Raw genomic sequence first — 127,892 nt, 5'->3', positions numbered from 1 at the left:
AAAACCTGCTTGAGCTGAGGAAAAGAGCATATGGTTTGCTGACAGGATTTAAGCATTACATCTGGTGTTTTAATAAGCCTGCTGTCGTACATGTTACATACCCAGGCAATGATTTCAGATTCGTTCTTGATCTGTCCAGTGACATCCACCGTAATGTCAACAAAGTAGTATACTGCATTACAAAGCAAAGAGAATCATTGGCAAAAGTTGCTAAACTCTATAACGGAGGACAACATACCAGCTGCTTGTAACAAAGAGGCAATCTAAGGGCTGAGAAAGGGAGCCAAAAATAGAAATACCAAAAATGAAGTGACTCACAGTCACCTGATGTGTTGCAACTGAAGCTGGCTGCTCATTTTAAATGTCAAACTATATTTAATTTCCATGGCAAATATTGTGCTCTGTGGTAATTTTAACAGGGGTGGAGTTTTAGATAGTTAGCTTGTTTGTGTTGTTCTTGCCATTTGGAGCACTTTTGTTCTGTTACATTCCAAATTATATGGCTTTCATGGTGGTTAATGTTAACAGGCCATTCAAAAATGTGCCCCAGTTTTGAGAATTTTTTGTATTTTTATTTAGCCTAATTTACTTAAATACTATTACCTGTACAAGTCAACTACAGTGGGGGAAATAATTATTTGATCCCCTGCTGGAAGTGGAAGTGCTCACTTGCAAAAAAATGAACAGCCTCTAATTTTCAAATAAATAAATACATTTAAAAATAACATAAAAGTTATGAATTCATTTGTATGTCATTTAGAGAAATAAACATTATTTCTACCCAACCAGAAATCCGGCTCCTGCAGACTGACTGCGTTCCCATGTGACACACAGATTTCAATACATCGATCAATCAAGAGCAGATTCACCTGCTCTCAATTCATTATGTGTATAAAGCACACAGAATCAGTTTCTTTCATTTAAACCTCTCCGCCATCATGAGCACAACCAAAGAACGGTCAAAGGATGTTAGGGACAAGATTGTAGACCTACATGATCATCCTGGGGGAGGAGAAGCCTTGGGAGAAAGTGCTGTGGTCAGATGACGCCAAAAGGGAAGAGAAATGCTGAGTATGACCCAAAGAAAATCTCCCCACAGTCAAGCACGGAGGTGGAAACATCATGCTTTGGGCTAGGTACAGGGGACTTCGCTGCATTGAGCGGCTATTGACAGGGTCATGTACCATAAAACCTAGGATGAGAACCTTCTTCCCTGAGCCAGAATACTGAAGACGGGTCATGGATGGAACTTCCAACATGACAGTGGCTTAAAATATGCTGCAGAGGAACAAAGGTGTGGCTAAAGAAGCATATTAAGGTCATGGAGTGGCATAGATGGGCTCCACACCCTCGGGCTGCGCCATCTCCTACACACCTGCATCCCATTCGAGACAATCGCCGGGGGACTACTTCACCCGGCGCAGATGGCTGCTCCTCGCCAGTCCGTTAGTCACCCCTCGGTGGTAACTAGGCTCTTCGTAAGTTCTGTATTTACTGGAGAACTTCGGAATTCATCTTCATCTTGTGTCTATGTACTTAGGGAAGGACGTTCGGCGCTGGAATCCTGCCACCTGCCTGTCCCCATGCCTGTTCACCTCCCATCCTCGTTCCTGCCTCCTCAGACTCCCTCCATGGACTCTTCCCCCTCTGAGTTTCATGGTCCGGCTCTAATCATAAGCCCTGACGTTTAACTTTTTCTGGCTGTTACGTGCCATTCCTCAGTACTCTAGTAATTGTGTTTCTCCTCTCTGTTGCAGTTTTCCCTCAGTCCAGATTACGGGCGCTCCAGGGTTTTCTGTTCCCAGTTTTTCCCTGGCTTGAGTTTGTAGTTTTGGTTCCCTTGTTTTCATCAAGTTGCTTTGTTTATTAATAAACCTGTACATAGTTCTGAGTGGCTGCACATTAATCTGCTTCCAGGGTCCTTATCGTAAGTGTACACTGAGGTTCTTGACAGTGTGAGTTTTCCCCTGACCTTTGTCGTCACGTCTGCTTTACCCCCGTGGCTCTTCTGTGTTCTGTTTCCCCAGTTCAGGCATACCTCTGTTTAGTTGCTTTCCCCCCGTTTGGTGTATCTGCCTTAATAAATGGCACACTTTTAGTTAATTCCCATTTTCGTCTCACTGTGGTCTGCATATGGGTCCTCACATAAAAGAATCCACCCAATCTGCCTCCGCATATCGTGCGGAGTCGCCCCAAATCCTTCCTGAGGTGTGTGCAAACCTTGTGACCAGCTATCAGTAAACTTGTTATCTCTGTGCTTGTTTCTCAACCAAATACTAAGTCAACCAAGTATTAAAGTTTTGCTTGAAGATCAAACACTTATATCACTGAGTGACATACAAATCAGTAACACAGATTAAACAAACGTTTTTCCTACAAAGCCAAGGGGTGAGCAGATTTTATCAGGGTTCATTTACCTGATATTTGTGGAGCTGTAGTAGAAACAGTAAAAGGGGAAGGAGTTGTAGTGGTCTGGTTGCAGGAGGCTTGCCCTGATTGGAAAAGAAAAAAGTTCTCAGTTACCACTGTTGGCAACTTCATGGAGAGTTTTGGGACCAAAAGCCAATCGTGTGTATTGAACACTAGACACCACGTTGATGGACATTAACATGATCCAGTTTCAGTGTACAAAGTTCCTAATGTGGTTTTTAAATCCTACACGCTGGAAAATGGGAATTCTGAATTTTTTCAGCACATAAACTCTGTTTTTAAAAAAACAGAACACTTTAAAAATCAATGCACTTTGTGGTAGTTGCACAAAGTCATTGAAATGCATTTCCATTCCCTCACTTCCTGTTCTCTGTGTGGTCTTTTTTAGTCTTCTCCATTTGTGCCTTTCTCAGAATAGCAGTACGACTAATAAACAAAACTAGACTAACTGGTTACAGTATATTATGAAAGAGTTCAAGGTATTTGTGTGCGTACTGTATGTGTGTGCGTGTGCATGCCATGCATTGCAGGTTATAATTAGAGGTTCAAAGCTGTTGGTCCACTAAACAGCCGCCTCCGCTCAATTGTCTTCGTGTTTTTTCATCTCTTTTGTGTCACAGCTGATGTCAGATACCTGCTAAGAGGACAACGATGACCACCAGGTGTGTCTGCAGCAAGTGGAAACATCTGATAAGCGAGCCTGGCTTCTTCACCCTGTTAAGTTGAAGAAGTTTAAGTTTAGTAAATAAACACAGGGGGCTAAAGCTTTATTATATTTATTCTGACATATGACAGAAGAAAGAGTCAGACTGAGTCATACTAATCTAGAAAAGCCCTACCATCACACCCATGCTAACAAATGCTGAAAGGCTGTAATTAAAATGTGTCTTAAAGGTTTTATCTCCAGTTCTGGTTGTTAACAGATGAGTAATGCCAAATGAAACACTTGAACGATTTCAAGATAGTGAGCGCGGTCTAATAGAACAAATTCATTACCTTCAAAGTGCACATGATGTATGGAGTACATACACCATGAATCAATAGTTATTTTTTCATGTTCATTTGAATCTCTTATTATTAGGCAGCAAATAATTTGCATGTACAATTCTCCAAACTTTGCCTCCTATTTTTTTAAATAACAAGCAGAATAACAGTGAGTAAGTGGACTGACTGTATAACTAAATGTCTTCTTTCACATCCATGGAAAGCGTCATTGTTATTGGCACATAGGGTGCATCCTCTCCTATATTCTTATATAACCAGTAACATCAGTCCTTAAAAAATGCGTGACTACTTTGCAAATACAAAATAACAACAAATAAAAAATGTAAATAATTCGATTCTGTGACTTAAAAAATGACTTTAATGTTATTTGATGCCGCATAAGGAAGTGATTTATAGATATGAGCGTATCTGTATGAATGATCTGGATTAATAATCCTGACTGAAAACCGATCCAGCTGCTGTTTCTGAGTTAAGATGTGTTTCCCTCCACATTAAGGAAAAGGAGAGACACCGCCACCAACACCACCTCCACCGCCACCATCTCGCTTTACCTGACTAAAGGAGCAGATATTTGCTGGCAAGGAAGTCTGCCTGAAGAAATCCTTGGATCCTTCATGACTCTGTCTTCATTTTTGTGGAACATAGCTTCCGATGGGCGAAGTAAAACGTTCAACAACAAACATTAACAGTCATAAATCTAGCCAGTGCTCTCGGCTGTGTGCTTTGTCAATTCTCCACCACTTTCTCATGCACAATCAATAGCTGACACATGTGGCACGCCCATGAGACGTCAAGGTGAGCGGGTGGACGTCACATACATTCTCTTCAGCTCTGGCACCTTTGGTTTAACATTTCAACACCACCCAAAGAGGAAGCTGTCTGATTGTAAAACTAGACCCAAAAATAATAACACAGTCCGATCGTCTGCCTTTAAAGTTCCCTGTAGGTTTTTGGAAGGAAGAGATTTTCTTTTTCTTTTTTGTTTGTCAGTACAGGTGTGCCTCAGGGTGTGTCATAAACCTGTGTTTTCAGTAATAGACACAACTGAAAGTGTTTCCAGGACAACACTGCAGGGCTCTAACATTGTGGCCCGACTGCTACGAAAAAAAAAAGAAGTCACGCACCATTACTCTGTAAGTGCCTGTTTTTCAGGACTGTGAGCAGTCTGTCAGAGTCTGTCTGTCACACACCACCACATGAGCACGCTCTCTTATTTCCTTCTCTGTTCTGCCTCTTATGCTTGTGTTTACAGTTTTTCTCAGTCCCTTTGGTGCTTTTCTCAGATCAGAATAATAATTCTCAAAACCATTAGTGCAACCTCCATAACATTTAGTCATTTCTGCACATTATGGTACCAATTTCTCCTTCCCCTGAACAAATTGCAAATGCTCTTGGACATGTATCAGTTGCTTTCATACAATTCTCTGCGGTCGACAACATTATCATTTTCTTATGTCATGTCAGTCAAAATGAACTATACCTTTGGATGCTGAAAGACTATTAGTTCCCAATAAAACTAATAGTCTTCATTTCATTGCTTGAGTCATTACATACAAAATTGGTGAAATGCTGTCAAGCAAATTTTATACCTTTTTTAAATGATTTTTTCCTGGAAATGTCCCCGAAATTGAACAATTTCTCTCAGGTGAACTTCAGCTTTCACTGATGAGGAGGTGTGTGAAGTATTAGTTGTAACCACTGACAAGCCTCTTGTTCACAGTCACTCATGGATCAATCCCATGAACCCTCAATTGGCAAGCAAATATGAACCGAGCAGGACATAGTTTGTACCATCCATTCACGTCCGCTTATCCTTTTCAGGGTCGCGGGGGGTGCTGGAGCCTATCCTAGCTGTCATGGGGCGAGAGGCGGGGTACACCCTGGACAGGTCGCCCGTCTGTCGCAGGGCCAACACACAGGGACAGACAACCATTTGCACTCACATTCGCTCGCACATTCACACCTATGGGAAATTTGGATTAACCAATTAACCTATCGCCACTAAGTGCATGTCTTTGGACGGTGGGAGGAAGCCGGACTACCCGGAGAGAACCCACGCAAACACGGGGAGAACATGCAAACTCCGTTTGTACCATTTTTTACAATTCTGTGACACAGAAATGGGAGGTCAGCATGGTGGAAGAGGGGTAAGGATGTGTGTGTGTGTGTGTGTCTCACAATGGATGAGGGCGGTCGGAAGATGCAACCAAATGTTGGAAGAACCACTGTGAACAACCTCGCAGAGGTGGAAGAAGGCCTGTTTTTACCCAGCAGCAAGAGGAAGCCATTTGTGCAAGGGTGATTGCATACAATGCAATAAAGTTGAAAGAATTCAAAGTGCTGTCATAGAGGATAACGGTGTATTTGGCCACATTGGATCTGTGTCTGACACATGATAGAATGCTGGTTGAATATCTCCCTCCCTACTCCCCATTCCTTAATCCGATAGAGGAGTTTTTCTCTGTCTGGAGGTGGAAGGTTTTTGACCGGCATTCACATGCGCAAATGGCACTGCTAGCAGCCGTGGATGCAGCATGTGACGACATCACAGCAGAGTCATGCAGAGGGTGGATTTGTCACTCCAGGAGATACTTTCCTCATTGCATTGCAAGGGATGATATCCGTTGTGATGTAGATGAGAATATGTGGTCAGACAGACAGGAACGTCTGGATGTGCCAGCAGGATTTACGTATGTTCAGTTACAATATGTACCGTTATATTGTTCACATTTGTGCACAGCTCTACCAAAAGGGTGTTTCTTATGTTTATTCTAAATAGGTGACTGTAGAGTATTTTTCTTTTGCACAGTGTTGTAGAATTACAAACAGCCCACACAGTAAAAATGTGAAACATACATATTCAGTGTCTTGTACTCACTTACTTCCCTAACTACAGGAATGTCTAACTTTTCTGTAGATTTTCCTGTAAATGGCTGTACAAAAAGTGTATAGTGCTGTCTTGAGCATTTTTAGGTAGCGTCACCGAGTTCTGACCTTTTTTGGATTGGAAAACACTGAGAGAATACTGTGAACTGTCATAATGAAAACATGACAAAGCCATTTGACTATCTTGTTCATAAAGATGGTGTCAAGACTTCTCACTTTGATGACACCGGCAGTTTCATTGACATGAATACTTGCTTTTGAGGAATGGATTATCGATTTTGAGCAAGTGACCTGCTTTTGCAGGTTATCCACTAGGTTTTGCAGTTTGCACCAAATGTTTTGAGAAATACACTAACTGCTGTGCAAATGTTAATAGTGATTTGAGAAAAGCACCAAAGCGACTGAGAAAAACTGTAATTAAGGAAATGCACCGCAAAATACAGTTACAACCTCAAAATGTGGGTGAAAGCACTGCACAATATTCATGGTATAGCTTTAAAATGCTGACATTGTCAGAGCTTCTGTTTCTGATCTGAATAACATAAGACATCAAGCAAGAGGGATGAAAAGCTGAGTGATTTTGATATTCATGGAGCTCAGGTGTAGTGTGTTTCAGTAGGTTGTGAGGACTGTAGATAGATAGATAGATAGATAGATAGATAGATAGATAGATAGATAGATAGATAGATAGATAGATAGATAGATAGATAGATAGATAGATAGATAGATAGATAGATAGATGTAAAACTATTGCGGTAAAACTTTGATCAGGAAAGAATTAACTGAGAATGCAACAATGTGTGTATTATTTATTAAAGTAGATGCCCAGTGATACTAGTTGGATAACCTTGTAAGAGAGTAGCTATATGATTAGAGATGTTGCTAGCCCGATTTTTTTGTATCCTTTAGCTACTTCCCGTTTTTAATGGCTTTGCTTAGCTAGGTAATCATTTCCTAGCTGCGGTATCGTGCTAAAGATATAGAAATGAGCAGTATCTATGTTGCTCCTCACCAAAAGAGGAAATTAGTGCATATTTCTCAAGATGTTTAACTGTAAAAAAACAAAGGGCTTTTTTTTTTGTAAAGCTTTAATATCTAATGGTCACATTTAGACCTAATTTGAATTAAGATGCCTCCCGCTGAGCTCTTCCATTGCAGGTATTATCAGTCTGGTGTCCTGCTGGCTTTCTGTTCCACAGCACACTGTTATGCAACTGAGTGAACCTTTTCCATTTCCCCCTCACATTCTACATCCACTAATAAATTTAACATATTTCCATGCGATTGCCTTGGAGGCTCAAAGCCCTTTGGGGTTACATCAGGTAGTCAGGTAAAATGCACCAAAATAAACATGCGACATGGCTTGCTGTTGTGACCCCTTGTGAATAAGGGAGTGGCTGAAAATGTCTTTCTTTTATTTCCATGCAGTTATTGTGCACCGGATATTACCCAAGATATTTCATTTCGTATAGAAAAACCTGTGTTGCTTTCAGGACTGTGTGCAGCCTGCAACTTAGTCCTTATTTGGATGTAAGGTCAGATGTGTCTATTTTATAATTTGTGTCAACCTGTGAAGACCATTAAGTTTCCCATTGTGGTCATGAGAAGGTGTAGGTATGATTGCATGATTTTAATACCGAGTCACTAACACAGGGCACACATTTGACACCTGAAGAGCCAGGAGTTCTGAGGAAAAACAAAAGCTGTGTTCTCCTGAACATGCTTAGTGTTTTTGGTTTGATCTGCAGAGAGTGTTCAAGATATTCACAGAGGTCAGTAAAAGAACACACTACTGTCAAATAGATATGGATCTATAGCAGGATGTCAAATTTATACAGCCCAGTTTGATAAGTGGGGCAGATTGGAAAAACCCAGGTTGGGGTTTAACAACATATTTAATTCTTCAGATATCTTAATATAACAAAAAGAATGCTGCTGTAGTAAATGAAAGAAACCTGTCAGCATGAGTCTTTGGGCTTAAATTTTAGGACGTAATTGTGTAAAATTAAAGAAAACGTTTTTTTAACTCATTGCTAAGACTGTAATTATACAACAGTTAATTCACAGAAAATATCCCTTTTTCCCACTGTGAGTCCACAGAAAAAACAAAGTTCTACAGTAGATACTGCAAAAGGGGAAATTTTCTTTCATTGTACTGTTTATCTATTACTTCATTTCTTTGGTGTGGTATGAATGGCCCTGGGGGAAATGCAATTACAAGTCCAAAATTTATGCCCTTTTTCACATTTTCCCATTGGGTTAGATTGGGGTGTTAGCCAGGCTGATGAAGGCCCCCGAGTCTTATCTTTGAAACCATTTAAATGAAATGTTTTTGAAATTCAACACATTCAGCAAATTTTTTAAGTTTTTGCAAATTTTACACACAATTTTCTGTCTGGTGAGGATGATATTAAACATGAACTTGTTTATAAGTGCTCCACTGGGCCCCTTCAGTTGAAAGTGTGATGCACTAAATATCAATAAAGTTCAAGGCAAAGAGAATGTGAAGCCCGAGTCAGACATTTAAGAGCATACACATATTTATTTTCTATATGTACTGTATTTAATGTACGTATGGATGTATCTGATCCAGCAATAAAACAAAATCCTACAAATGTTTATGCATTTTGGATAAAAACTCTTTCTGTTATAAAATCAAGCATGCCAGAAACACACGTAAACATTCATTAAACTATCAGCCGTTCACTTCCACGGCCGCTCTCAGGTTTTCTTCAAGTTACAGCCGAACACTTTTTCATTAGACATCAAGAAGGACATCTATACTCAGCAGACTTGAATTCATGTCATCAATTAATTATTATTATTATTATCCGTCTGTTTTTGTTCATTTGTGCAGTTGTGACAAGAGTCAAAAAAGGAACAGTTCTTTTGTTTTTTTCAGCTGCTTACTCAATGTGCTATGCATACATGCTCCAGTAAATGATGTTGAAGAGCAGGTAAGCCAGCGGGAATAATACCCTGGAGTATGAGTCGATCATGTAGCTGTTGCTCATGATGAAGCTGAGGTTTCGTTTTAAAGGGTGCTTGCGATGTAGCCTGGTGCCTTCTGTGGGTGCGGAGACAGTCGAGTTTCGAGACTGGATGTTCCTCTCTGTATTTGGGGTGCTGGCAGGGAGGGAGGCCAGGTCAATTTCATTGTCGTGGAAACACCCATCAAAGGCCATAGCCTCAGCAGCATTGTAAGAGGTGGGCATCTGCAGAGAGAGGAGAGCAGATCACTGTTAGTTTCTGGAGATTGCCTTATGGCTGCATACCGTAGCCTAAATAGGACAGGAGATTTGAGAAGATTTTAGAAAGAACTTGACCTTTGCTCTCTTCAGCTTCTTCATCTCCTCCACTGTGGTGAAATAGTTGACCGCAGCGTACTCGATGACTGACAGAAAGACAAACAGGAAGCTCGCCCATAGATAGATGTCTACAGCTTTTACGTAAGACACCTGTGGCATAGAGGCCGACACACCGGTGATGATGGTGGACATTGTCAGTACGGTGGTGATGCCTGAATACAGAAAAACCAGTTGTGACTGTTGCTGCAGAAACATTGCAGAGAATAATGTTATTGTAGCTACAAACAAGTAATAACAAGAAATTATCCTTTGAAGACCTTTTATGTACCAATGTGAATTCAGTGTATGAACAATTGTGCCATAAAAATCACAGCAAATGTGATAATGTAATCGAAATACTTTAGTCGTGGTAAAGGGCAGTGGGCTTGAAAGGGCATATCCTTTATCATCATCCTCAGGGTTTTGACAAGCATATAACCATGCAAGTGTATTTATGTTCATTAATTACAGAAGGCAAAGTCATTATTACATCATTGCTGGATGCAAACTAGCTTAACTCTGATTTAGTGCTCTTTTGCTCGTAAAGCTTTTAGAATTGGAATTTGGAGTCTGTCTGATTCCAAAAATAGCCCAGCCTTAATGATGGCATCTCCTTGCGTAAGCTAACTGTGTAGGAGGGGGAAAACATAGATGGTGAACCAGCAGACACCGTTGGATATGCTTATTTGCTTTCTTGCTGAGCGGCAGATTAGAACAGTGACACTCATCTCTCCTGTCCATAAGCCAGGAAATATCTACTGTTTGGCTGCTGGGAACTTCACTATCATTGTCATTGCAGGTCATTGCACCTAAGTGAGAACCTATTGTAAAACAATGATGTGAGTTAGTGAGTTTCACTAACTTATAACATAAGAATCTTGTGAACAGGATATTTTAATCCAAACCCCACTACTTTCCTGAACTTTAACCAAATAGCAGTTGGAAAGAGAAAGAAAATAACAAGTGAAATCATAACAAAATGCGCAAAGCACGAAGCTATCAAAATACCAAGCAAACTGGGGTCTCCTGGTTGACAAACTTCCTCCACTCCTTCCTCCTTATGGGGAATTTCTCACAGTTTAAATACGGGCAATTAGATCTCAAAAACAAGGTGTAATTATTTGATGAGACGATGTGCTTCCTGACTGATTTACGCCTAATCTCTCCAGTATTTGGCAAACAAGGGAGTGAAATCAATCTTACCATTTCACTCTCAAAAAGTTAATCAATGGAAAGATGAATTTAAAGTAAAAACTAGGCATGGTGATATTTTTTTATCGGTCCAGATGAAAATACAATTTCGGTAATTATTTATGTTGGTCGTATTGGCTCAACGGCTTAGTACCCAGGGAGACACGGGCAGGTACGGCTCTCCTGTCTATCCAGAAAGACACCCAGGACAGCATCACCATCAGCATGGTGGGAAAGTACGTCTGAAGCATGAAGAAGAAGATATGCCGCCTTAGAATGAAGTTTATGTAGAGCCGATTGTACCAACCTGAAACAGATAAATGGACACAGTGGAGTGCAGGCAGGTGCAAAGCAGGGTGATATCAGTAACTGACAGGAGAAAATAAAGTTGTCCTTATTAAAAATAAAAGTCTAACATGAACCTACGGGGAGAACCTAGAACTCAAATGAGAGAGCAAATCTCTTTAATGCCGGAGTTACGTAACATCTTCGTAGATTGGATACTGTAGGTTCCCTCACAAAAAATTTTAAAACTGAGATGAAAATCTCTCTTTCTCCAATTCTAGTGTTTCTTTCTACACAGACAACAATAAAAGGAAACTGGGTTTGAAAAAGTAGACCATACAACTCTAAAACACCTTGCATAATCAATACCTTTCTGCTTTGCAGAGAGGGATTGATTCCCATGTCATCATTTTGGAAAATGTGGTTATTTTCTTTCTCACAGAGAACCTAAACAATCAATAGCACTCAGTCATGTCTGTGTACATATAAAAGCTTTCGCCCATACACAGTTACTGTAGCAAAGCATTATGACTGGAAATGGGAATAATGTGTTCATTGGTAAACTGTACAGATGCTGGTTATTGGATTTTGTAGCCTTTGCCGGTTAAGCTGTTTTCACAAGCTTGGACAAGTTAATCAACTGCTGGCTGCATCTCCATAGAAAACGATTGTAAGAGTGGTGTCAAATCTTTTTGTGTAATGCGTATTTTCCAAAATGTTAAACTGTTCCTATTTAGAAAAACTGTAGGGGTCTGGAGCACTCTGGCTGTTTTCAAAATGAATACATCTCAGAGTGTCCCCAGACTCCTGCCGGACATACCAGTGCTGCTGTAGAAGGCTAGCCCAAAGGAAGGCTGGAAGTCTTCAATAAAAAACTGAGAGAGCACAATCTCGTCAGTCCTTAATGAATCGTTCCCGTTCTTCCAGTAGAGCATTAGGTCGTTCTCATTGTAAGCATCTTCAAGAGAGGAGAGAAAGAGGGTGGGCGTTTGGGGTTGGACACCTTCGCGTATTGCCTCTCTTAGAAGTTTCATGGATGTTTCTCTCAGAGGAGAGGAGAGAGCTGCCAAAAATGGGACTACCAACTCTCCCCTGAGATCAGGATCCATGATTGAGACACACAGAGTGAGAGAGAGCGGTAAAGACCAAAGAATTCACAAACATTGCAGTAAATCCTGCATCATGAGGATAGACAAGCATAATGCACAGAGGCTGACTTGAATGACCCGAGGATTATAAATAATTTGTGCAAAAGGGGGATGGTGATGCTTACTACTGTGAGTATGAAGTAAGGTAATGCACTCTGAGCTGTCTCTGTCCCAACTGTATAACATTCAAGCATATCCAATTGCGTTTTTGTGCAGAAAATAGATAGTGTTTGAAAATTTAACAAGCTCAAAGCTTTCTCTAGCCCAAATTTTTTAAATTACATAATAGTGCATCAAATGTTGTGTAACATGTTTACCAGCAAAACATGTCAGCACAAGAACAAGTACATTTAATGTAGGAATTAACATTATTACTCTGCAAACAACACTGGATATCCTATTAGGTATTTGCAAGCAACCACGATGTCCCGACTGCAGCTTAATACTCACAGCTCTCCAGCTCCAGAGAGCAGTTCTGTGTGTCCAGAGGGAAACTGCTGAAGTCCATTGAGCAAAGAGCCGTCACAGTGATCCTGAAACACAGCTTTCAGTTAAATAAATACCTACATAAATATTGCAGTAATCTCAGTGAAACAGTGTAAAATAAAACTACTGGACTGAATTGATTCATTCAGTAACAGCATCTGTGCCTGACACAGTTTGTGGCTGCTGTTGGCCATTTGGGAATTTGTGCCATATTGTCATCGTCTGTGACTGAAATGGATATGTTGAATGCCGTCTGGGAGCTTACGTTCCACCTTCTCATATTCACTTCATACCCTGCCCACTAAACTGGGCTGTGGTGATGTTCATGCTCATCAAACAGTCTTAGTAAAATTTAAGCCATAACTCATTGTATTAGGACATGTAAGCTTAAAACTTGATGGTTTAACAACCCTTGCTAATTTGTATATACTGTACAAGGGGTTTTGGTGCAAATGCCTTCATTGGTCTGATTTTTGGCAAACCGCACCTCAGGGCTGAAAACTGAAACCAGCTGGAGCAAACACCAATACAGTTTCTCTAATGGCCATTTGAGCCTGGCCCCGAAAGTAAATCGATAACACAGGCTGTGCGTAAAACACAGATGTAGCCACTGTGACGTCACCGATTGGTGGTCTCATTTTGAAACTGTGTTTGTGTCGTGTTTTGAAGCCTGATGCTTCAGTTTGACAGAGAAATCAATACACTGTGCTCACAAGGTAACAATATGCCAATCACAACCCCACCCTAAAACATAAGTTCATCCTCCTTTTTGACTTCAGACCATAATTCACAAAGGCAATATTTAGAGGAAGCAGTAGGCTCCTTTTCCTATAGACTTCACACGAATTCATTAAAGAGTTGCCCCCTGCTGGCCACTAGTAAGAAAGCTGAATTAATGCATGTCTGCATTATCTATATTGGCTCATCTTCATGTGCAGGTAATTGTCCTAACACTTATCCAAAAAAGAATGAAATCCTTTAAAAATGAATGTTAATGTTAATCAGTGTTAATGTTAACATTTTTTATTTTAATGTTGACACTATTTATCAGAGCCTGGAGTCTGTAGATCCACCTTACCATATAGTGTTAGCTAATACTTTAGCATCCCAATCAATTTCATCAAATTTAGGCCCTTCTAATTTCAAAAAGACAAGATAATGACAGCCAGTATTAGCCATTATTTTGGCTACTGGTTAATGACAGAAAATGCAATTATAGTGATCTCTCTATGAATACAATGAGACATATATCATTATTTTTTTTACCTAACACTGTAGAGAATATTTCCATCAGGATAAACCCTCAGCATGATGTTCTCCATGGTTGTATCATGGATAAAAGAACGCTTAGAGTGGACAAAAAACACATCTGGAACCCAGATTTTCTTCACCAGACGTGCATCGAAGGTCCGACTCTTGTTGCTGCTGGAGGGGAAGGCCAGGCGATCATCTTGCCAGTAATGCCGCAGGTAGAGAGTCATGGTGAAGTCCTACAAAAAAAAACAAAAAAAACCAGTCATTTTCAACAGAGAAAACAAGTCAGTTTCTTTTGATTAGATTAACTACTGAAATCTAAAAGGTGCGTACCATGTTTACTTCAGAAATGCTGTCAATGCTCTCCACCTGGACATCGATACCAACAGGCAGGGCTGAACCTGGACAGATGTTGCAATGGATCAGTTGGATAACATCTGCTTGCACATCTGTCAGAGATTACCAATGTGTAAATCCCACTTCTGAGCTATATGCAGAGACAACCCTAGTTTATACAGTCATGATACACAGTACAGTATAAACATCTGTGACTGAAGCAAAAAATCTTATGTTCACATTCTACATTTTTGAATGTCAAAGGAACCATTACCTTACACTGGAAATCTTTGTAAATGCACAACCTCACCTTTTATTTATTTATTTTTTTGGTTCACAGTAAAAATCAACTCCTCAAAATGTCGCTTTACTTGAAATGCATGTTTCAGTGACCTTTCTTTACAGTATTTGATTTAGACAAATGAACGCTGCTGCTCAGTTAAGAAGATAAATGTAAAAAAAAATTGTTTAATTATTTATATATCTTCACTACTTTCTTGGTTAAGCTGTTAATACTGTAACAGAAATATGTAATACTTAGCTCTCTACTGATTCTGAGAAATTACATCAACTACATCAACTCGTGTGACCTCATACGTTACATTTAGTACTGGGAAAATAAGCGAATCCTTTCTAATCTAATCTGGCCTATGGGAGAGGTAGCTCACTACCTACATGCCTATAAATTTCCCTGAGGTTACACAGTCAACATGCATGTGTGGACATTCAACAACACTCACTAATTCATTATGTTATCTTAAAGAATCCATTAATTGAAAATCTGCCACATTGTATTATTACATAAATATCCAGGGTAGTGTATAGTAAGAAGAATGGTTCTTGTCATTATCCAGCGGCACAATACGGTTAATGTTTGATTTGAACTGTAAACACCGACTGATGTTGTTGGAGGTTTTTTCTGTGCCATTGTTTAATGAAGGTAAGCACTCAAAAGCATGTGTTTGCAATCACAATGGAGTAATGAAGGTGGAGGAATTTTACTGGGATGCTGACATCCTGGAATAGGGTCAAACAGAGTTAGCTCACTTAAACTCGTTAATGAGCTTCAAAACTCTCTATTACCAACAAAAAAAAAATAAGGAAAGGAGGAAAAAAATGAAGAAAAAATCTTCGCGGGCCACAGGACACCACACATAGCAGACAAATGTAACAATCCAGCAAATGTGTTTGGAGCTAACAGAGTTAACTCACACTATCAGCTCAGTGATAATGTCAAGTTTAGGAAGAAAAGGTTTGAAGTAAATAAGAAACAAAAAAATGGGTCTCGAACTCAACTCTATTTTAAATAAATATGTTTTATTAGTATCATAGTCACAAAGTGAATTAACGAAACAGAACAAAGAAACAGAAAACAGAAAGATAAAGTGTTTTCCAATTCGTAACCACCACCGATTTGCTTGACCCAGTAGCTGAATAACAATGATTTAATGACAATGTTCCAGTCGTGCAAACTGATCAAGTGACGGGTAATCTTACTTTTAATACTAATTTGTTACATAACAAGATTCTTGCTATTAAAAAAATAACCTGTCACACTACCCAGGGAGAAAAGTAACTCATCAGACAACCAAAATCCCCTCTGCAGTTAGCTTTGTGGTTATACATTCAGAAATTCTACATCCTAATATGTTTACTATAGTCAGTTGATTTTACCTCAGCAGGTTAGCACTGGCAGAATACCCTCAACCATCTCACCAGCAATCGGCTTGTTAGTTTCCTACAGAGTGGCAGCTTTAGTTGTGGCAGACATTCATTATCACCTGACAACAAATGATACAACTACTTAATGCCCTCTTTGCCTGAATGCTTTATGACCTGACTGACTTGGATACAGTCTTTGAAAATATTTTTTATTGAAAAAAAGAACAGTACTTGCAGTTACCAAAATACAATCAACCTTTCTTCATTTTCCTAAGTAAATAAACACACATATATATGAAAAAAAAAAACACAACGCCCCACCCTCCCCCCAGTCCCACACAGATCAACACAACCATCAAACATATTAGAGGAATATAACAGTAACAAAAGTAGATTTAAACAGGCAATACCTCTAGACTAGCAAAATAAGAGATAAAGGGTTGCCACTTGTGAAAAAATTTGGCTGTGCAACCTCTCAACGTATATTTAATTTTTTCAAGTTTTAAAAAAAACATGACATCTTTAAGCCACCGGGAAATAGTAGGACACCTAACAGACTTCCAATGCAACAATATTAGACGTCTCGCTAGTAGGGATGTGAAGGCTATAATGTCCTTTTGTGTGGAATCAAGTGTAAGTGAGCGAACAGGAATCCCAAATACAGCAATCAGAGGACAAGGATGAAGAGTTACCCCAAGAACAGTTGACATAATAGCAAAATACCCTGTCCAGAAACCTTGTAGCTCAGGACACAGAAAAAACATGTGGCCGAGGTGACAAGGAGAACCGTGGCATTTATCACATTTATTTTCCACTTCTGGATACAATTCAGAAAGTCTAGATTTAGAAAAATGCACCCTGTGTATGACCTTAAATTGAATAAGTCCAAGACGAGCACAGGAGGTGGAAGATCGTACTCTCGCTATAGCCTGTTCCCAAGACTCCTCATGTATTCGAATTCCCAATTCTTCTTCCCATGTACACTTAAGCTTAACATTAGAGTGGTTACTAAAAGACAGAATAGCATCATAGAGTTTCGAAATGGTTCCTCTGTGATGAGGAATAAATGATAACGTAGTTTCCCACTGCTGTTCTGGAGGTAAAGAGGGGAAATTTGGGAAACACTTGGCAACAAAATTTCGAATTTGAAAATAGCGAAACAAATGGGTAATAGGGAGATTATAACGAGAAGACAAGTTGGGAAAACTATCGAAAACACCATCCACATATAAATGTTTGAACTGTTTTATACCCTTGTCACACCACACTGAAAATGTCGAGTCCAAAAGTGAAGGGGGAAACAAATGGTTGTCGCTTAGAGGACCCGAGGAAGACGGCATTACAAAATTAAAGTGACGTCTAAACTGAAACCAGATTTTGAGTGTGTTAAGAACCACCTGATTATCAGTGTACAGAGAGGGTCTCACAGGTAAAGAGGAATAGAGCAAAGCCGGTAAAGAAGAGCCCTTACATGATGATAGCTCCAATTTACACCACGAGGAACCAGAAGATTTTAGCCAGTAGCAAAGTTTATGGATGTGAGCGGCCCAGTAGTAGACTAAAAAATTAGGTAATGCAAGTCCTCCACTAAATCTGCATCGCTGCAGCAAAGTTTTAGAGACCCTAGGTGGCTTCCCTCCCCAAATGAAAGAACCAATAATCTTGTCCAGTGAAACAAAAAAGTGTTTCGGCAAAAATAAGGGAATTGACTGAAATAAAAATAAAAGTTTTGGTAAGATGTTCATTTTAACAACATTAATCTTACCGATTAAAGAAAGGGGGAGATTACCCCATCTTTGAATATCAGATGTGATCCTTGATATAAGAGGAGACAAATTTGCTGATTTAAGGCCAGCTAAAGAGCGAGTCACGTTAATCCCTAAGTACTTAAACCCAGATGGACTGAGACGAAAGGGCAGATCAGACTGTTGAAGTTGACGTGCTGCCGTATTAACAGGAAAACACTCACTTTTCCCCAAATTTAATTTATAACCTGAAAACGAACTGAAGTTCTCCAGAATACTTAAAACAGCAGGGATGGAGCATGCCGGGTCAGTCATATATAATAACAAGTCATCCGCATACAATGATACTTTATGTGTAATTCCATTATGGATGATTCCCCTGAATACAGAAGAAGATCTCAATGTAATAGACAGAGGCTCGATGGCAATGGCAAAGAGTAAGGGAAACAAAGGGCAACCTTGACGACAACCACCACCCAGCGCAAAATAATCAGAGTAAACATCATTAGTATGAACACTGGCTTTAGGGGACGAATAAAGAAGCCGAATCCAGGAAATAAATTTATAGCCAAAACCAAATTTCTCTAAAACAGCAAACAAGTACTCCCACTCCACCCTATCGAAAGCCTTTTCAGCATCTAAAGAGATCACAAGTTCAGGAAGTTCAGATAGACGCTTTGAGTAAATAACATTGAAGAGTGTACGGGTATTAAAAAACAATTGCCGTCCCTTTATAAAGCCATTCTGCTCTTCAGATATAATTCGAGGAAGCACATCCTCAAGGCGACTTGGATACAGTCTTGAAATATGCAGCTGATTTCCTGTCAGAGGAACATCAGTAGTGATCTAATCACTCTGACACTCAACAAACCCATGGTGCACGCCTGCAGATGCCTTAGGGAATGGCATTGCTGTTCAGAGGCTCTCTATCACCAGATAAAATCTTCCAAGAACTCTTATTAGGCCGACGTAAACATCTGTGTAATCATCCACTGAAAAGACTGAGACAACTTGTTTTGCCTTCTGACTGGAAAGAAAATGAATTCAGACATTACAAAAGAGGATGACCACTGTGAACATGCAGTAGAGAAAGTGATTACTGTGCAGGGTTTCTTTAAGGTAATGACAAAAAAGATGCAAAAGATAAAAAAATCCAGACCTGTGATTGGAAGCACACACACACACACACACACACACACACACACACACACACACACACACACACACACACACACACAGGGAGAATTAGGAACACAGTTCAGATTATTTTATCTGTGCTACCGCAGTCATTGTCTCTCAAAGCAGACAATCTAGGTCACAAAGGGCTTTTTGGGCAGCATAATACCAAAAACAGCACAGTAACCTAAATCAACCTGCTGTGTTACCATTAAAGCACACTTAAAAAAATACTAGGAAAAATATTTGGAGTGAGAAAAAGTTAAAATAAATGTATAATAAATACAAATTTATTAACCTTTATTTAACCAGGAAGATCCCATTGAGATTAAAAACCTCTTTTTCAAGGGAGATTTGGCCAAGATAGGCAGCAGCAGATGTCTCACAGTTACAAAAATTACTCAAACACAGGCAGCAACAACCCACATGCAACAATAAGTGAAAGAATACAAATAAAATAAAAAATAAAATTCAATAAAATTCAAATAAAATAAAAAAGTCAGTTAAAATGATAATCAATCTAATTGAAACAGTTGCATGTTATGGACTTGACCTCAAGGATTCGTAGTTTAGATTTAAAATCACTTAATGAAATGAATTCAGTCATTTTCCATTCCTTCTGCAGTTTGTTCCAGGCCAAGGGTGCTAAATGGACAAAAGCTCTTTTACCAAGTTCAGTTCGGGCAAATGGAACAGAAAGCAACAAGTAACCATGCGGACGAAGAGAATACCGACCAGCATGTTTCATTACAAGCAGGGAACATATATAAGAAGGGAGCAACCCAAGTATCGCCTTATATATAAAACTGTATAAATGACAGTTCCTCCGACTTACCAAAGCAGGCCATCCTACCTGAGAGTATAACTCACAGTGGTGAGTCTGAAATTTACGGTTAGTGATGAACCTCAGAGAAGCATGATACACAGAATCAACCATTCGAAGACATTGAGCAGAAGCATTCATATATAGAATATCACCATAATCCAGCACAGGCAAGAATGTTGCAGCAACAAGCCGCTTCTTTGTATTAAAAGAGAAACACAACTTATTTTGAAAATAAAATCTCAGTTTTAACTTCAGGTTTTTCACAAGATTCTCTACATGTGGTTTGAAGGTAAGCGAGTCATCAATTAAGATTCCCAGATATTTATAGGTGTGAACCAACTCTATTTTATGACCTTCAAGAGTGGTTACTGATGGGATTGTTTGGGCTCGTCTCCTTGATTTAGAAAACAACATGAGCTTTGTTTTGTCTGCGCTGAGAACAAGTTTAAGCTGACGTAATGAGTGCTGGACAGCAGAAAAGGCTTTCTGCAAGGAGTCGATGGCTTGGACAAGAGTTGAACCACAGCTGTAAATAACTGTATCATCAGCATAGAAGTGCAAGTTTGAATCTGGCACATGTAGACTAAGATTGTTTACGTAAATGATAAATAGAAGGGGACCTAATACAGAACCCTGTGGCACTCCGTTGTGCACTGTAACAAAGTCAGAACATAGACCGTCAGATTTAATGCACTGAGTCCTGTTACTGAGGTAGTTTGAGAACCATGCCACTGCTCTCTCAGAGAGTCCTGACTGGAAGAGTCTAAGTTTTAAAATACAATGATCAACAGTGTCAAATGCTTTTGACAAATCAATAAAAAGGGATGCACAGTGTTGTTTTTTATCAAGTGCAATAGTAATATCATTTACCACTCTAATTGCAGCTGTGATAGTACTGTGATTCTTCCTAAAGCCTGATTGATATTCAGATAAAATGGCATTGGTGTGCAAAAACTCCTTTAACTGCTCACACACAAGAGCTTCAAGAACTTTGGCCAGCACAGATAGATTAGATATTGGTCTGTAATTAGTTAACACTGCTGGGTCGCCCCCTTTTAATAGAGGAACAACAAAAGCTGATTTCCATACTGAGGAAATAAATAAATCCATAATAAATACAATGACCAAGTGTGTGCGTGTGTGTGTGTGTTACCTCCAAAGCCAGGGCGCATTGCAAAGTCATGGTCTTCAATCCGAAGCAGCTGCTCAGACTTAATTAGCAGAGACTTGGTGCTGTCCAACTTCTTCATCTTAAGATCCACCCGTCTGGAACGCAAAGAGAAGACATAACAGCTGAAGTAAAATCGTTCTCTCTGTCTAGATTTCTTTCTAACAAACACTTAAAACAGCTTAAAACAGCTGTTTTAAGTGTTAAAACAGCACTGACAGATGGTGTTAGGCTAAATGGACTCTAGCACTCTGATTAAAAGCAAAGGCCGTAGCCAAAGGGAGATGAGTACTTTTGCTTTCCACTGCATTCTAGCACATGTGTAACTCAGCTTGATATTGTGGAGCCTCTTTCATTTATATCTGACTCCTGAATGACTTTAGTCACTGAGAGGATGTCATAGTTATCCTAAAACCAAACCAAAGTTCACATCGTTTAATGTTTTAGATTCAGCAACAATCAACACTAATTTTCTGAGCAATGCACATAATCTATGACCTTTCTCTGACACTGATCTACCATCAGTGGACGTAAACGCAAAAAGATGTAGTTATTCATATTTACATGTGAAAGCTCTACAAAGTAGGACATGGAAATGATGTCCATAAAATCACCCATGAAGGTTAGTTTCCACATAAGAAGAAGCTCTACAATTATAGTAAATCAAAGATTCATCTAAGAAACGCCACTTTTGCTCACCCTCCGTGCTTTTGTCTAGCGTTCTCTCCGACGTACAGCTCCTTGTTTCTTCTCTTGTTCGGGAAGTGGCTGCTGTTGAGCTGAGTGACAGGCCACAACCAGGCCAAGCACATCAGTCTTAAGGCCAGGAAGGCCACTCTCATGGTTAAGCTGGGGCTTCAAAGACAAGAGGAACCCAGATGTCCCTCCCACTTCGTCAGGGTCTCTCCCAGTCAATGTCACAGTTGTCCCCGTCCTCTACTGACGCCGTCCATGTCCCAGCAGCTCTCATTCTGTCCCGTCACGCGTGCGCCCGGCTGCTTCTGCGTTATCCCGCTCTCTCATCTCCTGTAACATGGTGAACATCAGTTGAGATATCCAGCAGACTGGCATCCCCCTGGCTCTGAGTTTGTTTGTCACTGTGCCATCCCTCTGCTTACGTCTCCTGACACATCATGTTGCTCCAACTCCAGACTGTCCCCACCCCCGTCAAATATCAATTTATTCCTATAATGACAAAGGAATACCATTAATTCCTCTCTAATCTTCTTTTCTGTGGTTGGTGAAATCTTTCAGTAACCTACAAACTGGAGGAAGCAGAGGGCGGGGATGGGGGGATAATACCAACAACAGTTTCATCATCATTTCTGACCAGATAAAAATAAAAAGGCTGCAGCCTACTTTTATACATTGTAGGATTCCCCCCCCCCCACACACACACACACACACAATTCTCAACCCAGTAGCGCTCCTGGGTGGTGGGAGGACGCAAGTGAGCCCATCAAGAGCAGACAGATTCAAACATATGTCAGGAGTGACGTCTGCAAACATGACGTGTGTTACTTATGGCTTCTGAGTGTGTCGCATTCAAGGCACATGATGACTCCTTTAATCCTCTCAAATACTTAATAAATTGAGTACAGTTAATACTACTACTGACATTAGACATTTCAGACAAAGGCTTCTGGCAAAAGCAGAACCCTCCCTGCCAGCAAACATACCTTTGGAATCCAATGCAAGTGAAAAAACATGACAATGCACTAAAAAGGAAAAAAATATAGAGCAAGAATAAAATTAATTGCAGCTTTCAATTTCTTAAACATGACATCTAAACAAAGACAGTGTAGACCAGCACAGTGCTGTGGATGCATTTTTGAACAGGACATGTCCTTTAACATGCACATTAAACAAATATGGAAGATAAAATGACAAAAATCCGTGTCTCAGAGGGATGCTGAAAAACTAGTTCATGCATTGATTATTTCTAGGTTGGATTGTTGTAATTCATTATTATTAGTCTGTGGTAAAAGTTCCCCCCGAAAAGCCCTGATTTAATCCAGAATGCTGCAGCAAGAGTACAAAAGCGACTAAAAAAACAAGAGATTATATTTCACCCATGTTAGCTTCTCTTCTTTTTCTCCCTGTTAAATCTAGAATTTAAAATAGTTCTTATCACATAGAAGGTCTTGAATATTTATCATATCTTAAAGACGTCAGCACTGTTATTACTGGCGCAGCTGGCAGCCAAAGACAACATACCTGCAATGACTCACTCTTCAGTATAAGACCGACCTTTGACCAAAGCCTGCAGTAGTCTTGTAACAATAAGATCACTACAGACTTCAGTCAAAGGCCTTAAATTAATCACACATCAGTTATAAAGGTTAAGGCCTAATAATGCACATTTAACCCTACTGTATGGTGCCCAAGCATGTAAATCTAATTACCTAATTCTTGTAGTCCAAATGAGATATAGCTTGATGTTGTCATCTCGCTTGCTGTCAAGCATTTGAGCTTCTCAGTTGTTTATTGTGACTATGTGCTTATGTTTCATCTTTCTGATGTATTATTAATTCTCTTCTGCAAATGTATTTTCATGTCTTGCTGTGGCCTACTGAAAAAACCTGGCGAGCACACTGTGGTCAGAGATGTGGCTCACCCTGAGCAACAATCACTACCGAGTGCTTAATTAAATGGAAGCGTCATTACAATGTGAAAAAAATCATTTATATTTAGTCATTTTTATACAGTATTTGTACTTTCACATGCAAGTCACCTATGATCCACCAGGAGGTGCTGTAGCACTCAAATCAACCCAACCCGTGCCTATTTATTCCAGGAAGACCGAAAGGTGTATCATAGTTCAAGTAAGCATGACACACCCTTTTGTGTAAACTATGTCCCAAACTGAGAAATACATTATACTCCCTGAAGTCACCTGAGAGTAGTGATTACGGACATGGAAGTGGTCCAAGTTTCACTGTAGAAGCCCCAGATTTATCATCTTAATGAGCCACAGGTCAACGTTGATTCTCAAAAGAGGGTTAGTATTAGCAATATCTCAATCACAAAAGTCAGCCAGTCCATGAATATAGTTTTGTGGTCGACGAGGGATTTTCACACTAGTGATGGGATTTCCGGCTCTTTTTAGAGAACCGGCTCTTTCGGCTTGGCTCACTAAAAAGAGCTCTTTCGGCTCCGAACCGGCCCTTCAGGTTGTTTTGTTGCTTTAATTAATTTATTATTAACAATAATATAAAATTAAGCACAAAATGAATTACTAATGTAAAAACAGTGGTTTTATTTATATATGTTTATATATAAATATATGCAGTGGCCCCTAGAGACAAAACACATACAAACTCCAAAACACATTTCTAGCGTTAACTGAACTTCCTTAACAGAGCTACCTAGATCACTTAAATTACACAATTGAAAGCATATGTGTATTGTTTGTGTATTTATACACAAGCACTCATATATATTCAAATAATTTAAAAAAAAAAGTTCATTTACCTGTTACTACCACACACCAAATCCGGTCGTTGGTACTTGCTAGCTTGCGTAGCCACCAGAGACGGGCAGTAACGCGTTACTTGTGATTGTGATTGTTGCTTAGAGTGAGCCACATCTCTGACCACAGTGTGCTCGCCAGGTTTTTTCAGTAGGCCACAGCAAGACATGAAAATACATTTGCAGAAGAGAATTAATAATACATCAGAAAGATGAAACATAAGCACATAGTCACAATAAACAACTGAGAAGCTCAAATGCTTGACAGCAAGCGAGATGACAACATCAAGCTATATCTCATTTGGACTACAAGAATTAGGTAATTAGATTTACATGCTTGGGCACCATACAGTAGCGTTAAATGTGCATTATTAGGCCTTAACCTTTATAACTGATGTGTGATTAATTTAAGGCCTTTGACTGAAGTCTGTAGTGATCTTATTGTTACAAGACTACTGCAGGCTTTGGTCAAAGGTCGGTCTTATACTGAAGAATGAGTCATTGCAGGTATGTTGTCTTTGGCTGCCAGCTGCGCCAGTAATAACAGTGCTGACGTCTTTAAGATATGATAAATATTCAAGACCTTCTATGTGATAAGAACTATTTTAAATTCTAGATTTAACAGGGAGAAAAAGAAGAGAAGCTAACATGGGTGAAATATAATCTCTTGTTTTTTTAGTCGCTTTTGTACTCTTGCTGCAGCATTCTGGATTAAATCAGGGCTTTTCGGGGGGAACTTTTACCACAGACTAATAATAATGAATTACAACAATCCAACCTAGAAATAATCAATGCATGAACTAGTTTTTCAGCATCCCTCTGAGACACGGATTTTTGTCATTTTATCTTCCATATTTGTTTAATGTGCATGTTAAAGGACATGTCCTGTTCAAAAATGCATCCACAGCACTGTGCTGGTCTACACTGTCTTTGTTTAGATGTCATGTTTAAGAAATTGAAAGCTGCAATTAATTTTATTCTTGCTCTATATTTTTTTCCTTTTTAGTGCATTGTCATGTTTTTTCACTTGCATTGGATTCCAAAGGTATGTTTGCTGGCAGGGAGGGTTCTGCTTTTGCCAGAAGCCTTTGTCTGAAATGTCTAATGTCAGTAGTAGTATTAACTGTACTCAATTTATTAAGTATTTGAGAGGATTAAAGGAGTCATCATGTGCCTTGAATGCGACACACTCAGAAGCCATAAGTAACACACGTCATGTTTGCAGACGTCACTCCTGACATATGTTTGAATCTGTCTGCTCTTGATGGGCTCACTTGCGTCCTCCCACCACCCAGGAGCGCTACTGGGTTGAGAATTGTGTGTGTGTGTGTGTGTGTGTGTGTGGGGGGGGGGGGGGGGGGAGAATCCTACAATGTATAAAAGTAGGCTGCAGCCTTTTTATTTTTATCTGGTCAGAAATGATGATGAAACTGTTGTTGGTATTATCCCCCCATCCCCGCCCTCTGCTTCCTCCAGTTTGTAGGTTACTGAAAGATTTCACCAACCACAGAAAAGAAGATTAGAGAGGAATTAATGGTATTCCTTTGTCATTATAGGAATAAATTGATATTTGGCGGGGGTGGGGACAGTCTGGAGTTGGAGCAACATGATGTGTCAGGAGACGTAAGCAGAGGGATGGCACAGTGACAAACAAACTCAGAGCCAGGGGGATGCCAGTCTGCTGGATATCTCAACTGATGTTCACCATGTTACAGGAGATGAGAGAGCGGGATAACGCAGAAGCAGCCGGGCGAGATGACAACATCAAGCTATATCTCATTTGGACTACAAGAATTAGGTAATTAGATTTACATGCTTGGGCACCATACAGTAGCGTTACTTGTAACGCGTTACTGTAATCTGATTACTTTTTAGGGTAACGAGTAAAGTAAGGGATTACTATCGCAAAAACGGTAATTAGATTACCGTTACTTTCCTGTAGGAACACTGCCTTACTGCCTTACTAAAACCGTGATTTTTTTGCAAGAATGTCTCATGACAGTGAGGTAAGCAAGCGCAACTTTCCTGACAACAGCTGTGTGCAGATCAACAATGGATAATATATCAAGTATGGGAGAGAGTATGAGCGTGCAGCGTTTAAAGCGTGGAAGTACTGACCTTACTTTGAGTTTGATTCCATAAAAAGTGACAAAAACATTAGTGTCCGTTGTGCGTGGGAAGAAAACTTCTTTTTACAGCGAAAAAAAACAACAACCCCTAAACAAGCTCTGAGTGCGCAACAATGTAATGGGAAATTCACAGAGAAACTTGCGGATTCTTCCACTGACCGCTGCAGCACACCTGCACCAGGGTAAACCTCCGCCTATGCTTTACAGGTGAAAATAGAGCAAAAGGACTGCTAGTCTTTGACTTCTTTATTTTCTGCTGTGTTTTACTTGCATCTATTTGAAAGACTGAGTGTAAACACAAAGAATATTTTATTTTATGTGCTGGAATGTGTAGAAAATAGGTTTAAATGTTAAACTAATTTCTTCAAGTCAGAGAATGTTGCATATAATTAAATCTTTACTTGATGCATAAAGTTAAAAGATTAAAACTGATAAAACAAGTTAAAAAAAGAGACTTTTCCATTTGATTACATTTTGTATGATAGATTATGCAGAAAAAGTAGAATTGGGCTGAAAGATCTATCGCTTTATCACCTATTCAGGTTGTAAATCGTGTTTTTAAAAAGTAACTAAGTAATCAATTACTTTTGAAAATAAGTAATCAGTAAAGTAACGGGATTACTTTTTGGGGGAAGTAATCAGTAATTAGTTACTGATTACTTTTTTCAAGTAACTTGACCAACACTGGTAGCCACTAGGTAACAAAAGCTCAACACTGTGCCTAGCATCCTGGAGCACTTCTGTTGTCTTTTGTACGTGATTTGTCTCTATGGGCCACCGTAAATATACTTTTATTTATTCACGCCACATAAAATGTAATAAATAAATCATATAATACTAAAACCAACTATTCACATTTCAACTTTTAACTATTTCATTTTTTTTTTTAAATTTTAAATTGAAGCGGAAAAAAAGTGCGAGAGAGAGGGCGAGAGAAAGGTAAAGAAAACCCAATGGCTCCCGTCGTTCACGTCAAAGTCCCGGCTCTAAGAGCCATTTCATTCGCGACCGACACATCACTACTGCACACATATGAAAATTAGACCACTGAGAAGCCACACAATGACTTTCTGTTGTATGGGTGTTTCTTTCTCAGTCTGTTTTGCAGTGGTGATTATGTGGAACACACACGAAACACTGAAGTGAGGAGGGTTTTTTTTCTCTCATTTTCATTGGTCAGAATACTTTTTATAAAATAAAAGTAATAGCTTTGATTTAAGTCAGTTTTTCATTAGAAGGCTAAAGCCATGTGGTAGCTAGCTTAAAATGCTTGTCAAGTGGTTAGTTGGATGCTTGTCTCACTGGTCCCGGATAAGAAAAGGAGAAAATGGGTCGCTGATGCTAAAAAGACAATTCAGGATACCACAGATTTTTCCCAAGGAAGGAACAAGGAAGGAAGACTAAGAAGACGAGAGAGAACAGTCCTCTGATGATGAGGAGTGTTTTTGCCTGGTTTGTGTTGGGCTATACACCAAGAGCTGGCCCAAGGAGGCATTGCTTCCATGTGTTGTCTGCCAAAACTGGGCTTGTGAAGATTCATGTTTTTGTCACTGGTTATATTAACTATGACAGTTTTATCACTTTATGATGATGACAAGCTTGAACTTATTCCTGTACACCTAGGTTTTTAAGTTGGGACTTTCTTTATTAAAGATTTTTTGGTTTGCTTCTTTTTTATTTTTGTGTTTTGTGTCTTCACTTTACTGGGACAGCTTCTGTTTCTACTTGTGACTCTAATTATACATCAGGGTTTTGATTTCTTTTTAATGTTCCTGTCCCTTCTATCCCTTTCCCCCTGATTTGCCTTAGTGTTAAATAGCCCAGTCTCTCTTTATCCTTTGTTGTGGTGTCTGCGTTTGTGCCTTGCTCCTGGTTATGTTCCTTTTATCACCCTGGTGCGCTCCATGCCACTTTGTTGTTTACTTGTTGTATTTTTGGATACCTCTTCATCCTGCAATAAAGCTTTGCTATATTTTATTTCTGCACATTGGAGTCTGTGGAGTCTGTGTTTAGGTCCTCAACCTGCAAAATATGACGACTTTTCCTCAGCCTGTGATTTTGAGACTCAGCTACATCACTAGCATTTCAGTCCTTACCACTCTCAAGACTGTACATTGAAACTTTGTATTTTGAACAACCAGACTGAACATTGAATATTTATCATGTCCGTTCATTGGTCCAGCCCACCTAAGGTCAAAGTGGGCAGTATTTGGCCCACACACAGTAAAATGAGTTTGACATCCCTGTTTTATAAATTGAAAACAATTGGCAACATTTTTGCTGTTTCAAATATGTATTTGTGTCTCCACATGAGATTAAATTTGCTGAAGGTGCTTTTAATCAAGAAATTAAGGCCTGGGATTGAGAAGTAGAAACTAAGACAAAATTAATAATATAATCAAAACATGGACAGCATGGCCCTAGTAGCATGCTTCCTTTAATCTGGGATTAAAGTTGATTTAGGGCAGACATGAGCAATGACATCTTAAAGAATCATGCACGTGCAGCTCGGTTCACTCACATGTGATCCCACAGCTGTTAGACAGCTGGGCAGAAACATCTCGCCTGTGCCCTCTAGAGGTCATCATCTTCCAAAATATGAGAAAAGCCAGCAAGTGAGCTATCTGCAGCTGTTTATGTTGGATATTTTGCATTTATGGAAAAGCAACAAAATAACATTAATATACTTTGAACCTTAGACTTATCCTGTTTGGGATAAGGTGCATAAAAACCTTCTGCATGCGACACGGCTGAGTTGCTTGACAAAAGTATGTGGAAAAACATGCTGACAGTATAATTATTATGTGTGATTTCATGATTCTCATTATGTTTGAAGAAAAAGACAGCCATGCTTTAAGGTTAAAAAAGTGTTGTCTCAATTTATTCACACTCCATCACACACAAAACATGTTTCCCCTTCCTTTTTACCTTTATACCTACACATCCTTACATAAAATCATGTTGATATATGTATTTGTGTGTGTGTGTGTGTTTAGACTACATGGAGTTATTTGTTAGGATGGAAAGAGAGAGAGCTGTTTGATGTGAGGTGTTCAGATTAAGGTGTTGTGTTGTGGAGCATTCACGGGGAGGCTGGTTAAACTTTTACCTGCACGGTTAACTAATCAGAGTTTCATTTGTGTCAGGTCAGGAAGGATGTAAAGTGGAGTCACACAGAAACAGCTCACCGCACACCAATGTGCTTTCATGCGCACGCAAGTCAAATAGTGTTACAGGTTCACCATCCTGACGCAGGTCATCTGACATGGCGGACACGAGTGGACTTGTGTTTATGCTGATCATGTTTTTGGATAAGCTGCCATCGACAAACTCAAAAGGTACTGTGATATTTGACGTCTCTTTATACAACATATGCTTATGTGTAATTTATTCTAATAATTGAAAAATAAGAAAGTCAAAGCCACAGGAAGAGCAGTGTGTGAATTTAACGTGAGGTTAATGTAATTTAAAGGTGACTCTGCAGTGTGTTGGCAATCAGTGTGAAGGAAATAAGCAATGCACTGTAGCGGCCGACTTGTTAAAATTATACCACTACGTCATGTGTCACTGGTGTTGTGTTTGTGCAGCAACAGTGCTTTGAACAATGGGCAGCTTTTGCAGATAGCATCATTTTTGCCTTTAAGTTTCCACAGCAGCTGTAAACACAGCTGTGTGCGTCCCTGATACCCTGAAAGTGTTACTGTGACAGCTGCACACATCTCAGGGTTACTCATTAGGCAGAGGGGATGTGAAAATGTTAGCAAAAAAATCTTGATTCCAGTCAAACACACAGCTTACATGTTATCAGTAATAAAAGAGATAAGGTTAGAAATCGTTTCAGTTGTTCTGATAGAAAATTGGATTTTATTAACCCAGATTCATGTTGTGAAAAATAGAATCGCATCAGTCAATGGGTGTAAAAGTGAAGGATTTCTAATTGTGACATACAATCATTTTTTAACGTCCATCATCAAATGATTCATCCAAACAAAGCAATACAAATGTGGTGGGGAGATCAGTGAGAATCAAGAACAGAAAACTAAGTTTAATCCAGTGGGCCATTATTTATAAATAAAGTTTAGTGTTAATTGCTGATTCATTCGTGACAATAACTTTGCTTTTTTACAGTCTTACTACCAGATGCCAATGTCACTTGCATCTTCCACGATGACTGCATCCTGCCCTGTAGCTTCAGACCCACAGGCACAGTGGTCATCCACTGGTACAAGCAGCAAATCCCTGTCCACAGTTACTACTACAACAAGGACCAGTTTGGACTCCAGAACAAGCACTTCAGTGGAAGGACAGCCTTGTTCAACTCCCACATCCCTCACGGCAATGCCTCTCTGCTCCTCAGAAGGGTCAAAGTTCAAGACAAAGGCAGATACAAATGCTACACGAGCACACGAAAGGGCAACCAGGAGTTGTTTGTCAACCTGGAGGTGAAAGGTCAGTCCAGTATGATGCATTTGTAACATTTATAATACAGAATATCAGACATTTAACCCAACTGTTTATGATTTTTTTGTGTGTGTGGCTTTTTTTTTTTTTTTTTTTACTAATAAAGCTTTGAGCAGTAAAGTGGCAATGAGTGCATCCATTCATGAATTGCCCTCAGGCTCCTGACAACAAGGTGGAACATTTGTTCTACTTTTTTCCACTACAGTCCAGCAGACTGGCTTTTACATGTCCTAATGGAAAAGCATTCAGAAAGCAAACACCTAAACTGTTAGAAGCTGATATCTTGCGCTTCAGCTGTTGTCATAGTGATCATTTCACTAATCATTTCAGAAAATAGTTAGAAAAGGTGTTTTTACACAATACACATATTGTATGAATGTTTTTACGTTTTAATTTTAACCTGTATAAAAATACATAAGAATTAGTTACCAAATTTCAAGCATATGCAGCACATGCGATCTTATTTAACTCATTATGTGTTGTTATTTTTTAACACATCTATTCTCAGTGTTGCACCTTTCTAGTAAGCTGAGCACTCAAGACTAATTCAGCCAATCACACACACACACGCACACACACAGCACTTTTATCTATGCCTAAGTGCTTTTTCTAACATTCACACACATTTTGATGGATGCATCCAGGGTAGCTGGGGTTCAGTATCTTGCACAAGGATATTTCTGCATGCAAACTGGAGGATTCAGAGATCGAGATACTGGCTTACCGTCTGGTAGACCCTGTGCTCAAAAACCTGTGCTCTGAAGTGACATATTGTCTTTTTTTGTCACTGAAATATTGAATTTTTCTGGCATGAGGATAAGAAAAACAGTCTCCACCCAATGAGTAGATTTGTAAGATTGTTGCATTTTAACAGCATTTCTAGCAAATCCTCACAGCACCCTGATGCCAAAAATATAATGTAAAATTTGTGTGCTATTATATCTCTTGAGTACCAACATGTTCATTAAATACAGCATATTCTAGCTGCTCCATAGGCTGTACATAAAATTGACTTTATACAAAGTATACCAAGTATAGACTGCCCACAGGAGAAATAGTGAACCACAGAATTGAAATGCAGCAGAAAAGCACCACTTTCAAGATTTGCTTGAAAGAGAATCTCTCCTAAATGCCAGCACTGGTGCGGAGAAAGTGCACATTACTAAGTGTGAACATGAAAAACACTAATTTTACTGTTGACAATACTGAACTGTAAAATGGAACTTTCTAGTTGCACAAACTGAATCAGGCTGCCATTAAAGCCACACTTTTATCTTTTCTGCTTTCCTTCCAGCACTGATCCAGTCTGTGATCGTGGAGATAACCGACGAGATGGTCACTTGCTCCTCTCAGAATATCTACCCCATTCCTCAGGTAGCGTGGGCCACAGATCCCCCTTCTGCACAAGAAGCTCTCGAAAATTCCACAACCAAAACCACAGACCACAAGGGTCTGTTCACTGTGGAAAGCATGCTAAGGATTCTGGGTAATGTCTCCAATTACACTTACTTTTGCTCAGTCATATCAGCTGACAAAACCCAGATTTGGACTGCCTCTCGGAAAAACCAAGGTGCAGTTTGGTTCCATACTAATACAGATTTCATGAACAGGATTATTTATGACTTAAATGTGCTAAAAAAAAATGTGTGCAAACTATTTTTCAGAGGATATAACACAGGAAGAGGGTTACGCTCTGTCCATCCCATGCATCGCTCCTCACAGTCTCCAGAATTTTTCCCTCACCTGGACCTTTGACTCATCCAACGACCCCATAGTTATCTTGAGATATGACCACAGAACCAGACACAGCTTTAACCTGTGGGAAGGCGAAGCAGAGCTGGACCAGGACCTACTTCTTCTTGGGGATGGATCTCTTGTGCTTTTCAAACCACAAAGTGAAGAACACTCTGGGACTTACACCTGCAGCTTCTCAGGCCTGCAGAGCAGACACATCATTCAGACCAGAGTAAACATCACTGTAGCATCAATAAGTGAGTTTTCTTTTATATTATTTCTCAATTAAAGAAAAAAAATTGTTCTCTAAAAGAAATGTGCATTGCAGGTTTGGATGAACACAGTGTGCAGAGGTCCTGGTGGTGCACAGTGGCTTCTGCAGCTTTTGTCCTGATCACTGTTATTGTAGCTCTCCCTCAGTGTGTAAGGCAAAAAGGTACGTGAGTTATGCAATTATTAAAATTTGTATGTGCAACACTGCCATAATTCTGTTAAGCCTGTTAATTATTTTTATTTCTCATGGTTGTTTGTTTACATTAGGGAAAAAAAGCTAAATGCTTTTTATCGGTAAAAGCTGTTTACAAGTAAAACTTCACTGGATTTTCATCTCAGTTTTTATGTGAATGATTCCACTGACAGTATGAGAGTGATACAAAACGAACAAATGAAGATAAAGAGAAAAGATGGTGGTAGAATTACGACTTCCAGGGAGAAAAGAAAAGTATTCAAAAACTGCTCTTTGATCGCTGATCTCTGATCTTTATGTCTGTTGGTTAAATTCTACACAATATTACACAAAACAACACAAAAAAGGTTTGATATAGCTTATCAACTAACATTAGAAATTGGTAGCGGTCAAGCGTGTCTGATGCATTATTTCCCGTTCCTGATACAGCAATGGAGAGCAGAACAGACTCACATAGGTGTAATGGAACAGACCCTGTTGAAGCTGCACATCACAAAGGTCTGAACACTGCTGCTTCATGCATAATCCGACACGATGGCGCTGATCGTAACAGAGAACCAGCGCAATCGGATGCGCAGGATGAACTTTTAAGGAGTGTGCCAAATGTAGATGAAGACTCTAGTGTGACTTCACTGCCAGACACTAAAGAAGAAGAAGATGAAGAAGAAACACCTTTGGACGGGAGTGATGGGCTACAACCCAGTAACCTGCAGAGGGATGGATTTGAAAATACTAAGCCTGTACTTTCTATACCATAAAAATCAAGTGCATTTACCAACTGTGATCCATGTTAGTGTTTGGAAATCAATGAGCATCAAGTGGTGGAGCAACACACACACACACGCACACGCACACACACACACACACACACACAGAAAGGTGATCCAGATCAAACTGGTAAAATTCAGCATGTGTCTGGTCATATTATCATCTTCATATAGTACCTGACTCATGCTGTCTAAACTATGATTGAACTTTGAGTTTGTGCTTTTTTCCCCTTTGGCTTTAAAATAAAACAAAGTGCCTATACTGGGCTCACCTTTGTCTGGCTTTTGATTTATTCTACATATCATCACCAAAACATACAAGCTCCATGTCCAAAAAAGTTGGGATGCTGTGTAAACACAGTTTACCATGCCATCCACAAATGCAGGAAAAAGCTCTAGCATGCAAATATGTGAACTCGGTCAAAGCTCAACTAAAATAGACTAAGGTGGAGAGCTGGTCGGTGGTCAGCTGAAAACGAAAATTTAAATTCACTTGCAAACATGGACGCAGTGTTCTCTGGGCTAAGACGAGAGACAATCTGTCTTGCGATCAGTATTCAGTTCCTGCATCTGTGACCTATGGAGGCAGATTAATGCCTGTGAAACTGGCAGCTGCTGGAAAGCCATCATCAATGCCGAAAGGTATGTACAGGTTTTAGAAAATATGCTCCCGTCCAGATGATTTCTGGTGCTGAACTGGCATACAAGCAGTCATAATCTTTCACCAGCTGGAAACATTTAGCATTGACTAAAATACAACATAGAAGACCCAAGGCTGTTGATAAAAGAAGAGTGGATGCTTTTCAAAATAACATTGTTTCTTAAAATGGTGCATTTCCTAAGTTTAAACATTTAATGTTTTCTATGTTTGATTGGGACTCAAATACAGTTTTGTGAGTTTTGAAAATCATCCTGAAGTTGGGACTCAGGGTTGTATACAAGTATTAAATATACTGGTTATTTACGAGACCAACAGAATTCTGTGTCTGTGCAGACAGTGGACTTGAGCTTGATTTGTGTTATGGTCGTATTGCAATATAAACATGGACATGATTTAATTGTTTGCATTGTACAAATGTCACACTGCCTAAAGACGTCTGGACAACCCGCCTTCATTACACCACAGCCACTTAATTATAAGCTTGGTGGCACAACAAAGACGAGCGTCTTGTTTTGCGGTTTCAATCGGACCTTAAACCAATTTTCGAATTAAATGGACGTTTTCCATCTAGATAAGCAACCCAAACAGCTGTGATGTGGGTCACTTTAGGGCCCACATCCTGCTGCTCAGATTAACTTTACTCGGGTCACTCCACAGAGTGGTTGTGGGAGGGTTTCATTTTTTCATTAGCGGTTACACAAACTCCTCTGAGTAAATCTACATTGTGCAGTTTTAGCATGTCAAAGTGTGTGATGGTTGAGATGGCAGGCTGGGGGTTTGCCAGCAGGCCAAATGACAGATTTATTTATTTACTACAGCATTAGATATCCAAGATATGGGGTTTGTAGAGAATAGGCAACTAGAATGAACTTTTCTATAAACATTTGTTGTTGGTTTCTTTATATATTTGTGAAATTGGAACAAAATAAAAGATCAATAGGGCTGATTGATATTTCCTAAGAAACCAAGCTTAAGTGAATCAAATCGCTGCTTCTTATTCGCCGAAACATGTGAGACTTTTTCACGTTATGACTCAGACCTCCCAAAAATTACCAGAGATGATCATACACCCACTCCCACAATCTGACACCAACTTCTTCCCTACTTTTTCCACAGCTTAGACTCCACAGAATGCCTTCATGCATGAGTTCAGTCTATAGTAAAAAAGAAAAAATGCTTACGCACACACACGTATACACACAGAGCCTGATGGAAATCTTTGTATGGTTACTTTAAATCATACCTTTCTTTTGGACAGGAAGTGCCTTGTCATTCCACTGCTCTATGACAATAACATTTCTTTGCTAGTAATAAACTTGAAAGTTGTTTTTTTTTTTTTTTTTTTAATGAGGCCCCTTTAAAGATTTACATGTGTCATTGCACTTTCCTGAAACGTTAAAGAATGCACGAGAGAGGGAGAGAGAAAGAGGCAGACAGACTTGCGAGTGTGCGTGTGCACTTTTAAGACAAAGACCCCGCCACAGTATCTGGAAGTAATCATCTCGTCCCGGCTGCGCTACACTCACAACCCCCTCCCTATGATGTAACCGGAGTTTTTATGCATGATGGTTCGGGATGGTTTTCAGTGAGTTTTAGGGGATTTCTTTTGGAAAAAAAACAACGACCATTTCATTCATTCGGGTCCCTGAAACTGCTGCTTCACTCTGTAGCCCACATTTTCTCATTGAATACCAAGATAAAATGTATGGAAGTGTTTCCCACCACCAGGAATGAGATTATACAAACAGCAATTAAATCAGTAGGTATGCTCTGTGTTGCAGAATGGGTTTTTCACCCTTTGCCTGCACAGTTAGTTGGGGAGGGGGAGTGAGGTTGGCCCCGTTTCAAGCATAGCAATGGGGCCTCCTCCCGCCTCCACATACTGCTGAAACAACAATCTAGGAGTCAACATTTTTTTTCTTTGTAACTCTTTTCTTTTTTGGAAAACGCACACTATGAAAAACCTCCTCTGTCTGAAAACCTAATGTCTAATTTTCTGTAAGCAGAAGGCCAGAGACCACTGGCAGGACATTTAATTAGTTTTACTTTGAAAGTGGAGAATCAGCACCACCACGTGACAAACGCAGCCTTGCAGTAATTCACTCAGAGTCCACGATGGAATAATGAAAACATGATATTAATAATCACTGTGAGGTCAGAGGTCAGAAACAGCTAGAGTCACTTCTGTCATCCCTCCTTGCTCATCAGCAATTCTCTATCTAACCAGAGAGGGGCAGCAACCGCGTCTGATGCTCGAAAGTAAACACACACTCCCCCCCCCCCCCCCCCCCCCCCCCCCCCCCACCTCTCCCTCTCTCCTGTGGAGGAGGATCTCAGCGGAGAGTTGAGGGTGGGAGGGGAGAGGGTCTCCAGCCTGGTCCTTTGTCATGGAAAGACTTTAGTGTGCTGTTTTAGAGAGAGAGAGAGGGATTGAGTGGACTTCAGCTTCATCACTAAAAGATCCTATAAGTATGTAACGGGGACAGAAAGCAAAGGTCAGTCGCTTTTCTTTTCTTTTCCTTCAAATTTCGCTTCAGCAGATGCCAAACTGGCTGGTCGGTACAAAGAGTGATGCTCCTGGAAAGTCAGGCGGCTGTGTCAGACTTAAGGTTGCGCGTTGTTTCTGTTTGTTGTACATCTGTCTGCGTCTGTGCTTTTACATGCTTGGAATAAATAAACGTGTAAAGAAAAATAACTCTTGTAGGCTAAAAAAAAGTTTATCTTTATTAACTTAACGTTGCCAGAAAATGCTGCCGCTATTCAAAGAAAGTAGATGACAAAAACAGCAGTGGTTATCAGCAAGTTTCCAGACTACTCACCACAATCCCTGTAGGTACAGTGCGCTGTGAAATCAGGACATTTTAATGATTTTTTTTTTATCATAGCAAAAAATAAAAAATACAATCAAATCTTCTTTTTATATTACCTTAACCTCAAAGTTAATGTTTTGGTTTGCTGGTCAGAAAACTTTGAAGATTTCCTATATGTTAAAACACGTATTCTACGTTATATTCTGGCTCTTTGTAGACCCTCTAATTAGATGAAAATTAAACTAATTGTTAACTGCATGGGATTTCCCTTCACTTTTTTCCCTTGCATGGGAATAAAAATGACTGAGGCATAAGGCGACGGCAATTTCAGCACGTTAGGGCCTTAAAAAGCAGTGTGAAAGTATTCCTTTCCTTGTTGCCACACATTAGATGAAAGCCAGCTTATCAGTGGTCATTCCTCAAACTGTTTACATCTCCTTGTGTGTTTATGATCTGCACCTCCCTGCTGGCCTGCAGCCCGAGTAATGCAGTAAAAACTCATGCTCTTGACACGAGACAGTTTTTCTTTTAGGTCTGGAGAATGAACTCATACTGATTGATTGTGTCACTGTGTAAAAGGATACCCTGTTTCCTGTAGGCTCCCTCTCCCTCTTCCTCCAGACAGCAGGAGCAGAAAATCTTGGATCAGCCATCTCTGTCTCACTCTGTGTCTGTGCGTGTGGATACAGGAAACGTCTGACTCTTTAAAATCCCTCGATAGTATCACCAGAACCAATAACATCCTTACTTTTCTGTGATCTTTGTGAGTTATGACCTGGAGCGAGGGGATTTGAAGATGGATTTCTTTCTTTTATTTAACATATTTTATTTTTGCCTTCCTTTTTCTTTTCCTCAGAGGAGAGCGCACATCTTTATCCCCCACTCCACCCCACTGGAAAAGCATGAGATTGAGGGCTGTGTGATTATGTTTATATAATTATCCAATCTACTCATTAATTAGCCAATTAAATGTTTTTTCAAAGACATGTCAAAACCTATAATCCATCAAATTTTTTACTTCTTCTTTTTTTTTTTTTTTTTGATTTTGTGCATTCAGCATGAAGTGAGTCTGGACTTCAAACTGTGTGTGAATGACTGGTCATGAGTCTGTGGCTGAAACACTGATTAAGACGCAGGGCACTGCTTTTCAGATTTGGTTTTTATTGGTGACAGAGGGCCAGACATAAAAACTTTCCTCTAGACCTGTTTTAATACTCAAGTCTTTAGGAAAGTTTTTATACGTCCTTATTTTCTGGCATTTTGAAGGATAAGTTAGCAGAGTGGTGACTTATTCTGTGGAATTTGTATTTTTTACGTGAAATATTAAAGATACAGTCCCTCCAACCTTAAAAAATGTAAATAATTTCAACCTGTGGAGCTCAGTTATTGCTTTAGCTGGTTAATTTTGGAGTTATCAGTTGCTATCAGGCCAAGGGGGGGAAAAAATTAAATAAATAAAAAATTCACACACATTTTGCAAGCAGGAACTATTTTCTCTTTTACCAAAATACAGCCACCGTCCATATTACTCAGCAGAAGAAAGCACGTTGAGAGTGATAAGGTGTCGTGTTGCACATTAGCCATTCAGCCAAGCTTTCCTTTTAATGGATAGATGTGGGTGGCAGAAAGAAAAAAAAAAGAAAGTCTCCATGATTTAGTAGCTCATCCGGTTCATGCTCGGTGGAAAGTCACAGGTTAAGTAATTTAAGAAGTCCATAAAGAAAGTGGTAAGTTTTGTTGTCACTGGTTACCCAAACCCTCATATCAGGACAAATAAATCATCATTAAAGTTTGACCAATTTTCTAGGAGGACTGACCGATGGATGATGGACACCTCGCTCTCATTTAAGCCTGATAGTAACAATCTGATATTGTTTACATGATATTGTTTACAGTAAAGTTTCTTGAGCTTTTTGAGTAGCTGGGTCCTGATTTCTTATGTGAACACCAAAAGACATTTCTATAGCCAACATCTCCAAAACTGGAAACTTACTCAAAAACAATTTAGATAAATAAACAGCAGTAAAAGCCATAGAAAAATATGCAAAGTATCTAACACAAGGAAGAATCTGGTTTATAGTAAATTCCTGTTTTTTATTTTTTTAGGTTTTTCATTGATGTATATTGATTGCCTCTCCTTTCATGCACAGGACAAAGCTAAATCAATGTGATGAAGAGCATGCTTCCCCAAAGGAGTGCTGTCGCCACACTGGGCTACAGCTCAGGTAAAACAACAACTGTATCATATTACTGATTACTACAATTACATTATTCAGAAGCGACACTAACAGGAAATGACATCATACAATTACATTTAATATTTATTACATGCCATTTGAATGGAATATGTTTCCACCTTTACGGAGAGAACAGAGTCGGCTGAATCACAATAAAGTGGACTATGAGTATTTGGTTAGCTTTCCTGGAGCAGCTCCGTGTCTTTCCAGTCCATCCTCAAAGCTTCTGGGTTTCACTTAAAATGATATCTGAGTAAATGTGCATTGTGGAGCAGACGTCTGGACTATAATTTAGACACTGATCTACTGGAAAAAATGCTGAGAATTTTATTTGAGTGTAAAGAGCGCAGTCATACTGCAGCTATTCATGCAGGGAGAGCTCACACGAGAAGCAGTGCACTTCACTATTTATTTCATTTTGCAGGAGTTATGAACATTCTTTCATCTCAAACAAACTCCCTAATATTTTGTATATTCAACGTCCGGTCACCCATGACTCAAGAACCACCCCCCTGGCACAGATATTTTGGGTGTCCTCTTGCTGCCGAGACTATGATGTATTCTGGCTGGTCTTGGTCCACCAGCATTCTTCCATTTTTAGAAGAAACTTAACCACTGATTGAGCCAGTGTTTGTATTGGGCTCAGAACTGTATGAGAGTACATTCTTTGCTGGTTTCTCTACCCCCCACTTACTCAGCACATATGTGATAGCCCTTCTTTTAAGCTGAGCTGCTGTTTATTGTATTGAAGTACTTAAACTAACTTGACTGCCTTATGTAGGCCAAAAATAGACTGGCTTTCATGGTCTCTCAATTTTCACTTTTTTGCAGACTGTGTGAAGATTGAGCACAGCAGTGGCGGCTCAGTGGCTGGCACGATGCTGAGGGGCTCCCGCTCGAAAGCCGAGCTACAGGAACTCATGGAGACGCTGCAGCGCAGGAAGAGCGCTCTGGAGGCTAGTCTGAGGGCAGCAGAGTGCAGCCGCAAGTACTTGAGTACATCTGTAGGAACCCAGCCCACCAGGCCGCTGTCGATCCTCAGTAACACAGATCGTCCCCCTTCTGCCGCTAGAAACATCTCTTACATGACCAGCAACAGCGTGCCGCCGTCACCTCGCCAAGGTGATCGCCAGCTAAGCTCTAATGGCTTGCTCCGTCACTCCCAGGCTCGCCACCAATCCCAAGACAGCTTGCTTCTCTCAAATGGAAGCTCTATGGTCTCCCCTTATGGGGAGTCCATACCACGTTCTCCCAGGGTCAAAAGCGGAGCAGCCAGTATGCCATCCAGCCCCAGAATGACCCGCAGGCTCTACTCACAGGGCAAAGCTTCAGGAGACTCCCGTCAGAGGAAGTACTCCACGGGCTCCCTCAACAGCCTGGGTATGCACAGCCGTTCTCTGCCACGGCTTCACAATGCAGCAGATCCACCTGCGCTGTCACTGCCGTTACGCCACTCAGTAGGTTCCCACCGAGTGGTCTCTGCAGGAAACCGGCGCAGTCTCTCCTCTCTGGAGCAGCCTCCAGATGTGACAGTACCAGCCAGCATGCCCAGCACACCCAGGAGGGCTAGCCTGGCCTCTCTGAGCTCTATGGGAGTAGAGATTGATGGGACGGGGTTAGATCTGGGCATCGGAGAGAGGAGGTTGTCCTTTGGGAAGAGTGGTTTGAGTCCGGGACAACGGGTGGGCAGCATCACCTCTCTGAATGGCAAAGAGGAGCTCAAAGACTACCACCAGCATCAGAGAGATGAGCGACTCAGGGAGCAGAAAGTGCAGAGATTAGTGAGTTCTTTTTACCCAAATTTGTGCACTTTTATTTCACTTTAACAATTTATTCATACACCTGTCTGAAAATGTAATCAGTTCAATATTTTCCTAGAATAATTTTAACCAAATATCAATCAATTATCTGCAGGAATGCCAGCGTCTAGAGACCATCTTAAACCTGTGCACTGAGTTGGGACAGGTAGCGAGAGAGCCAGCGGGATCAGCTGTTTCTGACCTGCAGAAGATCAATAAGGAGCTGGAGAAGCTGCAGGTGTCGGACGATGACTCAGTGTTCTCCGATTCTCCGAGCAGCACAGCTCAAGAGAGCTGCTTTGGAGCCAAAGCCAGAGACTTCCAACTCTCTGAGGAGCAGCAGGCCAGCCAGCGTCAGCAGAGCGGCTATAGAGAGGCCAGATCCCACTCACCTGCTATCAGTCTCAACAGCAGTGCACCCTCGCCTTCTATGCATCACAGAGCCAAAGTAAGTCCAAAGAACCCGTTCTCTTTTATAAGCACAAGTTTAGGAAAAAGAAATAATATAATCTAGAAAATGATGGTATCAACTGAAGTATTCAGAAAGAATAAATCTACTTGTTGTTGTGCAGTTTTCATTATTATTCTTGAAGTATCTTGTAGTTTGTAACATGTATGATGGAGTTCAGTGGTACAGTTTTGTCCTTCTAGTAGTCAGGAGGTCGGAAGAGTCTGAGAGAAAAACTACTGGAATTTTCTAAGGAGAAATTTACATAAATAAGAAAAGACTTCCTTTGTTTTTTGGTTGTATGGAGTCATACAAACTGTGGGGGTTACCCCACAATGATATAAAGTTAATGTCACATTGCCTACAGTGGATGAACATCCAAAGTCTAATTTGCAGTCAGCATCATATCCACACTTTAATGAGACGCTGCATGAATATTCTGAAAAACTATATTGATTCAAGTGTAGTTATAGCTTTTGTCTACTTCTGCTACACTTACACACTAAGTGTAAGCAGATTTCACTGTTTCCCAGTGGTAAATATTAATGAGGTTGTGAAGCAGGGCTGGGAACTTGTATTTTCCCATCGGGCCTCATGAGAAACTGAGAGTCTTGTGGCTGCCGCACCAATAAGCTGGACTCAGTTCTGCTAAGTATTAATTTGATCTCTTTATAAGTTTATTGATGTAGCCCCCCACAGCAATCCCAGTTTGGGAAAATTAATTTCCCACCTTGGCAGTAAGGTAATTTATTTTTCTCATAAATCTAGGACTTGAATGTCAGGGAGATGTTTCTTGCAAATTTACTGCTGTAATTTGGTAAATTTGGTAAGTTTTTTTCTTTGAATCTCCATTACTTTTAAGCGTGCTTCCTGGTGTTACTCCACAACTAGCCTTTGGAGTTAAGGCTTTTAGCTAACAAGTTAGCAAACAGTTATCTATCAAGCATAGAGGGAGCTAAATTTAGGGTATTTTTCTGGTCTCTTGAATTTTTAAGTTTAAAAGTGCATCTTTTTTGGCATCTCATCTCCTAAATATGTGAATATTTATATTGAACTACATGTTTATCTGTTACTTGCTAACGCTACTTCTTTGCTAACTTTGTTGCTAAGCCTATAGCTTACTGAAGGTTTATTAGAAATAGCTTCAGAACCTAAAGTAGCACTGTTGGTTGGCAAAAGGCCTTTTTAACCAGTTGGAAGACTCGTTCATGCCCCTGGTACATTTGAACTTAAAAGCTCATCTTCTCAGTAACTGTAACCACACAATGAAAGGTGAGAGAGCTCTCCCTCCCTCATCTCCCTTCGGCTTAATTTTAAAGCACACTGGGTGGCTGTAGCTCAGGCGGTAGAGCAGGTCATCTACTGACCGGAAGGTTGGTAGTTCGATTCCTGGCTTACCCCTAGTCTGCATGCCAAATATCCTTGGGCAAGATATTAACCCCAAATTGCTCTCCGATGCATCCATCGGAGTGTGAATGTTACTTAGAACAATGTGCTTGGATGAATGCACAAGTTGTGTAAAGTGCTTTGAGTGCTGAAGAGTAGAAAAGCGCTATATAAGAACCAGTCCATTTACCATTCACTATATTTACCTGTTATCAAAATTGATCACTTGCTTTAAAAATTTGTCACTTGGTGAAAAGAGAAAAATTGTATTACTTTATACTAACAGAATAAACTAACAAGTTCTTGCAGGTTGTTGATGTAATAATGAGTGATACATTTGGACAAGGATCCTAAAGCTATTTATCTTTACCCTGGTTACTTCCTAGATGACTTTCACAGTGACTGAGGAGCGAACACACACTTCTGTGGAATGCAGTTAATCTGACTCCTGATTGCTTGTTTATCTTTGTCCGTTTATATATCAGAGTGCTTTTTTTTTCAATCCAAGTTTTCCCATCCCACATTTCCTCCAAACTTCAGTTAAAACCTTGTTTTAAAGTTTTCTAGAGAGACCAAATATTTGTATTTGAACTCTGTTGAAAGAGTACGTAAAGAAATGAGGGGTGGGTCAAAGTTTTGAGCTGCCACCCATTTCTTTATGTTTTGCTTCCACAGAGCCAGACTCGCTTGTAATATTTAAAGTTGTCTCGAGCTGTTTTGAATAGTTCTCCAGGGTTTCTCAACTTTGAACACTGAACTCTGAGCTTTGAATGTCCTTCAAGAAGCGTGGAGAACTTTTCCTCTGTTTTTGCCTTATGTCTGTACTATATTTCTATATGCCATATGTTTGCAGACATTTCTGCACCTATTTCCCATTTTACTAGCAACGTATATAGAAATAGGTAAGTGGATCAAGACCAACATGCACAGTACTGCATGACAAAATTGTGTCAGAGCTTTAAAAAATGATGTGTGCAGTCCCCCAAACTTTAAGGAAGGATAATTATAACAACTATTAGGCATTCTATTATAACTACTGTAAGTGTGTGCTGATAGTTTCAGTTTATGTTTATGTGGGTTGTTCAGACATAAACAGAGAAATCACAGTTACGCACAATCTTCTCACAGCTTTGATGTTTTCTCTCACTACTATTTTATAAATGTGTTGCAAACTAATAACCAGATGAACATGTTTAAGGTACAAATATAAAAGAAATCAAATATATCAAATACTGGAGTTTAGGCTCCCAGCCAGACCACTAGGCCAGTTTCTTTTCCACTCTCGAGCAGCAACAACCTAGGGTTGTGTCTGGTTTTAATGAAGAAGTTCTAGTTTTGTTTCAGTCATTCAAATTGTTGGGGGGGAGAGACAGGAAATGACTTTATCCCACAGAGCATTAGCATGCGCATATGTGTGTGTGTGAGTGTGTGTGCGCAGCTCTGTGCAGTTGTGTGATTGGAAGAATGCTAGTGTATATGTGTGGCAGAGCCATGCGTTTTTCCAGATGTTTTGAACTTTCTGCTGAGGATAAATGGATGGAAGATGTTCCAAAAAAATTTAATTATAATTAACCCAGGTAATGTAGCAGATCCAGCTGTCATGTAAACACACGGTTATAAAATTAGGTTTCCAAGTTGATGCTATTATTTTCTGCTATGTGTCAGTCGTGACAGAGGTTTACAGACTCCAAATACCCTCTCTGCCATCTCCTGCATTCCTCAGAGCTTTGTGTGCAGTGAAAAGAGAGCACTCACAACCCATCTGGAAAACTAGAGCTGTTGTTCACATGAGCATCTGTCCAGAGAAAAAAATCAACATAGGTCCTTAAGGGAAGAATACCTGATATTACTGATATTACAGGATGTCTCGAATACACCTACATATGACTGTGAATGAGTGTTTGCAGGGTGGTGGTCGATGGTGCAGTATGTGGGAGTGCTTTAGCATGAGTGGTGGTGAAGTGCACTGATAGAGATTTCCATTACGGCCAGCGGAAAAGAATCCCTGCTGTCACTGATCCAGCTTGGATGAGTTAAAACAGCAGCTGCTGTCGTCTAATTCAATAAAACCTGATTCTGCACGGAGGCAAAGTATATCAGCATAATTTACACAGCAAAAAGAGAGCTGTTGTTTTTTGTGTAATTGCATAAAGTCTCTTTTTCCATTTGATCGGGGACCTTTGTTTGTATATTTGTACTTACACAATGCGCAGCCTCCTGGAGAGCCGAGCATTTATCTGCGTTCCTGATGTCGTTACAGGCTTTGGAGAGCGTGCAGCTGAAACAGGAAGTAACGCACATAGAGGAAGAAAGAATCCAAGTTTTGAATAACATAGAAGAGCTCGAGCAGAAGATCAAAGACCTGGACAACCAGATGGAGGAGTCTCTTCGAGAGGTAGACGGCACAGTGCAGCACAAACACGAATAGTTTGTTCTTCATTTTAAAATATTTAGCTAATCCGCTTTTCTGGAGATGAAAGAACCTTTCAGACGAAGACATGTGCACATATAATACTCCTTTTGATTGCTCTATACACATATAATACTCTATTTAATTGCTGGAGTGTTGATGGAGCAGCATGACAATACGGGATATATCCATGGAGGTCGACTGCAGGGTACTTTTAGTTGGGAGGACACATGTTTTAATTCTATACAAGCAGGTAAATGAATCTTAAATAAAAGTGTTAGGTGTTTGTGAGACTCAGTGAGAATTAAAAACTGGTGACTTTATAACTGCTGGATGGTCAGGGTCACAGATAGAGATGGAAAACACCCTGCTGTGGGCTTTTCTACATTTAAAACTAGGTGTTATTAAGAAAAGCTCATTGGAAAGTATCAATGGAAGAGTAATCATTGCTGATTAGAAATAATAAAGTTGTAAGTTAACTCAGGCTCCACAGATTAAAAACTGATGAAGCGAGCATCATGCTGAAATCCTGCGAATGTCCTATTCGGTGCACTAGTCCAAAAATGAGTCCAAAGGGATATTGTCACCCTTGCGTTGCTACTTCTTGCAGATGGAGGTGGAGTGTGCTCTGCTGGAAGGAGAACAAGAGTCGGAGATGGCCCAGCTGCAGAGGGATAAGGAGCTTCTGGAGCAGCTCAAGGGAAAAATTCACAATGTTGAGAAAATGAACCACACTGAGAAGTCACAGGTAAAAATGACAAGAAATGCAGTGAATTATTTCCTAGGGTTAGGTTTGTTATGAAATCTGAGAAGTATTTTTCTAGTATTCCACTAATTAGGATTTCAGTATACTGAGCTAAAAAACAACAACTATACTTTGTATATTCATAGATTTCTGTTAAGGCAGTTTACCCAAAGTTTTACTCTTTCACATGGTTTGAATTTTTATGTTTCCTGGTTGCTCCTCAGGAGACTGAGGAGCAGTCAAAAAGTTTGGAGGACTTGGAGTTTCAGAAGCTGGAGAGAGAAATTAAGCAGGACGAGGAAAAAGAGAATCAGGGCCAAGAGCTGCTGCGAGAGATCGCAGACTGTCAGCGCCTTACTGTCACCCGCAAGGTACAACATGTGAAGTTATAGAAGTGTGCATGCTGCATGTGGTGCATGTATAACTCACCCGACATCGTAACACCCTAACCTGTATTTTTCTTCAGTAACTTTAATAACTGGAGCACTGTGGCAGAATTAATCCTAACAAGATGTTAAACTTAACTCAGATCTTTAGGGTGTGCAATTTTTAAGTCTGGCCTACACAGGAATATGGACACTATCAAATAGCACGGCTTCTTTAAAAAAAACATTTTATATAATTTTTCTAGAGGGACTCTGTTACAGATATTATATACACATAATGAATAGTGACTTTAAAAAGTGCATTTTTACACAATGGAAGGTAAAAAGCAAACATGTTTTTTAGTGATGATTGTAAATTTGCTTTTTTTTCTGTATTTTTGTTGAATTTACTACACTGTGGTCTGTTGTCATTAATCTTACTGCAGGTTTTGCATGAAAATAAAGCTTCAAAATTATGAGATTTGCAGCACAAAGCATGAACTAATTGCAGGAAACCATCAATGGTAAGCATGCAATGCTTAAGGCCAACTGAACACTTTTTTTTATTGAGTATCAAAACCCAGAAAGGGCACAGGAACTGGGTAAAGATATTTGCTTATAAAGAGGGTGTAGTATATCCCAGAAACTGAACTGCCTTTATTAGAATTTTCTGCCTTACTTTCTCAATATCTCTGCATTGCTTTTTATTTTTACCGCGTTGTTCTGCCTCGCGCTTTGTGAACGCTGACATATGTAATGTGTACTAATGCTGCGCTCCTTATTTCTCACAGGAAAGACTCATGACGCTCAAGAAACAGTCATCTCAGATTACTTTACAGGCTCAGCAGGAACGGGAGAATTTCCAGAGAGAGAAGAACAATTTGCTCGTCATGCTTCAGAAGGTTTGAAAATTCTCTGAATGTTACAATTGTAAACACAGCCTTCGGTTTTATTTACTTAAAGAGTGCCTCATGTCTGCAGGAGAGAGAGAAATTGGTGTCTTTGGAAGGAAAGTATGCAGAGCTGTCTGAGGGGCAGACCTTCGCTAACAATCCTGTGGCCTTCAAAGAGGTAGGAGTCAGTGGCACAAACAGTGCAGCTTTAGGTTTTTAATATTAAAAATCCTATTTTTCCTTTTCATTGCTCTGATTTCTGTGCAGCACTTGCACACTCTGAAGGAAAGACGGAGAAGCAGCAAGGAAAATTCATCACATCCAAATGACAGTCAACCTCATAAAAGGAGCCAGCAGCTGCTCACCACTTATGGCAGATCCCTCGGACGCACGCTTCCTCCAAAGGTCTTTAGGTTTTTTCAGAAAATCTGAGCAGACGGAAAAGGTTGGCTCAAACTGGAAGTTAATGCTTGCTCCCTCAGTCTGCTATGTTAAAGAGCACTTAGCGTGTCGACTTTTTAAAACATTTGCAGTGGTACTTTCAAAATGATTGTGCTCATGGAGATTCTGGCCTGCAGATGCTTTGCCCTAGTTATTTGTTTATCCCTTGAGAATGATCCACCCAAACAGGAATTCTCAGTTTCAGTCTGGGTTGCAACATCCATCCAGCTCATGAAGTTTGCATTTCTGTAAATGTTGAAGAATGAATAGAATAGAATTCAACTTTATTGTCATTGCACATGCACAGGTACAGGGCAACGAAATGCAGTTTGCATCCATCCAGAAGTGCTTTAGTGATATAGATATATTACAATATATATTAGCAATAATATAGATATGTAAGTATATTACAGAAATGGGTCTATTATGGTATGTTATAATGTACACGGTATGAAGTATGTTGTAAATATTCTATAACTATAGGTATGTACAGGCTGTAGTGAGTACAAGCTATGTACAGGATATGAACAGGAAATAAAAATATGAAAAACTATACAGAATATGAAATAAATAACTTTACAGAAATCTGAGATATACAGCTATACAATGCAGTCCTAAACAGCACGTGTGCTCTTGTTTCCCCTCTCAGCCTCACCTTCCTTTGTCCCAAAGCTCAAGCTGTGGCAGTGTCATCCCACAAGGCTTCTGCTTCTCCCCTCGGGAGGTGAACCTTCGCCGCTTGCCCAAGAGTGAGTCACACTGTCCCGTCTCATCTGTGTCAACCTCTTGGTAGTAGTTGTAGTAGTAGATCGGCTCTGCTCCTGGGGCTGTATGACTGTGAGGTCAGGAAATGCTGTGGTCCTTTGAAAATCTGTGTCACTGCACAAAGCAAGATACATTTAGTCTAAAACTGATGTTAAAAAAAAACACAGAACAGAAACGCTACATTATACAAGAAAGAAAATTGGGATTTTTAGCTTTGCTTGTTTCAAATCAAGAAACAAATGCAAATCTCTTTAATGAAAAAACCGAAATTACAGCATTTTTGCAATTTTTTGCATCAAGACAGTGATAAAATAATCATAAGATGCAGTCTGTCTGCTCTCAGTTTGCCTTTGAATGGGGTCGAGTTGGCAGTTATGGCACATCAAAAATTGTAAATATGTTACACTTACTACCTACATTCTGCCAGAACCTCATAGATTTGAAAAAGAAATTCATCTACAAGTAGTGATGGGGACAGGTTAACTATAAAAGGACTCAGGAGCTCAGCAAGCTTGCTTTTATATAGGAATATAACCAGAATACAACGAGTTGAGCCAAGTGCAATACTGCAACGATACGTCACAGACAAGCTGCACTCATCAGCACAGACTGACTTAGATTGATTGCAACGTGCTGGCAATCTGTCTGCATTTACAAATTAGACAGCAATTATTTGCAAGCCTTTGCCAAACTGTCTGAGAATGATTACAGGCAGTCTGAGTCAGACCACATTTGTTAGGTTACCACCAGGTAACCTGTGCAATTGCCTATTTTTACTCTGATTACTCTGTTTTTATAAGACCTAATCCTGTTTGGCCATGTAGTTAATGCATTGCAGCTCTTTGGATGTGATTTTGTCTGTTAACAAACATGTGTCCTGATGGTATTTTCAGTTTGTTATTTTAATATTTTCTTCTGTCAGCAGGCAACAGCCACGCACATGTAAATGAAGACAGGCAAAGACAGAGTGATTTTTGCAACAGGTTGGTCTCTGAGCCCAACGTCTTCCTGGACTCTTTCTCTTACCCGGACAACAGCCAGACGTCAGACACCATCAGCGTGGACAGCTCTGACAGCCTGGAAACCAGCTTCTCTGCCTGCTCCCCAGACAACATCTCAAGGTTAGAGACAGGAAACACGATGAGCTACACATCAAAGGAAGTTTCTTCTTTCTTTGATAGTCTATTTGTTACTGACAGCTTGTATTTTCCATTTATTATCAGTGCCAGTACCTCCAATATGGCAAAGATTGAAGAGATGGAGCGTTTGCTCCGCGAGGCCCAGGCCGAGAAGCTGAGACTCCTCGAGCATCGAGTACTGAGCCAAATCTAACCTAAATTGTAACCTTGCATGTCGGATGTGTGCATTTTATTATAAATGTAATTTACTTACATGTGCAGGAGCGGGAGATGGAGATACGCAGGCAGGCTCTGGAGGAGGAAAGGAGAAGAAGAGAGGAACTGGAGAAACGGCTGCAAGAGGAAACAAGCAGGAGACAGAAGCTTGTGGAGAGAGAGGTGAAGCTCAGAGAGAAGCAGAGATCACAGGTATTCATAAAAACTCACGAGAAGATGTTGAAATCCAATCTGTAGTTCACATTAGCTTTGTGTAACTACATTTCAGATAAAGACGAGTAAAATGTCTACTTTCATCTAATTTTATCGCAGTCCCGACTGTTGACAAGATACCACCCAGTAAGAAAAGACGACTTTGATCTTCACGGCCACATTGAAGCAGCCGGACACAACCCAGACGCCTGCTTCCATCTGGCCATCACTGACAAAACCTGTCGCGGGTTCCTCGTCAAAATGGGAGGAAAGATCAAGACGTGGAAGAAGCGCTGGTTTGTCTTTGACCACAATCGCAGGACACTCACTTACTATGCAGGTGAGTATCTTTCTTTTACGTCTCTACTTTGATGTGCAGCTTTTTTGGTGCGACAAAGTTGCTGCAGCAATGGCTGCTAACTTTGAGCTACGCTAGGATACTTTGACACAGCAGTTCTGTTTATACTCCCGGCTGCAGACAAACACGAGACCAAGATGAAAGGCGTCATTTACTTCCAAGCCATAGAGGAGGTGTACTATGACCATTTAAAGAATGCACACAAAGTGAGTCCGTTTACATGCGTGTGTTTGTGTATCCGTGGCATTTTACCACGTGGCATTGTATAGTATTGACACCTGTTTGTCCTTTTTTTCTCCTCCCCCTCTCCTTTACTCTGTATTATTTGACTTTTTTCTCAAAAATGACATTCACTTACACACACAAGAGCCCCAACCCCTCGCTGACCTTCAGTGTGAAGACCCACGATCGGGTGTACTACATGGTGGCTCCGTCCCCTGAAGCCATGCGTATCTGGATGGATGTTATTGTAACCGGTGCTGAAGGACACATGCACTTCATGGTCTAACAGAGCTACAATTATTGTTTGCTAGGTTACCTAAAAAAATATAAGCTTCAGTTTACACTTGAAGTTGTCTACAAATGAGCTTGAGCATAACTTCTGCTCAAATACAAACTTTGTAATGTAATCTTGTATAAGTAGATCAAAAGAAGTGGCATGATAGTTTCATAATCAAGCTGTTTACTTCTTTCAGCACTTAAAACTGTAGCTGTTGCATTTTCCAGTTTTTCTTTCCGCAGTACGCTCTTCCTGTTTAATCAGCTACCCTTCTAAACTGCGGTACACCCTAATGCTGCTTCACTACAGATGTATGGCTGTCCAACAGCTTCCTGTAAACTGTGGCCACCTCTTGCTTTCTTCCACCTGCAGTCTGGTTGCACTCGCCTTTAGTCAGACTGAAATTTTTTTCCTCTGAATGTCGACTCTGATGTATTACTTCGATATCGTCACTAATATTCAATTATTAGCATACTGCATTTTAAAGCCAGTCACTTTGAATGCTGCTGCCAGCGTAAGTTCACTTATGCTTACGTGTGGGTCACTTCCATTTAAACGAACAAACCATTTTTCTTCACACATGCAAATTAAATTTGTGAAGGATTATCGTACGCACTTTGTGACTTTATTGTTTTAAGTTATTAGCAGTTTTAGGCAAATATTTGACTCCTAGAGGCAGAAAATGACCACAGTGCAGTTAGATTCCTCTGTCTGTAGCTGTGGCTGCAGGCCTGACGTGAATGAAGCCATGTCGTGCAGCAGTGATGCTGTATGTGCTGCATCACCCACGTTCCTCACACCTTTCATATCTGCATTTTCACCAGCAGAGGTCCTCAGCGAGCCCTCAGACTGGAATGACGTAATCTGCTCTGGCCAAAGTCACTTAGTATATATGAGTAATTATTGAAAGCTTTAATAATCTACATGTTCAATCTAATCTGTTTACTTGTAAAGCCTAGTTTATCGTGCTAAAACAAATGACAGAGGTTGTCATCTAGAAAGCAAAACGATTTTTTTAATGTGTTTAATATTTGACGTATTCTCTGGCTGTGTTTGATAATCAAAGATCACTGTCACACCAGGTGACGAGCTGTCGGGTTACAGACTGCAGGGCTCACTGTAGAGTGCAGATCAGGCTGCAGAGCTGACAGTGTTGCAGGTGAAGTTGTTGCTTTTTTGGTTGATGTCTCTCTGTGACCAGAGGCGTTTGCCAGGTAAACATCTCATCCTTGTGCTGTTGTGCACTGTGTGAAACATAAGCCTTGAAACCCCCGAAATTACTGCATTTATATATACATATATACATATATATTTTTGAATACACTTCATATTTTATATTTTGTTTATTAACAGTAACTCTATGCTACAGATTTTTATACTCAACGTGTGTGATAAATAAATAATTCTGATCATCAGTCGTATTGTTAAAGGTATATCATTTCTTGTGTCGCTACAGTACATGCAGCTTACACAGTAATGAGCATGTGAACCAAACTGATAAGAAACCAAAAAAGTGAATGGTTTTCAAATACAAAGGAGATTTAGAAAAGGCAAACAAATGAAACGTGTGTATTGCAATTAGCACCTGTAAATAAATACATAAAGGAACAAATATGAGAAGATAATATTGGAACACAACACAGCTGTTGCAGATATACTGCTAATGCCTCCAGAATGTCACTTAAAGTTCAGAAATTGTGCCATAAATTTTTTTTGGTGCTAAAAAAAATAATTATATAGGATATAAAATATTATATTCCACTAAATAACTTAGTGTAATTCAATTTTAAACCTTATAGCATCTAATAACTGGTCTTATGTGCTGTTCATGTGCTCATTAACGCACTCATGTTTGAAACCCCGCCTTCCAATACCACAGCCTTTTATTGGTTGACCTAGTGGGGTTGGCATGGAAACAAAGAATGAAGCATGCTAAATTAGGTTCTAAAGAGGCACGTAGCCTCTCCAGAGGCAGAAACAGACACACAAACACAGACACGCCACAGAAAGCCAGGTTGGCCTCGGTGCATTATGGCTGCTGTAGTTTGTGTTAAATAATTGGGGCGGGGGGGCCTGTCTTCAGAGATAGCGAGACTGTGTGCACGGAAACAGACAAAACAATCTGTATAAACACTGCGGAGACAGATCATACAACATAGCATAAAAGTATTTTCCACTAACACACACGCACACCGTTGTTGCGCGGTGCTCTCGGCTGTTATCTTTCTCACTTACAGTATGAAATCCAGACTGCTGGATAATCATGTGAATGGATGCTGACACAAAGCAGCATTCACGTACACAGGATCTCACCAGTGTTTTCCAGTGATGGAGAGCATAATGTCGTTATTACCTTGTGGCACAGTGCGAGCCTGCAACTCAATACCTCCTCAGACAGACGTGATTATAAATCTACAGACATTTATTTGAGTGTTTACATCTCAGTGTGCAGGTGTTATGCCAGGAAGCAAACATGTGTTGGCTCAGGGCCTTAGGGAGCAACTGTTCCTTTCTCAGGGAGACGTGTTGCCCTGGATAGCCTGCATCGACACCTGATGTGGTGCAATCCTCGTGTTTTTCTCTTCTCGGCCTGCGCCCTCTGGCTTTCAAAATCAAACAGAGGTCTTTTTGTGTCACCTCTGCAATCCTCATTTTGTAAATCAAAAGAACATTCAGGCTTTGCTCCCTCTTCGTAACGCAACAGTCCTCTTAACATCATCCCATGACTCAGATCAGTTTCCCATCCTTAACCTGGGGTTTTAACTTCATCTGCTATTAACCAGTCAAATTTTTCTTGCATTTTCTGTCTCCGTGCAACATTAATAAATGATCTTTGTTGCTCATTCCTCCTTTTTGTTTGGTAATAAAATTATCAGCAGTGATATTAAACTCCAAAGCAAATCATCGACTCAGTCAGAGTGGAATCATTCAGCATGTCCATTAGGTATGTTTTTACACTAAGAATAGCAATGACACACATTCCCAGACCCTTTTCCCTTTGATAATAAGGTAGGCTATGCATGTTAAGCGTTTTCCCTCGCAGCTGATTGGCCTGGCTCAGCTGGCATTCATGTGCTCACTATTCAGGTCAGTGAGCTTGGAGTGTGGATGACGCTGGAATGATGTGTCTGTGAGGACAAGCTGAGACTTGGCTGCATGTAAGATGGTGAAGATCAGTCAGGGAAAATATATAATATTACTCCTTCTCTTTGCTCTGATTCTTAGCCTTTACTTATATTTCAGATTTACATGTTCCTTCCATATAATCCGAGTTATTTGCAGGCATGTGTTCGTATCTCCCCATGTTAAAACTACAACAGTATGAAAAACGGTGTGCAGTTCACAACTTAGACAGATCCCACATGTTAGGTACTCATATTGTTTTATTGATTAAATAGGAAACAGGACAACATAGATGAGTCTCTACACAGAGATGCTGTTCTCATCCGAGTATAACTGGGACATGAATAAAGATGTGCCAGTTCATGAGCTGGAGATCTCATCCCACCATCCTTTCTGTCCACAATGCCATTTTTAATGGCTGCTCTCCACTGTCAATTTCATTGCGAGGAGTAATTTCCACTCTTTCAAACCACAGCCCCTCCCATAGTTCACAGTGAGATCTGAGTATGTTACATATGAGCAGGTGGACACACGGGCGCTGTACAGTTCAACATATTGTGCAAAAACTTCATGGCATGTTTTTTTTCTGCTACATACATCCAGAGAAAGGTGTGGAATGTAAAATTTGGTTGTTGCATTTATCTATAGAGCTCCTGCGGTTCATCTCCTGGCATAAATAAAAGGTAAAGGGATTGGTTATTATCAAAGAGACTTGCTGAAAAGAAAGACAAAAAAGACTTGAAGGTTCCTACAAAAAGTGGGAGTAACAAAAGTTAAAAGTACTGTAGAAAAGACTGAAAAAATTCTGACAGTCTGTAGGAAAAGCACCCTCAAAAAGGCACTCGCCCATGTTGTGTGAAAGGGTGTGTGTGTGTGTGAGAGAGAGAGAGACAGACTGTGTTCCTATGACCTTTTATCTCGCTCATCCTTTGTTACCGATGCTGCTTTGTGTTCAGGTGTGACCCCGAACCTTTCCTGAGTGCATGTCTAGGGTGGCTCAGCACCAAAGAGCCGGGCTTGTTGCTTCAGCTGCCCACGGGGATGTTTTGTGCTTGAGTGCTGTCAGTTTCCTTGACTCTGTTCTTGTTGCTTATGAAGTAGTGAAGCCAAGAGATGACAGAAAGACCAGCCAGGATTTACAGTATAGAATGCAAAGTTTAAAAAATCGTGATGTTGGAAAAAAGTTGCAGTCAGAGCAGTAATCTGCAGTCGACTGATTCAATCCACTGTCTTATTTCCTTATCTGGGCGCTGCCACCTGTGGCTGCAGGTTTAGTACCAGCTCTGCGGACAGGAACCTTGGACACGGGTATCTTAGTGCGAGGGGGTTCTTTAGTCTGAGGGACTTGGGAGGCAGAGTGAGTCTGTGCACCGTGCTTCACGGGGATCTTTGAATCACGCGCTGAACTGGTGAGAACTTTCTGGTGTTGGGGGTGCTGACTGTCCTCCTGGGTGTGTTTTGAGGTGGCTTCTGCAGCACTGATTTTATCTTTGTTTCCTGCATCATGTGAGTTAAAATGGGGTCTTTCTTCTTCTAGCACGGGTGTGGGCGGATTTCTGTTTGATTCCTCATCAGCATGTTGCTGGCTGTCCCGGACAGGTAGCCTGCCCACTCTGCTTCCTCCCACGACAGGGATTTTGCTCAGCCCTGATGCTTTGGCTTGTGTTCTCTTTTCTCTGGGGGGCTCTTGGAGGCTTGTTCGCGACTCCTTATGTGGTTCTTCGGTTTTACACGGTGCAGTCTTCACACCCTCCCCATTTGTGCCATTTGGACTAGCCAATTGGCTATCCACTGTTGCTAGTCCACTTCCACTAGACTTAGCAGAGGCTGGAGCTTCACTTGGCTGAGGTTTAGGGGTAGGAGGAAGAGAAGTGACAGGGCAAGGAGCACCAGGAGGTACAGGGTGGGCTTTTGGCTGAGAAACTGGAATCTGACCAGAAGTAGAAAGTGGTTTGGCTACAGAAATTGGGGCAGGAGAGTCAGAGGATACAGAAACTGGGATTTTAGCCAGGGCAGGTGGGGGTTTTGATTGAAAAACCTCCTGTTGGGCTGGAGCAGATGGATCTTTACATGCAGATGCTGGGATTTGAACAGGGGTGGGAGGGGGTTTGGATTGAGGGACTTCTTTTTGAGCTGGAGCGGCCAGATCTTTATATACAGTAACTGGGGGCTGAGCTGGGGCAGGAGGGGTTTTAGATTGAGGACCCTCCATCTGAGCTGGAGCAGGCTGATCTTTACAGACAGAAAGTGGGACTTGAACAGGGGCAGGAGGGGTTTTAGATTGGGAAATTTGCGGTTGAGCAGGAGCAGGTTGATCTTTAGATAAAGAAACTGGAATATGACCCAGAGCAGTAGATGCTGTAGAAACTGCTGCATGAGTAGCAAGTGCTGGAATTGGTGCGAGAGTAGGGGGCGTTTTATCTAACAAGACCGAGGCAGAGGTGGGTTTAGTCGCAGGAGGAAGCTTAGCTGAAGAAACTGAAGCTGGAGTTGTTATAGATGCAGGGCTGGGTTGGGTTTTAGCTGTGGGAGGACAGATATCAGGAGCAGTTACATGTGAGGGAGGGCTTTTATTTTGTTCTGTGAGGGTGGAGGTGAGTGTAGGCTTGAAAAGGGCCCCAGATGCAGAGGCTGAAGTTGCAGCTGATGTGGGAGCTGCTGTTTTAGAGAGAGTACCCGGGTCAGGAGAAGATGGTTTTGTTGTAACTGTGCAGGCTGGTGATGCTGTCACTGGGGTTTTAGAGTCTACTGTAACTGAGATTAGAGAAGGTTTGCAGGAAGTGCTAATTGAATTTGACTTAGCAGGGGGAGGCTGGGAGATAGCAACAGGGATGGGTGGGCTGTGGGTTATTGATGAGGGTTTGGTGGAGACGGGGGGTGAAGTAGCTACAAGACTGGGTTTACTTACAGAAGTAGTAGTTTGAGGAGGCAGTACAGTCTGTGAAGCCAGTTTGCTAGCTGTAGAGGTAAGAACTGGACTAAATGAGGGAGCCTTTACTACAGAGGCTGGGGTGTTTGGAGGAGCTGTGGTTGCTGTAGAGATGGACATCACTGTAGATTTACTTGTAATCACAAAGGAAGACGTTGGAGCTGAAAGGTTTGTTGAAGTTACAGGAAACGCTAAGGGTTTTGTTGTAGTTGGCGCCAGAGCTGTGATGGTTTTAGCGCTGACAGAAGGCTCAGAGGCTGGAGTAGAGTCTGAGCTCAGTTTGACTGAGGGAGTTGTCAGAGTGGAAGATTTGGTGAAAGTTGTGGGGGTGGTGCTTGGCTTGGAAATGGGAGAAGAGGTTGTAGTTGCCTTCGACAGTGCAGTAAAGGGTTGGGGTGAAGTGGCAGTGGGGACGGCTACATGAGAAGGTTTTGCTGTGGAAGCAGTGCTGACTTTTGTGGGACTCAGCGGAGAGGAGATAGTGGGTTTGGAGAAGGGAGATGTGGATGTTGGCGTGACCTCAGTCACCACAGCGCTGATAGCACTGCTCGCTTTCCCCCACTCTGCTTCCACATCAGCCATGATGTCCCCACCCCCTGTGATGGAGTCAAAAGTCAGGAGAGACGAGATGTCCGCAAGCAACGAGCTCAGGCTGGTGTCCCCGGGCACCAGTGGTGGCTCATGGGTGGGCGACGGCGCTACATTTTCATGAGTTTTACTCACATTGCTTGTTGTTACCTGGGAAGTTGCAGTCTCTGGTGGGGATGGGGTTGCACTGTCCAGAGTTGTTGCACTCTTGACGTGCTCACGCCTCTCTGTTTCAGGGCTGTCCAGAGAGCGAGGCTGGGATTTGGGTGTGAGGGTGAGGTCCTCTTTGATGATTTCAACACTGTTGGCACGGGATGACATGAGGAGCGGACTAGGAGGGAGTTCCTCCTTCTCCTCTTTATCTTTCGATTTGAACTTAACATTTCCAAAGAGACCCTTCAGCCCACGACGCTGGCGACCCACTGGCTGGGACACGGTGTGGACTCGGCGGTCCCCCACTCCCCTCCTGCCACCCCTCAGCAGTGACAGGAAGCTGAGAGACTTGGCTGAGCTGGCTGAAGAAACTGAGTTGCGAGCAGGGGCGGCAGCCAGAACACCATCTTCGCCGAGTTGCTCCTCCTCTGCCTGCTCCTTCTCTGCCTCGCTCACCTCCTGTCCCTTTTCCTTGTCCGGCTCCTGCTCAGAATCTGGCGCAGGACTCTCTGATAATCCATCTAGTGTTTTGCTCCTGTGAACAGGTGACTTGTTGTTTCCATCTCCTTTGCTTCGAATAGAAAAGATGTTACCTGGCTTGCGTTTGCCAAACAGCTTGAATCCTTTTCTGATTTTTCCACTTGGCTGCGATTCACAAGGTGGGGGGTCCATGTTCTCCGTTTGTACGTCCATCTTCTCTCTGCGTCCCCCTTTTTGTTTTTGAATCCTCCTGTCAGCTGCTGCAGATTTTATTCCCCAGCCAGTGATGGAGCATTTATATCCAGACCTTTTTCTCCGTGTGTAGCCTTGCGCTACCTCCTCTGCTCTCAGTGTTTCTTTATCACTTGTCCGTATCCCTCCCTCCGTCTTTCTTTCCCATCCAGCCCTTTCTCCTCTATTTCTCCCTCAAAAGCCCCTCCCCTTTGGCTCATTTTTGTCTGGCTGCCCTCCCTGGTTGCCATAGCAACTGAGGGGCTAAGCAGCTTTCGTCAGCAATGCAGAGCCAGGGGCTGTCATCAACCCACCCTGAACATAGCTTTCTCTTCCTCTCTTCCTGTCTGATGACTCTGTTTATATAAACAGCAAAGACAAATGCTCCATTAATAGGGCCACATTTTCAATTCTCAATGATCTGGCTTTATATAAAACGTCTCATCCAGATTAGGGCAGCGCTACCTCTACATGCAGCCTAATAATTGGTTTGTGCTGTGGATTTGCCTTAATTCTAAATAAACTGGCCTCATTTCAATCATCTGCATCACCGCAACTCTCACCAGTCTGTTAAATGTGTCATGAAGCTGTGATTTATGAATAGAAATTGACGTCTATTAATAATAATAAAGAGCAATAATCTTAGAATATAATTAGCATATTATTTGCCTTTCTTTTTCTTTTCATCTAATGTGTTGGATATGTGTTCAAAAAGCATATTTGTAACACCTTTTAGAAAACATTGAACCAACTGTAATCCTTTTTTATTTTATTCATATTTTTTAGTGGTGGCTAATTTTTTAAGTTTTTTAAAATCCCACTGAAAACTCGGGCTTGTTGGTATGACCTTTTGAGCGTCTTGACAGAGTCACCACCAGATTTTTGAGATAGCGAGAAAAAGGGGGGCATTAAACTCTGTGAAGCAACTGCTAATTCAACATTTAAATCTGTGTGATGGCCCTGAGTTATATAGACCTGCATGCCTTTTCTAATTTGCAAATGATGTATATTTATGAGGGGGAACTTGTTATGTTTTAATTATCACCGGGTTAATGAATTTAGTTTGGGCGGGCAGAACTAGGGCGGCTCCTTGTGGCTGCTCGAGAAACAGCAGTAGAACATACAGCAGCAAGTCTGAAAATAAAGCTGCTGTCTCATCCACATGCATTCTCTGGCCCGGATAAGTCTGTGTAAGTGGGTCAGCCTTCTTTGAAAAAATCTGGCTATTCTGAGCTGTGTTAAGATTCAGTGGGACGCTTAAAGATATATTCACTCAGGCTCACTCACTCAAAGGGAAGTATCTTAAATGCAGTGTTTGAAAAATTGTCATCGTCGTGAAAATGTCACTTAAATAGAGATGGTGTGACATCTGTTTTGCTCACAAGTACCTCTTTTCAAAGACAGTTTCATTAAAGTCTCTATTTTCTGCCTTAAGTCCTCAGTTTAGGTCTACGCAGACAGAAATGCAGAAATGAACTGAGTAATGCTTCAGCATTTATCTCCTTTGTTAAGCTAAAGGGGGAAAATAAACAAAAACATATGTCACTGTACACATCAAACACACGCAAACATTAGTTAACAAAATGAAAAAGTTGTTTTTATTCACTTCTCTCGAGGCCAATGTAAAACTCCCACCCTGTGCATTTGCCCCAGTGTGACAAAAAGCTCCAGTATTGTCTAAAAAAATGGTAAAACTTCTTTAAAAAAGAAACTGCATACAAAGATACACTGCATACATGTTTGCAGAGACTGATGACAAGAGAAGATTGATACTACTGACATTTCTTTATCATAAATGCGATATGAGGTGCATCTAATGGCCAAGAAAATGTCCTGCACAGCACTGTTTACATCTAATCATCTGCAAGAAACAACAATTCTACTATAAGTAATGTAAGTCAGTCAAATTAAGAGATTTTCCTTGTTGGTATTTCTGTCAGCATAACTTAAAACTTTCAGTACCCAGAATCTATCTATCTATTATCATGCATAAACATCAGAACTCAGAAAGAGATTGTACTTTTTCCATGGATATATGTCAAAGACAGGGCTGAAAGCAATGCAAAGGGTGCTTATGAATCCAGTAAAACGGAGGCATTTCTCTCTCCTTTCCTTAAATGAGGTAAAATGTTAGACTACTTTATGATCTCTTAACTTACATAACCATTTACATAGTTAAAGAGCAGTGATACACAGTGATTCACTGTCCTTTTTTAGACATCATGCTCCATGAGAGTAGCCTCTGGCAGCGCTGTGGTGTTCTCTTCACTGTCATGTGTCTCAACTGCCTCATATGTGCGGCGGTACAAAAACCGATTGACCAGGGTGATGATGAACATCTCCATGATCAGTATCTGCTGATTAAGCACTGCGGGACACACACACACACACACACAAAAACAACAATAAATCAGTGTTGGGTAGTTTCATTTCACATCAGTTGTGCATATCTGAAAGGCGTTTAGAAATGTTTCTTACTGGTTCCACGGGCTTGAGAACTTAATGGAGGAGCACAGGCGATGTTTCCGTACAAGGCCACGATGTTAACGATCGATGTCTGCAGCTGGCTCAACACAAGTGTTAACTAAGGATAAAAACAATGTAACATTTACACAGTGGTCATGCTGATTGTGTAGCATGTCTACTAGGCTGATTTTCACTGAAAGTTGGTGGACAGGCTGGTGAAGCACAGGCAAAGGATAACTCCATTAAATCTTGGTGCATGTTCCAGTCATTTTCTTTAAATATACGATTTAGGTCATGGCTGTTGGTATTGCATTATTGGCTTTGGCATTTGCAAAATACTAAGTTCAGTTCAGTTTTACAGGGAGAAACGTCTGAACCAAAGTCAGGGAGAGGCAGCCGTCTGCCACGACTGTAAGGGAAAGAGTGGAAAGCAGAGGGCGATAGATCCAATGACACACATGGGAGAGAGCCAGATTTGAGAAATTATTACTAGTTAATTAACTGCAGTAGTGGTGTATGATCTACCCAAAAAACACCAGAGCCCCGTACTATGAAGCAAGTTCAGCATCCCCAGTGTAACTGTTCACCGAACCCTACATCAGCATTCAGGATAATTAGTCACGCAACGCTGGTTATGAGTTCAAGGGACGTTTAGGGAGCTGTTACACCATTTTCTGGAGAATGGATTGGTCATCAGGCAGTGATTTCATACCTGTTGATAGCTAATCTAGGACCTAAGCTGCTCTGAAGCCTTTTAGGTTCACGAGGTTGAGGTGATATACACAGGTAAGAAGTGAACCACCTTTGGAGTACGGAAAATCGAGGATTAACTCTGAAGTTATCCGAATAAGACAAACTCCCGCTTTGTAGTGCTGGTCTCTGGAGTTCAGTCAAATTTGTTGGTCACTTATGGGTTTTCTATGTTTTCACATTTTCAGCCTATCTGAGTTTTCACAATGTCAAAAGCATCCATGCTGGCATGGTATCCCTGTTCTCTGATAGAGGAAATTACCTTTTGATTTCTCTTCACAAATTGAGCGGATTAACTCATCACAAGAAAATTAGCTGTGTTAAGTCAGCTTCAGGAGTTACCCCCAACACATGTGAAGCACCTTAGCATCTGGTATTACAGCTGTTGACTCACTTGGTACATTGCATACTTTGGTATAATCCTGAGTGGGCGTAGATAGCGGTTCATGTTCATGAAGACAATGGCAACAGGCCAAAGGGAGATGATGGTTAGAACACCAACAAATAGGCTAATCCAAAGGGTTATACCATAGATTCCTAGCTGAAAAAAAAGAAACACACACACATTTATATGAATCTTATAGAAATATGTTTTAATTTAACGCACATCTATTTTAGTCCACTCAGATATGTAGAGAACCATTTCAAATACTTACATTAGTAGGATCATAGTTGCCATTGGTCCACAGTACTATAGACAGGACAGTGAACACCGTTTTCAGGATTGCATACTGAAGAGAGCCTAACTTCAGCAGGAATAACATTCGCCTGAACAAACCCAGTCCAGAGACAGACTAACATTACACATGTGTACCATGATAAGGTAATGTGCAGTCAATGCAGAATGACAGAATATATGATATGGAAATCTGACACAGGCTTGAGCTAGAGCCAGCGCAGTGATATGCAGACTCTCTTTACCTTGACATGGGGACGTCGGGTAAACATGGACAACAGCAGCAGCAGGGTCCTGTGCTGATCCAAAAGGGTTTACCAGAGAACTTCTCCAAAAAGGCATTGCTGCCACCCAACTCCTCAATCAACAGAAGCAAGATCTTGTAAATCACAACTGCAAAATAACTGTAAGGAAAGAGGTAACTCAACACACGTCTAAGATGTGCTGTTATGTATTGTTAATTATGCAAATCTCATAAAATATCAAATGAACGTAACCATCACAGGTAGAAAAATTCAAAAATGTATTTATAGTAGTGTGAAATGTGTGCCTGATCTAACCTGCTATGTTTGTGCAGGCAGCTAAAAATTCACAGTGGACAACTTGACTGAGACAAAGACCAGCTGTTAGAGCCACCAGCTTATAAGCTGCAAGTTGGTGGTTTGAGTCCCTGTTCAGATGTTGGCATCTGCTGACTGTTTTTGTACAGAATGCCTCACCAAAGTAAGCATTAGAAACAACTTGCATGATGGTAAATATAGTATCCAAAAGTTCCATGCATCCAAATCCAGAAATTGAAGAAATCTGACCTGCATGGGAGGCCAAGCTTTTAATGTCCCAAACAAACATTAGCTACGTTTTTTCAATTAGCATAAATGCAACCACCAAGCCCTTTTGAAATAAGTAATAACTCAGCCACAGTAAAACAAACAAACAAAAAAGGATTAGGCTAATGGCTGTTTCTCAAGAGCAGGCTCACATCAGAAATGTGACGTATGGTGCTGCATGTTCATCTGGTCTGGATTTGTCCTGTTGCCTCAGGGACAGGACAGCTGGCTGTTTTTAATGCATTTATAAATTCTGCATTATATCAAAGATTCTTTCAAGCTAATGTGAGGCAATCTGAAATTTAAACTAAAAGCTGGTCTTTCAACAGGATAAAAATCTTTGCACACTAATACATCGACTAGGGAACAGATTAAAAACCCCAAAAGAAAGCAAGTGGGGAAGCCAAGTCGCAGCTCAGATTTCAATCTAACTTCCATGGAAGAAAAAGTCTGATGGAGACTAATTATGCCAAACACTATCAACAAGTTTCCAGTAAAGAGTTTACTTACTTTTCCCAAGGATCACATTAGATCAGCAGATACTTTTGTTGAACTAATGCTTGAAAAAAGTGTTTTAAAATGTTCCATTTTTCATATTTATCTGTTGGTGCCATTTCAGAGTGGATCAAATGGCTCAATGGCGTTTTCTTTTTCTCTGTTATTTTGTGCAAAGTGTGAGTTTTGACCCGTCATGTGTAATAATTCATTAAACTGTTAAACTGTAACAAAAAAAAAACAAAAACAAAAAAAAAACACTGACTACTCTGGGAAATGTTTTGCAAGTGTAGTTAAAGGAAAACTCACCTGTTAGATGTCAGGTCTGTAATCATAAATGCCCTCGGGATCCACATAGCTAAGCATGACATGGTGGAAATGACCTGAAACGGTAAAATTGTTGTGTTTAAAAACATGCAGCTGCAACGCTTATAACGTTTGAAGACGTCTGTTAATGTACTGTGGCTTACTTTCTCCATTAACAAGTTGTTGAAACTTGTTAATGGTTGCAATCATATTTGTTTTACAATCAGTGGCATGTTATAAAACTTAAGCAGGCCTGAATACTCACTGGTGCTGCACCGTTTACCCAAATGACCAAGGTCTTCTTGGGGTAGGGTAGTTTTTTGTAAATATAGGCACACTGTTCCAGGTACACAAGCAGGGAGACACAGGACATCAAGGTGAGCATGAAGTACAGGCAATAGCCAAATGTATCTAGCTCTGATTAAAAAAGAACAATAGGAGACACATAGAAACAGCATGAATCAGACTTTCTTCAGGTTAAAATCTAAATGAATATAGTAGTGTGTATAACTTACGGTTGAGCATGTCAATAGCCAGCGGTCGACCCTTCAGACAAGCTGGATCAATGGTTCCATTTAGAGCTTCCATGGTAGGCAGACGCTTGTCTTAAAAAATAGACTAAAAATAGACTAACAAATATTAACAAGAGTAAAATTAAAAAAATATAAATAGTGTTGCAGTCATAAAAGTAAAACCTGCTTCCCCTTTACATTCCAGAGTCTTCAACACAGAGCTGAGTACCTAGCACTTAAGGGATTCTGAAGAAGTGAAGGTGGGATAAGAAGTGGCAGGCAACTTTATGAGAACGCATGAGCAACTGGTGATGCATTTATTCACAGGTTTAAGTGACTGTAATTAAAAAACACAAAGGTCAGAGTTTTAGTGAAAGGCTAAGATTCATTGTGCGTCAGGAAAAGTGAACTTTGGCAGGGTGTGTTATTTCCTTCTCAGTGCATAACATGAGCTGTGAGCTATAGTTTTTGATTCTCGGCTAATTTACAGTATTTCGACGTTAAACTATTGCTTTAAAGGTTAGCTTTCATTACTTCAGTCTCAGTTTGGCTTTCTGGTGTGAAAGTTTAGGCTCAGCTATGGTCAGGTATGTTACGCAGAAATCTATGAAGCCATAGGAACATTTTATCTGAGCTTCTATCCAGTGCTCCAAAATGCAAAGTGATTCTTTTTTAACCTTTTCCACAGTACTATATATAATACTACTAAAGAAAGCCAGTACGGCATGAATGGGAGCAGAGAAAAACTAATGAGAAACGTTTAAAGTTGAAAATCCTACATAGGCTTTTCAAATCTATTACCTAGAAAAATTCCAGAGGGTTCAAATGTTGAGTGGTGAGACTATTAAACTTTATCTGTTATTCTGTTACAGAGAGGTGAATGGCACTGTGGTCGCTCAACTGTCTCTGGCTAATAATTGTCTAGTTTTTTTTCACCATGTCATCATATTTCTTTTGCAAGAAGGAAAAAAATGATGCTCACAATCTTGATTCATCTCGAATACACACATGCACACTTAAAGAGTAAAATTGGGCTGGGTACGCATGAGCCAAGTGAGGAAACACTATAACAGGGAGCCGTCTGCACCGGGAGCCGGTCACAGACCTCCAGGCTGGGCACACAGCAGGAGGGAGGCAAAGAAGCCCCCCAGCCAGGCTGAGAGGACCCCCAGAGCCCCAGCAGCCATGGTCAATCACAGCCCCGGTGCAGAGAGCGCCCTCTGAGGAAACACTGAAGATATGACACAATAGGATATATACAGGGTAAAATAAATAAGAACGGGATACAATATAAATATAAATAGAGTAAGAAGATTAAAAAATGAATAAGAATAAAATCAATAAATATTAGGTAAAGCCTAAATTAATAATAGAATAACAGGATAGAATAAATAAGCATAAAATAAATAAACGTTAAGTAAAAGCTAAATTAAAAAGGTGGGTCTTACAGTAATCAATGCGACTGGTAATAAAAGCATGCATCAGCATCTCCGTGTTTGCCCGAGAGAGAATAGGGCGGACTCTGGCTATATTTTTTAGATGATAAAATCCAATTTTGGTTACATGTTTAATATGTGGGATAAAACCAAGCTCAGAGTCAAAAATAACACCCAGGTTTTTCACTTGTAGCGAAGGACATAGTGAAAATGCCTCTAATTTAGACAAGAGTTTCTCTCTCTGAGCCTCAGGACCGACGATTAAAACTTCAGTTTTGTCCTGGTTAAGCTGTAAAAAGTTTTCTGACATCCAAGATCTTATATCTAAAATACAGTTAAAAAGGGCATCCATTGGTCTGGTGTCATCAGCAGACACGGAGATGTACAGCTGCGTGTCATCAGCGTAACTGTGGAAGTTCACTCCATGCCTCTTGATGACACTGCCGAGAGGGAGCATATACAAATTAAAAAGTACAGGGCCTAGAACCGACCCTTGAGGCACACCACATGTCATTTCATGGATCTTAGAGGAGCATGTATCCATACTCACCATAAAAGTTCTGTCTGAGAGATAGGAAGTGAACCAGTTGTGTACAGCACCAGAGAGGCCCACCATGTGTTTCAGTCTGTTTAAAAGAATAGCGTGGTCTACTGTATCAAAGGCTGCGCTTAGATCCAGTAGCACCAGGACTGAGAGCTTTTGGGAGTCCCAGTTACATCTAAGATCATTTAAAACCTTTAGGAGAGCCGTCTCTGTGCTGTGGTTCACCCTAAATCCAGACTGGAATATCTCCAGGATCTGTCTATCATTCAAAAAATCATTAATCTGAGTAAAAACAAGTTTTTCTAAGATTTTACTTAAAAATGGTAAGTTGGATACAGGTCTGTGGTTATTAAAATCATTACAATCCAAATTGCTCTTCTTCAGAAGGGGCCTCACCACCGCCGTTTTAAAGGCAACAGGGAAGACGCTCGACTGAAGAGAGCAATTCATCATGTATAAAAGCTCAGCTTCAAAAAATCCATAAAGTGTTTTAAGGAGTGAAGAAGGGATTGGATCTACAAGACATGTGGTGGGTCTCACTGTGGAGAAAACTTTCTTAAGGTTCTCAGCATTAACCAAGACAAAGCTGTCCAGTGTCTCCTCAGGTACAATCGAGCCCTCAGATGTGTTTAAAATCATATCGCGATTAGATAAAATATCAGATCTAATGGCGCTGATTTTTCCCCTGAAGGGGTCTGCAAACTGCTCACAGAGTGAGTCTGTGGGGGTTCTTTGCTGTTAAAATCAGGGTTAAATAAATGATCTATGGTGGAAAAGAGGACCTTGGGATTATTTTTGTTATTGTTGGTTATTTTGGCGAAGTATGAATTTCTTGAATTCCTTAATGTATTATTGTACATTTTAAGTTGCTCGCAAAATATTTGATGGTTGATAGTATTTTTATTTTTCCTCCATCTCCTTTCTGCTGCCCTGCAATTTCTTTTGAGTTTTTTGACTTCTTCGTTTCTCCAGGGTGATACGTGTTTTACGTTAATCTTTTTGGTGGTGAGTGGAGCAACGGAGTCAAGGCTTTTCTTCAGTTTGCTGTTAAAATGATTAAAAATCAAATTGCAGGGTGCAGGTAAAATCACAGGGGGGCATTCGTCTAAAACCCTGGTAAAATTTGCAGCCACTTCAGAGGTTAGATAGCGCCTCCTCACAGTTTGCACCGAGGTCTCCCGCTGAATAAAACCGGTGATGTTAAAAAACACACAGTAGTGGTCAGAGACAGCCAAGTCAACAACAGAGGACACGCTGGTGGACAGCCCATGGGTGATGACCAGGTCCAGAGTGTGTCCTCTGTTGTGAGTCGGCTGCGTGACGTGCTGGGTAAAATCCAAACAGTGAAGAATGTTTAAGAATTCTTTTGATGCAGGGTCAGAAGGATTATCTATGTGCAGGTTAAAATCACCGGTTAAAATGATCATATTATATTTTGAATGTATGTTTGTTAAAAATTCTGAGAATTCCTTGATAAAAGCAGCGCTGTCTTTAGGTGGTCTATAAATTGTGACAGATAAAACTGGAGGGTTGCTGAAAACAATAGCGTGGAATTCAAAAGTGGTAAAATGATCAAATAAAATTTGTTTGGTGGTGAGTGTGTTGTTGGCTAAAGATGCAGTCCCACCACCTCTCTTACCACTTCTAATAGAAAAAGAGAAATTTAAATTTGGTGGGAACAACTGGTGCATCCAAACCCAGCCATGTTTCAGTTAAAAATAAACAGTCAAGTTTATTATTTAAAATTAAATCATTAATAATAAAAGACTTGTTCAACAGAGAGCGGACATTTAAAAGTGCCATACTGATTGAGACTGGTGGATTTTTGACAAGCTTATGCTGTGTTTGTTGGTCTGTGATTGGTATTGTAATTGTGAATCTACATACATTTGTTTTGGACTCTTTATTGAGTTTAGTTGATATTTTGGAGCATTAAGTGATAGTTGTTTTTTTTTGCCTGTCCCATTTGGTTCTTTAGCCGTCAGAATTGTTGTCTGAAGACCAACAAGGATACCCAATGGATTTACTTTGCCAAATGGATCATCACGACCTTGCCGTATTGGTCCATTTGATCAACCTTTGTTGTTATTATTTATTTTATTTTATTTTCAGTTGTTACAGACGGGACAGACATGACTGAGGGATAGGAAAGGGAGAAAGAAAGATGAAGGAAAAGAAAAACAGAAGGGAAGAGGGACAGTGAGAAAGGGCACTTAAAAAGAGAAAGACCAGAAAGAAAAACCTCCTGGATCACCTGTTGAGAGAAAAAGAAGAGAAAACAAGCAAAAAAAACAGAGCAACATACTAAACACAACAGCATCACGTTAATCTAGCTAAGTGTAAACAGCAGTAAATACTAAATATTGAATGTTGTTGTGTAGCAAGCAGGACCTACAGCGCACAATGTGCTTGGAAATAGCAGCCAATAAAGGTGTAGTTTATGTCTATGAACACTGAACACCCGTGTGCACACCTGTGTGGATCAGCGCGCTTGTATTCAAAAGGTTTCCCCATGTAATGGTCTGCTAGAGGGTGTAGAGAGCCATAGCCCTGTCCCCCAGGGCATGAAGCAGGCATGGAGGAGATCCAGGCTCCAGACATCCAGAGGCCCCAGAGTCCGAGAGCCCAAGGAGGACCACCGGAGGGGCATTAAGTGATAGTTTGTGGAAGGTGAGAAAGCAGAAGGGAACTGGCCACACTACCTGTGTAGAAAACCTTAGAACTGTTCACAGCTTACAGTGGGGTAAATGATTACTTCATTCCCTGCTGAAGTTGTAAGGTTGTTCAGTTATAAAAAAAACCCCGAACAGTCTGTAATTTTTATGGTGAGAAACAGAATATCAAATATAAAATGTTCAGAAAAAACACATTACATGAAAGTTTTAAATTGGTTTGCTTGCCACTGAGCTGTGCAAGCGTAACTTGTCTTAGTACATGGTGGAGAAACCCTTTTTGGCAAGCACAGAGGCAAGTTGATGTCAGAGCGTAACTATTTAAAGCGCATTTGTTATTAAATTATTTATAGGGCTTTGTAGAGATTTAGATACGTATTATGTGTCACACTTTTCATTTAGTCTTTTCTTATATGGTCCTGTAAATGCATAAAGGTTAACCTCAGGTCATCGTGAATGTCATGATGTCTGATTTTGATGAAACCTTCAGAGGCCTAAGATGTGTCTGTTTGCCAAATTTGGTTTCTCAACTCTTCGTGGTCTACGAGCTGTTTTCCAGCAAAGAAAAAAAAAAACAGGTAGAAAGGTATTTTTTACATTATACTCGTAGTAAGGGGTACTATCAAGCATTGAATTGCTGGTTTCTGTGCTTGTAGATTGCTAGCATTAATTGATAACTTTCATCCAAGTATGCTCACTTCTGGCTTTAAAAAACACGGCCTTGGCCAACATGCTAATGCAGAGTCTTAAAAAACTGGTGGCAGTGGGCAGTACCACTCAGCCTCCTAGTAGATGTACCTATGGCAGGGGTGTCCAACTCCAGGCCTCAAGGGCTGGTGCCCTGCAAATATCACCCTGGGTCAACACACCTGAATCAAATGATTAGTTAATTACCAGGCCTCTGGAGAAATTCAGGACATGTTGAGGAGGTCATTTAGCCATTTAAGTCAGCTGTGTTGGATCAATAACACATCTAAAATCTGCTGGACACCGGCCCTTGAGGCCTGGAGTTGGACGCCCCTGACCTATGGCTTGAGTTTCGAAATCTTACGTTACCTTGTTCACAAGTTATCGCATTCACAAGATTTTTAGAAAACTTGACCTCTGACCTTAATGGTCAAGGTCACTGAGATTAGAATTCATCCGAGAATTTAAGTAAAATAAATAAAAAATAAAATTGTTATTTATATAGCACCTTTCAAGACAGAATCAGAAAGTGCTGCACATAAGATTACAAGTCATAAGAAGATTTAAAAAAGACAAAATAAAACAGGCAAAAAATTAACCAAAAGCAGTTTTAAAAAGGTGAGTTTTGAGTTGTTTTTTAAAAACAGCTACCGAGTCCACAGTTCCTAATGTTTGGGCGAGAGAGTTCCACAGTCTCAGGGCCACAGTGGCAAAAGCTCTGTCACCCTTATTTCTCCTCTTAGTCTGTTTTATAGCAAGTAAGCCCTGATCAGATGACCTCAGGGACCTGCTGGGGACATAGGGCTGTAGCAGATCAAAGATGTAGGCTGGTGCCAGTCCATGCACAGCTCTGTAAGTCAAGACCAGGATCTTAAAATTGACTGTAAATTCAACAGGAAGCCAGTGTAACTGAGATAACAACGGTGTCACATGTGAGTACTTGGAGGATTTTGTCAAGATACATATATTTATCGACAGATAAGCTAACAGCAAAATGATCACTAAGTCTTTTTTTTTTTTTTTTGTTCATATTTCTGGTACAAATATGACAGCCCCCCCATATAAAGGCACTGCTCTGGTATAGATTTCAATGCAAAGCTATTAAATTCTAAGTTTCATCACATAGACTTCACTGGAATCCAGTTAAAGCTTAACTGGTCATGACTAACATCTTGTAAGCACTTAAGGTCCACAAGTTCAATCATCTGCAGAGTTGTTCCTCAGTCAAGGGAACATTTTAAAATCACATTTTTGACAAAAACAAATCACACATTTGTTAAATAGGGATGTATAGTTGTATTACATTTATTGTTACATAGCAATCATTAAGCAGCATGAACAATTTCGTAATAAAATAAAAAGCATCTTTTTTTCAAACAGGCAGCAACTCCAGGTGCCTGTTGTTAAGTTAACTGACATCGGTCATTGAACTTCTGTGAGTCACTAATCATGTAGGCTAAAAGTAAAATCAGTCAATCATGTTTTATTGTGCTACACATCACATACTCCAAAAGGAAGGTAATATAAGGAAACAATGGCGGGCAGTAAAGAGTGAAGAAAGGTTGTGACACCTTTGGATCACTGGTATAAACTCCACTTCTATCGAGCTTTAGGCTCAAGGACATAATTGCCTGTTCTTTATGACTTTTTTTTTTTATTGTGGTGTTTTTTTTATGTTCTGTGCTTTTGAAACTTAAATTTCTTTGAAAGTGGTGGACACAAACAGAAGACACTTCAAATAGATTCGTGTTAATATAGAAATACAAAGGATGTTAGTTCTGTAGATGAAGAAGGAAATCACTTGTATTAATGTCTTTTTGAAAATAAATAAAATGTGATTTACAAATAAATACATAGAAAGACAAAGCAATTAATTTATAAAACAGGACAAATTACAGATAATTATAGTGCAATGAAAAATCGACCTGATCATCTTGGAATTATGGGAGACCTGTTGGCTTTCAAGTATCCGGATTGAGATTAAACCATTTCAACAAGCATTAAACTGGATTTGGTCATTTAAGTTTTAGCATTTATCATCTTTATGTTTTTCCTATCAAATATATTATGAAATGAAAAATAAATATTTTAAAGTGTAAACAGAAAGACCTTCAAATATTTACAAATATGTAAACTAAATTTGAGACCATCTGATAACAGACTGCTGCTAATTGCATTGTGCTTGAAGTTCACCTTATAAGACACACACACACACACACACACACACACACACACACACATTATTTCGGATGAAAATCAACGTACAAACCTTTTGCTCTGCAATTAGTGATTAAGAGGTTGATTAATACTGATAAAGGATGACTCTCTAGATGAAATCTTAAACATAAAACAGACAAAGACAAACATTGGCTCCCGCATTTTGGGGATTATTTGAATGTCTTTGGTTTATCTTAAAGACATCTCCTTCCCTGAATCTCTTCTGCTTCAGACTGGTGCAGTCTATGAGGTCGCTGTAGAGGCTCTTTCTACATGATAGCAATATTGTTGCTGTGCTCTTTCAAAGCACGCTGGATGAGGAATGGTCCATGTAATAAAAACAAATACAAAACATGTGGTTTGAGGCTGCATCAAAGCTTAAAATGAAGGTCTAGGATGACTCCCGTTGAGGTGATGATACTCCTGGTTTAAGGCATCGTAGTTGAGATATGTTGTCTACTGCTCCTTCTCTATTGTCACAGAGACAGTCTGTCCGCCATCTAAAAGGAAACAGTATACACAAAAGATGTCTCAGGATGGGTTGTTTATTGAGCACAAACAAAAGCAATTAGGACACAAAAGCATGAAATTGTGAGAAAGGGCATTAGTAACATACTCATTTTCTCTTTGCTGCCATCTTCTGTGTGCTGAACATTATTGCTAAGGACATGCGGGTTAGCTTTTCCATCAGCAGGACTACAATTAAAGTCAAACAGAAATTAATTCAAAGTAAATAAAATTGAAGCCTCTGATATTAAAGATTTGAAAGAAATAGAAAACTTACCCTTTGCCATTCTGCTGGAGGACACTGTTTGCTTGCTCAGGATCTATCTGTACCAATCTGGTGACAAAGGAATGCCCATCTCCCTGACTGAAAATACAGAGAAAAAAAATAAATAAAAATCTTCATTGTTTTTAAATATATTTCTGACACTCCATGAAAGTAACTTTAATTAAAAAAGCTGGATAGGTCTGTTAGTACAAAACCAATTAACCTCCCATACTGAGTAGGCATGCACTAACACCATCTGAATGCGTACATCATTTATTCTGACTGATATGAAGTGGGTGAAAGTTTGGGCGTGCATCAGCTTTTGCCCCCTCACTTTGACTCTGTGATCCATTTTGTTAGTGACCATTTATGGAACTTATCGGACGATCCATTTTTAGTGACAAAGCATATCACATGAGAGTAGACTCACCTTGAGAAAACAGGGAAAAACCAGTACTTTGCCTGGTCTCCAAACACCTCAGCTACATTTCTGCTAAATCCCAGAGAAAACCCATTTTTATCCGGCCCATTTGTGAAAAAAGGAGCCCTAAAAGCCTCTAAAAATGGAGGGAAAACAAACAAAAAACGACAAGAGTTAGCCAGTGGTGTTTTTTGTAGAAGTGGAATTAAACAAAGTATGTATTTATAGTATTAATTTACCTATAGTGGTCCTGTTCTTTCCCACGAGCCACAGATGGTATCCGAGAAGTGACACGATGCTGATGAAGAACAAGGCCGCCACAAAGAACAGAAACAAGATATGGAATTTGGCGTGGGTGTCAGGCAGCTGTTTCTTTAGAATGAAGGGAAAAAACAAAACACACTTTTAGCTGACTAATCGTGACAGTCCTGAGTCCAATTATGTGGAAAATGAAACAAATTGATACTACTTTGTTTCCTCAGTACAACAAAGTCTTGCATGGAAATAAAATACTGTTTCACTGCTGGACTATGTGACAGGACCCACTGTCTTGTGTAAAGTGTGCTGCAGAGAATCCCCTAAAAATAGCAACAGGTTGATACTGATACACGTGGTGTTCACACCACTAAATGTCATGCAAACACCACGAGGAGGTTCATGTACTTACGGTCCAGAATTTGATGAAATACTGGATGACTGTTGCACAAATCACTACACAGTAGAGTGACGCATAGGACAAAAACAGGACAAAGTACTTGTAGTTTGAGAATCCAACACAGTTATTCACCCTGAAAGAAGATGACACCACAACAACAGGAAGGAGAAAAAAAAAAGGAAAGAAAAAAAAGAAAGGGGGTGCTGAATAACATTATGACAATAGCCATGGAAAATATAGCTGAGATTATGTATGTATGTATGTATGTATGTCCATCTTTTTTCCCCTCCCCCAATTTCTCCTAGTGGACCCAACCTTTGCATAAACATTGTGATGTACCAACATCTATATGAGTTATACAAATACTTTATACAAACCCAGTAATCATATATATTTGCAAATTTGACTGTTTTATTGAGCACCAAATCTCAAATTAGACTGTTTGTATCACAATACAACATATCATAGTGTCATACCATAATGATCATAGAGTATGTATATTCAGTGTTGGGGAGTAACGGAATACATGTACCACTGTTACGCATTTAAAATACAAAATATGAGTAACTGTATTCCATTACAGTTACCGTTTAATAGGTGATATTCAGAATACAGTTACTTTGTTGAAATGAATGGATTACGCGGCGGTATTTTCCTGTTTCATAAGGCTATGCCCTCTCCACTTTTGGTTTCCACGCTGGTGGAAACCCAAAATAAAACACACATTAAGAGGCTCTAATGTCTGTGTCTCAATCTCGCGGCCCATGTCACCCCTACTTGCAGCCCGCATAATGACGTGAAGAATTTTTTTTTTTTTTTAATTATTCACAAAATTTATTTAATATGAAGGCAATAGGCAGAGTGTTACAGGCATAGCCCTAAAGAATGTAGCCTCATGGACAGTGTAGTCTGTGCTGCAGGAAGAATGGCCTGCCATACCAGTTATGTGTCTGGGAGCGCGAGGAGAGAGAAAAAGAGTTGAAAAGTACGAGCTGTCACCGACCAGAAACGAGAGATGGAAGCGTGTAAATATAATAATAACCACTGCAGCCAAAAAGAGTGGGTGACAAGCCCAGTTGTAAGTAAGCCATTAAGACTCGACTGTACACTGTGTTCGTGTTTTCCTCTCAAACAATAAGTTGGAGCAGCCTTTCAACGCCTCTCTGTCTCTTGCTAGCAAAGGTGACCCAGACAACAAAGTAAAGCTAGTTTTCGGCTACGAGCCCGACATATTAGCCAGAGGTCCCTTTACGGTTTTACACCTTTACGGTTCGGAGCCGCGGACCCGTTTTATATACGCGCGGAATAGTTTCTATACGAGATCGCTGCAAAAAGTGCAGCCTTACATGTCCACCCTACTGTTACTCATTTTTTTATATTAAGATTTAAAAATCTAGTTGGTATTGGAATTGGTATGGCGAATAACCTTCAGTAAAAGTAATAAATCACACAGCAATAGCACATTCATGTAGTTGTAAAAAGCACGATAATATATTAAGTAATCCAAAGTGTTCAGAATACGTTACACTCACTGAGTAACGGAATACGTTACAAAATACATTTTGGGGCATGTATTCTGTAGTGGAATACATTTTAAAAGTAACCTTCCCAACACTGTGTATATTCCCAATCTCCCACTATGCACTGCAAAGTGGGGTTTGATAGTAATATTAACAACAGTAATAAGACTAATGTTCAATTAATGTTCAAGAATTTAAACAAAGAAGTTTAATCGCAAAGTAAAAACAGAATATCATACCAGGGGCAGTGATGGTCCATTTTCAGCACACACCTTGAAAAAAAGCAAGAAGAACAATGTGCATCCTATCAGTACCATCCAGTATATACCAACATATTGATCTTTTCACTGACCCAGTAAACAAAAACAACACATTTGATAAACCCTTATTAAGATATTAGTTTTCCATATTATCACTTTCCTAAAAAAAAAAAAACAAAAAAAAAAAAAAAAAAAACACATTTAAAAGTATTCTGTAACGTTTCCTGAATTTCTATTGCCAGAAGAAACTACTTTAGGGTGGATGTTTTAAAAAGATCTTATTCAGGATTGTGTTGATAAAGTGTGGACACTTAGAGAGGACTCACATTTCACAGGTTGAACAGTGATGGCAGCGATCAGGCTTGATTACCTGACAGAAGTCGCAGTATCTGATGGCTAGAGAGAGAGAGAGAAAAAAAAAAATTAACTGTATACGTGCTGGATATTCTTAAAGCATATTCGTTAAATCCCCCTGTGAATCCAAGCGGGTCACATCCTGACTTTTAATTAGCAGGGGAGCCAGAAGAGAAAGCAAGGTGCACCTGAGTCTAATTAACCCTCCTGACACAGGCTTTTCCGTAAACACAGCACAGACAAGCCTAGTATGTATTAAACTGAGAAACAACCAGAGAAGACATGTGATTGTCATTTGTAATGCTTTTGCAATGTTGATGGCTGATGATGAAAACTTTTGTGCACTTCCTCTTTTGTCAGAGCAACATTTTGCTAACAGAGTTTTCCCTGATGGTGTGTAAAACAAAACAAAGCACAGTCACTTACTACACTGTATCTAAAGCCATACCTCCTCCAGTTGTGCGTGTGTACACGGGTAAATTCCTCGCCACTTTCTTCAGAATCTCTTGTTGGGCCTCAGCTCGCTCTTCTCTCTCATACAGCTCCTTCTCTGCCCTGGGTAGACTGAACTGACAACAGAAAAAGAAAAGTGTTCAGTGTTTTGTTTATTTCCTCTCTTCCGCTAAGCGAGGAGTGTGACAGAAGCAAACTTACTGCTTTTGAGGGATTGGCTGGTTTGGACCAGATAGTTTTCCAGTAAGCCCATATGAACATGGCGAGGAAAATGTGAAAGATAACCAAGTAGCTGACTGTTGTAGAAAAAAAGAAAAGAAGGATCCTTAGCGGGAGAGAAATAACAGCATCAAATATGAGTGAGTGTGTGTGTGTGTGTGTGAGGGCAATACTTACTTCGTTCAGCATTATTTGGGATTGTATCTATAGGAAGAAGGTAAAGTATATGTGTATATATTAGTTAGGAGTAATACATGACTACACATCCCCCACTTCTCTTTCTCTTCCTCACACCATGTTGCAGCAGCCTGGCACGGCCAGCAGTGACCCACCCACAACAGAGAGCTTTGTTTAAGCATCAGCAGGGATGTCCCTGTCCTGACCACAGCCGCAACACAGAGACATGCTGATACTGGTCTCATCAGCTCCCGCCTGAATCAAACTATTTAACTTAGCGTCTGTGTGTGGGAGCAGCACAAATCACACGACACACAACTTATTAAAAACTGCTGAAAAAAAATAGCATAAACACTTAGGACTTACTCAGGAACGCGCCAAATAAATTATGTTTACTAGAATTCAAGTTACAATTACAGAATCCACTCCTGGAAGTTAAATATGTAAAACGGGTACAAACAAATACAAATCAAATTCCCTTTTTTTTTCTCCTGAAACGACAAGTTGTTAAAATTTAATATTGAAAAATCATTTTTAAACTGCTCAAAATATGTTTAATTACAGATAAATACACACTAATAGCATCAAAAAGTCACGGACTAGATTTTAAAGCTGGCTCGGAAGCACCTCATTTATTGACACCCCAAAACTATATAAAATAACAACAACAACAACAACAACAACAGCAGCTAGTAAATATATCTAGTAAACTCAGAAAGTTTTAACATGATTAAGCAACACACAAACGACAAACCCTTTCACAGTCAATCCACTTTTCTATTTTTATGATATCCGTTATTTGACCCATTACGTCTGCCCTAATGGAGTGATTAATTATTAACGGAGAAAAGTAGTTCCTCTCACTGGAGGGGAAGAAAAAAGTAGACAAACGAAGCTGTCATGAAGAAAAATAACAATTTATGTAAAATATTTCCATGAAAAGGAGAGACAGAAATATGTGTTAATATTCGCCAAACGTTTCATCGCATTACGGAGTGTGAAGCCAGATTTTAAATCTTCAACTAGCTTATCAAAGTTTCAAACCCTGTCACTGTCAACGCACGCGGCCGCTAAAGGTTTATAAAGGTGAGAGCACTTACAGACACACAGCTCGACAACGTAGGCGTAATAGGACCAGCCGACGACCAGGTTAATAAACAGGACAGGTACCCAATTCAGAGCCCGTTTACAGCACCTGAGTGCGTGAGAGGGCGCCATCTTTAATCCGTGTTTGACATTAGCTGACGGTGACGTCACAACCACGGCTTTTAAATGGTCCAGCCAAAGATGCATTAGGCTCAAGATACTTCACCGCAGTGCAGGCGACGAGGAACGGAACGTGGATGTTTTAGTTGTTCAAAAAGTGAAATTTAAGTATATTTTTAACGCACCGTTCGTAATCATTCCTCTCAGCAGAGAAACAGTCATAATAAAACACAGTGGCAGCTAAAGTTGAGGTCTTCTTAGGGCGTATTGAAGCATGTCAGCCTGTTAACCCACAACATTGAAATCATGACTCTCACAATCTTTGGCTAGTTAGTTTCCTCGTGATATGCTCAGACTTTTGTATTTATGAGTAAGAATATGTTGAAAATAAACAAAAAACAAGCAATTTTAGGCCACTCATTAGGTTTAGTAAACCAGAAAAAAAGTCAAACAGAATAGGTCAAAGGTTTCATTTGTTTGTTCATTTATTATTTTGTCCAGCTGGGGGCAGAGAAACACAATGCTGTGTGAAGTTGTGGAGCACAGTTAACCATTGTTTTGGAGCTCGGTGTCTGTCCACCTGTTTGCAATTAAGTAATTTTAGTCTCCACTCCTAATTTGCTAGATGCCTTAATTGTCTTTCTCTTTTTTATTGATTCTTTTTTTCGCTTGGTGCTAGCTGGGCAAGACGGGTGTGTGAATAAGAGGGAGGCGGGAGTTTAAATACCTGGGGTTAGCCATTTAAAGCAATGGACAGTGCACAAAAGAACTGAAGAAGCGAATGTTGGTGAATGCAATTATCCTGTCTTATTCCCCCCCAGGGTGCCCCTCCCTGATCGTTTTTCTACCGGAGGTTTCTTCCTGTTAAGAGGGTTTTTCCTTCGTAATGTTGCCAAATGCTCGCTCATAGAGGCTTATTTGATTATTAAGGTTTTTTACTTCTTATTTACTTCTTTTTACTTTGGGAGAGTGATAAGAAGGAAATTGTTAAATAAATACATTCTGTGACTGACCTCTTTTATTTCTATAAAACTGCTTAAACCTTTATTTATTAAGTCTTCCTTACACCATCATGAAATTGCCTTAGTTTGCCAATACAAAGCAAAAGTTTCAGTGTAGTACATTACAGTTTTAGGTGGAGAACCTCACCGACACTCAAGATTTTTATTGTTTTGAAGATGAGCATGTGCTCCATTACATTTAGTGTTGTATGAAAGAAACACAAATGATAATACAAGATGACATCCAAACAAAATTTTAATGTTGTTTTTCTTTTCTTTTCTGTACACACACATTATGTACATGACGTTGGACTTAAATACACCCCTAATAAATTAAATATTTTCATTTTTAGTTGCTAGTTATAATTAATAGCCTCCTTTCAGAACATTTTCTTCCAAATGAATGGCAAATAGACTGCAAGAGGACAAATGAGGAGCTCATTGTGCATGCTTGCTGTTTATAGAGGCAACTTTCGGTGACGAGCGTGAACGTCTCCCCTTTTTAGTTGAAGAGTGGGAAGATGGAGAGGAAGGTGGGGAGGCAGTTGCAGAAGAGGGGGTGGAGTCAGAAGAAACTGAGCGTCTTCTGGTGGGACTGCTGCTTGGTGAGCCATGGGGCGAAGAGTAGGGTGATAGGGCCTGGAGCATACGGCCACTTCTCTCCTGAATTGCATGCTAAACAAGGGCAGACACAGATCAGATTTTCACTGTGTGTAATGCTATGTTCTGTTGCAGTGATTTAAAGAATGCCTCTTGTGATTCAGTTTATGAAGACGTGCTTGTTTTTGCTCACACACAGACTTTTTTCTAGTTAAGAAGACTGAAATTAAATCTTGTGCTACAGTTAGTGTGTGACGTTTTTATGGTGAAAGTGAACATACCCATGCTCCATCTGGTCCGAAAAGCTCCAGAAAGTTGCCAATGAATTCCCGTGACTTCTCTTCCCATTTGTGGATGAGGTCCTGGCTCTTCTCTTCCACCCTGTAGACAAAATGTTTCGACTTTTCCTCCACCGTACGGACTGTCTCTTTCATCTTGTCCACCTGGTTCTGGAGCCGGTACTTTTTCTCCTGAAATAAAGTAAGGTGCATTTGTGTCTGATTTTGTATTTACAGCCTTTTTTTCCTTTTAAGTTTGATTAAAAATGAAATATTTTCTTACATTGATGAAGCCAACATTTAGCTCACGGGCTGTGTACCCTCTTTGCAGGTTGCGTCTGACATACATGTCGTAATTACGAACGATACGAGTGATCAGATCGGATGTGGAGATGCCCTCCGTCCTCTGAGTGGCCACAAACATTCCTGACATGAACACACAAATACTTTAAATATGTGTAATTAATTATGAGAAAGAAGACAACTAGAATTTATTTTAACGTTGCATGAATCTTCACCTGCTTCCTTGATGTGTTTGTAGACGTCCTCTGATCCAGCGGAGGTGTAAGGTATATCATCATGGGCCACAAAGTCAATCTATGAATGCAACAGAACGGTCTACAGACAGTTTGGACACCGTATAGCTTTAACACTTTATGACATTATAGGAAGCTGTGTTTAAAGTTACTGTGTGACCTTTGACCTTATGTTTCTTGAGGAATTCTGGTGTAAGACTCCAGGGTGCATCCCGCACTACCTCGTCAACGTAACGGCAGTGCCTGAGGGCTTCGTAGCGTTCGTCCTCTGTCATCACCGTATAGCCCTTAAACTTGTGAGTGAGTTCATCGCTGCACACTAGGAACACAGAGATTTTCAGTGCTTGCCTCCTTCCTGATTTCTTTTTTTTTTTTTTTTCCATATTTGCCACACTGACATGTTTCAGATCATCAAACTAATTTTAATACTGGACAAGTTATCCTGAGTAAATACATAATGCAGTTTTTAAATGATGTTTTCGTTTATTAATGGTAAAAAGCTATCCGACCTTATCTGGCCCTGTGTGAAGAAGTAATTTTTCCATAAACAATGAAGCATTAAGATCAGTCTTTCGCTATGGAGGAATTTGGGTCCACTCTTCTTTGCAGAATTGTTTGAATTTGGCCACACTGGAGGATTTTCTACCATGAATGGCCCGTTAAACGTTACGCCACGGCAGATTGTTTCGGATCACTGTCCTACTGCATAACCTAAGTGAGCTTTGGGAAACAAACTACAGGGAGTGCAGAATTATTAGGCAAGTTGTATTTTTGAGGAATAATTTTATTATTGAACAACAACCATGTTCTCAATGAACCCAAAAAACTCATTAATATCAAAGCTGAATGTTTTTGGAAGTAGTTTTTAGTTTGTTTTTAGTTTTAGCTATTTTAGGAGGATATCTGTGTGTGCAGGTGACTATTACTGTGCATAAATATTAGGCAACTTAACAAAAAACAAATATATACCCATTTCAATTATTTATTTTTACCAGTGACACCAATATAACATCTCCACATTCACAAATATACATTTCTGACATTCAAAAACAAAACAAAAACAAATCAGCAACCAATATAGCCACCTTTCTTTGCAAGGACACTCAAAAGCCTGCCATCCATGGATTCTGTCAGTGTTTTGATCTGTTCACCATCAACATTGCGTGCAGCAGCAACCACAGCCTCCCAGACACTGTTCAGAGAGGTGTACTGTTTTCCCTCCTTGTAAATCTCACATTTGATGATGGACCACAGGTTCTCAATGGGGTTCAGATCAGGTGAACAAGGTGGCCATGTCATTAGTTTTTCTTCTTTTATACCCTTTCTTGCCAGCCACGCTGTGGAGTACTTGGACGCGTGTGATGGAGCATTGTCCTGCATGGAAATCATGTTTTTCTTGAAGGATGCAGACTTCTTCCTGTACCACTGCTTGAAGAAGGTGTCTTCCAGAAACTGGCAGTAGGACTGGGAGTTGAGCTTGACTCCATCCTCAACCCGAAAAGGCCCCACAAGCTCATCTTTGATGATACCAGCCAAAACCAGTACTCCACCTCCACCTTGCTGGCGTCTGAGTCGGACTGGAGCTCTCTGCCCTTTACCAATCCAGCCACGGGCCCATCCATCTGGCCCATCAAGACTCACTCTCATTTCATCAGTCCATAAAACCTTAGAAAAACCAGTCTTGAGATATTTCTTGGCCCAGTCTTGACGTTTCAGCTTGTGTGTCTTGTTCAGTGGTGGTCGTCTTTCAGCCTTTCTTACCTTGGCCATGTCTCTGAGTATTGCACACCTTGTGCTTTTGGGCACTCCAGTGATGTTGCAGCTCTGAAATATGGCCAAACTGGTGGCAAGTGGCATCTTGGCAGCTGCACGCTTGACTTTTCTCAGTTCATGGGCAGTTATTTTGCGCCTTGGTTTTTCCACACGCTTCTTGCGACCCTGTTGACTATTTTGAATGAAACGCTTGATTGTTCGATGATCACGCTTCAGAAGCTTTGCAATTTTGAGACTGCTGCATCCCTCTGCAAGATATCTCACTATTTTTGACTTTTCTGAGCCTGTCAAGTCCTTCTTTTGACCCATTTTGCCAAAGGAAACGACGTTGCCTAATAATTATGCACACCTGATATAGGGTGTTGATGTCATTAGACCACACCCCTTCTCATTACAGAGATGCACATCACCTAATATGCTTGATTGGTAGTAGGCTTTCGAGCCTATACAGCTTGGAGTAGGACAACATGCATGAAGAGGATGATGTGGACAAAATACTCATTTGCCTAATAATTCTGCACTCCCTGTAATAGATGGACATTCTCCTTCAGATAGCTGAAGAAGAAACTGATAGCAGAGAGCAGAATTCAGGGTTCCTTCAAGTCTTCCAGGTAGGTCTTGAAGCAGCAAAGCAGCCCTAGACCATCACACTACCACTACCATGTGTTGATGTTCTTTTTATGAAATTGTTAGTTTCATGTCCGATGTAACAAGACTCAAACCTTCCAAAAAGTTCAAGATTTCCTTTGTCAGTGCACAGAATATTTCTCCAAAGGTTTTGGGGGGTCATCACAATGTGAGATGAAACTTTGTTTGATTAAAACCTTGACCCTGCACTTCCCCAGATGTTGTTCTGGAGTAATTTTGGTATGCTGGACACTCCTAAGAAGGGCAACTGCTTTTCCGAGTTTTCTGTATTTGTGTATAATGGCTCTCACAGTGGTTCACTGAAGTCCCAAAGCTTTAGAAATGGCTTTGTAAATCTTTCCATACTGATACTTCAGTTTTTCACTAGTTAGTCACACTTACTTTAAGATTTAACAATGGAAGTATTTTCACACACAATCAGGAAGGTTTGGAGAATGTTCTTCACTTACTGAATGAAATCATCATTTAATAACTGCATTTATATTTATTCGAGTTGTCTTTGTTTAATATTAAAATTACTTTGATGACCTGAAACATGTGAGTGTGACAAATATGCAAAAAAAAAAAAAAAAAAAAGATATCGGGAAGGAGGCAAATGCTTTTTCACTGCTGTGTACACGTGACTCTTTGGAGGCCTTCTCTGTCTATTTTCATGACCCTGAAGGTTAAAGAGTGTTACTTTGTGCATGCGTTACTGTGGCGAGTGAATGAAAGGCATACTTTACCTCCTACTATAAGATGAGTGTTTGGGAACACATTCTTTGCCTGCATCAGAGCTCGAGCATGTCCCGAATGGAAAAGATCAAAGATTCCATCAGCGTAGACTCTCACGGGGCGGTTAGCTAAACATGAAGGATGGTCTTTAAATGCAGTCATGTCATGACATAAAACTGGAGCAGTTTATATTTTTGCTGTTACAAATATGGAATTCTAATGACACAGTGATGCTTTTAATTGTTAGTTAATCATTATTTTGCTGATTTGTCACTCAGTCAGATTCACAGCTGTGATCAAACCCTGAATCATCAAAATAACTGGCAGTTATGTAACAATGCTGATAATGAAATCACTTTTTTATAACTGATATCAGACAATTACAGCACAGCAAAACATCTTGGGTTAACTTTTCTTTTCCGAATTATCTTCCCTGTGTATTCAGAGTTTTTTTTAAAAAGGTGGTGATAAGTGCAACCTGGTGTCCCCCTCCGTGCTTGAGCAATGGTGAGCTTGTCATGTGGGATATCAGATTCAAAACCTGTAGACTTGGCAAAATCTGCTGGCTCCCGTGGAGTCTGAACACAAAGACCAGATGGAGACATTCAGATACAGTTGGTGCAAAAAGTCATCTGTTCTCAAAATCATTTCAATTTTACAGGTCGCCAGAATACATTATATGACACAAAACTATGTGTAATTACTGACGAAACATGTTCCCTCTTGCTTCATTCCTAACTGCTCGTGTTTCAAGTTTATCCAATCTCTTGCACGTGTTCAGACTTCTGCCCAGAAGTGGATGTTATTGGTATAGTCATGTTGCATTTGATAAACACCGGGGTTCATAAAAACAGAAACTGTAAGACAGTATACAGGAACACTTTAGAAAATTAAAGCATTTAAGTGAATTACTTATAATAGAAATATATGAGATGTGGTAAGTTTGCAGGTTGTGCCTCCTCTCTGTATGATAATAACTTAAAGGTAGTTTTTTTTTAACCAATTTTAGCACATGGATGTTCAAAGATGCTATAGACTTTGTGTTGCATGCATGTCCACCTTTATCCTTTGGTGTGCTGAAAGATATACTTTAAACTCTTGATCTCTTTTTAAGTGTCTTTTGCTCCCTGAGTTGTGTTCAAATATATGATTGGTTAGTATACCAGTGCAAAATATTAATTTGACCTTGTAAACATTAGCAACATGCTCCTATGCTTCTTAATTTTTGTCTTGTATTCTGATCTCAGCCTTCATGGCTTATACACATACTGACGCACACTGTAAAACCTAATAAGTTCACAGAACTCAAAAATTGTTGTGTAACAGATTACACAACAATTTTTTAGTGATGTTTTTAAAAGTTTTAAGTTTAACTAAAATAAAAATTATAGTTGCAGTTGCCTTAAATTACCTCAATGTTAACTCATAAATGTTGATATTCCTCAACTTATAATTAGGGAGTAATAAACTCAAAATGTTCAATATTTTTCAACTTAATTAAGGTGGGAAATACACTCAAAATATTTTACATATTGCAACTCATACGATGTGGGAAATAAACTCAAACTTTTTCATATTTTCTCACTTATAATATGGGAAATAACACTTAAAATCTTCAATATTTTTAAAATACTGTGGGAAATACACTTACAAATAATTCTAAACTGTTTGCCCAGTAAATTATAATCAGCTAAAAGTGTTAGAAAACATGAAAGTAACAACACTAACAATTTAACAACTTTTTATTAAACACAATGTGCTTTTAAAAAGGCACAAACAACAGAGCTCACTCATAAAAAAGTGCTTAATAAATAAAACAAGAGAAAAAGACTCCAAGGGTCTCCATCTCAATTCTAAAATTCAATAACATTTTCAGTATTAACAGCAATTGCAGCTATTAGAACATTGAGGCATTTAACACTTACTGTACCTTGACAGCTGCAGCTCACTTTCTTTTTTTAAAAATACATAAAAAAAACAGTACTGTTTCCACTGCTGTACTTATAGGGAACAAACATCAAGGCAGTGCATTTACGTATTAGGCAACAGAACATTAAACATGAATAGTGCATGAACTGAACAGTCATTCATCTTAAATGTGAGGTAGGAGAGGCAAATGATTAGGAAAAAAACAAACAAAAAAAAGCTTCCTCAATACTCAGCTCAACAAGTAGTCCATTCTGAGTGATTCACTCATTGAACAAATCATTCTTCAGCATCAGTAGACGCCCTTTCAGTGGTTTGTTGTCCTCAAGGCACATCACAACCTTCTGGATAAATGTGAATGTAAGCTCAAGTTTCTTTGGGTATTGTAGGTCTAGTGCATAGATGTACCCAAAGAGCAGGAGAAATGACTCAGCCAGATTTGTGGGACCATTCACAAGTATTTCATCCTCAACGACAATGCAGATGCTTTCGGGACTGAAGAGGGCCGAATCAGTAGTGTCATCCGTGACAACTGTCAGCAGAGCCACAGGAGTGTCAGTGAGGTCTGGACCATCTGCTGACTGCAAAACAAAAATTATACAAGAATGAGTTCAGCCCCACAAGGACACAAATCATGCTACTGATTAGAGGTGTGAATCTTCATAAGTCACACGTTTCTTTTAGGATTATAATGTCAACGATTTAATTTGATATTGCGATACATCATGATGCATTACAATAATCTTAATTTGGGTTTGGTTTCAAAACATATGTTTAAATAAATGTTTTCAATAATAAATATATGCCAAGATATTTGTTTTTGTTATTTACCAAACATTTCTCTGACCACAACATGGCACCTCCAAAAAAATAGAACACTTGAATTTTAAAAGGGAGAGTTTTTATCTGTGGATTTGTTTTTGTTTAATAATCTTTCAACTATTTTCATGTTTTCTGGTTTATGCGTAACAATCTTCTTGCAATCTTATTCAACAATAGTTGATATATGGGAGAAAACAAGTCAGATGAGGACTGTGTTGAACCTCCTTCCTGATATACACCCTGGTTCTCCTTGAGTTCTGAGTGATGTCATATGTTTGACTGAACAGCTAGGCAAAGGGGTTGATGCTGAGGCCAGTACACTTACATCACAAGTCCTGAATAACGTGGAGGCATCTTCACGCAGGTGTACACAGGAAGTGCACGAAGGACGAGGGCCCGTCTTGTATTTACATCATGCTGTTCCTAGATGAACATACAATATCTATTAGAATAGTATTTACACAAATGCAGAGTAAAAACAAAGTGTTGGATAGCCATGTTCTGATTGTCATTGTTACAGATCAGGGGTGTCCAAACTTTTTGTGTAACGGGCTAAACTTATCAATCTAGAAGGGTAACCCAAAAAAATCTAAAAATTTTGAATAATTCAGGGCAAAATTCTCTAGTTTCTTTGTATTTATTTTTTATTTAAATTAGGACAAATTATAAAACTCACCCACTGACAACTGGTGAAATGTTGACTCTCTGTAGTACTCTTTGCAGTCTGATATCTGTAAACAATATGTGCACAAAGACGACTTATTAATATTCAAAAACATTTTTTGCACAGCACACACACACGTAGTCAGCTGATCTCATCTGATGCAGATCTGCTCCTTGATCAAGTGACATTTGTGTGACGTCAAATCAGCACCGCAGCTGGATGGCCCGATTTACATACCCAGCGCAGCTGATACTCACCACAATAATTTACTAAGATTATATGCACTCCTGTTATTAAGTCCAGTTCAGTCTGTTAATGTTAACCGTTTCAAACTAATGTTGATAGGTGTGTTGCTAAGCTTAATAACTTAAATATCAAACTTGAAATTTACCCGTCCTATTTTCCCCTTTATTGTTTTTTCTCTGTGCTGTAAATCTTCTGTCTAAGAAGAAATCTGAGGCTGCTGTTCTGAAAATAAGCTACCAAAGCTTTTTCTGACTGAATCAATAAAGATCCATTTATGGAAAGCTGTGATGAAGGCAGTTTTGTCTTTAATTATATTCAACAATATAACATATTCGACCACTTTTAAGTGATTTTGTGATCTTTAATACACTAAAGTTAAGGTTATTTACCTAATTTCTAGTAAGTGGCCCTCAGTGAAAAAAGTTTGGACACCCCAGCCTTACAGGTTAGGGAGTATTTGTGATCCGCACAGTCTGCATCAATGATTCTTTCTTAGCCTGGGAGCAGAACGTGGCTCTTTATTTTCATTTCATTTCAATTTATCTATCAAAGATCGATAGGGTCTGGCTTAAAGGTGTCAAGGAGGCGCCTCAGTCTGGCTGGTTGAGCCTTGTCGAATTAGCGTGAACAATTTAGCTGAACTTCGTTCGTAGCACAGAGTTCGACCAGTGTATAATGTTAGGCTGAATCAGGCGATGCATTTTTCCGCAAGCCTTGACTTGTAGAGCTCGCTTAGTGGAATACCCCTCTAAACTGTTAAAAGGATTTCGAGATTATCTCACAACCACACATTTGAGACTACGAAAAAATACAAACATGTGTCTAATTACCATAATGATAACACACTCATGTTGTTTATTATTGTTCGCTTCATGCTAGCACACACACACACACACACACAGCTCAACAGCGTAAACTACTGACTGTGTAACACGGACAATTATTGAAATAAGTAGGCTATACTCACAATACGCACGTGCATTACCGGCGAATACGACAACCGGTAAAAACGGACAGTAGAACGTTTTAGTAGAAAGTTCAAACGCATGGAGCTAGAACTGCCACCGTCAACCTCCCGGGCAAGAATACAATGCATTATGGGAAATGTTGTCCCCCACGGAAAACCGCCAAAACGTTACACCATTCTAATTTGAAATAACATTACGTATTTGTCACATTCGAAAACTTCAAAAATTACAATTACTTGGATTCGAATTCATTTATAACAAACATTCACTGTGCACAAAGTACGAATATATTTCCAGTAAAAAATAAAAAAAGAATGTTTATCGAAATTAAATTTAAACAAAACAAAAACACGTTAGACTTACCAAATTTAGGGCAGTTGATGAAAAAAAATAAGGTGGTGGTCGTGGTGGGTTGAAGTTGGGGACTCTTAATCCACAGGGCTGGCCAAATCTTCCCTGCATCAAGGTAAATTCAAGATGGCTGACTCAGCTTTCCTGAGGGAGCGACAAGACTCCACCCACCAGAACGTCACTAATATATGCTTCTTAAACTTTCTGAGCGTTCCAAAAAAATTAGCTAAAAAATATTGAGCCCTATTCAATTAAAGCTGCATAAAAGCCAACAGAGCTCAATACTTTATAGTTTGCTCAACTACAAAACGACATTTGAGTGTTATGAGCTTATTAGTTATGAGCTAGGACAACTGTTAGGGATTACAGTGCACAAGCCAGCATATTTCCACATCGGACATAAATGTAAGAATTAAAATTCAAATAAATAATTATTGTTTTCGTGTTAAGTCTTTAATTCCTTTTGACATTAATGATTGCTACTGCAGACATGAGTCATGCTGTTCCACGGAGTTAATCGGTTAACTTATCCCAGTCATATAACCACAGTGGAAAAGATTACCTCAGTAATATTCAAAGCATGTTAAATAATAATGCAGTATAAGGCAGAGATATACCTCACTTCATTATAGTGTCCTCTAAATATATTCACAAAAACAAAATAAGAGGGGATCTCGTGGGGCTCCCTGTTGTTTATTATTTGAAAAACAGTGTGCAGTTGGTTCTCTTTGCTAATGACAGAAGCAGGCTTACCCTGCGAGGGCCTCCTCTTTGATTGTGTGCGGCAGCCTGTTGATGGTGCTGTCCATTGCCGCCACGGCCTCGTCTCCTGCGAGCCATCTGGGATGTTCTTTTTTCAGCCAACAATAACACTGCACAAGCCTGGTGCTCCTCTCTGTCAGCCCTACTACTGCAAGGGAAGGATCTCTAAAGCTGTGTGTCTGTTGAAGTATACATCCTATCACCCTGCCTGACCCTGATGACAGGATAACATAGCGGGCAAAGTTCAGGCCACAGTGGTAAAGGCTTTCAGAAATGTAGATTGCATTTGCAATCAATGCTGAGCTTGGAAAGACTTTCCCTTTATTTGTGCGGTGGCAGCAGCAGCATGATCCAGCGAGTGTTGATCCACTGAAAGTCCAGCTCTTTAACATTTTAGTACACATCTGTAAAAATATGCTTGCTTTTTTTTTTTTTTTACCATTTTTCAAAATTTTATTCCTTACGTTTTAACATAAAGAATAGCGGCTGCATACGTAACACTGTAATTTTTTCTGAGAAAGCCATTCAAGATAAACTATGAAGCTGTAATGGGAGGTCAGACACTACCAGCCTTTGGAACCAAACACAGGGGACAGTGAGTCCCGGCATTTCTCAGAGTTGTTAAAAGTTAGCCACAGTGGCAGAAATCTGTGTATATCTTAAAATCAATAATATCCTGTCTTTCTTGTGCATTATAGCACACAATGCACATCCTGGTTTTGACATCAACTCATGCAGCTTTTTGGTGCTGAAGTGTTTCCCTATGTAACACACACAAACACGACCGTGGCTCAGGGGGTTGGGAAGCGTATCTGTAACCGGAAGGTTGCCGGTTTGATCCCCGGGCTCTCTGTCCTGGTCGTTGTGTCCTTGGGCAAGACACTTTACCCTACTGGTGTTGGCCAGAGGGGCCGATGGCGCGATGTGGCAGCCTTGCTTCTGTCAGTCTGCCCCAGGGCAGCTGTGGCTACAACCGTAGCTTGCCTCCACCAGTGTGTGAATGCGAGAGTGAATGAATAGTGGCATTGTAAAGCGCTTTGGGTGCCTTGAAAAGCGCTACATAAATCCAATCCATTATTATTATTAAAGCTGCACACGAAACATTATTTTCTACACAAAAATAAATAAAACTAAGACTTTTCAGGGAGGCTAGCTGCTAAAAAATGTTTTAGCCAGTCAGTGACTCTGTCTACTCTGTTTCAGTTCAAGTATATGAAAAACACTGACTAGTGTGATTACATAACTTTTCATTTAGTGCTAACATCTGGTCAAAGTTTCAGTTTGTCTAGCAGGCTACTTTTATGACTAATATTCCCATCAGACATCTGCCTTTTTTCTTTAACTCTGCTCTCTTTAGTTTCACTTTAACTTTGAGCTGAGCTGTTTTTGAGTAAATCCAATGATTTTGTACAAAACACATTTTAAAAGTAATGCACCTAGCGCTAAGCACTGGTGACAAGGCTGAGATAACAAGGCTGAAAGTCTCTTTGGGTGTGTGGCATGTTCAGGAGATACCAAAGATATGCAGTGATCTATATCTTTGTAATATTTGTAAGGTATTTAAGACTTTATCAAAAGGTCCAAATTATTTATTGTAGAACTATTTTTCTAAAGAGGAAACTTTGAGTCAGATAGTCGGTCACACAGTGGAAATTTAAGAAATGTTTCACCAAACCACAGATTGGATGATCAGCTCATACATATGTCTGCTTTTACGAATTACTGTACTGTAATCCGCAATAAAGTGTTGGGAAATCTTTAACTGCTTTATGGAGGTGAGCTCATAATGAACAACTGGCCTTGGTTTTCCAGAAGTGACTTATGGAAAATCCCTTGAACATGTTTCACTTTCATTGTTATTCCTCCCTGATAAATCGCAGCACTTTGAAAAACAAATGCTAGATTTTTGGTTCCAGATCAGAATAATCTCAGTCAGCAACAAGCATAACCGGTGTGATCACACAGGAAGGGGGAGCGATTTCATGGGAATTTCTCACCTGTGAACACAATGACCATGGGGTAAGGGGGTGTGGTTATCTATGCGAAAGCATGCTGGGCGGGAGCATTGCTGTGCTGTTCCTCTCACTTCCTGAACTGAAGGCCTCCAAATATGTGGAGGTACAAACGCAGGATAACCTAACATTCAGGAGCTTTGACACACCACGTTACCCTGCATTGAAGGTAAGACTCTGATTACAATAAAAACATTTCATATTCTTACATTCTTTGGAGAAAGGCAGAACCTGTACTATACAAAAGGCGTGCTCTATAAATCACCAGTCTCAGGGTGTTCAAGGAGCAAACACATATTTTTCTGCTCTTTTCTGACTCCTGTTTGGTAGATGAGTAACCAATTAAGGATACAGTGTAAAGTATTCGAGAAAGAGAACCGTCTGTTTTGTTTGTGTGGTTATATTATGAACAGGATAATGTTTGAAATGTCTTTTTATGTAATAGTCTGATCTAGACTGATTAATCTATTTCAGTTTAAAGTGCCCGTGTAAAGCATGCTCCTGTGGCAGTATCTGATAACCTTTCTGCTGGTTACTGTTCAAATATGCAAAGGTAGGAAACAAATCATGAAAATGTAAATGGCTTTCTTTACATATCAGCGGTGTGTGTGTGTGTGTGTGTGTGTGTGTGTGTACACAGTGTTTGCACACACGTACAGCTGTGGTCACAAAACATATGACAAAAATGTATCACAAGTTTTCAGTCAAGCAGCATTTGAGGAAATGCTGTTTCTTGGAATTAGTTAAGGGTCCTCTTCTAATTTGACTGTAAGTGGAGTCACTGCTGATGTGCAACTGTTACTGAAAAACACATTTCTGTACTTTTCTTTTCATCTTAGTAAATAACCATCTTGTCAGTGATAAAATCTTTAAACAATCGAATAATCTAGATATCATTTCAAGTTCTTACAAAGTCCGTGTCTAAAATATGCATTTGCTTAGCAGTAGATAGTTATATGTACAGAGGTGTGTCCTGAGCTTGGGTGCAGTAAGTTTCAGTGAGTCAGTGCGACATGAAAACTTGTAATGAGGAACAATGAACTACACACTGAAACCAGTAGTACTGATGTCACAAGATGACATCAGCACAATGTTGGTTTGAGATATTATACAAACACGCTTTCGGCACTAAGTGATCACAAAAAAATGGTTTGCATGCTTTAGTCACACTGATGTTAAATCTCTTATGAGAAACATGTGGCCAAGGTAGCAGCGATACAAATTCAAAACCCGTTAAAAATGCAGTATTAAAAGACAAGATCTACAACAGCAACAATATCTATGCTGGTCAGATCCATAAAGGTCCCACAAATTACATGAGACACACACTGGATATGAGGAATGGAAGTAGTCACTGTGATGTCAGGTTTGAGGCCTTGATTTTGGGGTTCTGCCCTGTTTTAAATCATTTGTAGAATTCACAATGAAGCAAGCAGCAGTATTTAACAAGTAACTCCTCCAAAAGGCTCCAACACTGAGTCAATGAATTGGAGATGTCCAATTCATTGACTAAGTGTATATATATATATATATATATATATATATATATATATATATATATATATATATATATATATATATATATATATATATATATATATATATATATATATATATATATATATATGACACATGCCTCTCAAGATGGCGCAAAGTTTAGACGTATAGTATTTAGATGTTGTGCAATCTTTCCCATGCAATGTCTGCAGAGATCAATTACATAATATCTTATTTACCTGAATACATCTGTCTTGTTTTGTTTTTTATCTCTCACCAGCTGAGAAATGCGATGAATTTACCGATCTGAATCTTGGTCACTCAATCATTGGTACCAGCCTCAAAGTTCGGTTGTTGCTATACACTAGATTAAATGGGACATGTGGTACCCTTATGTCCCACACCGACCTGTCTGCCTACCCCCAATTTAATGCGTCAAAACCGACCACCTTCATCATTCATGGGTATCGGCCCACTGGATCTCCACCGGAATGGCTCGATAAGCTCACTGAGCGTCTGCTGGTCAGGAAAGACATAAACGTTATAGTGGTAGACTGGAACTACGGTGCTGCGACTCTGAAATATTGGGAAGCAGTGAAGAACACACGCAAAGTAGCATCCAACATCACAGCTTTGATTAATATGTTGCAGGTATGGCAAGTTGTCTGATTTCAAATGTCAGAGTGTGTAGTGTCTAGCGATTCTAAAACTGATATTTTTTCAGGAGCACGGAGCCGATCTGAGCTCCATCCACATGATTGGTGTCAGTCTAGGAGCTCACATATCAGGCTTTACGGGCGCTAACTTGAAGGGAGAAATTGGAAGAATAACAGGTAAGAGTGGCACTTACATTGACGTCACTTCCACTTCCTGATATAGAATTAAAACCTGAAGTGGTATTTTTACTTGTTTTAAATCCCTCTAAAACAGGCCAATAGTAAAGCGAGCCTAATTTATGTTTCAGGTCTTAAGAACAATCTTATTTGACTCAATCTAAAGGAGAAGAAAACTTCTTAAGAACTTGTCCCATTGAGAAGTTTGCATGACGTTTGGAAGCTGACGTGCTTAAGGGTGACATTTTGTAGTGGCTCTTGACTGAGCTTTTAATTCCTAGATTTCCAACTTTAGAAGTCACTAATAGCAAAAGGAGATAAAGCCACTGGTGCTGAAGGGTTTAATAAAAGTTGCAGAGTGTATGAACAATGTGTTATTTGTCATGGTTGAGTTGTGGACTCAAAGGAACATACCGTGCTTCGGGTTTTGCCTGGGTTGGAGTCGCCATGAAAAAAGCGGCACAGTTTTGGTAAAATTCCCTGAGGAGAGGTGACGTTCAAAGATCACGCTAATTCTCTGGAGGCTCACTGAGAATATCTGGTTTAAAACAGCAGGGAAAAACTGTCACATGAAAAAAAAGATACGTAGAAAAAAATGAGAAAAGGAGACAGCTATGAAGGTCAGCTGGGATAAGCGCTCGTCCTAGGTGTTGTCGGAATATTTAAGTGAGGTCAACATTCTGTTTTCGACTGATGTTTTCTACTGTGATGTTTGCAGCACTGGATCCTGCTGGGCCAGGGTTCAAAGGCAAAAACCCAGAGGACCGACTGGACTCTTCAGATGCACAGTTTGTGGATGCCTTGCACACAGACATGGATTGTCAGTCAATCACCTTATTTATTATTATGAAGAATTTCTTTTCTTTACACAAAACAGGCATACACGTTGTGTATATGTGTCAATTTGTTATTGTTATATTACAGTGCTGGGTTTCAGGGAACCTTTAGGTCACATTGATTTCTACGCCAATGGAGGAGCAGACCAACCCGGCTGCCCAAAGACTATTTTCTCAGGTAAGATCAGTAAGTTTAAGAAACTTTTGGTATAAAGAACTGAACTTTATGTTAACAATTTACTTTCTCATCCCTGAAAAGGACAGTATCTTAAATGTGACCACCGGAGATCGGTGTTCCTCTTCATTGACTCTATAAATGCCACATGTACCAGCAGGACCTACCCCTGCTCGTCCTATAAAGACTTTCTGGATGGCAAATGCTTAACCTGCAGTCAGTTTGGTAATGCTGGATGTCCTATTTTAGGTTGGTGATGAAAAACACACAGATTAAATTTTCTGTCAACTAACAGGCAGTTACGAAAATCCAAATATGCACATTTTGCCAGTTTGTATTTTATTTCTTTAGATTTTACAGTGTATTATTCAGCACTGACACAGGTGTTTTAACCTAACCCAGGTTATGACGTCATAAAATGGAAAGACATCCTGCTGGAACAGAACCAAACAAAGGCCTACTTCAGAACAAACGAAAAATCTCCATACTGCAGTGAGTAACAGTTTACTAATGATCAGTAAGCTATAAAAAAAATCCTTAATTTCAATACAGCATACAATCTGATTGTCAGCCTGCACTGCCACCTAGTGGTAGAACTATACTTTTCTCAATGGTTTAACACATTTTAATGTGCCACTTTATTAGGTACACCTGTTCAACTTGTTATTAAAGCAAATATTTAATTAGTCAATCACATGACAGCATCTCGGTGCATTTATTACATTTGCCAGAGGTCAGAGTAGAATGACCAGGCTGATTTGAGCTGTTAGGAAAGCAACAGTAACCACTCTTTACGAATAAAGGTATGCAGAAAAGCATCTCTGAATTCGCAACATGTCAGACCAAATGGGCCACAGCAACAGAATCAGGAAGTCTTGCTCCTATCAGCTAAGAAAAGGGAACTCTGTTTAAAGTGTGCACAGGTCCACCAAAATTAGACAAATGAAGATTGGAAACACATTACCAGGTCTCAGGAGTGTCGTTGTCTGCTGTGAGATTTGGCATAAACAACATGATAATATTGATCTTTCCTGCCTTATTTTTGAGATATCCCAGATTGTGCTGGTGTAATGGTGTGTGGGATATCTTCTTGGCACACTTTGGAGCCCATATTATGAACTAAGCATCGTTTGAGTGTCACAGTCTACCTGATTATTGTTGCTGACCATGTCCATCCCTTTATGACCACTGCTTCCAGCAAGATAACACGCTGTGTCAAAAAGCTCAAATCATCACAAACTGGTTTCTTGAGCATGACATTTAGTCCACTCTTCTCAAAGGGCCTCCACAGTCACCAGATCTCAATCCAACAAAGCACCTTTGGGATGTGGTGGAACGAAAGTTTTATATCCTTAATGTGCAGTTGACAAATCTGCTGTAACTGTGTTTTGCTGTGATGTTAATGCGGACCAAAATCTCAGAGGAATGTTTCCAGCACCTTGTTGATTCTATTCCATGAGGAATTTATTTGTTTATTTATTTTTTTATAAAAAATCTAAATGAACAGTTATGTTTATAACCCTTGAAATGGGGAATGAGCCAGAGAAGCAAGACAGGTTAAGTGTGTTTTATAGTTCAAAACAAAAGACTTGAATTAAAAAATGTCATGTCTTTGCTCAGTGACAAACTACAGGATAGATGTGGTGATATGGAACAAGGATGTGCAGTGGGGATACTTGACTGTTAAACTTCATGGCAATGGTAAACAAGCACAGGCAACCATTGACCAGTAAGTCTCCTCTGCATATATAGCCAAGATTTGTCTTTATCTCCATGTTACTACCTTCTCTAACTAATGTATTTTTCCCCCTCATATTAGTAAATCCTTAAATTTCAAGAAGTTCACAGACACCGAGCTGTTGGCTGCGTTTGACAAAGACATTCAGTGGGTGGAAAAGGTGTCTGTTAAATTCTCCACTGGGAATGTATTGCAGCCCAAACGTAAGCTCAGAATTCTCCGAATCCGTCTCAAAAACCTGGAACCTAAAGGGAATAAAGCACAGGGGTATGCTAAAATTTTACCTTTAAGAAATGACACGCAGCATCAGCTGGTTTCTTTGTTGAAGCACTTCTTATATCTCCCAGCTGTAGATTTACCGACGTGTCTGGTTTTTCCCCTCACAGGCCTCTGTGTCGATATGACGTCCTTCTCGAGGAGAACAAAGAGGTCACCTTCAGGCCAATTCCCTGTGAAGAATCCAACTTCTAAAGGGGAGAAAATTGCATAACATTTCACTGCATGTATGGAGAGAGATTCGGCTGATTCTACAGTTCTTCCAGAATTGTTCATGAAAAGACCAGCACTGCTAAAACAAAACAAAATAACACAATGTTGCCTCACAGTAAGAAGGTCTATGTTTGAGCCAACTGGCTCGCTGGGACTTTTATGTGCAGTTTGCACTGTCCCACAGTTATTTGGGGGTTGGGTTAACTGGTGATTGAGTCTAAGTTGGCTGTCGGTGTAACTTTGAGTGTGGACTGTTGTCCGTCCCTGTTGTTAATGCGATAGACTGGTTGGCCCCCTGCACCTCTGAACTGGATAAGTGGAAGATGGATGACTAGACCAGTAATGTGAATTAGACAGATTATCTGTCACAAATGAGTGAAAAAATACTAACATATTTACCTTTTTTGATAGAAAAGTAGGGCTGTCAACGTTAACGTGGCGTCACGATTAACGCGATTAACGCTCCAGATGGGTGAATTGCGTTAAAATGGGTGTAGCTCAGGTGGCAGAGCAGGTCAGCCACTAATCAGGAGGCCGGTGGTTCGATCCCAGGCTGCCTCCTGGCTGGGCAAGATACTAACCCCATGTTTGCCTACTGGTGGTGGTCAGAGGGCCCGGTGGCGCCAGTGTCCGGCAGCCTCGCCTCTGTCAGTGCGCCCCAGGGCAGCTGTGGCTACAATGTAGCTTGCCATTGCCAGTGTGTGAATGGGTGAATGACTGAATGTAGTGTAAAGCGCTTTGGGGTCCTTAGGGACTGCGTAAAGCGCTATACAAATGCAGGCCATTTACCAAATTTTTTTAATTGTGTTAATTGTGTTAACCCGTTAACGTTGACAGCCCCTGTCGAACACATAATGTACGACTGATAGATTTTATTCCCTTTAGGCCTTTTGTTTTTGTTTTTTGTTGCTTGTCTTTGCTTTTATTTCTGTTTACTTTTTTATGCCAATATAAATTTTCAACATACATATATCAGTAGTAACTATATTTATTTTTAATAAACACACAATGCACATCAGCACCCAGTAAATTTACATTCTTTGTGCAATCAGAAAGAAAACAAGTGCTATTTTTTTTTCTTTTTACAAGCCTAAAATCTGTGTGCTCATCCATATTACATTATTATAAACAAACTCTTGAGTCTCTGTAAATGAACTGCTGCTTGTCATTTCTCATCCTTCTCTCTCTCTGAGTCACTGTCACAATGGATAAAAATGCAGTTCAATTATGCCGTAGTACATATTGCCACCAATCATTGTCTTAATGGACGGTGATGAGTGAAATCTCCTGGAAAACTCAAAATGTGAGATTACAGTTCCCCGGTAAGAATGTTTATGAATGCCTTTGGTGACGTGACGAGAAAAAAAACAAGATGTTTGATGTGTAACTGCGCCGGTCATCTCCAGAAGGAAAGGACAGTTTGCTGCAGCCTCCGTCTTTATGTCTGCTTCCATCTTTGCACTTTCACCAGTGACTCAGTAAAAATATTAAGCCCTCTGGGTCAGCCCACTCAGCAGTCCAAAAAGAAACGGTAAATCAGAAATCTGATGAAAGAATAGTCGTCTTTGCTCATTTAGACATGTGCTTCTTCATTCGCTGAATTTCCATCTAAAACGGAAAAAAATTGGATTTTGAAAAAAATCAAATCATGATAAATCTTCCCACCTTGAAGTGTTTACGCCCATTGAAATACGATGTTACTAAATTTTATTATCCTCGGCCACTTTACCTGTAACGTTAAGCGAATCCTTTTCTCCTCATCCAGCTCATTCATCAGCAGTTTGATTTCTTTGCTGGAATAACACAATGTTGTTAAATTAGCACAGCAAAAACCTGACTGAAACTACAGTTGGTTGGTACTGATGCTGGGCTGGGAGTGTCAAATGCCCTCCAGAGTGAGGATGAGCAGGTAAACAGAAAACTGTGCAGATGTCTACAACTTATAGCTAATGTGCAATTAGGGAAAGACAGCCATACTTGTGCTGAGTCTTCATCTGTTCAAACTGGCCCTTCAGGTCTCTCAGCTCTGTCTGCAGTTGTTCCAGGTTTGGCGAGGCGTGCCCTTCTGGATTTCTGCTGGGCTGTGAGTTGATGCCTGCAGGCGGAGCTGGGTGCAGCACAGCAGAGATAGCCTTTGGCAGGAGAGAGGAGAAAGACTCTGTGGGCATAGTTTTGGTTTCTAATGCCTGTGGAAAACACAAAAGAAATATAAGAAGTTGTCATTTACTGCAGTTTAACAGCTGTGGATTGTACGACCTTTAGCATTTTATTTTATACACTGCTCGAAAAAATAAATAAAAATGAAAGGAACACTTTGAAAACACATCAGATCTCAATGGGAGGGAAAAAACTGTGCTGATATTTCTACTGATAAAGACTGCATGATGAATGATGATGCCACATTGTGAAATAGAAATAAAAATGATCAACCTACAAAGGGCCGAATTCAAAGACACTCATCACCCATCAAAGTGTGGTGTGCTGTGGGATCTTCCCTGGAGGAGGAACTGTCTGCATTTTCTCAACACATTGTGAAACACCACGAGGAACCCACAGGAACACTGCACCAACATAGGGTCTGACAATCCAAGGACTTGATAACTAACGGCTGTCAGGGTACTGCCTTTTAGCCTGAAGAGGTCTGTGTGCCCCTCCATGGATATGCCTCCCCAGGCCTCCTTGACCCACCACCAAACCAGTCATGTTGAACTACAGGCAGAATAGCATTCTCCACAGCTTCTCCAGGGCCTTTCACGTCTTTCTCACACTCAGGGTGAGCCTGCTCTCATCTGTGAAAAGCACAAGGGGTCAGCGATGGACCTGCCAATTGTGGTATTCTAAGGCAAATACCAGTTGGCTCCATGGAGGACGTTGGGCCCTCAGGCCAGCCTCATGAATCAGTTTAATTGTTTGCTCAGAGACATTCACACCAGTGGCCTGCTGGAGGTCATGTTGTAGCGCTGGCAGTGCTCATCCTGTTCCTCTTTGCACAGATGATCAGAAGGTTAAGGACCTTCTATGCTCCTTTCCAGGAGTAACTGCCTGTTTGATGTGCTTTCCTGGAGCAGTTAGACTACCTGTGCAACCTATGTAGTGTCCAGGTGTCGTCTCATGCTACTGGTAGTGACAGTGACCCTAGGCAAATGCAAAACTAGTGAAAAAACACTCAGGAAAAATGTCAGTGTCCTCCACCATGTAAAACCATTCCTGGTGTCTCATTGTTGGCCCTCAGTGCACCTGTTGTTAATTTTATTAACAGCAAAACAGCTGAAACTGATTAACAACCTCCCTCTGGTCAATATTCTAGAAGTTTAATTATCTTGATGCTATGCTCTGATTAAAAAGTGTTAATTTCATTCAGTTTTTGAGCAGTGCACTTACAGGCGGGATGGATCCATTCTGAGTTGTTTGTTGAGTTCCTTCTGGCAGCGAATTCTTTACTTCACTCTGGGTTTTCTTTCGTTCCTCCTCCATCATGAGTGTTACCTGTAAAATAAAGTCTAGTTTGAGACGTCTGATGAGTAAAATACATTAAATGGTGACATGTCGTTCTAGCTTTTGGTGTTTCTTAGTCCCAGAAGATGATTTTCAAAAAGGGGACCGATTCACTACAGGGCAAGTACCTTTTAACTTTGTTTTAAGTAAGGAGTCAAAGTAGATATCTTCTGCGTCTCTACTTGTCTCTCTGTGTGTGTATGGGGCAGCTCAGAAAAGTTAAATTTATCCCAAGGACAGAGTGACACAAGCAGACCACACCACACACTCTTTTCAAACACAGCACCAAGCTATAAACAAACTGGACGATTAAGAAATGGAATGGCTTGGCTTGTAGATGGCTTTCATTAAAAATGTATACTTCCCAGAGTCCGAAGCTCTGACTGTAACCTCTCATCTACAGCATGAGCTGCGTGCGCATTCAGCTTCTCCGTGATAGACACAACTGACACAAACTCCTCAGTGTCTTTGAGAGAAATGGAGATTACATGTTAAAACACACCTCACAGAGCTTGGAAGTCACTGAATGGTCATTCTTAGACATCTCGCTCCTTCTTTTGCACATTTTCAAAGTCTAGATTAACATTCTGCCTCAGACATGCAGCATCCGAGCACAGTAGCATTTCAATATATGTAACAAACAATAGTTGCAAGGCTTACCGGGAATGAGGGCTGAACTATAGCTGCCCATCGTGACAGAGAAGAATACAGTGAAAGACAGAAAAACCCTGCAGTGCCCTTAAGTCTACATCTACAAATGACAAATGGGAGCAAGTCAGTGGGACACAAATCAACAGAAACCTGTCAGCTCAGTGCAGTCTCACACCGTGCTGCTTCTTTAAAAGATCTGTGCTCTTTGTCATGAATCAGCCCAGCAGCAGAAGTATTTCTTTATCAGTGAGTGTGAGAGAGAGACTAAATGTGTAAGAGCAGAGGCAGCTGTTTCTCTCATGCCACAGCAGTGAACTAATGGGCAACACATGCTGGAGCCAGTGCAGAGTAGGGAGCACAGTGACAGATTAGTAAACGTACTAAACCAATTACCAGATTATTGTCAGTTAAAGCCACGATCCGGAGCGCACGCTCACCTTGTTTTTCCAGCTTCGCCGCTGAGATAAAGCAGCATCTGCGGTAACTCGACACCACCCATTGTAATCCACAGTGGTCTGCAGAGTATGCTGCGATGAAGAGTGGTGCTGTCCGGTCTAAGTTTAGAGCAGAGCCCCCCCATTCTGCTCCCAAATATCAGCGGCGTCACAGACTGACGGCTGACAGTTGTTTAAACGCACAAACGATGCAAAAAAACAAAAAATCTAGAAGGTTGACGACTTCAGTTTAATTCTCACAAGCTGTTTCAAAACAGTCGTTTCAAAACGCTAGAGAGGCATATCCACGTAAGGTTTGCAATAATGTCTTCATAAAAGGACATTCTTGTGAATGAGTTAGTAAAACGGTGAGTAAAAAAAAAGAAAGAGGAAACAGAAGAGTTTCCAAACTCCCTCTACACACATTCACACAACTCGCATAACACAACAACAGACTGTCCTCCTGTCACAGCTCCAGAGATCAGCTGTTGTCGAATGCTTGAAGAAAAAGATATTTCTTCAGCTTAGGTTTAAAAAGTGACCTCAGGCAAGCATCGAGCTGTCTGGGGTCACTTTGGAGGTCATTCCAAAGTGTCAGTGCCACAAGGTGAAAGCCAGGACCCCCTTTTTGTATACCTTTCAGCTGTAGGATGGGTCAGGAATGATTAGGTTAGAATCTTGAGGGAGTATATGTACATATGCATTTCTACCAAGACCATTTAAAGCTTGAAACACAAGTACTATCACTTTACTTTGTAAGGGACGGAGCCGGTGCAGGACTGCTAACACTGGAGTAATGTGATCTCGGGTTTTTTTGTTGCAGTTAGTAGTCTGGCTGCAGCATTTTTAGAATAGTTGTAAGAGATGATTCACTAGTTGTTTACAATGCTGTAGTCTAAGGTTAACAAAGGCACACATGGCTTTCTCTAGATCTGATGGACCTCTGGAAAAATTAGTATGAAAATTGTTCTGAGGTGGAAAAAACTGCTTCAGGACATGGCATTTGTCATAATGCCTAATGACTGTAATTTCACAGTGCCCCAACTTTAAAAGATGTACAATATTTAGCAGCTAATATCAGTAATATTTAACCATTTACATTAACATTTTAAGTGAAAATAAAGCCTATCAAATGTACAGCTTTAGGAAATGTGAAGATTTTGAACTTTTTACTGTATTTTCATTAGCTTTTCCTATCAATAAAGACCCCCAACCCCCATTGCCACTCAAACTTCACCAAGGTACAAGAACACTTTCTGTGAATTACTAAAATAAACCTCAGAGAAAATAACTTTTACTCAGTGTGATTGTTTTTAATGTTGCTCTTAATTTGTTCTGTTATTGTGTATTCTTTACGTTTGTACGGGATATTGTATGTTTTAAATGTTATATACTTATGTGGTACGTGTATTTTGGCTTTTGTTGCCAGGTCTCTCTTGGAAATCAGTTTTTTAATATCAGATTTTTTACCTAGATAAATAAAGGACTAATACAAGAAAAAACCCCACTTATTTTCTAAATGTATAATTACAGGATAGTCTGTATTTTTGTAGGAAACTGGAGGAAAAAAAACAAAAACAAACAAAAACAGGAAATCTACAGCATCTGATTTAAACATTTGTGGCATCAATTCCCAAAACCTGTATCCACCGAGGTCTTTGCACTCATTAAAGGGTTACACAGTATGAAAATCATTGTATTATTTTTAAATGTTGTACACTGTTAATGTTGTTTGGGAAAAAGGCTGAGACTGAGTGCTTAATCTCATTTTATTGAAAGTGTTTAAACACATTTTACAAGTAGTACCCAAGTGTCCACTGAGACTGTTTTCTAATCAAAGACATCTTATCGTGGGTCTTTATGGACAGTAAAAGTCAGATACTAAAGAGATTTTTTTTTTTGTACTTCAATCTGAAATGTGACGCTGTTGGTATTAAAAAACAAACAAAAAACCCCAAACAAGGACTCCCATAATCACAAGCAGCAATTACCAAATCATCTGAAGAGAGGAAAAAGCAGGGCTGTATAATACAATGGCCTATGTTACAGACAATGTCAACCAAAATACTGCAGTACTTTTACAAAGAATAAAGTAAAACACCAAAATAAATTGAATAAAAAGCTTTCACGATGCAGGATGGGATTGTAGTGAAGCTTTCTGCAGTCCCCCTGACAGCAAAGAGCTTGATGAGAATTTTTCTCCATCCATGTTAGCTGAACGTAGGACCTATACAAGAAAAAGAAAAAAAAAATCTTTAGAATCTTCTTACGTGTTGCATCTGAAGCACGTATCAAACTTGAAGCCGCTGATGCTTCCCAACTCACTAGTGGTCATCACCACCGTTGCTGGTTGGGTCCTCGGTTGTACGGTGCGCGCTGACGCATCACTCTCATGTTACGGTATTTGGACACGATACTGTAACTCTTTCTGAACACTGGTCTCTGATTCGGGAAAGGACGCGGCACCAAGCTCTCCTTTTTCAAAAACAAACAAACATGTAATGAAGAATTCGTTTTAAAGAACGAATGCTTCTTTTCCAACAAGAGAGATGATCTCTCTACTTACCATGAGTGGTCTTCTAAAATTCCCAGACAGTTCAGGGCCCATCCTCCGTGGACCACCAGTGAACTTTGTTCTCTGTAAAAGCACAATGGTAAAAGCTGAGTATATACAACATTTGTGTGATTGTACTGTAATCACAATACAAATTAGTTTTACATTTTCCAAAACATTACTGCTGTTTTTTTAAACTAGTTTCAATGTCAGGATGCTATAAAGTGTTAATAATAGTTTATCTTCATACCTCTGCAAGCTCAATATAGTCAGAGTTGGTTGATATGGACAAAACTTTTATCACAAAAGAGAAATCGGTCTGCATTACTAGCTGCAATAACCAGTCTATTCACCAACTCTTAAACTTATCAAAAATAAATGTTAAAATAAAATGTCCTTGAAAATTGGGAAACTTATGATTTTTGTTTTAAATTTGAGAACAAATTAAATATCTAGCATTATTAATCATGTCTTGAAAATCTGAGAACAGCAGCTAACATAATTTAGGCTTTCTATAAGTCACCGCACACATTTACTTTTTCTACAATACAAGTATTTGGATAAGAATACTAAGCTTCAGGTTTAGCACGTCCTTTTGCAGATAACAGAAACATGTCCATTATGATTGGCTGTTGTGATGGCGTAACGACACCCTTAAGTAATGTCTGACATGTCTGAATTTAAAAGCCTACAATTTTCAACACTGACATTCTTTCCCTTTAATAAAGTACTCTGTTTTATAGCCCAGCATTAAATTTTATGATTTCACTGAAAACATCTACATTAACATGCAGACTATATAGTTTCTTTCATATTTGATCTTGCAAATATATTTAATTATAATTACTTTAAGTTATTAATGCAGACTGACATTGTTTTACACAAGTTTCTGATTATTACTGTACATTTAGAGCAGTCTGTCTTTATGGATGATCTTTTCTTCAGCACTGTTTCTTTCACTCACTTGCATGGGTCCGGGTCCGGGTCCTTTCCTTAAGGGTCTCCCAGGTCTGTAGCTGTCATGCATCATATTAACAGGCCTACAAAAAACAAATAGCCATCAGAAACCTGAAGAATACCTTATTTTTATGCTTCTGTGAAATCATACATTTTTCCCATACAACTAAAAGAGCATGAGGCTGTTACAGCAGTCTTTGAAAAAGACTGAACCTCCCAGTAAAGCAAGAACACCGCCTCGAACACTGGCATAGTTCTTTCCAATGTACCTAAAGACCCTCTTGTCCAAATATTCCTGTTTTCTGTCTTCAGGAGAAGATCTGGTATCACTTGACTTAGAGAGGCGTCTGTTTGGTGTGGTATCGGCATCTGAACTGTGATCTAAAACAAACAAAAAACATTTGAAGACACTACTTAAAACAGTTGACACCTTCAACAGATTATCAGATGAAAATTAAAATAAAAAATTAGAAATAAGACAAGTACACAAAAACCTGACTTACCACTCTTTGACTTTGGGCTACGGCCCTTTGGAGGCGAGCAGTCCTTGGAGGAGCTCGGTCCTGGTGGCCAGTGCGACAAAACGACAAGATCACGTTTCTCTATGGGAGAAGATCTGAGGAGAAAGTCACAGAGGTGGTGTTGAGAACACCAGTTCTGAACATAAATAACTTGAAATCTCTGAATAAAAACAGACCTCTAGTACAAACTAAAAGAAAGCCTGGCGGCTCTTAAGTAATGCAATTTAAACCAGTAATGAACAAAACTGTTTTGTATGCTGACAATTCAAAAAGCCACGCATCGCTTGGGTACTTACAAAAAACCCATGGAATGTCCATGCTCCTTTACTCCTATTTTTGTACCCTGAATCAATCAGTGCTCTCTTCATTTACTCAGTGATTGACAGAGGAGCCAAATGTTGGACGACGTTAAGAGATCAGATCAAGTCTTCTATCATCCCTCTTTCACAAGTGCAGGAAGGCAATGCATTTTTCCCCCCCCCCAATGTCAGAATGAATTTCTGAAGGCTTTATAATCAGACCACACCATGTTGTTCCTTTAGTCATCTTCAGTTTTCATCATCCAAAGGGCTTCTCCATGCTTTAAAGGTGAGATTGGAGTCACCAAGTGATCTATAGTTCTGAAGGTAGAGGCACAGCTTGTTTTTTTCTTAGTTTCAAGAGATGATCTAAAGGTTGTCTGTTCACAAACAAGTCCAGGTTTAGAGAGGACTTGAGGCTTTTTAGTGCCAACAAAGGAGGCTTCCATCCAATCATACTCTTCTTAAATGTAGGGATGTTAGGTATATTGGAAGAAAAGGCTGGGATCAGTTTGCCAGTTCTGCCATCGATGGGCTACAATGGCACTCAGTTTTCCTCTTCCATTGTAGTTTAAACTTACATTTGGGTAGATCAGGGATATTCGACGGAGAATGTTGGTTTGGGGGGGGGTTGGTTCCTGAAACTGACAAGGTAGTGTCTTTACAGGTTGGCATTCACAAGTTTGGGTTAGAGACTTTCGTTGCAGTTGCCTCGTAAAATGGCTCAAATGTTTTACTGTCCATGAGGCTTGTGATCCACACATTTATTATTTGATTTGGGTCAGACATCAGACGGGACAGGTAACCTGATAGTCCAGCTCACGTTCACGCTGATTTAAATAAAAATAAATAACAAGATGTGACGCAGATGCAAAGAGAAAGCTGATCTTGTATCTGTTCTCTTTTAGTATCCCATTAGGATTGAGGAGTCTTGTAATATCTTTCCATTCTTTTGCATCCATTGGTGTCATATCTATGGGCCTCACTGATATTGCGTACCTTTGTGATCTCAGTGCTTTTTCCAAAAAATTTAAGGTGTCATATCAAGACATTTCATATAAGGAAGGGTGATCTGATGTGATTTGTCCATGGCGTAGCTCTACAGTTGCCGATTTAACTTGTTGATGTGATTATCCCTCATGCATTTCATTAGAAAATTTTCAAATAATTCTCCAGAACTGACATGATAGTTATGTGGGGTATGTCAGAAAAGATGGGGTGCTATGAGACCGTTTCTTATGAAGTTGTGGTGACTGCAGAGCAACAGTTCCAGCGCTTAGATCCACTGCATGAAGTGCAAGTAGCAGTTTGGCTCCTCTTCATTGTGCTGATTGGCAATGATGTAGCACCACTGAGCTTCATGGTTACGTTTGTCCAAACCATTTGATTCTGATAAGCTGATCCAGTCCTTCTGCTGAAAATGAATTTGCTTCACTTCTGTCTGACACAGAGTGGCTAAAATGCCTGGAAGTTCCACAGTGTCTGCATACTGGACGCACACATCTGATGAAAGCTCAAGGAGAAAAAGTCCCGACTGTGGTAAGTGCTAGATTTTCGGAGGCTTTTTTGGTTGTTTTTAAAATTTTTGCTCAATTCCTTGTCTCTGGTTTTAAATATTTTATGTTTTCCAGACTCAAGCATTAGTTTGTTTACTGGATTATTTGAAGGGAACAAATTAAGGGTTATGGCTTAGCTAATTAATCACTGCAAATAAATGCTACTATGAACAGCAGCCATGTTAACCAGTGTCCCAGTTTATTTGAGATTTACTGGCTTTTTGGTCTCTGCAATCATCCTCCGTCTTGAAATTATGACTGTATGTGCAGCTTTCTTCTTGCCTCGTCTTACGATTTTTCTGTCTCATATCCTAACACCCTGAACAGCAATTAGTCATAAAACAATGTAAAGCTTTCAGATTTCTTTTTCTGCAAGGAAATACGCATTTTAAGGCAACAATCGCCGTACTTAGTGACAATCGCACCATTTTCAGGAGGCTGTGATAAAATTTCAGCCCAATGGAGCCTTCAGCAGCACAGTGACCTCGTCTTCTGATTTGCGCCATTTGTTTTGAGGTTATGGTGGGCTGCTTAACTGCTTCTTGATAGAGCATAGACATAATGTGTTTCCTTATCTGGAGAGCCGAGTTAGGAGCAGGGAGGTTGGATAGGAAGCTCTGTGCAAGATCAGAACTTGACAACGCGATGACCACGACTGCTGTGGTATGTATATTCGCCTGTTCTCCTTCATATATATATATTAGTATTATATATTGTTCACCGGGATCTCTCGTGAACACACTTCTGAACACCATGTTTCCACTAAAGTGAAGCATGTAATTACAGTTTAGGCGATGCCAAATGCGGTCCTCTTCACGCCCATCATTTATCTTGTTTTGCATACAGCGACATATTGTTTTACATGAGAGCTGTTAACATCAATTTGCGGATGAAAAGGGCTTCAGAATATGCTGACGAGCACTTCTTTTGAGATCAAGTCAGCAAGTGCTGACAGAAGAATCCTTTGACAGCAAAGCTCAAACTCTTCATCAAGGGGGTTATTAAATCTTTTGGTGAAGATTTAAATTAGATCCTGTGTAACAGACGCATAAAACTTCTCTCCATCCCACTTGACAGGTAGATACTCTGATACATATGTGGTGGTATGTGAAAACATTTGTGGATTTTCATCAACCGAACCACTGCTGCACATTTAGCTCATCATGACATCTCCTTTTTCCACAGTTGGGACCCCCTTTCACATAGAGACATTCTTGACCTCCTAATCATCATCAAGCCCCTGCGAACAGTGCAACAAGGAAAATACCGTACCTGTGCGCGTTCATGGACCGACGAGACTCCACCTGCTCTTTTCCTGTATCAGAGTCTCTGGAAGACTTGTTGGCACTGCTTTCTTCTCTGGGGAGTGACTGTGGGGGTTTTCCCCTTCTTGTCTCCACTTTTCTCAGGGGTACTGCATTTAATTGGAAACGTTTCTTCCTGAGAGCAAGAACAGAGCTGGCATTTCCTTGTAAAGCAGAATCACCCAGGCGAAACCTCGGTCGCACATATGGGGGTATTCTGAGCCTCATGAGTGACTCTGCTTTGACTTGTCGGCTCTTAACCAGGAAACTTCTATCCCTAAGAGACAAGGGTTTTCCACCAAATGGCCTGGGAATGCTGAGCAGTTGGGGTCTCACTCTCCGGATCTGTTTTGCATTGCCATGCTCCAGTGCTGCGTCCGAGGAGGACATGCTGATGTCTGATATCCTCCTCTTGCGGGGTCCTGCCATTTGCCTCTCCTGAGGGCCCCTGTGGTAGGAGGATGAAGGTGATGGGCCTCCTTTCCATGAAGGGGATCTGTAAGGAGGTGGGTGAGGCACATCTTGTGCCCTCTCTCTACTGTGGGATCGGCTACCCTGCCTCTCCATGGGACCACGCTGGCGCCTGGAGTCTTGCTCAGATGACCACCTGCATATCCATCAAACAATAGAGAAATCATTATAATGACAGATCCATTGCCATTTTAAGTTGGAGACGGAACTTAACTCTTAAATGACAGAAGTAAACAGGTAGGAGTACGTTTTCAAAGAGTATTTACAGGTGTGATACTCCTCAATGGCAGGTATAACCACATTTACACAGGTCCCCCCATTAACCCCCTCTAATAACTATGAGCTGGGACATAGTAGAAGTAATCATTACAGCCCCTTTGACTGGGAGGACTGGCCACCTTCAGGCCTCTGCTTTAATAATTTTACCCAGCTGGGCTTGCTGCTTCACGGCTGTACCTCTCTGTACACGAGCCTCTCGCATGCATCTCTCTGGGGTTCCTCTGTGACCCCGAGGGCCCATGTTGCCCATTATGTGAGAATGATCCAGCCTCGTGCCAGCGCTTCACGTTGTGACCCGAGTGTTCCTGAGTGGGCCTTTCTCTTGGACTGTAATTCCCTCGAGGGTCTCGACTCCGCTGCTCCTGATGAGGAAAGCCTGACTGCCTTTTGGGGCCTTTGAAAGATCCCTGGTAGCCTGGTGCAGAGCCTGGCCTCCTATCAGCTGGGTGGCCACGAAAATGCCTTGGGGAAGATGATCTGTGACCAGAGGGGTGACCATGAAAAGATGGACCTCTCTGACTATGATGTCCTTGCGCAGGACCATGAGATGATGACTGATGCTGGACTTGAGGGGAGCGGGTTGGCCTAGATGGAGGCAGCCGTCTCTGGCTATGGTGTGGTTCCATTTTAGGATGGTACGGTTGAAAGGAATCCTGATTTTGGGACCTCCAGTTATTAAAACGTGGCTCCCTTTGCTCTCCCATCAGAGGAACTCTTCTGACAGGTGGGGGTCGTCCTCTACCTCTGGATTCCCTCCAGTTAAGTGGAGGCTTTGCTGGGTAGGCCTGGGCATCTCTTCGACTTCTAGAACTGGGGTTGTAATTGCCTTCATTGTGTCCAGTAGCATGACTATCTCCATAAGGTCTAACAGGACACAAGAAACAAAAACTGGTAAGTTCCACCAAACACTTTAAATCATTTTTAAAAATGAAGTCCAGAGTTCACGTTAAGTCATTAACTTATAAACTTTATGATGAACATAACACCAGGTGATGCTAATGCAACTAGATACAACTGAAAGACATTACCTGGGCTTTAAGCGTGGTGGTCCAAAATGCGTTCGGACCATCTTTGGCAGACAGTGAATAATCTATGGACAAAAAGAAATTGAAATCATTGATCCTAATGAGATGTAATGCTAGACTCTCAAAGAGGCCTATCCTGACTTCTCGGCCATCCACATCTTGGTTATGCACTTGATGGGATTTAATAGGTAACTTTACTACTACTACTACTACTAACCCCCCCAATACAAAGACAAGCAGACATGTGCAACATCTAAGATTGACAGATATATAGTTCCATTTACTTCCAGTTAAAAATGTAGTTTAATTATAATGGGACAAGTTGCCTTTTTAGGCTTGAAGTCCGGTTTTCATTGAAATCAATTGCAATTTACATATTCCTTCAAAACAACTACCCAAGATGGCTGCGCAGTGTCCATACTTGCTTCTAAAGAGGTTTTCACAAAAACTTAGAATCACACTTTCTAAAGGAATAAACACTAAATAGGATGTTACGAAGATATATAAAATAAAATAAAAACCCTGCAAAATAAAAAAGAGCGAGACAGGAAACGGAGAGGGTTTTCTTTTAGCGCCGACTGCTTGTCGTTTCTAACGAACATGTTTATATTCGCCTCAATTCCTCATGTTTAGAGCATCCCAGTCGTGAGAATGAGCAAGAAATTGCGATAACACCGCTATGAAAGGACCACATTTCCCACACCTCCTTTTACCAGAGCCTCTTGGCTCATTGTGGCGACCCTAATTAAACTCGACGGCTAAACAGTTTGCTACGAAAAGACAAAAACCAGGTGACCTCCATTGATACAGGCTTGATTGTATCACCGTAAATTCTAACTTAAAAACAGTACGCGTAGATAGGCTGGGTGGGTGGGTTTACCATGGTGGGCGCCGTTTTAGTTTCGTCTAAAGCTGACCGTGCTTCCATTTTTGGCATCAGCTCGCTTCAGCTGTTGGTGAAAATAACACCAGACAAGCACGAGTGAAAACCACCCCACGCCAGGCCCGAGTACATCGCCTCAATGTTTTGACTAGGTCAACATTTGGTTTTTTTGTTTGTTTTTTGAAAAAAAGAATAAACTAAAAGCGCATCTAATTGCAAAGTTAGCTGAGCATAGCTAGCTACTTGGGATATTTCGTTAGTTGGTAACGTCCCTACGCTAACCTTCCAAAATGACATTCACCCGAATCCTTTCATAGGAGTAACAACACGTTACACAAAATAAAACAAAAGGTTCACCAATGCGTGCAATTCGGCCATTTCGAGAGGTACTTACCTAAACGCAACGGAAGAGTGAAAGACGAACGTTGAGCACGACACAGCACTCGTCGTCTCACGGCCTTCTTCTTCTTCTTCTACTGCTTCTCCTTGTATTTTACTCGGCAGTTAGCGAAAAGCGTAAAGGCGCATTAGCGCCACCTTCTGTGTCATGACTCTATCGTAGCAATCATTTTAGTTTAAATAATATAGCATAAACTGAAGGATATCCTACCCACCGCAAGAAGTCAGTAAATAAATAACGCGAAACAGGCAAAAAAAAAAAAAACTGTTATCAACATGGTGCAAGTAAATAATCACAGTCATTGTTCATTTCAGGGTTTTGCAGACTGCTGAGTGCTTATGATCCTCAGCACCCGTGCTTCATATAATAGGCACACATGACCACAGAGCCAAAAAAGTCGAAATTCTCAGTTTTGCGCTTTATTGTTTCAGATATCCATGCTAATCATGCACAATGTCTACAGTAATTACATACGCTAGGTGACTGACACTGGTTTCATGTATGGCAATGAGCAAGCGTGAATACTTCTTTGATGTGGCATTGTGTATTATTAATTCATAACCATTTCCAGTCCTCCAGCTGTTTGAATATGCAAAATATATATAGATGTGTATATCAAACCATAACTCAGATATATGATTTATATTTCAATGTGGCTACTTTGCATAAGACTGTTATATGGCCATTGATTTGGGTTGTTTGACAACAAAAACTAAATGTCACTTCTTAACTGCACTGAATGTCGACATTACTGTCTACACCATGGCAGACATGATGCATTTCAAACCAAGTTTCAAGTATTACAGGTCACAGACACACAACTATCCCAGTGATCAAGTTAAGATAAACACAAAATAAGCACTGAAGTAAAGCAGCTGCTCAGTCCCAGATAAGGCATCTCTACTGAAAATACATTTTAACGCAATACAGAAAGTGAATGTCACTGAATTGTTGAAGAAGTGTTCATGATCTCAGATGTAAGGGGGTGGGGGTGGGGGGGGGGGGGGTCAGCAGTAAACAGTATCTTTGAAGCTACAGGCCAGTCGCTCAGCAAAGATTCCTGTCCCTGCGCCCTTCAGTCCTTCAGTCCAGTTCAGTATCCAGACATAGAGGGAAATTTCTGTTTCACAGATAAGTTAGCACTGGGTCCAACACAGCAAGGCACTCCTACCGATATCTTTTTAAATAACAAGAAGTTTAAGGCTGCCTTGCTTTCTTGATTTCTGTATATTTGTAGAAGACTGGTTCTGCTCTGCAACATACTGGTACTTTCTTTGCATTGGTGACATGACTTGTTTTTAGTTTGCTGCAACATTCAAGTTTACTTGGAATTTTTTAAGGTCATTTCCCTCCTCATTTGCATGCAGTTAGAAAGATTTGAAAAGGGAATAAAGGGAAAATATCAAGATTATAGTTTGCTGGGACAGAAAGTAAATAATACATAGTTGGAGTAGTCTGCCTGGATTTTAGTTTGTTACATAAATCCAATATCAATACACATACCAGTAACATTGCTAGCATTAAAAATAAACCTGTCATGAACATTAAATAGTCTTGCCTTCCCAGCAACACTTTGAATATCGTTTAAAGGCTTAGGAGGGTGTTTGGAAAGGCTACAGTCATCAGTGCTCTGAGCAGGCTTTAATACAACATGAAAATTAACTGGGAGCCAGTAAGGAATCTGTGCAGGGCAAGCTCTTCTCTAGCTAATGTATTTAAGTAATAGTATGTTTTTGAAATTTTTCTAGTATTCAAATCCCTGATATTTTTTTCCTCCATCGGGTCACACATCTACTGACTGTCTGTCATATGTGGATACTTGTCCTCAGAACAAGTACTGCAGATTCACAACAGCTGTAATACAGTCATTTGCTATGTTATTACTAAATAGGAGATGTTTTGTTTATATTGAAGGTCATATTGTACATTTTTAGGTCAATCTCTATGGCTCTATTCCCATTATTTTAATGACACAAGAGCACATATCCAAAATGTGACATCCTTGTGAGCGTATGTGTGCTTGTGTGTGAGAGACAGAGATGGAGAGGACAGAGACAAGGCAAGCAAGAGAGGAAGAGAAAGGAATTAATCGGCTACTTGATGCTTAGTTTATTCGAGGACGGAGGTGCCATCCCAATGAGCTTTGAGTCTGAGACGGGACTGACGACACCCTCAATGAGGTTCTTGTTGCAGTCACCGATGCTGCTTTCAGAGGACAGTTTAGCATAGGTGATGCTCCCTGTCAGGTCCATCAGCTCTTCGAGGGCCCGGGTGTTACTCATGCCGCTGCTCTGGATTTCATTGACAGGTGAGAACTCTGGGATCGAAATGAGTTCTTCCTTTGAGGCCGGGCTGAAATATGACAATGTGAGAAATCATATATATTACATATTTACACAGCCCCCCCCCCCCCCCCCCCCCACGCTCACATTTTAGTAATAAAGTGTTACCTAATGACTCACCTGACCTCCATTGACTGCACCTCATTGCAAGACCCTGTGTGCTTCACATCGAGTGGCTCCAGCTTGATGACTGGTGGTGATAGGTTTCCCATTGGAAGGGGTTTTACGGGAGGTCTACCAACCCCAAGCTGGGACCCTCCTTTATCCTTTCCCCCAGCTTTGTCAGCTGATGGCACATCCACGCTCTGCTCTTTGCTTGCTTCAGCTGTTGGAGCACTCCTCTTCACGGCACTTCCTCCAACCTTTCCTCCACTATTCATCATAACACCCTCTCCCCTCAGCTTTGTGGGGTCTTTCATGATTTGGTCTGTGACATTAACACTTGCTCTGTGCTGCTGGTTTACATTCATTTCCATCTCTCCCCTCTCTTGCTGGAGTACACAGGCTTTGGCTACTTTAAGGTGGCTGCTAATCTCTTCCCTGGTTTGTCTTGTCTCAGATTTCTTGTCAGGAACACTGTGCGTCACGAGATGAGTGTTGTTTTTTACTTGCTTATGATTGTCCATCTGTGCTGCTGCTGTGACTGTGTCTGTCTTACTGAGAGCAGTGTCCTTTATTTTGACCTGAACTATGACCTGCTCTTTAACCTGAAAGTCAACCTTTTTGGTTGCTGGCTCTTTAACGTGAGCATTGCTTTGAATAGTCTTTATATTACCTGTGAAGAATTAAAAGATTTATCTTTTACAGTGGGCTTTCCTTTGTGTCGACTGTCCAGTTCAACATTAACATTTAATTTAAGTTTTAACAGAAGATATCACAGATGTCATTACCCACAGCATCGGCTTAGCAGGTAAAAAAAACAAAAGGACAGCTCAAATAAAGCATAAGCTCAGATTGTGCAGAGCAGCCCGCTAGAGACAGAGCTGAATAAATCTTCCAAGGGCATTTTCAAGAGCGGCTAATTTTACAGTCAGCTCCCTTGGCACTTCACTGAAAGGTGCCCTTTCAGCACCAGGAAGGAAGTCCGTGTCTCCTCATACGCCACCAAACGTTGCAGAAACACCATGAAAGATTTTAAATGCTTAGAAATGTGGCTTCATCAGCTGAGGGTCACACTCATTCTTCTGAATAATCAAAGCCAAAGCACCAGAACAAGCCAAATCATAAAAATGTAGATGCTGTGGCACATGCTCAAAATTAGCTACTGCAAATTCATTCAAGCTAAATCAGTGGTTCTCAAAGTGGGGTCCGGGGGAATATCCATAGCCATCGGGGTGACATTCAGGGTGCAACAAACCCTTCTCACTGCTGCATAGCTTGGTTGAGTTGGCTGACATGCTGAGTTTGGTTTTCTTGAGAGCTGAAACGGGATGGCCAGTATGCACTACGTCTCGTCAGATGTAAATGAAGTCAGACAGGAAGACAATTTTGTATTTGGATCCTAGTCACATTAAGGGTATGCTGAAAATATACAACTGTTTTGCACCTAAACCAACTGAAATGCGTTGGTGTTTAATACCAGGACACAGGCGTGGAAACACACAGTTGCAATGACACTCTGAATGGGACTGTTAGAAGCTTGTGGCTTATTGGTGCTGGGACTACGAGGGGACCCTTAGAAAATGTGCTCCCTTGTAAGGAGCAGCTGCCCTGGCACCCAAAAGTTTGAGAACCCTTGAATTAAATCATAAACCTTGCATGCCCTGATTGCTTCTTTACAGCAGAGCACAGTAAGCAGGACCAGCAAGCAAAACTTAGCAGATCAGCAGGGGGGGACTGAATAACACACTAACCTGGTGGCGAGACGCGCTTTGTCTCCACCTGTTCCTCCATCTGATTCAGCGCAGAACAGAGACGATCAAGTAAACATTTAAGGCAATCAGGACACTCAACCAAAGTATCACCAATGATAGAATTTAATAAAGATAACAACATGAGAAAGTTGTAATAAATTAAAGTCAAAAGAAAAAAATATCAAACAGTCAGCGGGTGCTTAAAGGCAGCAGGTCTACTGTATGAGGACAGAAGCTGTCTCTTACAGTACCTTCGACTCAGCTTCACCCTTCCTAGTTCTCTTCATAATCTCCTCAATTCTCTGGAAAAGAATATCAATATTCAATCACTCTGGGAACTTTCCAGATATTCAAACAGATATTTCAAGAGAAGAAATGCAATCTGAATACAGCAGTTGACTTGTCTGTGTCTACAGTAACCTTTTTTCTTTGTTGCCGCTCCTCTTCCTCTTGCTGTGTCTGCAGTTCTCTGTCTTGCCGTTGACGCTCCACATCCTCTTGAGCCAGGACTTTGGCTTTTTCTCTCTGTTGAGAGCAAGAAGATCCATACATAGCCAAAGACTGCAATGATTTATACAGTAATCCAAAATTTTTAAAGACAAGAAAGCTACAAAAATCTAAATGCAGAATAATTAGCAATAATAACAGACCAGCACTTTATAAAGACCACTGACCTCTCTGTCCATCTGGGCCTGTAGCTCCTTCTCCTGCTGTTCCTTCTTCCGTTTTTCTTCTTCTTGTTTCAAATGAGCGTCTGCCTCACGCCTTCCTCTCTCTTTCACTTGCTGATTCACTGGCTCCTGCCGTTGCTGCTCCTGTGCAAGTTGCTTCCGTTCCTCTGGTAACCTGATCCACATGCATATGAATTTGTCATCAACATGTTTTACGTGTATTCCAGACCTTATTTAAGGTCATTCCAGATCAATCAACTCACCTTCCTTCTTCTTCTTGCTGCTCCCGTTTTTTCTCCTCCAGTTCTTTCTGAGCCCGAGCCTGGCGCCTACGCTCAGCCAGCAACCTGCTAGCCTCCTCTGCATTTGATGTGCCAGCAGCCACCTTGCCTGTGCATGGTGCTGCTTCTATCACATAAACAAACATGGAGTAAGACTCTTCCATATGTAGTAAAACTGAATGTAAAGGGGGGAAAAAAAGGAACTTATAGAATCCACCTTTTTTCTTGTCTCCATCCAGAAAATTGCTCTGTGTCATCATCTCTAAGGGATCTCCTTTGGAAGTCAGCTGGTTTCCTCTTTCAGGCGACTGACATTTTTCAATAGTGTCTCCTTTGAGGTACTTATCGGAGGATTTGGTTTTAGCGATTTCACTACTGGCCATATTCTTCTGAGCTGGTGGAGATGAAATTAAGCTGTTGATGTCAGCGCTCTTTTTCACTGCAGTGTCAGCTTTGGTGCGCTCGCCCTTTTTTCCCACCTTGTCATTTTCTGCTTTTCTATTATTACTCGGGTTGGGGCGCTGTCTTGTCGGTGAGTAATGGTACTGATGTGCATTGCTAGGAGACTGGGCGCGAATCCTAGGCACACAGAAGGAGATGTCCAGCTTAAGAATATAGTTTTATAACAAACTGAACAAAGTACTGCTCATGCTCAGAGATACATTTGCCCACCTTTTACCAACAGTTTAGCTTACTTGGAAGGGGTGGGAGGGGAAGCCAAATGTTTGGTGAAACTGGCAGGAGATTCAGATCTTCTCACAGGGGACCCACAACCTGGGGATGCAGTTCTTCTCTCTCTGCGCAGCCGCTCTTTCTGTAAGAAGTGTTAGCTTCATTTAAATCATAGCCTGTATCCACTAATGTCTCGTTCTTAAAGATGTTGTCCAAGGTCTAACCTTTGGGGTGTTGGGAGTGGACTGAGAGCCTCCCTGAAGTCCAGCTCTGTTGTGATCTACACGGTTCACCGAGGTGTGGAAAGGTGATCTGTGAGGGCTGCAGGGTGCTGCATGATGACAGAAATAAATTTTGGTGAATGATACTCACTGATAGAGAGATAAAGACACAGCAGTAGCAGTAAAAGTACTGGACAGCACGTGCTGCATACAACTAAAGCTTACACCCTTATTTTTACAGCAGAAAATAAGCTACAGGAGGCCTTCATTTTTTTTTTTAAAACACTGCATTTCCTCTCTCTGATTAAAAGGAAGGCATCGAGCTTTCAGCTTAGGATAAGCAAAGTCTAATGTAGAAAACATTTCACTGCATCTGCATTTTTGTGATTCAGCCATCAGTCAGACATAATAAGGTATTAACACTTTCATTTTAGCAATTAACCCATGCACTACAGTGCACTACAGTGCAGCATGATGCAACCACACATGTGGCAATACAGTGGCTGTGAAAAACAGTGCAGAAACCCACTCCCAACATTTGGTTTGTGACTGCAAATGAAAACAGACAGATTTTGTGCAAACTCAAATTACAAAAGCAAAGGCCCTAAACACTGACCACCTTGCAACACCCACGTCATATTTTTTTTTGCCATCTTTGCACCTTGTCATCAAGCTGAACAGTCTCTAAGGAGTGCAGTCATCTCAGTGTGGCTGTATCTGTGTCTATTTTTGTGCACATATTTTTATTCTAGGTCACTTACGATTAATCTCTGAAACCGCCTGCTCCAGGGACCCAAAGGCAGCACCACTTAGCTGCTCTTACTCTGAAAACCTAATTTCAGGTTATCACAATAAAACACCCCGACCCATCTACAAACTCTGAAACACCCTCCAGCATTTCAGACCCAGAATCCAGAGTTTAACTACAGAATTTAAATACTAATCCAGAAGTTGTTTTCTGGATTACAGGAATGTCCCTGCCACAGTGAAACACAGCAAAAAAAAATCATATACAAAGGCTTGATGATGATGAATTTATGGAGGAAACAAGTTTAAACTAACAAGATTCAGTCTGTGAAAAAGCTGACACTGTGCACTTTTATTTTCCTCTTTCTCCTGCATGGTGGTCTACTCGCAGATGTGCTGCAGAGTTGGCAAAGAAAAGCAAACTGAAATACTTCTGCGTGCTTTTATGTGAAAATTACGTTACATCAGATTAAGACAAGTATTTTAGGATAAAAGTTTAGAAACATGACAGCAAAACCTCTTTTTCTGATAACATCTTTGTCTTGATTTCAATCCCTGAAGGCATAGTACTGTGTTCACAGTGCTGTGCCTCTATGCTGTCTTTGCAAATAACTCAAATGTAAAAGCCACTGCAAAAACATACACAACGAGGCCTGCAAAACATACAAAAGCAAAGAAGCTATAAAACTGAGCAAAAGAGTAACTTAACAGGCGTGCGTTACAGAAAGAAAAAGTTGCCGGACACAAAGCACACGGTAACTCTTGGATGAATAGGTGGGGTAATGGATTTGGGAGGCAAGGGGGGCTAAACTTTACCAGATTCGCTGACAGCAGGAATGGGGGAGGCAATGCCATGGGAAAAGGCGGAGGCAGCAGAGAGAGGGAGTGGGGCATTCTCACAGTCACCTATAGGCAGCGGGCGGAGCAGAGCAAACAGAGCATTTGTGAACAGTTTATCTGAGCAATTCCTCATCCAGTTGTAGAGACCAGCAGGGATGCTGTGAAGCCATGTAACAGAAACATTTTTTTCTTTAATTTAAAGCTTCAATTTGTAGTTTTTGCATATTTTTGAGTGTATAAACATGGAGTTAGTGTATCAACTACTTTGCTTCATTCATTTGCAGACGTTTGAACAGACAGTTCTCTCCAAAATCAAACTGACATGTTTTTATTCTGGCCCATATTATCCATTGTCTTCCCTTGTGTAGTGCCAAAAGACACACACATAAAAGTGAGGTGTGTCTTTCCAGAAATCATGTTCCTGATACTCAGTAGAAATCCACAAACTTTGTTGCATGCAATTTATTTTCTGTCTATCAACCCACACCTGCCTACTGTATAGAAGGGTGTGTGTATCTACCTATGACGACAGACTTGCGTCAGTGTGACAGGATGCAAACATTAGCCCCCTCAGCTGAGCTCTAATATCAGCTATACTGTATGCATGCTTCTTTTGGTTGGCAGGTGTAGTTTAGTAGAAAGAAAATAGTTCCTACATGAAACAAGGTTTGGATTTTTTCCTGGAAAGAGACAAAGTTGCATACGAATGAGGATGGGGGGACATTTGTCACTACCGAGCAGAGGAACTGTCCTTCAAAAAGATGCTGATTAGCGATACACCCGTGCTGTGTAATTCCACCATGTCTTTGCAGAAAAACAGGAAAACATCTCTGTTCACGCGCATTTCAGAAGCCAGGCTGTCAGCCATGATCAACCCTCTTTAACACACACATAGTGTTTGTCTGTGTTATGTTATCTAACAGAAATACAGCAAAATGTAGCTGCAGTGTCTTTTCAGTATTCTGCTATTTCAGACCATCCCACAATATGCTTCCATGCTTCTTTGTTCTCAGGAAAAAAAAACCCAGACTATTCTTACCTGCTCCTTGATGGTAGCCTCTGCTGCAGCGTTTTGTCCTCTGCTCCAGCTGGAGGCTGCGCTCCAGAGAGCGTTTCATCAGGGCCTCGAGACGCTCCTGAATGCAGCACAGCAGAGGTGACTTTTACACAAACATTACAACTTCACCATACTCACCGATCACAAACACACAACAACAAAATGCTGACCCGCTCCTCCTCGAGCTGCTGCCTCCTCTTTTCCTCCACTGCAGCTCTGCGGAGATCCTCTTTCTGCCTCTGCTCCTCCAGCCGCCTCCAGCGTTCCTCCACTGTGCGTTCATACTGCAGCCGAGCTCTGCGCTCCTTCTCCCTGATTAGCTGTTCCCGGGCCGCTGAGAGAGACAGAGTGTCTTTTTGCTCTTTGCTTGTTCATGCATCACACATACCATGACTTTTCTTCTCTTTAGTAAATTGGTTTGGTTCAATTTAATTTGGTTAAGTTGAGTTTGTGTCTCTATCCACGCCTAAGATGAAATCATGAAGTGAGAAAACCCGGTCATCATGAGGTCACCGCTGGCGCTGCGGGATTATCTGCGAGTAGGAGACCTACTTTTGCGGACTTTTCTACCTTAAACTCTCTAAAGTGACACAGCACATCGTATCAAAAACCCAGTGAACTCAAAGTGCATCCTCTAGCCCTTCTATAACCAATTAGACTGCAGAAGAAGGGGGGAAAAAACGAGTGACTGAAACTGGAAAGGAACAAAAAGCCAGAGGCCAATAGAAAACAAAACAAAAACCAGGACATCACCTACCCAGGCTTCTCTCCCTCTCCTCTCGCCGCTCCTTGGCTAAACGCATCCTGTCGTCTGTCCTCAAGTAACCCTCCAGAACTGAAAGAGGAAAGACATTAGAGAGCAAAAACAGGGCAGTGGCAATAAAAGAGAAAAATAAAACAAAAACAAAAGTTGAAACTTACTTGGTTTACCTCCATGGTTGCTGCTGACATTAGCAGGTAGGTGGGAAGGGGAAGCGTGCCCATTCATGTGTAGCTTCTTCTCTGTGTTAGATGGGGCTGGTTGGAGGGATGGAGGGAAAGGACACTCAGCTTTGCATAAAGTGGGGTGACATCAGTGCACTGCTACTTTCTCATCAGCAGAGGGAAACATTCATTCAGCTTGATTAGGGGCTTCTGTGTGGCAAAATGCTCAGTCAAGAAGTGCCAATACAAGCAAGACGGGAGGAAACTATCCTCCATGTGGGAGTCAGTCCACATATGCTGACTGTCGCTTTTTGTTATTGTTGTTGAGCGTTCACAAGCCGCTCCTCCATTCACCGATAACAGCAAGGCCCTCAAGCACGCTGCCCTAATATTCGCAGGCTTGCAGTCTATAAGCAATTGTGCAAAAGTCCAAATGATTGGAGAGTAAGTGAATTTAATCCAGATTAAACAGATTAATGGAAGGAAAAGTGTGATTTATGTGACAGAAGCCAGAAAGGATTACTCACTGTTTTTTCCAGTCCGGGCTGGAGAGCTGTGACTGTTTGTTGGAGATTTCTTGTCAGGAAGTAGAGTGATGGATGGCGGTGCCATCTTTTCACCTAAAGCACAAAACAAAGCAACACTTGGTGTGTTCATCTAAACGATACGGTCATTTTACTACATCAATGTCACAAAATCACTGTGTGAACGGAAAAGCTTGCCTGTGTACTTATATTGGTAAATACACTGGAGTGAACAGGATTTATGAAGAGGTTTTCTATCTATCTATCTATCTATCTATCTATCTATCTATCTATCTATATCGATCGATAGATAGATAGATGATAGATAGATCCATTTGGTCCATGAAAGTATGTTTATGGAACTGTGATGTCATATTTGTGACATATTTCTGCTGCTCTCTTGGCCAGATTTATCTTGAAAAACATATTTTTTTATTCTCACTAACACTTTCCACCCAAATAAACAAAGGAAATGTAACAGTCACTTTACCAAAAACTGATTGGAGCTTCTAACATGTGACAGTGATATTCCTTTTTCGTTCAAAGTAACTTCATGAGACATATGTTTGGGATATTTTTCACACATAGGCCAAAAACTCATTTATAACACTTTAAATTCCCACATTCTATTTTTGCACAACACTTGTGCACAGCAAAATAAACCACAGTCACATGATGTGTTCTCATTTTAAGTCTTTTCCCTTAATAAATAGATTGACACCCATAAATTACAGTAATAAGTCAGAATATAAACCCTTTTGGATTTTAAGATTTAGAACAAACACATTTTCTAAATGCTCAAGAGTCAAAACAAACACATTAAGAAAGAGTACTTTATTGATCCCCTTGGGGAAATTCCTCTCTGCATTTAAACCATTCACTCAGTGAAGCAGTGGGCAGCCATTGGGCGCCCGGGGAGCAGTGTGTGGGGATGGTACCTTGCTCAGGGGTACCTCAGGGTAGCTGTTCAGGGGAATCGAACCCCCGACCTTCCGATCATGGGGCCACCACTCTACCTAGCTATCCCTGCCCCTTGATTAATGATCAAATATTATACTGTGAGATGACTATTGTCCTGAAATGAATCCTGAAATAAGTCAGTAGCACATCATCAGTGTAAAGCCCAGCCATGAAAATTTTTAATTCCACAGATTCACTCAATCGATCTGTGCGTCGCTGGCTGAACTGTCCTCACACAGCCAGTCACTTCACTTCATCAAGTGAATTACTTCCTTTCCAGTCAGGGCTTTTATTGCCTGCTGAAATCTGGCAGACAACACAGACTCCTTTTTCTGCATGATCTGACTGACATCAGACACGAGAGCTAAACGTTAATGCTCAGCTGACTTCATTAAACATATTCCTGTGCTCACTCATCGATTTGTAACATTTCCATGATGACATGAGCTCTTTTATAGGTCACAGGTAAGTCTACCTCTGAGTAAGGTGGTTGCAATTATTGACTGTAGCTTTTATGGCTTTGAGGGTAATAAAGACCAGGTTGTCTCTGTTTTATAGAGGAGCCTGTCAGATTACTCTTAAACATTAAAAATAAATTTGTGTGTATCTATCTATCTATATGTGTGTGTGTGTGTGTGTGTGGGTGGAAGCTGAAGAGCTCATGGAGATGAAGTTGCTTTAAAAGCATTTAGAGGTGTAAATATTCAGTCCTTTTCTCTTTCTCCTGTATGAAGCAGTGACACGGGCAAATCTTTCGTCATGATAGTTAATTTGATTATTGTGCATCAGGGATATTTCTCCTCTTTCACGGTGTACAGGGTGGAAGCTAAACAAAGTGAAAGCTTATTATTCAGCTTATTGCTATTTTTATTGCACAAAGTCTGAACAGAAATGACTTCTTGTAAAATCACCCACGGGCCTCTCTTGTACCTCCACCCATTTGGACCTTTTTTGAGCGTCATCACAGCAAACAAAACAAAAATAATGGTAATAATAATAAAGAGCAACATGGGCTCAGCATGGGAGCCCCTATCAAAGCCCTAGCATTGATATCTACCCCCACACAGCTCACACAACGACAGAAACACACAAAGAAACAACGCATTTCTCTTGCTCGCGTTTACTCTGGATTAGTGATTTAGCTTTTTTTTTCAATGAAAGTGAGGTCGGGCATGCACTTTACAGACATTACCGCCATCCCCACAGTGGCTATTAAGTGAGAGAGAGAAAAAAAGACGCTGGAGCTGGATCATCACCGCACAGCGTCAGGCAGATAAAGCAGCAGCGCTAATATGAGTTGCGTCATGGATGAGTCTGCTTTAAATCCACGACGAGGAGTGTAAACAAACCCCACATACACCAGGCTTACCTGTGACTGCGCCGGATAAGGCGACTGTTTTCGCCATGGTAGCTATTACAGTCAGAACAGCCTACACCCAAATGTCATCCAAAGCGGGCTACAGTGATGCAGCACGGCGATCCGTTTCCCTCCAGCAGCAGTGATAATCGCAGCCACGGCGGACCAACACGAACACACAGCATTCAGCGAGGTGCCCTGAAGGTCGCTATGCGGCTGTGGTGAAACGTGGATGGAGGAGAGAGAAATGCTGCTGGGCATGAAGCGGCAATGATAAAGCGTATACAACCCCGTGTGCTCGCCAAACCACAGAGTGCGTCTGCACGGCGTGAGCGCGCACTCATACACGGGCCGTCACACATTACCGGCAGATGGAGATTTCCACTCAGTGCAAACAGCAGGCGGGCCCAGAGTGAGCACACTTTGACGCAGCGACAGATTGCGGGGAGACTATGTGTAAGCAATGTGTTGTTGTTGTTGTTAATTGTAATAGCCTCGTTTCAGCAAAGATCATTTATATTAAGCTAAAACTGCGTGTCACACAACTCAAGAAAAGGCTCGTTATTGTGACAGTGATGTTTATACAGAAGTTTGTTTTGTACGAAAGACATGCAGGACACAATATCATCAATCTGATAAATACAGTGGCCGAAAACAGGTGGGTATGCAGTAGAGGTGGGAATGACCAGACACACAATACGTCACTCATGCTACAACTTTAATTTATATTATTTTTCAGCATTATGCAATATGATGAGCATTGCAATTTATCAACTTTCTTTTTTAGTTAAATTCTATCAACATCTGTTTAATCCCATAACAAAACTATCTCACTTGTATTGTTTTTGTTGCAAAATTACATTGTCAAGTGCACCATCGCTAAAACCTGCCATAAATGTTGTCATAAGACAGAGCCAGTCTGCTACCAGTCTGAGACTGAATGTGGTGAAGTTGGCAATTCCATGCAATCTGTTTCTGATAATACAGCAATAAACTGTGTCAAACTGTTAAAAATCACACATCTGTCTCTGTCTGGATACAGAAATTCACATTTATCTATTACAGTTCTTCTCAGCACCCTTCCTGCTCTATTGGAATAGAACAGCCAGTTGAGTCGGATCTCCTCACTTGGTGCTCACTGACAGGTTCATTCAGACTGATGGCAACATGTTGGCAACCTGTCTGCATTTATAAATCTGATAGATAGTATTTGCAAACCTTTGACAATTCTCTGGAGTGAGTGCAGAGAGGTCCCCCATATCAGGAAGATTGTTGTCGTGTCAAAAGTGGCCATGAGGGCATAACATCTCCAAGTTTTGGGAAACCATTTAGTCACCACAAGTTGCAACCAGTCAAAAAATGTGAAAAAAATCAATACAATCGCCATGCATTCACCAGTTCTTTTATAGATGTTGTCCTAGTGATTAAACTGTTAACTTCCTCTGAATCAAGAGATAGCTTTTTCACATTAAGTGTTGAATGGCTTATCTCTGGAAAGTGGAGCATCAGATGAGTTCTTTTGTTCAATAAAGGGCTATTCCTTTCTTTTCTATTCAGTCTGCTATTTTCTTTCAGTTATTGGTTCCTATGCATAGGAATCAAGAGGAAGACAACAAGGGTTGACTTCACAAGCCTTTCCTGTCCTGTGCGAAGCTGATCCAGCTCATAGATCAGGCCCCAATTGGTAAATACACTGGAGTGAACAGGATTTATGAAGAGGTTTTCTATCTATCTATCTATCTATCTATCTATCTATCTATCTATCTATATCGATCGATCGATCGATAGATAGATAGATGATAGATAGATCCATTTGGTCCATGAAAGTATGTTTATGGAACTGTGATGTCACATTTGTGACATATTTCTGCTGCTCTCTTGGCCAGATTTATCTTGAAAAACATATTTTTTTATTCTCACTAACACTTTCCACCCAAATAAACAAAGGAAATGTAACAGTCACTTTACCAAAAACTGATTGGAGCTTCTAACATGTGACAGTGATATTCCTTTTTCGTTCAAAGTAACTTCATGAGACATATGTTTGGGATATTTTTCACACATTATAGGCCAAAAACTCATTTATAACACTTTAAATTCCCACATGTCCATCAATGCCTCATCAGAAAAGTTCTAATATATTTTTTCTTTCTTTCTTATTCTTAAGTATCTGTAAAAGATACTTAAACTGAGATTTTTTTACTCAAGGACCCCATCACTGCAACGAGAGCAATAAACATGGTGTCATTGTGTAGATAGATATATTTAAGCCCATGTAGCAATTTTCGTAATAATTTAACACACTGTACTCAATAAAACACACCCCAGCTATCAGGGCACACAGATCAACTGAGGATATCAGGGTATCAGATTTACTTCGATGGAACCTGAGTTTCTCCTTCTTCGTCTTCTTCTTCTTCTTCTTTGGTTCTTGATGGCAGCTGGGTGGGTGCATTACTGCCTCCTGTAGGATTCTGTAGTCATTTAATGTCACTAACCATTCAACGAGCCCTCGGATGCTCTTATTTAGCCCTGCCTCTTTAAAATAGCTTGATACTGTTGCTCTCCCTGCATCACTGTCTGCCCACTTCAGTATGCTTTCTAAATGAGGTGTAACGCGGTAAAGGACCAGGGTGCCTGACAGCAGCTTGATGGTTAATGAGCTAATCAGAAGTAGCTTCGACTACAGAGCCTGAGTGTGTGAGTAAAACACAGACAACAGAAATAGAAGAAGTCTCCATCATTTCAAGTGAAATTTCCTTCCTTTTGGTCAAAATTCACTCCTATGAAATGCAAACTTTCAACACTCTCCAGTTCATTCATGATTTCAGTCTGCACTCCCTTATTTTGTTTCTTGTCAAGATGGTCTTTGTCTTTTCTACTGACAATTTGAATCCCCATTGGTATTCAAAAATATATCATCTATGATAATAGAAAACAAGGTTGGACTTAATCCACTCCCCTGAGGAATCCCATTTCCCACTATACATTGAACTGATAGGTCAGTACCCTTTTTTTATTGTTCTTCCATCTAGTCCTTGGTCCAGTTAAACATCTTTCCTCCAATATTCAGCAAACACATCTTGATTAGAAGTCCCTCTTTCCATAGCATGTCATAAGCTTTCTTAATATCAAAGAATTCTGCAGCGACTGTCTCTGGATTCACTTGAGCCTTCCTTACATCATGCTCAAGGCAAACTACTGGATCCATTGTGCTCCTTTCTACCCTGAATCCACTCTGATACATTTCCATCATACATTTCATTTACTTTTAGGAAT

At 40.4% G+C, this 127,892-nt stretch overlaps 12 protein-coding genes across 15 annotated transcripts in view; 3 read left to right on the top strand and 9 right to left on the bottom strand.

The window, feature by feature from the left end:
- The window catches only part of LOC146624129 (uncharacterized), a gene marked incomplete at its 5' end in the record, with an annotated part of 10,704 nt that extends 10,525 nt beyond the window's left edge, over positions 1 to 179 (bottom strand). Inside the window, 2 exons of the mRNA XM_085364880.1 lie at positions 1 to 14; positions 102 to 179. The exon at positions 1 to 14 is cut by the window's left edge and continues 963 nt beyond it. Of these exons, the coding sequence (XP_085221006.1) occupies positions 1 to 14; positions 102 to 179 (92 nt within the window). The remainder of the gene's footprint in view (positions 15 to 101) is intronic.
- Positions 180 to 9,239: 9,060 nt separating this feature from the next.
- On the bottom strand, positions 9,240 to 21,787 carry LOC146624128 (gamma-aminobutyric acid receptor subunit rho-3-like). The gene is made up of 9 exons (XM_085363717.1): positions 21,645 to 21,787; positions 20,931 to 21,043; positions 14,366 to 14,433; positions 14,045 to 14,268; positions 12,743 to 12,825; positions 11,965 to 12,102; positions 11,014 to 11,166; positions 9,648 to 9,841; positions 9,240 to 9,536 (listed from the first exon to the last, which is right to left on the bottom strand). Exons 1-9 carry the CDS (start codon positions 21,785 to 21,787, stop codon positions 9,240 to 9,242), a joined length of 1,413 nt encoding a protein of 470 aa, XP_085219843.1.
- Positions 21,788 to 29,810: 8,023 nt separating this feature from the next.
- Positions 29,811 to 38,144, top strand: LOC146624127 (CD276 antigen-like). The gene is made up of 6 exons (XM_085364879.1): positions 29,811 to 29,883; positions 30,674 to 30,994; positions 32,301 to 32,576; positions 32,671 to 32,997; positions 33,636 to 33,946; positions 38,043 to 38,144. The coding sequence occupies exons 1-6, from the start codon at positions 29,811 to 29,813 to the stop codon at positions 38,142 to 38,144; spliced, it is 1,410 nt and encodes a 469-aa protein (XP_085221005.1).
- Positions 37,068 to 51,346, top strand: phldb2a (pleckstrin homology-like domain, family B, member 2a). Its single transcript, XM_085363716.1, has 17 exons — positions 37,068 to 37,129; positions 39,595 to 39,669; positions 40,513 to 41,462; positions 41,596 to 41,928; positions 45,575 to 45,709; positions 46,335 to 46,472; positions 46,694 to 46,840; positions 47,626 to 47,736; positions 47,816 to 47,905; positions 47,995 to 48,132; positions 48,818 to 48,917; positions 49,859 to 50,054; positions 50,157 to 50,247; positions 50,334 to 50,480; positions 50,601 to 50,820; positions 50,959 to 51,044; positions 51,206 to 51,346. Exons 2-17 carry the CDS (start codon positions 39,615 to 39,617, stop codon positions 51,344 to 51,346), a joined length of 3,078 nt encoding a protein of 1,025 aa, XP_085219842.1. The 5' UTR covers positions 37,068 to 37,129; positions 39,595 to 39,614.
- Positions 51,347 to 55,392: 4,046 nt separating this feature from the next.
- Positions 55,393 to 58,823, bottom strand: LOC146624125 (uncharacterized). Its single transcript, XM_085363715.1, has 2 exons — positions 55,727 to 58,823; positions 55,393 to 55,448 (listed from the first exon to the last, which is right to left on the bottom strand). Exons 1-2 carry the CDS (start codon positions 58,821 to 58,823, stop codon positions 55,393 to 55,395), a joined length of 3,153 nt encoding a protein of 1,050 aa, XP_085219841.1.
- A 2,231-nt stretch (positions 58,824 to 61,054) lies between these two features.
- Positions 61,055 to 64,952, bottom strand: LOC146624124 (organic solute transporter subunit alpha-like). The gene is made up of 8 exons (XM_085363714.1): positions 64,877 to 64,952; positions 64,627 to 64,778; positions 64,365 to 64,438; positions 62,979 to 63,137; positions 62,714 to 62,825; positions 62,452 to 62,598; positions 61,320 to 61,425; positions 61,055 to 61,209 (listed from the first exon to the last, which is right to left on the bottom strand). The coding sequence occupies exons 1-8, from the start codon at positions 64,947 to 64,949 to the stop codon at positions 61,055 to 61,057; spliced, it is 978 nt and encodes a 325-aa protein (XP_085219840.1). The 5' UTR covers positions 64,950 to 64,952.
- A 7,190-nt stretch (positions 64,953 to 72,142) lies between these two features.
- LOC146624123 (palmitoyltransferase ZDHHC20-A-like) lies at positions 72,143 to 78,484 on the bottom strand. Of its 2 annotated transcripts, XM_085364475.1 has the most exons (12): positions 78,361 to 78,484; positions 77,261 to 77,287; positions 77,066 to 77,160; positions 76,860 to 76,980; positions 76,384 to 76,453; positions 76,037 to 76,069; positions 74,290 to 74,410; positions 73,862 to 73,994; positions 73,632 to 73,758; positions 73,214 to 73,300; positions 73,046 to 73,125; positions 72,827 to 72,929 (listed from the first exon to the last, which is right to left on the bottom strand). In XM_085364475.1, exons 1-12 carry the CDS (start codon positions 78,476 to 78,478, stop codon positions 72,886 to 72,888), a joined length of 1,056 nt encoding a protein of 351 aa, XP_085220601.1. In that variant the 5' UTR covers positions 78,479 to 78,484; the 3' UTR covers positions 72,827 to 72,885. The 2 variants fall into 2 exon arrangements, with proteins under 2 accessions (XP_085220602.1, XP_085220601.1); XM_085364476.1 differs by lacking the exon at positions 73,046 to 73,125 and having other exon boundaries at positions 72,143 to 72,929.
- Positions 78,485 to 79,779: 1,295 nt separating this feature from the next.
- On the bottom strand, positions 79,780 to 89,923 carry LOC146624122 (choline-phosphate cytidylyltransferase B-like). The gene is made up of 8 exons (XM_085363713.1): positions 89,747 to 89,923; positions 84,495 to 84,594; positions 84,028 to 84,144; positions 81,049 to 81,200; positions 80,864 to 80,942; positions 80,629 to 80,771; positions 80,349 to 80,537; positions 79,780 to 80,142 (listed from the first exon to the last, which is right to left on the bottom strand). Exons 1-8 carry the CDS (start codon positions 89,831 to 89,833, stop codon positions 79,906 to 79,908), a joined length of 1,104 nt encoding a protein of 367 aa, XP_085219839.1. The 5' UTR covers positions 89,834 to 89,923; the 3' UTR covers positions 79,780 to 79,905.
- Positions 89,924 to 91,855: 1,932 nt separating this feature from the next.
- On the top strand, positions 91,856 to 98,376 carry lipia (lipase, member Ia). The gene is made up of 11 exons (XM_085363710.1): positions 91,856 to 91,936; positions 92,242 to 92,320; positions 93,545 to 93,915; positions 93,989 to 94,097; positions 94,816 to 94,917; positions 95,022 to 95,111; positions 95,193 to 95,357; positions 95,511 to 95,600; positions 96,729 to 96,837; positions 96,928 to 97,113; positions 97,233 to 98,376. Exons 2-11 carry the CDS (start codon positions 92,263 to 92,265, stop codon positions 97,315 to 97,317), a joined length of 1,365 nt encoding a protein of 454 aa, XP_085219836.1. The 5' UTR covers positions 91,856 to 91,936; positions 92,242 to 92,262; the 3' UTR covers positions 97,318 to 98,376.
- Positions 98,377 to 98,426: 50 nt separating this feature from the next.
- On the bottom strand, positions 98,427 to 102,061 carry LOC146624120 (uncharacterized). 2 transcript variants are annotated; one of them, XM_085363711.1, is made up of 6 exons: positions 101,919 to 102,061; positions 101,491 to 101,581; positions 100,717 to 100,821; positions 99,313 to 99,521; positions 99,065 to 99,128; positions 98,427 to 98,943 (listed from the first exon to the last, which is right to left on the bottom strand). In XM_085363711.1, exons 1-6 carry the CDS (start codon positions 102,059 to 102,061, stop codon positions 98,905 to 98,907), a joined length of 651 nt encoding a protein of 216 aa, XP_085219837.1. In that variant the 3' UTR covers positions 98,427 to 98,904. The 2 variants fall into 2 exon arrangements, with proteins under 2 accessions (XP_085219837.1, XP_085219838.1); XM_085363712.1 differs by lacking the exon at positions 101,919 to 102,061 and adding an exon at positions 101,244 to 101,296 and having other exon boundaries at positions 101,491 to 101,521.
- A 1,614-nt stretch (positions 102,062 to 103,675) lies between these two features.
- Positions 103,676 to 112,226, bottom strand: LOC146624119 (uncharacterized). 2 transcript variants are annotated; one of them, XM_085364470.1, is made up of 10 exons: positions 112,159 to 112,226; positions 110,885 to 110,946; positions 110,004 to 110,720; positions 109,075 to 109,713; positions 105,930 to 106,042; positions 105,696 to 105,807; positions 105,434 to 105,509; positions 104,482 to 104,553; positions 104,241 to 104,390; positions 103,676 to 104,142 (listed from the first exon to the last, which is right to left on the bottom strand). In XM_085364470.1, exons 2-9 carry the CDS (start codon positions 110,923 to 110,925, stop codon positions 104,250 to 104,252), a joined length of 1,911 nt encoding a protein of 636 aa, XP_085220596.1. In that variant the 5' UTR covers positions 110,926 to 110,946; positions 112,159 to 112,226; the 3' UTR covers positions 103,676 to 104,142; positions 104,241 to 104,249. The 2 variants fall into 2 exon arrangements, with proteins under 2 accessions (XP_085220596.1, XP_085220597.1); XM_085364471.1 differs by having other exon boundaries at positions 110,034 to 110,720.
- Positions 112,227 to 114,257: 2,031 nt separating this feature from the next.
- Positions 114,258 to 124,681, bottom strand: map7d2a (MAP7 domain containing 2a). Its single transcript, XM_085363709.1, has 17 exons — positions 124,626 to 124,681; positions 122,300 to 122,392; positions 121,770 to 121,865; positions 121,606 to 121,683; positions 121,019 to 121,182; positions 120,831 to 120,927; positions 119,768 to 119,857; positions 118,208 to 118,314; positions 118,007 to 118,125; positions 117,529 to 117,890; positions 117,294 to 117,438; positions 117,034 to 117,205; positions 116,780 to 116,884; positions 116,611 to 116,661; positions 116,360 to 116,399; positions 114,627 to 115,281; positions 114,258 to 114,516 (listed from the first exon to the last, which is right to left on the bottom strand). Exons 1-17 carry the CDS (start codon positions 124,660 to 124,662, stop codon positions 114,258 to 114,260), a joined length of 2,670 nt encoding a protein of 889 aa, XP_085219835.1. The 5' UTR covers positions 124,663 to 124,681.
- Between the last annotated feature and the right edge of the window lie 3,211 nt (positions 124,682 to 127,892).

This window comes from Diplotaxodon limnothrissa, linkage group LG10 (assembly GCF_057381915.1).
Source record: "Diplotaxodon limnothrissa isolate DT_005_m linkage group LG10, D_limnothrissa_male_GT1.1, whole genome shotgun sequence".
NCBI classification, from domain to species: domain Eukaryota; kingdom Metazoa; phylum Chordata; class Actinopteri; order Cichliformes; family Cichlidae; genus Diplotaxodon; species Diplotaxodon limnothrissa.
Note: the sequence above shows the minus strand (reverse complement) of the source record. Positions and strands in the feature narration are given on the sequence as shown.

Coding starts and splice junctions, on each gene's coding strand:
- LOC146624128 (XM_085363717.1), bottom strand. CDS start 21,787: ATGAGAGTGGCCTTCCTGGCCTTAAGACTGATGTGCTTGGCCTGGTTG. Junction 14,434..20,930: donor AATGCGCCCTGGCTTTGGAG/GTAACACACACA, acceptor ACATCTGTCCAG/GTTCAGCCCTGCCTGTTGGT. Junction 9,842..11,013: donor ACCTGCCCGTGTCTCCCTGG/GTACTAAGCCGT, acceptor TTCTGTATTCAG/GCATCACCACCGTACTGACA.
- LOC146624127 (XM_085364879.1), top strand. CDS start 29,811: ATGGCGGACACGAGTGGACTTGTGTTTATGCTGATCATGTTTTTGGAT. Junction 29,884..30,673: donor GCCATCGACAAACTCAAAAG/GTACTGTGATAT, acceptor GCTTTTTTACAG/TCTTACTACCAGATGCCAAT. Junction 33,947..38,042: donor GATTTGAAAATACTAAGCCT/GTACTTTCTATA, acceptor TGTTTCCTGTAG/GCTCCCTCTCCCTCTTCCTC.
- phldb2a (XM_085363716.1), top strand. CDS start 39,615: ATGAAGAGCATGCTTCCCCAAAGGAGTGCTGTCGCCACACTGGGCTAC. Junction 47,737..47,815: donor TGCTCGTCATGCTTCAGAAG/GTTTGAAAATTC, acceptor TCATGTCTGCAG/GAGAGAGAGAAATTGGTGTC. Junction 50,821..50,958: donor GACACTCACTTACTATGCAG/GTGAGTATCTTT, acceptor TCCCGGCTGCAG/ACAAACACGAGACCAAGATG.
- LOC146624125 (XM_085363715.1), bottom strand. CDS start 58,823: ATGGACGTACAAACGGAGAACATGGACCCCCCACCTTGTGAATCGCAG. Junction 55,449..55,726: donor CAGAGCTGGTACTAAACCTG/CAGCCACAGGTG, acceptor TGAGCCACCCTA/GACATGCACTCAGGAAAGGT.
- LOC146624124 (XM_085363714.1), bottom strand. CDS start 64,949: ATGGAAGCTCTAAATGGAACCATTGATCCAGCTTGTCTGAAGGGTCGA. Junction 64,779..64,876: donor GGCTATTGACATGCTCAACC/GTAAGTTATACA, acceptor TTTTTTAATCAG/AGCTAGATACATTTGGCTAT. Junction 64,439..64,626: donor GGGTAAACGGTGCAGCACCA/GTGAGTATTCAG, acceptor TTACCGTTTCAG/GTCATTTCCACCATGTCATG.
- LOC146624123 (XM_085364475.1), bottom strand. CDS start 78,478: ATGGCGCCCTCTCACGCACTCAGGTGCTGTAAACGGGCTCTGAATTGG. Junction 76,981..77,065: donor CAGCCAATCCCTCAAAAGCA/GTAAGTTTGCTT, acceptor TTCTGTTGTCAG/TTCAGTCTACCCAGGGCAGA. Junction 73,995..74,289: donor ATTTCATCAAATTCTGGACC/GTAAGTACATGA, acceptor TTCATTCTAAAG/AAACAGCTGCCTGACACCCA.
- LOC146624122 (XM_085363713.1), bottom strand. CDS start 89,833: ATGGCTCGCAGGAGACGAGGCCGTGGCGGCAATGGACAGCACCATCAA. Junction 80,943..81,048: donor AATTCCTCAAGAAACATAAG/GTCAAAGGTCAC, acceptor TTGCATTCATAG/ATTGACTTTGTGGCCCATGA. Junction 80,143..80,348: donor TCGGACCAGATGGAGCATGG/GTATGTTCACTT, acceptor GCCCTTGTTTAG/CATGCAATTCAGGAGAGAAG.
- lipia (XM_085363710.1), top strand. CDS start 92,263: ATGCTCCTGTGGCAGTATCTGATAACCTTTCTGCTGGTTACTGTTCAA. Junction 93,916..93,988: donor CTTTGATTAATATGTTGCAG/GTATGGCAAGTT, acceptor ATATTTTTTCAG/GAGCACGGAGCCGATCTGAG. Junction 94,918..95,021: donor CTTGCACACAGACATGGATT/GTCAGTCAATCA, acceptor GTTATATTACAG/TGCTGGGTTTCAGGGAACCT.
- LOC146624120 (XM_085363711.1), bottom strand. CDS start 102,061: ATGGGGGGGCTCTGCTCTAAACTTAGACCGGACAGCACCACTCTTCAT. Junction 100,822..101,490: donor TAGTTCAGCCCTCATTCCCG/GTAAGCCTTGCA, acceptor TTTATTTTACAG/GTAACACTCATGATGGAGGA. Junction 99,522..100,716: donor AGAATGGATCCATCCCGCCT/GTAAGTGCACTG, acceptor TGTTTTCCACAG/GCATTAGAAACCAAAACTAT.
- LOC146624119 (XM_085364470.1), bottom strand. CDS start 110,925: ATGGTCCGAACGCATTTTGGACCACCACGCTTAAAGCCCAG. Junction 109,714..110,003: donor GAAGCAGCAAGCCCAGCTGG/GTAAAATTATTA, acceptor ATGGATATGCAG/GTGGTCATCTGAGCAAGACT. Junction 104,554..105,433: donor CCGGACCCGGACCCATGCAA/GTGAGTGAAAGA, acceptor GTGCTTTTACAG/AGAACAAAGTTCACTGGTGG.
- map7d2a (XM_085363709.1), bottom strand. CDS start 124,662: ATGGCGAAAACAGTCGCCTTATCCGGCGCAGTCACAG. Junction 121,183..121,605: donor GGAGAGGGAGAGAAGCCTGG/GTAGGTGATGTC, acceptor TGTCTCTCTCAG/CGGCCCGGGAACAGCTAATC. Junction 115,282..116,359: donor AAAGCGCGTCTCGCCACCAG/GTTAGTGTGTTA, acceptor AATTCTTCACAG/GTAATATAAAGACTATTCAA.